The 123,517-nt window shown below is 57.2% G+C and overlaps 7 protein-coding genes and 2 long non-coding RNA genes across 20 annotated transcripts in view; 6 read left to right on the top strand and 3 right to left on the bottom strand.

Moving 5' to 3' along the window:
- Window positions 1–4,227: 4,227 nt before the first annotated feature.
- Window positions 4,228–26,354, top strand: IL3RA (interleukin 3 receptor subunit alpha). Its single transcript, XM_074323823.1, has 13 exons — window positions 4,228–4,385; window positions 7,440–7,568; window positions 13,370–13,488; window positions 16,045–16,168; window positions 16,628–16,761; window positions 16,855–17,035; window positions 17,424–17,528; window positions 18,740–18,855; window positions 21,574–21,603; window positions 22,644–22,752; window positions 24,668–24,773; window positions 25,706–25,787; window positions 26,100–26,354. The coding sequence occupies exons 2-13, from the start codon at window positions 7,469–7,471 to the stop codon at window positions 26,172–26,174; spliced, it is 1,281 nt and encodes a 426-aa protein (XP_074179924.1). The 5' UTR covers window positions 4,228–4,385; window positions 7,440–7,468; the 3' UTR covers window positions 26,175–26,354.
- Window positions 26,355–27,831: 1,477 nt separating this feature from the next.
- On the bottom strand, window positions 27,832–30,877 carry SLC25A6 (solute carrier family 25 member 6). The gene is made up of 4 exons (XM_074323825.1): window positions 30,746–30,877; window positions 29,639–30,125; window positions 28,839–28,979; window positions 27,832–28,398 (listed from the first exon to the last, which is right to left on the bottom strand). Exons 1-4 carry the CDS (start codon window positions 30,854–30,856, stop codon window positions 28,241–28,243), a joined length of 897 nt encoding a protein of 298 aa, XP_074179926.1. The 5' UTR covers window positions 30,857–30,877; the 3' UTR covers window positions 27,832–28,240.
- LOC109439148 (uncharacterized) lies at window positions 29,589–33,869 on the top strand. The gene is made up of 3 exons (XM_074324077.1): window positions 29,589–30,182; window positions 30,497–32,240; window positions 32,583–33,869. Exons 1-2 carry the CDS (start codon window positions 29,589–29,591, stop codon window positions 31,856–31,858), a joined length of 1,956 nt encoding a protein of 651 aa, XP_074180178.1. The 3' UTR covers window positions 31,859–32,240; window positions 32,583–33,869.
- A 1,066-nt stretch (window positions 33,870–34,935) lies between these two features.
- Window positions 34,936–54,356, bottom strand: ASMTL (acetylserotonin O-methyltransferase like). Of its 4 annotated transcripts, none has more exons than XM_074323819.1 (13): window positions 54,000–54,350; window positions 52,826–52,957; window positions 51,740–51,787; window positions 49,243–49,307; window positions 48,155–48,216; window positions 46,754–46,940; window positions 45,834–46,179; window positions 43,303–43,465; window positions 41,811–41,995; window positions 40,482–40,611; window positions 39,595–39,738; window positions 38,484–38,606; window positions 34,936–35,297 (listed from the first exon to the last, which is right to left on the bottom strand). In XM_074323819.1, the coding sequence occupies exons 1-13, from the start codon at window positions 54,087–54,089 to the stop codon at window positions 35,077–35,079; spliced, it is 1,896 nt and encodes a 631-aa protein (XP_074179920.1). In that variant the 5' UTR covers window positions 54,090–54,350; the 3' UTR covers window positions 34,936–35,076. The 4 variants fall into 4 exon arrangements, with proteins under 4 accessions (XP_074179920.1, XP_074179923.1, XP_074179921.1 ...); XM_074323822.1 differs by having other exon boundaries at window positions 39,611–39,738; window positions 46,754–46,862; window positions 54,000–54,346; XM_074323820.1 differs by having other exon boundaries at window positions 46,754–46,862; window positions 54,000–54,343.
- LOC141569655 (uncharacterized) lies at window positions 37,156–49,888 on the top strand. Of its 3 annotated transcripts, XR_012493373.1 has the most exons (9): window positions 37,156–37,750; window positions 39,417–39,498; window positions 41,843–41,963; window positions 43,322–43,654; window positions 46,786–46,882; window positions 47,372–47,842; window positions 48,134–48,251; window positions 48,342–48,873; window positions 49,003–49,888. It is a non-coding gene; the product is annotated as an uncharacterized LOC141569655 (long non-coding RNA). The 3 variants fall into 3 exon arrangements; XR_012493372.1 differs by lacking the exon at window positions 37,156–37,750 and having other exon boundaries at window positions 39,089–39,498; XR_012493374.1 differs by lacking the exons at window positions 37,156–37,750; window positions 39,417–39,498; window positions 41,843–41,963; window positions 43,322–43,654 and adding exons at window positions 43,662–43,957; window positions 45,819–46,469.
- Window positions 54,357–56,610: 2,254 nt separating the features above from the next.
- On the bottom strand, window positions 56,611–90,752 carry P2RY8 (P2Y receptor family member 8). Of its 4 annotated transcripts, XM_019719378.2 has the most exons (3): window positions 90,052–90,663; window positions 76,019–76,199; window positions 56,611–60,937 (listed from the first exon to the last, which is right to left on the bottom strand). In XM_019719378.2, exons 2-3 carry the CDS (start codon window positions 76,126–76,128, stop codon window positions 59,830–59,832), a joined length of 1,218 nt encoding a protein of 405 aa, XP_019574937.1. In that variant the 5' UTR covers window positions 76,129–76,199; window positions 90,052–90,663; the 3' UTR covers window positions 56,611–59,829. The 4 variants fall into 4 exon arrangements, 3 of the variants coding, with proteins under 3 accessions (XP_019574937.1, XP_019574938.1, XP_019574939.1); XM_019719379.2 differs by lacking the exon at window positions 76,019–76,199 and having other exon boundaries at window positions 90,052–90,662; XM_019719380.2 differs by lacking the exon at window positions 90,052–90,663 and having other exon boundaries at window positions 75,955–76,159.
- LOC141569656 (uncharacterized) lies at window positions 76,811–86,382 on the top strand. Of its 3 annotated transcripts, none has more exons than XR_012493376.1 (4): window positions 76,811–76,924; window positions 77,119–77,213; window positions 85,664–85,741; window positions 85,857–86,382. It is a non-coding gene; the product is annotated as an uncharacterized LOC141569656 (long non-coding RNA). The 3 variants fall into 3 exon arrangements; XR_012493377.1 differs by having other exon boundaries at window positions 81,792–85,741; XR_012493375.1 differs by having other exon boundaries at window positions 76,816–77,213.
- Window positions 90,753–108,773: 18,021 nt separating the features above from the next.
- Window positions 108,774–118,226, top strand: AKAP17A (A-kinase anchoring protein 17A). 2 transcript variants are annotated; one of them, XM_074323434.1, is made up of 6 exons: window positions 108,776–108,909; window positions 110,209–110,308; window positions 110,585–111,362; window positions 111,970–112,118; window positions 115,077–115,317; window positions 116,401–118,226. In XM_074323434.1, the coding sequence occupies exons 2-6, from the start codon at window positions 110,214–110,216 to the stop codon at window positions 117,334–117,336; spliced, it is 2,199 nt and encodes a 732-aa protein (XP_074179535.1). In that variant the 5' UTR covers window positions 108,776–108,909; window positions 110,209–110,213; the 3' UTR covers window positions 117,337–118,226. The 2 variants fall into 2 exon arrangements, with proteins under 2 accessions (XP_074179536.1, XP_074179535.1); XM_074323435.1 differs by lacking the exon at window positions 110,209–110,308 and having other exon boundaries at window positions 108,774–108,909.
- Window positions 118,227–122,213: 3,987 nt separating this feature from the next.
- Window positions 122,214–123,517, top strand: part of ASMT (acetylserotonin O-methyltransferase) — a 16,072-nt gene continuing 14,768 nt past the window's right edge. The window contains exon 1 of the mRNA XM_019717777.2: window positions 122,214–122,817. Coding sequence (XP_019573336.2) covers window positions 122,419–122,817 — 399 coding nt within the window. The 5' untranslated portion in view covers window positions 122,214–122,418. The remainder of the gene's footprint in view (window positions 122,818–123,517) is intronic.

The raw sequence follows: 123,517 nt of genomic DNA, 5'->3' as shown, positions 1-123,517 counted from the left end.
TGGGCCGGATCTGCTGGGCTCCTGCCAGGTTGCCAGGAAGGGAGGGAGGGAGGGAACGATGCAGGCAGAGACGCCGTGGGAGGTGCCTGCCCGTGTGGGGATCTCGGGGTCCCATCAGAAGTCTCAACTAGGGAGAAACGGGCGTTTCCGAGGGGCTGTGCTGCTGATAAGGAAGATTGCATTTCAAAGCATCCCCACTTAGGTCAGGACAGAGCAAAGGGCACGAACAGCCAGCGTCTTGCAAGAGACCCCTGGGCATCGAGCACAGAAACGAGGACGCCCCCATTCTCCTGGGGGTGGGGGGCGGGAGCCGCCTGCTATCACTGCGGCCGAGACCTGACGTGTCCCATGTTGCAACCCTAGCGAATTGCATCCACAAGGCGTTGTCTGTGGTAACCCCCCCTGCGCCCCCCCAGGGGCTGGCCTCCTGAGATTATGGGCAAGACACCGCAGCTTCTCTTTCTGAGCTAAAAAGATAAGTTTCTGAGGAAACACTACCTACGGCTCTGTGAATGGACATGACCCTGGGGACGGGGGGCGGGGGGGCTTTGATTTATCTGGATGGATTGAAATTAATCGGCTCCTGGGATGTCAGCCCAAGGCCATGTCGCAAGACCGGAAGGTTCCGGAATGGACGGGTCAGCTGTAGACGCAGGTGGCTTGGGAATCACACAGAGTCCCATGTCCTGTTTCCTGGGATGGGGGTCAGGGACCCAGGCTGGGTTCCCAGAGGCCGGGGTGGGGAGCAGGGCTGAGTGTGGGGAGATGAGAGAGGAAGAATGTTGTTATGTGACTGCTGGGGAGGCTGAGATAAATGACCACAATCCAGGGGCCTTAAACCCACAGTCACCCATCCTCCCCCGTCCTGGGGACCAGGAGTCTGCCCTCAAGGTGTCCCAGGGCCACGCTCCCTCCGGAGGCACCAGGGGACGGTCCCTCCTGCCCCTTCCAGCTCCTGGGGGCTCCAGGCGTCCCTGGGCTGGTGGCCGCCTCCCTCCCATCTCTGCCTCCGTCTCCACGTGGCGTCTCCTCTGTGTCTGTGTCCCTCCTCTTCTGTCTGTGACGAGGACACTGTCATTGGGGTCATGTTCTATTAGCACACGTGACCTTGTTTGGGATTAAGGTGTTTGCAGACATGACAAAGGCAAGGATGTGACATGAGGTCGTCCTGGCTTAAAATGGGCCCTAAACCCAATGGCAGTGTCCTCGTAAGAAAGAGTCGGCCTCCCGTGCCCCAAAGCTGCCTGGTAAACGGCACCAGAGGAGCGGGAGGCCCAGAAAGCTGGGCCACACAGGTGTGTCTGCATCTCTCAGAAGCCCATTCCTTGCTCCGGTCTCGGTGCTGGGTGTGCGGGCCCAGCTGGGGGGCTGCATGGGGCTGCTTTGGGGTGTCACTTCCCAGGGTCGTGGGCAGTGACCGGGGGCCGTTTGGAGCTGTTCAGCCGCCTGGGAGCATGCAACAGCCGTCTGGAGTGACAGCTGGGTGGCGCTGGGCTGTCACTTGCTGTCCCTGGTGCCAGTAGACGCAACGTTTTCAGGGGGCAGGCTCCTGCAGCCCTGCTGTCCTGGCAGAGCTGGCCGTGTCCCTGCGCGGGTGTGTCATGTACCCTCGGGGCTGCATGCAGGTGCCCCTGGCTGGGTCGGAAGGCCCTGTTGTGGTGTCTTTCGCAGCCAGTGGCCGTGTCCTGGCCTCCCCCACTACCCCTTCCCATTTCCCGTTTTCTCTTCCTGTGTTGCCCACACGGGACCCTGCCCTTCGAGGGCTGGATTTTCTGTGCACAAAAAAGCTGTCCAGCCTCCAGCCCCCCATTTATTTGTCCCAATCTTCAGTTTCGCTGTCTGGTCCTGTCTGCTTGTCGGAGGCACCAAGCGGGTGACAGAGCAGCTTGTTGCAAGTCGGTGGCGATGGGAGCTTGAGGTGGAGGTGTTGTTTGGTTCTCCAGCCGGAGACGTCGGCATTTACCCCAAAGGTGGCTACACTGCCTGACCCTGGATATGCCGCCAGCCTTGCTGGGGTCCCCGGTGCAGAGATGCCCCACACACCAAGCCCTAGCCTTCCTCGGGCTCACAGCCAACCCGAGCTGGGCTGAGCGTGTGGCTGCACCTGGGGGCCGTCCTGTGTGAAGCGGCCGTGTGACCCGTGCTCTGTCAGGGGCCCGGCCCTCACCCACCCTGCCGCGTGCCCGGTGGCCCTTGGGTCTGCACCGCCGACACTGGGCTGTGTCTCGACGCTCCCACAGCCGGGGGCTCAGCTGGCATCCTCGGGTGCCGAGCCCATGAGCCTTCGTCCTTCTGCCTGACCTGCCACAGTGCTTTTCGGTGGTGTCCTCTGCTTTCTTTCTGCTTCGGCCTTTTAGGGGGAAAAAGGGAAAGAAAAGAAAAAAGAAGGAAGAAACATAGAGGAAAAGAAAAAAAGAGAGCGAGAAAATAAGAAAAGAAAAAGAGAAGAAAAAGGACAAAAGACAGAGAATACAAAAGAAAGAAAAAGCCAACAAAGAAAGAAGGAGAAAGCATGAAAGAGAAAGAAGGAAGGAAGAAGAGAGCAGCTCCTGTGCTCGCCCTGGGCACCAGGTGTGGCCGCAGAGCCGTCTGACTCAGTCTCCGGTTGTGGCCACCCCTCCCTTATCACAGCGTCCCCAGCAGCAGAGAGGCGCTGGACGGACGTGTCGTAACAGGGGGCGACCTCTCGACCTGCCTCCTTATCTCTGGGCAGCCCCCCACGTTTGCCAAAGACCCTGGTTCCTCCCACTGCGTCTGCAGGTCCCCTTGTCCGTGGTCCCCTCCCTGTCCTTCAATGGCCGGTCTCTGCCCCCGGCCCTTCAGCCTGTATGTCACAAATGATGCTGTGATATTAATCTCCCTGGTATACGACACAGTCACAAAGTAACTCATCGGCTATAGTATATACATGGTACTATCGTGTTGATGACAATAGTCTGCTACAAAGTAACGCAGTAATCAGCCAGCTACATTCATTCTATATAATGAATGACACTATTGTATCGATTACAATCGTGTTACAAAGTAACACACAGGAATAGGTGAGCTACAGTTGCACCCCATACCTCCTGTATGTAGCAGAATTGCCTGAATACTTCACCAGATGTGCAACACCCCTGAGCGGGGAGAGGGGGTCTGGTCCATCCCTTTGGGGAGAATGGTTTTCGTCTCCACGTGGGCTGGTCACCCACCAGGAGACGTGATCTGTGGCAGGTGGACAGTTGTATCCTGGACCTCGAAATTGAGGGCAGGGCTTACGACCACAGGAATGCTTCCTCCCCCTGTCCGGAGACCAGGAGTCTGCCCTCAGGGTGTCCCAGGGCCACGCTCTCTCCAGAGGCCCCAGGAGATGGTCCCCCCCGGCCTTTCCCAGCTCCTGGGGCTGGCGTCAACCTTGGGGGTCCTTGGCTTGTAGACGCATCTCTGCAGACGTCCGTCTTCACGTGGCTGCGTTCGCCCTGTGTGTCTGCCTTCCTGGGGCCGTCTTCCAATGAGGGCACCGGTGACACTGGCTGGACAAGCCCCTGTTCCAGTGTGACCCCCCTCGTCACTTAATGAGCGATGCCAGCAAGAGCCTTGTCTCCAAATACGTTCTTGTTCTGAGACTCCAGCTGGACGTAAACTGAGGGAGACACCATGCAGGAGCGGCCTCTCAGGTGAGGGCTGCAGAGAAGGGGGGATGGAGCTGGACCCTGAGGACGATGACGGAACAATTGCTGAGGGGGGGATGGCCCGAGGGGCTGAGCTGAGCAAAGGGAAAAGCAGATCGCAGCTGGGAAGGGAGGCTGGGGCCGTTTGGTGGGCGCCACAGTGAGGGCTGGCTGTGACGCCACAAGCCCCGGGCAGCTAGTGACCTGGGGATACAGGGTTATCGCCCTGTCCCTGAGGGCGCGAGGTGGCCTTTTCCAGGGCACCTTGGAGGAAGCTGCCCAGGCATTTTGCCTGGGGTTTTGACAGCAGGAAATTGCTTAAGCAGCTCTGCTCGGTGATCGCTAATTAGGATTATAAAGAGGAACAATTGAAAACAGCACAGAAAAATACCACTTTTGAAAGGGGGTTCATTTCAGAGAAAATGAACAGCTGCCCCCACCCCACACCCACCCCTGGCTGACCCCAGATTCTGAGAGAGACAGAGCGAGCGAGAGGCCCGGAGCAGGTCAGCACTGCACTGCCCCTCATTGGGTCGGTGGTTAGGGGTGGGGCCGCACCCGCAGGCTATAAACAAAGCTCAATTGGGAAAAACCAGCTTTGCTTTCTGTTCGGTGCCTCCAGCAGAGCTGGAAACGCAAGACAGAGCGAGGGGCTCTGGCGGGGACCCCAGGCCACCTGGACCAGAGCCGGAAGGGGGCTGCTTCTCTCCCACTGGACTTGGGTCTGGACCCCAGGTAAGACAGTGGGGAGCAGGCGGGCAGGCCAGCCCCGGGGGGCGGGGGGGGGACCCCAGCATTGAGGCAGAGCTCGGTCCGTTCCACCCACTCCGCTCCGGACTCAGATTTCATGCCCAGCTAGGATGCTCCAGGCGGCGCTAGTCACTGTTACGGGGATTACGGTTTCCACGGTGAGACGCAGGACGTGTGGCGTTCCCAGTGGAGGGTTACAATGGATTTGTTGCCACGTTGTCCCATTGTGTTTCTTCGTGTTGCCGTTTTGTTTCTTCGTGTGCAAAATGTAAGCTTACTTAGGAGGCTCCCGTGCTTGCTCTTTCTACTGGAGGGCGCTGGCCCAGGCTGGCCCAGGGGCTTGTTCCCCCCGTGTCCGGGCAGCCTGTGGGAGCAGTTTGGAAACCGGGCCTCGGGGGCCGTGGTTCGCAAAGGTTAGGGAGGCTGATTGTCCCAGAGCGATGGTTAAGGCACACAGCCCTTGTGGCTGCGTTATTTATTTCCAACGGCCCAAAGGTACACACAGCCTTCAGTGGGTGACCAGCTACACAAAACGTGGTCCATCAACACAATGCAGTATTAGTCAGCCAGGAAAATGAGGGAGGCGCTGACACTTGCCACCACGTGGAGGGACCTTGAGGACACGATGCTCAGGGAGTGACAGACACCAGAGACCCAAGGCCACCCAGCGTGTGACTCCAGACAGCGGGTCCTCCTGGACAGTGAGGGCCATGACGTGGGGGCCATATTTGGGGCGGCCCCGCTGTAGGGCGCTTACCCCTCCCCCCCGTCCCGTCCCACTGGTGTCATGGGCTGCCTCACAGTAGGGGCTGCACACCCCACTCCTGACCCCCACCCCGCCTGGCCACGGGCACGTTGAATCTTAGAGACGCGAGTCTTGGCCGCCTCTGAGCCTTGTGCCCAGGGAGCCATGTATTGGCCCGTGAATGCGCAGCCAGAGTCCCCTGCAGCCCCCCTTAGGGCCGTCCCAGGACAGAGCCCCCCCATAATCACAGCTGTTCCCATTCTCGCTGATGTCGACGTGGCCTCACGCTCCCTCTCCAGGCAGGTGGGGAGGGAAGCGTTCTGAGCCCCCCCCTCACCTCGCCCCTTCTCTGCCCACTTCTGCCCCATCTCCAGCCTCTGCTGTTTGGCGTTCGCCAGGCCCCCTTTCCTTTCATAATTTGGGGGTCAGCAAGGTATGGTGACACGGTTACTGCAGTTCGGTTCTTTAGAGCGTGGCAAGGCAAGATGCCGATGGGCAGAGGGTCACTACACTGCAGCCGCCTGTACCTCTGGGAGCTGACGTCACCCCAGGTCACAGCCCCCGGGACACCCACGGGACAGCGGCTACTGGACCCGTCCTCCTTAACTAAAGACACGTCCTGGGTTGTTTCCATGCGTAAAATTCTGATCTTTGTCTCCTCATGGGCTTGTTGCTCTGACCTATAAACAGTGCATTAAAATGTCACATATCAGGGTGATGGGTGAGGGGTCACCCCCTTATACGTGAGTCTCATGCCTCACTCTCCTCACCCTACTCCCTGTGATGACAAGTCCTCTGTCCCCAGATGTCCCCAACTGATGGGCCATTCCGGGTCGTAGCCATTCTCCTGTCCCAGAGAGGGGTGTCTGGGGCCTGTCCCTGGCTCAGCAAGAAGCCCTCTGAGCGTCAGCATCTAGTGTCACATTTGTGTGAAAGTTGGCGCGAGCTGGGGACCATTGCCTGTCCCACTGTGGAGATGTGAAGTCCCCTGGGAGGCCCAGGACAGGGTGAGAGGCACAGGAGAGACCCCCGATGGAGTCTGCGTGGGGTCCCAGGATGGGGGGTCCTGGGAATGAATGCCCCAGTGACAGGGGAGAGTCTGTGGTCCCCTCCTCCCCCCTGGTCAGCATTGTACTGAGGGGATACTCTGAAGGGCCACGTTTGGTGTGTGATCCTGGGGGGCACAGAGAGCCTGCACCCCGGTGACCAGGCTGCCTCTGAAGCAGGCCAGCACCTCAGGCTTTACTGTGGGGTCGCTGCCTGTGTGCCAGGCCCACGCTGCCCCTGAGGCGCTCATGACGTTCACAGAAGATGACTCTGGGTTCACAGCTGTGGGCAGTGCACCAGGAGACCCTGTCACACACCACCCACTGGGCCAGGAGGCTGGCCACCAGGGGAGGGTCCAGCAGAGCCATCCTGCCGAGGGGGCTTCACGGGGACCCTGGAAAAAAGCCCTGGCTGGGACGCTGGTGCAGGACAGGCTTCCGTTACCGTAACTCGGTCCCTTCAGGAAACTCAGTCTCTGTTGATTTCAGACTTTTAATTACACTTCCTTCCACAGCTTTGTCCTTACAGCATTTCCTGGTGCTTTGCACGGTGTCTGCTTTCCTGCTTTTTGGATGGGCCGGAGCCCAGCGCGACCTCAAACCCCCGGGGCTGCTCTCTGTAAAGACAGGCTGACCTACACATGGGCACACACATGTGTACATGGCACCTGTGCACACACATGCACACGCCTGCATGTACACATACACATGCAGGCACAGGTGTGTGCAAGGCACACAGATACACACAGATGCACACACTGTATACACAGGCATGCACACACGTGCTTACACTCAGGGACATGTATGCACGCAGGTGCCTGGCATGCACACACTGTGTACACATGCACACATGCACACACAAGACATGCACACACGTGTGTACACTCAGGCACATGTATGCACGCAGGTGCCTGGCATGCACACACTGTGTACACATGCACACATGTGCACACAAAACATGCACACACGTGTGTACACTCAGGCACATGTATGCACACAGGTGCCTGGCATGCACACACTGTGTACACATGTGCACACAAAACATGCACACACGTGTGTACACTCAGGCACATGCATGCACACAGGTGCCTGGCATGCACACACTGTATACACATGCATGCACACACATGCACACACACGTGTGCAGCTAGGTGTGTGTGCAGAGACATGAGCAGGCCACACAACCTGCCACCTCCGTCCTCCATGCCGATGCCACCCCCACGGGTAACTCTCTCTCTTCTCTTCCAGCACCTGCCCTCCCAGCCTCCCGTGCAACCATGGCCTTGCTGTGGCTGGCGGTGTTTCTGGTGCCTGCCTCCTGTACGGTGCACCCAGACCAGGACGGCCAGCATGCCCAGCTCCAGGTTCTGTCTGCAGGTCTGTCCCAGTGCTTTGTGGTTTAAACTGTCTGTGTTGAGATCCCTGTAGACTCACATACAGCCGAACGAGAGAATACACAGGCTTCCCCGGGACCCCTCCTCTACCCCCCAAAAAAGGTAGGACCGTGTCAAAGCCAGGGCGTCGCACAGCTAGGGACAGTCAGGATGGGGGTGGCTCGAGGTCTAGCGTGTGCGCCTTACGTCTGACAGCTGTCATCCTGTTGTGGGGGAGGGAACAGGCTATGGAAAAACCACGGTGATGGGTGCGATTCTGTCCCCACCACATTCATGCGCTGAAGTCATAGCCTCCAGAAACGGGAGTGTGACTCCCTTCGGGCGTAGAATCTTTACAGATGGAATTAAGTTAAGAGGAGGTCATTTGGGGGGTGGGGGGCTCGTCCAATATGACTGGGGTCCTTAGAAAAAGAGGAAATTCAGACACATGTGGTGACAGGGGCAGAGATTTGGGTGATGCAGCCACGCGCGAACACACGCCAAGGATTTGGGGCAGCCTCCGGGAGGAACCAGCCCTACTCCTTCCTCCCGGACACGTGTGAGAATCTTAAGTGTTGCTTGTAAAAGGTGCTGTCCTCTCAAGCTTTGAGAGGCAGGTGAACAAAGGAGGTGCCCCACTGTTTTTAAGCCTGCGGGAAACCCCACCAGAGCCATGGGGCCCCCAGCTGTCTCTGTGCCACGAAAAGGGACTCCGCCCAAAGCCTGGGCGTCTGGGACAACAGCTGCCTGCATGTTTTCAGACAACCATGCCCTGGGCGGCCAGAGCAGCCACCTGCACGGGCAGTGGTGTCCTCTCCGTGGCCAACACTGGACACCACAGTCTGCCTGTTACAAGAAAGGACGTACCCCATATGTGATGCCCCAACTCAGGGCCCTCCCAAGCCCCCCCAGCATCTTCATGTGCTTTGCTTTACCTGTCGTCACCTACCAGTGAGAGGCCTTTCAGAGTGACAGGCCACAAGCGTTTATCTGAGATCCATAAGAATAGCTATTCGGGAAGCACTGATTCAGGCAGAAGCCCAGACAGTGTTCCGATGGGGACACAAAGGCCAGGGGTGTTTATGACAAAGGGAGGGGACAGTGACATCACAGAAGGAAGGCGTTGCTATTGGTGCAGATAACGTGACACAGGGACGCTGATGCTAAACAGTGTTTTTAATTTTCAGCCCAGAGTCATCCGTCCTGGAGTCACGACACCTGCTTTCTTGTTGTCTTTGCAAACAGCTCTTTGGGACACCAGGCTGCTAAGGCCCCGTCCTGAGGTGACTTTGTCCTGTTTCCACCTGCACAGGTTTGAGGCGTCAGACGTACCAGGACGGTTCTCTGGGGTGGCTCCATTTTAAAGTGGTTCCGTTTCTATTATTTTTCTTAACACTCTTTACAGTCTGAATATTGTAGAATAAAGGAGCCGTTTTTTGAAACCTGAAAGGGTCGTCCCCATCGACTCTTGGCATCAGCCAGGATGCGGTCACAGCCACGCATTTTGCAACCGTCCGAAGTCCATTCCTTTCTTAAAGAGTAGAGACGAGCAGATGTTGTTTCGTGCTGGGCTGGGGAGGGTGTGACATCTCCCGGGGGTGCTATCTTTGTCACCTCAGGTGGCCGTCAAAAAATACCGCAGGCTGCAGTGCTTAAAAAGAGACACTTAATTTGTCACAGTTCTGGAGGCCGGACGTCCGAGATTGGGGTGCTGGCGTGGTGGGTCCCCGAGTAAGAGCCCAGATCTGGCCTTGTCTCCATGTCGTCTCGTGGAGGGGGATGAGCTCTGCTCTGTTCCCGTCACGCGGGCCCCACCCTCAGGACCTCGTCTCACCTGAATCCCCTCCCAAAGGCCCCGCCCCACAGGGCCACAGCTTCCACATATGAAATTAGAGGACACACACGTTAGCCCATAACAGCTGGTGTAACAAAGCCACAAACCTGGGGCTTAAAACCACAGACACCCATCCTCCCCCAGCCCTGGAGACCAGGAGTCTGCCCTCAAGGTGTCCCAGGGCCACGCTCCCTCCAGAGGCCCCAGGGGACGGTCCCTCCTGCCCCTTCCAGCTCCTGGGGGCTCCAGGCGTCCCTGGGCTGGTGGCCGCCTCCCTCCCATCTCTGCCTCCGTCTCCACATGGCGTCTCCTCTGTGTCTGTGTCCCTCCTCTCCTGTCTCTGATGAGGACATTGTCATTGGGTTCGGGGGCCCCCTGATCCAGGACGACCTCACCTCAGATCCCTCACTCAGTCCCATCTGCAAAGGTCCCATTTGCAAACAAGGCGGCCTCCAAAGGCCCCAGGGGTTCACAGAATGACCCGAATCCTTCCTCGAGGCTCCCATGTGAGTTTGTGGGCGATTGGTACAGGGCAGAGCTGGTGGCACCACACATCACCTCTGTCCCACCGCACGGAGCAGTCGGTCACGGGGCTACAAGCAGCGACGAGGGGGACGACAGGAGGTCCCCAGACATGTCAGAACCCCACCCCAGGACCCAGCATGATCAGGGCTCCTCTCCTGCTTTGTGCCTTTGTGGGCCCATCGAGGGCTTTGTGGTCACTTCCGGCCGTGGGTAATCTAGGAACGCTGACCACAGGCAGGAAGTGAGTCGCTCTCTAAGACAGTGTGTCGAAAACTGAAGGAAGCGGCAACGTGCTCTACGATTCTGACACTTTCCCTCCCAGGTCCCTAAAGCGTCAGCCTGGGTCAGGTCGCAGGACAGCGGCCATCGGCCGAGGACACATGGGACAAAAGGTGTTGCAACCTCTTTTCCCTTGAGTCTGAATGATCTCCGGGGTTGCCATAGAATTCTTTTCCCAGGGTAAGGACGTGTGCTGTTACGCCTAGTTTGCCGAGTTTTTAATCCCAAATGGGTGTCTTTTTTTTTTTTTTTTGGTCTGCTTCGATGGAAAAAAAATATCAGTTTCTGTCTCCAGGGAGAATTCTTATTTATACTGCTGGTTAAAACGAGCTTGCTTTCCTGTAGTAAGTCTCTTGGGCTGCGACGTTTGGGAAGGGATTTTGTGTCTACATTTACAAGGGATAGCGGCCTCTAGTTTGCTTGTAATGGCCTTGATTTTGCCATCAGGATAATTAATGGTGGCCTCCTAAAATCAGTCAGGAAATGGTTCCTCTCCGCCCTGTTTTCTTTTTTTTGTTTTTGTTTTTGATGTTTTTCTCAGGGTTTCTTGGTCCATTCTCTGCTATTTTCCTGATTTCTTCTCCATTGGTTATTTTTTAATGTCCCACTTTTTTTTTCCTCTGCCTTTGGCTCTTGTGGCTATAGCTCTCTGTTTCATTGATTTCATGGCTGCTCTGGGATTAAAATATGCATCGTTGATCTATCACATACTGTCCTTAGATAAAATTACGAGATGTCACCTACAACGGAAAAAACTTGAAGCAGTTTGCTGTTATTTTCTGTCTCATTCTTTATGCTGTGTCACGTTTTACCTCCACCTCGCTTGTGAAGGTGACACTATACTGGGATTGTCCTTATTGAAAACAATTGTCTTCATTAAGTATTTACAAAATGACAAAATAGCTTACCGACATATTGACTATTTCTGGTACACGCCCTCTGTGTTCCTGTTCACGTCTCTGGCAAAAGATGCTTTCAGTTTTTGTTAGGCTGAAAATGTCTTTATTTCACCTTCCATTTATTGCTAGGTGTCGAGTTCTAGGTTGACAGGGGGTTTTGTAGGGTTTTTTTGTTTTTTCTGTCTTTCAGCATTTAAAGATAAAATTCTGTTATCTTCTGTGTCCCATTGTTTCTAAAGACAAATCAGCAATGATTCTTATCTTTGTGCTATAATATATAGCGTATCTTTTTTTTTCCTCCTCTGGTTGTTTTTAATATTTTCTTTACACCACTTTTTTTTTTAAAAAAGCATTTTCATTATGATGTCTCTTGGAGTTTTTGCATGTTTGTTTGTCTCTTTTTTGTTTGTTGATGCCTGTGTGTGTGTGCATGTGTGTGTGTGTGTGTCCTGTGAAGGCATTTTGAGTTTCTTGGGTTTCTAATTTCCATTAAATTTGGAAAATGTTCAGCCATTCTTTCTTCAAATATTTGTCCATCCCACTCCTCTTGGCTTCCCAAATGTTTGGATGCTAAACTATTTTGGATTATCATACGAAAAACGGAGGCATTGCCTTTTTTTTTTTTTCTTGGTGCTTCCACTTTCCCTTGCTGTGATTTTGAGTTTCAGGGAGCTTTTCTTCTTCAGGGTGTCATCTGCGTTGAAGCCAGTAAATGTTTCCATCTCAGATATTCGATGTTCTTCCTCTGGAAGTTCTGCTTGGTTCTTCCCTTACGGCTTCCAATCCTCACCATTACTGTGTTCATGTTTTCCTTTAAGTCCTTGAGCATATTTACAAGGGCTGTTGTGTTGTCCTTATCTGTGATTTTCATCAGCTGTCGTCTATAAGACAATTTCCTTCCCAATCACAGACAGCACACACATTTCTTCTTCTCTGTGTATCTAGTAATTGTTTATTGGACAGTGTAAGTTCTAGGTTGGTGAGTTTATGGGTGTGTTGTCTCCCTTTAAAGATGTGGAGGTTTGTTTTAGCAGGCCACGACTTTGTCACTGGGTCACCTGTTTCTGAGGTTTGTTTGGACGATTTCTCAAGCCGAGTCTAAAGGAACGTTTAGTCTGGAAGTAGCTTCTCGCAATACAAAGGCAGGACTCTTCTGGGGTCTCTAGTAACTCCTCTGGGAGTTCAACAAGGAATCTCCACCCTGTCTGCTTGGAACTTGAATGTCGCCACTTCTAAATAAATGCTCAGAATTGCTCAGCTGTTCAGAGTCCTCTATCACCTCTTCTCCCACTGAGGGGCCACAAATAAAACCGGAAGATGCCTGATGCACTTTTGTAGCTTTGAGTTACTGGCAAAAGGTGACTGAGTAGCAGCTCCCACGTCCTTAGAGAATCCTTGCTCACAGGCGTTAACGTGGCGAGCTGCCTGTGGAGACTTCCTTTCACGTTGACACCGGGGAATGAATATGTGGGCTTTCATTGCACTTCAAAATCTCCTCTGCCATGAAGTGAGCTCTCTAATAAGACAAGCATCCATCAGATACCCTACCAGCTGAATAATACTGAATCTGAACTATAATTTAATATATATATAGTCACAGGATGTGGGGTACAGCACAGGGAATAGAGTCAGTGGAATGGTAACAGCTACATATGATGTCAGAGGGGTAGTAGATTGGGGGAGGGGGGTTATCACTTTGTGAGGGGTGTGAATGTCTAACTATTACATTGCTTTGTACACCTGAAACTAATTAAAAAGAAAGAAAGAAAAAATCTCCTCTACTGTATGTCTCTGGGAGGTTTTCCAACAATATTAAGATTTTTCTCAGTCTGTAAGGACATAAAATGTATGGGGTCATTATGAGGCCTCCTATTTCATGAAGCAGAGAAAAAAAATATATATATCTATATATATACACTCCGTCGCAACTCGCAAACCATTCCCAGAGCATGGTCTGCGCAGGAGACTTTGAGACAAGTATCTAAGCCAGCATGAGTTCCCAGTGAGAACAACATATAAGGAGATGCTGACAGGGACATGTCACGTGCACAGTTGGCAGAAGGGGGTCTGCTCTTCTGATTGTGTTTTCCGTCACCGAGAGGCTGAGTGTTGGGTCATGGGTTCTGCCAGCTCTGGCAGTCACGTGGCCACAGAGAAATCTATGTCTCAAGGATATTGGCTCACTTGGTGGCAGAGGGACGTTCCCAGCGAGAGGCTGCTTCAAACCCCTCGGGAACCTCTCCTAACTCGAACTTATGAACATTTCAGATCCAAAGTCACCAATTGAGAACTTCAGAATGCAGACAAGAAGCAAAACGCTTTCCTGGGATGTCATTGGAAATGTTTCTAACGTTGAATGCTCCAAAAACTCCAACTCCCCCACAAAGGTAAACCACCTTCCCTGTATAACACACTAGATGGTTCCAACTCTCGGTGAACAGAGAACCGGTGGATGTAAAGGCTGAGCCTGTCTCTGGCATCATGGAGACCCCCATTCTGCCCTGGGCTCAGCTGCAGAATCTGGGGTGAGTCCTGCACAGGCTACGAGGCTCAGGGCTGGTCACCTGTACGATGTCTAAGAGGGTCACAGGGAGAGGGTTGGACCATTGCAGGTAGAGGACCAAGCCCCATTGGACATGAGTTCTCAGGAAGCACTGTTCCCCCCCCATCGTTCACCCCACCCAAGTCCCCTCCTGTGTTGTCTTCATCTGTGACCGTTGTCACAGGTCTTGGGGACTGTGACACATCTCATGGGCAGCCACATGAGAATTCAACCTATTCACAGCTCAGAGAGTCTCATGAGGAGAGAGACCCCATCGGCTTCCGTGAGAATAAAGTGGGTCTCCTCAAATTTCTCTCAGTTTCATACAGTCCAAATCAAAACCCTCACTGGTGTGCTTGGGCGGTCATAACCGAGGACCACAGACCAAATGGCTTAAACAACAAGAATTTATTTCCTCCCCGTCCTGGAGGCTGGAACCTGAGATCCAGCTGTCCCAGGGCTGGTCCCCCTGAGGCCTCTCTCCTGGGCGTGTGGACGGCTGTCTGCTCCCCGTGTCCTCACATGGCCGTCCCTCTGTGTGTGTCTGTGTCCTCATCTCTACTTATAAGGACACAATCCTATCGGATCAGGGCCCACCCTAGTGACCCCATGTTACCTTTGTCCCCTCTTTACAGACCCGTCTCCTAACACAGCCCCATCCTGAGGTCCTGAGGGTGAGGGCTCCAACCTGTGGATTTTGGGGGAACACAATCCATTCCCTGACAACCCCCAGTGAGATTTCAATAGAGCTCAACAAATTGACTCTGAACGTTTTCAGGTTTTCTTCTGCCTGACTAATCTCTGGGTCCTTCCTTCTGATTTCGGTGACATTCATTTGTTTAGGTCTCTCTCGGGTCGTTAGAGATTTTTCCCAGAATTCTGATAACCTCTGGTTATGTGCTCACGTTCAGCAGTCGGGAACTAAAAATCGAATGATAGTGTCTGAGCAAGTGTCCGGTGTAAGGTCTGAGAGGTCCACTGTCAGCTGTTCTAGCTGAGCAGATAAGGAAGAAAGCCTGATATCAGAATATTTGGGGGTTTCCTCTTTGGCTGACCAGAAAGCACGACTCCCGTCTTCTTCCTGGACAGAAAAGGCTCGGCTACCAGAATGCTGGTAGGTCAAGTGGACAAGGGGACTTAGCACAGTCCAGGAGAGATGGTCCCTTATCCTCAGCCAAGCCCGGACCGCATTCTTGATGATAAGGTCTCCTTCCCTGCACCCCCCTTTCCACGATTCCCGTGCATGAAGGCCACCGTTCTTGCCCCGACTGCTGGTGCTTAGAAGCTGTGCTCAGTATACGTAAGGCGTGTGGCAAAACACCTGTCTACCTCACATTTTGTCATTCTAAACGTTCTCTTAGACGCATTTCTCACAGGTAGTTTCCTGGGTCAAAAGATGACGGACTATGTTTGTGACACTCCCGTGCGTTATCTAAGAAAGTTTTATGGATCTGTCTTAATGTGTTAGATCACAGAGGTGCCAAGGTTGAGCACACCGTGATTTTAATCAAGCGTTGCTATGATGTGTTCCCCTCATCTTTGTTTCATGTCCGTTTCAGGTTTTATTTTACCACTTGCCATATTTCTTTGTCTTACTTCTGTCTTTCGAAAGGCATCCTCCCTGCATTTATTCATTTAAGTGGAATTGTGTTTTTATGCACCTTTTCCTGTAGCTTCTTTTATTAATTCATAAACTTTATTATTTAGAGCAGTCGTATGTTCACAGTGAAACGGAGGGGAAGGCACAGAGTTTTCCCGTGTATCCCCTGCCCCCCACCCCCACCACGCACAACAGCCCCAAGTGAAGGGGGTACATTTGTCGCAATGGATGAACCTACATGAATTCGTTGTTATCATGAAAAGCACAGTTGACGTCAGGGTTCACTCTTGGTGTTGTAGCTTCTATGGATTTGCGCAATGTAAAATGACATGACTCTACTGTTACGCGGTCACACACCCTCCCTGTTTACCCTCCCTCCTTCCTCCACCCCCAGGCCCTGGCAACCACAGATCTGTTCATTGCCTCTGGTTTGTCATTATCCACAAAATAACTTGCTGGCATTTGTTAGAGATGACGTTGACTTTGTAGATCCAATTGGGAAGAAACGTAGTTTTTGTTTTTTCAGTCGAAATATCGGGGGGAGGGCGTGGTGGATGAGGGTAAAGGGGATCAAATATATGGTAATGGAAGAACTGACTCTGGGTGGTGAACACACAATGGGATACAGAGATGATGTATCACAGAATTGTACACCTGAAACCTATGGAATTTACTAACCGTCGTCACCACAAGAAACTTTCATTTAAAAAAATTATAAATGGAAAAAAAAAGAAGCAATGTCATCAGTTTCAGACTCATGGTGTTCTCTCAACACTGAATATATTCTTATCCCTCTCTCAGGCACAAAACAATCATTCTTGCAAGTTTTATGTCCTTCCCAAGTGTGAACTGTCAAACTACACTGTGACTGCCACAGTGGCCAATGGGGAGTCGTTTTCCACGTGGATGCAATACCCTGTGCAAGGTGAGGGGCAAACACTCTTTGTGGTGACTTGCTTTCAATCACCGGTCAGTCTTCTGACTATGAGAATAATTGCTTTTAACTTGCATGGAGCTCCAGGGATGTAGGCTGTCACTTGAAGTGACAAAGTGTAGCAATGGAGAACAGACTGGTGGTTGGCGGGGGTGGGGTGGGAGGAAAGTGGGTGACGTAATTAAGGGGTCCCATGGGAGATCCTTGAGGGACAGGGAGGGTCCTGTCTCCTGAGCGTATGTGTGTCCACATCCTGGTTGAGATACTGTCCTGTAGTTTGTTCAAGGAGCTACCTCCCTGGTGGGGTGGAGAGAACCTGGACAGAAGATTCACGGGATATCTCTATAATCGTTGCTTATAACTTTGTGGGAATTCAGAGGGCTACTGAAATCCTAACATCACTCTAAAAGGGGTGCGGTTTTTTGGTTGTTGATTTCTTTGCAAGCCCAGAAGGGAGCCCTGGAGCGGCCGCCCGAGGCCTGAAGTGCTGGGTTCATGACGTGGATTTCCTGACGTGCAGTTGGGAGGTGGGCACGGAGGCCCCCAGCGACGTGCAATATCACGCTTACTTGGAGGCTGTGACGTATGTGTGGCCTCAGCATGGCAGGGCTGTCCTGGGTGGGGTGGGACAGGGTGCAGGGGGTGGGCTGGCTCATTTGTAAACATGTCCTCCTTGCAGAACTGAAAACAAGTGGGAGTGTCCACGTTACAGCACAAATGAGCTGGGGACACACATCCAGTGTCACTTTAAAGACATCTCTGCGTTTGCCAATGTCCAATACCGTTTCCTGGTGAACGGCACCAGCACAGAGTCCGGAATTCCCTGCTCTGAATTTATTGCCTACTTATCACATATCGGTGAGTAAGGATCCAGGACTCTTCTGCTCACCTACCAGTGAGAGGCCTTTCAAAGTGACAGGTCACAAGCGTTTATCTGAGATCCATGAGAATAGCTACTCAGGAAGCCCTGATTCAGGCAGAAACCCAGACAGTGTTCCGATGGGGACACAAAGGCCAGGGGTGTTTATGACAAAGGGAGGGGACAGTGACATCACGGAAGGAAGGTGTTGCTACTGCTGCAGATAACGTGACACAGGGACGCTGATGCTACACAGTGTTTTTAATTTTCAGCCCAGAGTCATCAGTCCTGGAGTCACGACACCTGCTTTCTTTTATCTTTGCAAACAGCTCTTTGGGACACCAGGCTGCTAAGGCCCCGTCCTGAGGTGACTTTGTCCTGTTTCAGCATCCACAGGTTTGAGGCGTCAGACGTGCCAGGCCGGTCCTCTGGTCTCTTCTCCTACAAGGGCACTAATCCCCTCCCAAAGGCCCCACCTCCTGTCCCACTGGGGTGAGGGCTTCCACATGTCAATGGGGGGTGGGGGATACACACACTTTCAGCTCATAGCAGCCGCCACTGTGTTCCTTGCACTGAAGGAAGTAAAGTGCTTGTAGGGCATTTTCATAACACACATAACGATGGCTCCCTGCCTCCCCCCTGCAGGGGAGATTCACCAGGAGGCTAGGGGCTGGGGGTGGGGAGCTGATCTCACAGCCCCAGCCCCCCTCAAGGTCCTGAGTTCACATGCTGACTATAGAACCATCTTAGGAAAGCTGTGTCAGTATTCTTTCCTTTAGACTAGACTCCCCCTGATGGTGACAGCTCTGAGACCCATGAAACCTGCCCCCACCCTGGTCTGTCCCCAAGTAGTCAGGAAGCACTTGACTGGGGAGGCTGCTACCCAAGGCCGGGGACCCCTCCTTGTCTGTGGTCTGCCCTCTTGACCTGACAGCTGTTTGATTTGCATCCGTTGGAGGCTGTGTCCCCACAGGCCTGGAATGCTTGTGGGCTGGGGCACACGTGCACGTCCAGCCTCACCGGGGACTCAGTACATGCTTCATCTGACCTCTGCGTACACGCCTGGCTCCCAGCAGGGCTGGAGGGCGCCATGGGCACGGGGGTGGGGACAGTGAGCTGTGCTGGCTCCTCACAGACCTGTTCTGGGCTGTCACAGGACTGTTCTCCAGCACGACAGACCCAGCTGCCCTTTGGGGCACCCCTTTCTTCCCACTCTCACTTCAGGACCCTGCCACTGTCCTGAAGCAGACCGCTTGCCTTACCTACTCCCTCTGAGGGGAGGACCCCAGAAGCAAGTCAGAGGGAGGGGCTGCAAGTCAATGTCAAGCTAGAATTTGGGGAGGCTGTTGGGTCCAGGGTGATGCCATTGATGGAAATGAGGTTGGGGCGATGGCAGCTGCAGCATCTGCTGAAGAAAGCCTCTGGGAAGGGCGCCGGGGTGAATGGGGTACTCCCACCACCTGCTGGTTTCTGAGCGCCTGGTCCCAAGGCTGATTCCAGCTGACCATCCCCACATGCTTTCGTCACGTGTCTCTGTCTATTGGTATTTTCACCCATTGTAGGACCCTGAAATGCTTTTCTCTCCCCCCCACCCCGTGACTGTGTAGGAGGCATATTTTAAAGTATCTCTGAGAAAAATATTTTGATTTGTTTTACTGATCAGTGTGGGGTTTTTTGTTTGTTTGTTTGTTTTTCTCCCCCAGAGGTGTTGAGTCCACCAACTATGACTGTCAGCTGTAATAAGTCCCATTCTGTCATGGAATGGAAAATGTCAAGCCGCTTCTACGACATGTTTCAGTATGAACTCGAAATACAAAAGGTAAACACTTGCCCCAGCGTTTGGGCTTTGGGGTCGATAACACACACACACACACACACACACACACACACACACACACACACACACAAAGAGAGAAATATAGGATCCATGATAAAAAGTTAGCTTTCACAAAACTAAAAGCGTTGGTTATTGAAAAGACAAGTAAACTTGAAAAGGCAAGTTACAGGATGGAAGAAAATATTTGCATACGTATGTGTCCAAGGAATGAGGTTTGCGGAAGATATGCACGTCTTCTGATGAGTCCTGAAAAGACATCTGTAAACGTGGGGGAAGTATTTAAACAGACATCTCCCCCTAGAAACAAAAAGAGTGCACGCTGTCACTGAAATGCGGAATCGGAAACCGAACACAACAGAAACAGACTCATAGATACAGGGGACAAGCTGATGGTTGCCAGACCGGAGGGGGTGGGGAATGGGAATAAAAAGAAATCCATCAAGAAGCAGACATCTCCCCAGAGAAAATGGACAAATGGCCAACAAGCACACAAAAAGATGTTCAACGTCCTTAGTCATCAGAGATGCAAATCAAACCACAGGGAGAAGGTAGGTCTAGGGTTTCCAGGCGGGAATTCCCGCCCATTCTCAGGAAGTTTTTCCGTTTTCCTGCTCCCGTATCCTGAGATATAAACTGTTTTCTGTTCTCCACGATGAATCGTTTCCACAAAGTGATGGCCAATACTTCCAACTACCTGGGTTCAAGGAGCCAATTTTCCCAATTTCCCGACCAACTTTTCTTGGGATTCAGGAACGGGAAACTGAAAGAAATTCCTGAGAATGGGCGTGAATTCCCACCTGGAAACCCTAGATAGGTCACATCAGTGAGACTGGCCTGACAGAGGACATTTAGCCAAACCGAGTGTCGGTGAGGCTGAGAGTGGAGTGGAAACCTCCTATGTGGCTGGTGACGGCTGAAAACGGCACAGCCCATTCTTTGGAAAACTGTGACACTGTCTCATAAGCCGGCAGATTCCACAAGGAGCATGAGCCGGACACAAGGTCCCCACTGAAAAATCCCATTTGTATAAAATGAAAGAACGGGGACTGACCCCTAGGGGTTGGTGCTCTGGGCGTGGGGCAGTGGTCGGGGGCACACAAGGACATTCGGGGGTGACGGAAACATTTCTTGCCTTGAGTGTCCTGGTGGTGTCACACACACACATTTGTCCAATCTCACCAAATCGTGTGTTTTCAACATGCGGTTTGCTCCAAGCCAAACACGAAGGATAAAGTCAGGAGAGAAAATGACCCGGGATCTTTGAGCTCAGCTGTTCTGCACTCAATTATTTACCATGTGACCTTTTTACGGATTCTGTTTCTGTCCTCTTTCTGCTCAATGACTGGTTAGTTCATCCACCCTTTTCCTGTCAACCTAAAACTACTCCAAGAAAATAAACATGTACAGACCAAAGTGACCAAGTATTTTTGAGCTAATTGGGAATTTTTCACTCAATGATTTACTACCTTTATCATTTTATTTACTGACTTATTATTTAAACTTAATTACTGCTTATACTCAATTTGTCTATGAACCTAAAACTCCTCAAAAACATCTATTAATTAAATTTAAAAAGACCAAATATTGCTGAGTTAATCAGAATTTTATGTTCAATTATTTACTTATATTTACTATTTTTATTTACCTATTTGTATGGTATTTAGAACTCAACGACTGATTAGTTTATACTCAATTTTCCTAGAAGCCAAAAACTGCTCAAAAAACTTAAAAATTTAGATTAAAAGAAAATGACTGAGTGTTTTTGAGCTAATTGGCATTTTACACTCAATTATTTACTTATACCTATTCATTATGTTTATTTACTTATGTATTATTTATACTCAAATGCTGCTATACTGAATTTTTCTGTAATCCCAAAACTACTCAAAAAAATAAAATCTATCAATTTTTAAAAAGACGAAGTATTTTTCAGGTACTCGGTATTTTATTCTCAATTATTTACCTATATTTATTATTTGTGCATTATATTTATATGTGATTGATACTCAAGTGATTCTACTCAATGTTTCTGTAAACCTAAAACTACTGAAAAAAAAAAGGGCTATTATTTTTATTTTAAAAAAAGACCAGGATTTTTTTTTTCAGTTAATCGATACTTAATTATTTTTTGTTTATTATTTTCATTTATTTATATCTTATATGTATTATTTGCATTCCATTACTGATCATTTTATACTCAAGTGTCTGTTGATATTTATTATTTTTATTGACTTACATGTTATGTTTATCATTTACACTCCGTTACTGATTATTCTACACCCAATTATTTATTACAGTGGTACCTCGGTTTTCGAATGTCTCCATTGGCAAACATTTTGGTTTACGAACGCCGTAAATTTTATGGAATTCTGGTATCACTAGATAGTAAAATTCACGCTAAATTGGCATTTTTAGGGGTTGATTTTCAAGGTCTGGAATGGATTCACCCATTTTGCATTACTTTCTATGGGGAAACCGCACCTCGGTTTTTTAACGTTTCAGAACTCGAACGGACTTCCGGACCGGATTACGTTCGAACACCGAGGTACCACTGCATTTGTACGTGTTGACTTACGTATGATACTTATTACTGATCATGTTATACTCAGTTTTTCTGTCACCCTCAACCTGCTCCAACAAATGGGAGCCCTTGCAGGGGACCAGAATGGGCACCCAGAGCTGTTGGCTTGTGTCTTGCAGGGCACAGAGCGTCCCTACGTACACAGGGAGGTAAGTGCCCTGCCCTCACGCCAGTGGGCATCGCAGCACGCAAGTCCGTGATTTCTATGGCGGTCCTGCAGCTCCCACGTGGGCCACTGATACTTACAGCAACGGCCGTACTGAGGGGTGGGCAGCTGGGGTGAACCTCTCTGTCCCTCTTCCCCTATTCCCTCTGCCTCCGTCTCCACGTGGCGTCTCCTCTGTGTCTGTGTCCCTCCTCTTCTGTCTCTGATGAGGACACTGTCATTGGGTTCAGGGGTTCCCTGATCCAGGACGACCTCGTGTCAGACCCCTCACTCAGCCCCATCTGCAAAGACCCTGTTTGCAAACAAGGTCCCATTCGCAGGTTCTGGGGGACACATCTTTCTTGGGGGGGACACCATTCAACAGTGCAAAACACCCCACAGATGGCACCAGTATTCTCAGCCTCCTCGGTGCTGGCCACGGATTGCGTACCTTGCAATGATTATAAAGAACTCTGGTGACCCCAAGAGCCTGGGCTGAGATGGAAGGGGCTCCAGGGTCCCCCCTCTGAGCACCAGACATCTTCCTGCTGATGCTGACGGGGGCGGACATCGTGCTCTGGGGCGGCCGTGACAAGTCCCACAACCGCTTGTCTTAAAACAACTGAAATCCATCCTCATTCCGTCTTGGGGACCAGGAGTGTGACCTCAAGGTGTCCCAGGGCCATGCTGCCTCCGGAGGCTCCAGGGGATGGTCCCTCCTGCCCCTTCCAGCTCCTGGGGGCTCCTTGACTTGGGGTCACAGCAATGCAGTAGCCACCTGCCATTCTCCCAGTACACGTGTGTGGGCCCCAGTTTCCCTTGTTTATAAGGACAGCAGCCTCTGGGATGAGGGCCCGTTCTGCTCCATCCGACCCCCTCTTCTCACACTGGCACGGACCCCGTCTCCCAGAATCAGGTCTCCCGAGGCACTGGGGGTTAGGACGTAGGAACCTGAGGACGGCCACTCAGTCCCTTGTAGGGCCCCGTCCGTCCCCCCCCACGGATCGGAACGGCCTATAGCCTTGATTTTGCTTTAAACTACAGGACTCGAAAACCTCCTTGGTTCTAAGCAATCCCGGAGCCTACACGGTGCGGATTAGAGCCCGAGTGAGGTTCTACCAGACCAGCCCGTGGAGCACCTTCCAGAGCGTTGGTGAGTGAGCGCCCATTCAGTCTCCCTCCTGTGTGTGCGTGGAAGGCTGCGGGCACCGCCCCTCATCTGTCCCGGACTCACGCACGCAGCCCCGTCCCTGCAGTCCGCAGGACTGTGCTGCTCTTCCCTGCTCGTAGGTGTCTGCCCCCGAAAGAGGGAATGGGTGGCACTCCGCCCGCTTCTTTGTCCCCAAACAGGGCTCTGAGGACAACAGGTGACCTTCCCGTGGGAGGGCAAAGGGTGGACACCGCCCCACTACGAGCTACCCGGGCCATGCAAGAACAGAGCTGTCCCCAGGCAATGAGTCCTTCTCTGCTATGCAAAGTCACCCTGGAAAGGAATGCGTCCAGTCAGTGCCTGATGACAAAGACCCCACCCCCACCCCCACCCCCGCCAGGATGAGAGCTCCCATTTCTCCCTGAGCAGTTCTGAAACCAACCAGTGCCCCAGGTTCCAGGAACTGTCCATTCCACACGTGGCTCAGCAAGAAACCTCAGTCACCATAGCTTCGGTCTTTTTCTCTTGGGGCCGTCAACTGATTAGACGAGGCCCACCCACAGTGTGGAGAGCATTCAGCTCACCTCAGCGTCTACTGATTTCAATATTCATCCCATATTTTAAAAAAGCTAACACCTTCCCGATGACATCCCGGCGGTGCTTGACCAACTATCTGGGTACGGTGGCCCAGACAAGTGAACACGTAAAATTTGGCACAGAAACCCCTGTATTAATTAGTTTGCTGGGGCTGGCATGACGAAGTCCCACAGCCTGGGCCGCTTGAAGAACAGACATTTGTTGTCTCAGTTCTGGAGGCCGGGCGGCCGAGACCAAGGTGTGGGCAGGGAGGGCTCCTTCTGACTGCATCAGGGTTCCTTCCACCTCGTGACTCACGGTCCTAGTGGTTCCTTGGAGGTCAGCTGGGGCCAGGTGATGCCTTCAGGCCTGGTTTGCAGACCTCCAAGCCCAAACCCATTCGGTACAGACTTTATGGAAAGGTGCAAAGGTGCAGGTAGGACAGGCTTCTCCTGCAACTGGTGCACAGCCAGCAACGGGCAACGTGCCCCTTCGGTTTCCGCTGCGCGGGGGCGTGGGGGGGGCATCACGAGGTCCCTTGCCTCCTCTCCACCCCACTTTTGGGATCCACTTCCTGGCTTCCTGGCCGACTTGCTGGTGTCACCCATGGCTTGTAGACATGGGTGTGTTTTCTCAGGCCCCGGGTACCCCTGGGGCGAGGCTCTGGCCACCGCCCCTTCCTTGCTGTGTGCCCTTGCTGGACTCAGTTTCCCCCAGGTTCCCCGTGTCTCCTGCGTCCTCTGCCTGCGCCCTTCCGTGGGGCGGGGGGCTGCCTGTTCTGCGCTGCGGGCTGCCAGGAGCTCACTGTTGCCCAAACTCTCAGTCATCCAGCTAAATCTTCTCCTGCAGTATTTTTAAAAAAATGAAAACGAATGCGAAAAATTCACGATGATCCCAATTATCAAATTCAAGGACCGAGGGAGGGAGCGAGGGAGGTGGCGTTCCCCGCAGGACAGACGCGTCTCCCCCAGTCCGCTGTCTGGACGCATCCCCTCCCCGTGGATGTGACTGACCCCTCCACCGGCTGCGGCAGCAGAAGCGCGCGCCAGAGGAGCGGGGGCTGCGTCCTAGGGTCCCCCCCACCCCGCACTGGCCATGCAGGACTGTGCCTGAAGCCGGCGCTACCAGCGCTCCGCTCCGCGCGTCCCTCGGTGGAGTCGCATCCGGCTTCTGGCGAGCGCCGCTCCGGGTGGGAGGGATGGTCGCGCGTCCCGGCGCGCAATTGGATGCACCCCGCTGCCGGCCTCCTGCCCTGGGGGCTCTGGGGAAGCGCCCGCGGCTGGGTGAAAGCGCCATGCCACCTGGCCCGGCCCCACATGTCCCCTCGGCCTCTGTTCCCTAGTGTGTCAGAAAGAGGAGGACGCGGACCTTCACTTCTGGCTCACTCCGTTAGTGATCGCGCTGGTCACGCTGCTCCTCGTGGGGTGCGCGCTTTTCCTGTGCAAAAGGTGAGGCTGTGCGGTCATTCGGCGATGCTGGGTGCGCCTTCCACCTACCGTGCGGCCACCCCCTGGCTCCCTCCTGGATGTCTGGGTCTTGGCTGCCCGGAAGCGTGCCCGCCTGTCCCAGGCCACCGGCTGCAGTCAGCCGCCCCAGCGGGGCTTTCTGAAACGTGACCCTGGTTTTGGCCATCTGGTCACTGCCGGGTATGGGATACTTGGATGCCTGGTCCCCAGTTCAGCACTGGGCGGTGGGAACTCTTGGCTCCCCGTATCATTAGCATAAGTGTGTGTCGGGGGCACAGCCAGGCTCATTTGTCCCCCCTTTTTGCTCCCTTCACACCTTGCCCAGACTCCCCCATGAACCAACCACACCCTTCAGGTCACGGAGGCTCTGGGCCCCTTCCCCCTCCCTGCAGGCAGCAGGCCGCAGCGTTCCCACGACCTTTCCCACGTGACCACAGCCCCTGCCGCTGGCTTCCTTCCTAATGCTTGGTGTGCAACCCAATTGCTGAGCTCTGCACGCCCCGTGCCAGCCTTGGGGGCCGTCCCACCGGCTGTGGCTCCTGCCCAGGTGTCTGTCCTGGTTTGACCCCCGGCCTCCCAGCTCCTTCAGGTCCCGCTGCGTGGCCCAGGGCCTGGGTTTTAGGAGCAGTCAGGGCACCCACCCCTGGTAAGGGACCACCGGTTTTTCCGCAGTAGCCGTTGGAGGGCGGGGTTGCCATGGCGACAGGCCCCATTTTTTACCGGGTCAGGCTGAGGAGCTGGTGACTGGGGACATGCGGGTACTGGCTCCGCCCCTGCCAGGACCGACCCCTCCTTCCTGGGAGCCCACAAGGAGGTCCCCGGGCTGTGTCTGCCCGGGGCCGTCCCACACTGCGTCCCTGGTGGTGGCCTGCGGCTGCTGCCGGATTCAGGGGCGAGTTCTCTCCTGCTCCCAGGTACTCGGTGCTGCAGAAGCTCTTCCCCCCGATCCCGCACATGAAAGACCCCCTCGGTAACAACACGCATAGCGAGAGGATGGTACGTCAGGGTCCTGCCTGCGTGTGTGTGTGGGGGAGATCTGGGGACAAGGCGGCCACAGCCCGGCCCAGGGAGCAGGACGCTGGTCCGTTGGCCCTGCTGGGTGCTGTGCACGGGAGAGGTGGGCTCCCAGCCTTTGACTGCGGGGCGGTGACCCGGGCGGGCCCCCCAGGAGGGCAGGGCTGGGAGCCCATGAGCTGTGTGCCCAGCTCGGGCACGTTTTGGCCATGCCAGGCCCCTGCAGCTCTCTCAGGGTGCACTTGCTGCCCTGTTGGGAGCCTTGGGCTCACCCCGACCTCCGTCACCCCACAGTTGGCCTGTGAGAGCGACAGAGCCGGGCAGGAAGAGTGTCCAGTGGCTAAGGTGCAGGTTTTGGGAGAAAAATGAAGCTGGACGTCATTTCCCCCACCCAGGGCCGGCGCCGCACAGCCTGGTGGCGTTTGGATGAATGGATGTTTGTAATGGGGCAGGGGTGGGGTGGGAATGGCGGGGGAGGAACCCAAATGCTGTTTTCAGGAGCTGCCACTAGGGAGGAAAAAACCTCAATAAAGAGCTTTGTCAACCTGCTCACTGGCCCCGGGAGGCATGCGGCCCATCACTATAAGGCCCCCAGACCCCTTCGTTCCAGCCTCCTGAGTTGGTGGCACAGACTCCCACTAACGGGTTATTCAGCGGCTCTACGTGGGTCTTCTGTCTTTAATTGTACCACATGTATGTTTGCTTGTAAGCACCTTCCAGCGCTTCTGTAAGCAGGAAGGGGCAACATCTCTGCACGAGCCCCGTGTGGGACGCCAGGGAAGGCACGCCACACACGCAGGAAAGGGGTGTTGGGTGAGGCCTGCGGGGGGAGGTGGAAGGCCGTGGTGATGGGCTTTAGCCAGGGATCCAGGCAGAGCTCCACCGCCCACAGCATCCATTGCTATCACTGAGCCCTCCTGGAAGACACCCGTGAACTCACAGAAAAGAATGCTGCCCCCACTCCCACCCCATGGGCACCCACATCTCTGAGGCCGGGCTCACTTAACACGGCACCTGGCACGATTGCTGGAAAAGTGACCTCTAACTTTTAACTGTCTGCATGCTTCACATTTCCAGAGTGCAGGGCACGCCCCACAGTACAAGTTCCCACTGTTAACATGGAGATAAGCGGCCCCAGGCAATCACGCAAACAATTTGCTGACCGCCCTTCTCAGCCAAGGGCATCGGCAGATACACACACATACAATTCCATTGGGTGAACTGCTCATTAATCCAGACCCCAGTTACCTGCCTGAGCAGGCTGGTCTCAGCCAGGTGAAAGTGAACAGGGCATGAAACTAAGTCCCAATGCAAGGCCCAGCAGTCGGCACAGCTCCAGGTAGGACAGACAGGTGGCATCCAGGTTCAGGTACCACACCCCAAAGCCAGGCTGTTAAGTGGGGCAGAAGGCAGGTTGCTCTTAGGAGCCAGGCAGGGGTCCCTCACCAGCCTGCAGGAGCCAGCTCAACTTGGGCCAACTCTGCTGGAGAATTTCATGTCTAAGCCGAACTCCTCACGGGGCCGGAACCCAGCGTTTGCATTTGCCCAGCTCTGGAAACCTAAGACAGGCTCTGCCCGCCTGGTCGGACAGCGGGCATCAGCATCCAGGGCCCCCTCTACCCCATGTGCACTGAACAGGCCCAGAGGGGACCAGCACCCCATGTTCAGCCTGGGGAGATGCTCCGTCAGCGGTCCTGCAACGAGCACCCGCCTTGTGCAAAGCACAAGGAAGCTGACCTACCAGCATGTGTGCACCCACCTTGCAGGGGCTTCTGGGCCAGAGGTGCTGTTCCTGGGAACACCTGAGCTAGTTCCTGCAGGAAAGGGCCCCAGGAGCTGGGAGCAAGGGAGGCCAGATGTGGCACGAGGGTCCCCATACCTGTTCCCCTCATAGGACAACCAAGGGCCCTGCTGCCTCCCCCACCCCAGGTACTGAATGGGACACCCACGGACCCCTTGTGTCCATCAACTGCTCGCTGTGGCCCCGCCCCAGCAGGCCGCTCGGATGAAAACGCAACCATCGGGAGTCTGTGTCCTGTTTTTATTGTCTGCAGCGGGATGCCCAGCAGAGATCATCGCAAGTATGGAAAGTAAGTATCGCTGTGCAAAGGAGGATGGTGCTTAGGTACAGACGAGAAACATGATTTCCTTTAAATAAATACTCAGACACAGCTTGGTCCTACAAAAGCACGTGGGCCTCCGGGTGCCAGGCTGAGCTGCCCTGATGGGGGCCCAGAGGACGTCAGGATGCCCGTCCCGGGATCAACGCGTGGAACCAGGTGCCAGGGGGCTCAGTGAGCCCCGTTTTAGAGCCTCCCCAGCCCCCCACGTGATCTGGCTGGGCGAGGACATGGGAATTTCTGGAAGGTCAATGGTCCGAACCAGTGAAGGATTCTAGCGAGCGTCCTGGTCCCCGGGGCTCAGCGGGCATGCGTCTAGATGACCTTCTTCAGCTCGTCGTATAAGACCAGCACAAAGGCGCCGCCCATGCCCCTCAGGACATTGGACCAAGCGCCCTTGAAGAAGGCCTTGCCGCCCTCGTCCTTGAAGATCTTCCGCCAGCAGTCCACGGTCCCCCGGTACATGATGTCCGCTGCGGGAGGGGAGTCATGGGAACAGGCATCAAGTGACCACTGACACACACTGAACCCCAGGCGCCACTATCGGGGGACCCCGAGTGCCGGGCCCCAGGGAAAAGCAAGGTCCTGGACCCAGCAGCTGGCTCGCGACCTCTGCTGGGGGGTGGGAGGGGATCGAACAAAGACCCAGCCACATCCACCCCCTGGATCCATGCAGGGTGAGGCCACCCCAGTGGGGTCAGAGGGCAGGACCTGGGCCACCCACAGGTACCCGGACAAGGGCCTAGAGAAAGGACACTGCCACTGAGCAGGCCTCCCCACTAAGGGCCTCATCGGATAGCTCCACGCTTAAGGGCCGAGGCCAGAAGGCCAACGGTGGAGCCAGCGCCCCCTCAGCAGCAGCCACCACCAGCAGTACCACCGCCACCAGCACCACCACCACCAGACCAAGTACCTCCTTTGCGCCCCGACTGCATCATCATGCGTCGCCTGACGGTGTCGAAGGGGTAGGACACAACTCCGGCCACGGCCGTCACCGTCTGGGCGATCATCCAGCTGACCACGATGTGGGTGTTCTTGGGGTCGGGGAGCATGCCTGCAGGGTCAGAGCAGTGTCAGCCCCAGCGCTGGGCCCCCACCCCGGCCTGCCCGGCCCTGGCCCGGCCCCCAGGAGCAGGTGACACTGGAGATGAGAGCAAAGCTGGCGATGGGGCCTGAGGCACGGAAAGCCACCTGCAAGCTGCAGTGGGGGCCAGCTTAGTCCCCGGGAGTGGCCTCTCTAGACCTGGGGTGGGGGGGAATGAGCTTTGGGGAGGAGACACAGCACACGTCTGAGGCCTGAAGCTGTTCCCTGTAGTTACCAGCAGCCCTGGGCTGGCCCTCAGGACGGCTTACTGTAAGGGGTGGAGCTATGCACTTTCAAACCCCCACAAAAGCCCCAACCCAGGACCTCAGCATGAGTGCCCCTGCAGATGCGTCATTAAGGAGATGATTAAGATAAGATGAGATGGTGTGGGTGGCCCTGATCACGTGACTAACGTCCATATGAGACGAAAACAGACATACACAGAGGGACGACCATGTGAGGTCACGGGGAGCAGACGGCTGTCCACACGCCCAGGAGAGAGCCCTCAGGGACCACCCTGGGACACCTGGACCTCAGACGGCAGCCTCCAGGGCTGGGGGACCCCAATGGTCTGCTGCTATGTCCCCGCCTGTGGCCCCTGGTCACAGCCCCAGGAGAGCAGCACGCACCTTTGGCCGTGTCGTACACGCCGAAGTAGGCGGCCCGGTAAATGATGATGCCCTGGACGGACACGTTGAAGCCCTGGTACAGGCCCCGGATGCCGTCGGACTTGGTGATCTTCACCAGACAGTCCCCCAGGCCCTTGAACTCCCGCTCGGTGCCCGATTTGCCCACATCAGCTGCCAGACGGGTTCTGGCGAAATCCAGGGGGTAGACGAAGCAGAGGGAGGTGGCGCCGGCCGCACCGCCAGACGCCAGGTTGCCGGCGAAGTACCTCCAGAACTGCGTGTGCTTGTCCACGCCCCCCAGGAAGACCTGCTTGTACTTGTCCTTGAAGGCGAAGTTGAGGGCTTGCGTGGGGAAGTAGCGGATGACATTGGCCAGGTTGCCCCTCCAGAAGGACAGCATGCCCTGCTCCTTGGGGATGCGCACGATGCAGTCCATGATGCCCTTGTACTGCTGGTCCACGGCGATCTGCTTGCTGGCATGCTGCACCTGAAGGGCGGGCGCACGGAGAAGCGTCACAGGAGCGCCCCGGCCCAATGCCCACCGGCATCCCCACCGCGAGCGTGTGCTTACAACCCGCCCTCCTGGAGCACGAGGCCGCTGCGCCGTCCTAACGCTTCACAACCTGATCAGCCCGTTCTTTTAAGCCGTTATTTGTCACCGCAACAACGTTGCAAGTGGCCCCCTTGCAACAACGTTGCAAGGAACGAGCTACACTTACAATTTCGCAACAAACGAGTGCAGTTCGTTCCCGTTTAGGAACCCAAACGACTACAAGAGGAAAGGACCAAACTCCCGCAACAGGGCCTTAATAGGGCCCCGCTCCCCGCCACCCGACCACCCGGGATCCGCTTGCACAGCACAGCGCGGGCGCAGGAAATGCGTGCGCGCCCGCCCGCGGGCCCGTCTCTGCGCATGCGTACCACGCCCGTAATGCGCGTCCAGCCGCCCCCGGAAGTCGGCGGCGCGGACAAAGCGGTGCTGCCTCGCACTTCCGGCGCCTGCCCGCCCGCCCGCCGGGCCGGTGCACGCGGCCGGCCTGGCTCGCCTCCCCGGTGCCCCAGCCCCGACCCCCTGCTCGAGTCCGGGCGTGCGCACGCCGCCCCCACCTGCAGCAGCAGCTTGACCCGCTCGATCGGGGCCACTGCCGTCTTGGAGATGGCGGCGGCGATGCCTCCGGCCAGGAAGTCCTTGGCGAAGGAGATGGCCTGTTCCGTCATGGCGGCACAGCGGGCGGCGCAGCGGACACAGAGTGGAGTGGAGGGCCGGAGAGCCGGAGAATGGGAACCGCTGGCCCAGCGCTGCCGCCGCCGGACCGAAAGGACGGGGTCACCAGCGCGCAGCCGCTAAGGCGCCGACGCCCCGCCCCGCGCCCCCGCGCGCCAGCTCCATTGGCTGCGCCGCGCGCCTCCGCCCCGCCCCTTCCGAGCGCCGCGCCCCCGCGGGCTGCCGGGAGCCTTGCTGCGCCCCGCCCCGCTGCCCCGCGCGCCAAGCCCATTGGCTGCGCCGCCGCCGCCCCGCCTCTTCCGGCGCGGCGTGCCCCGGGGCCTTTCGGGAGCCTGGCCCCGCCCATGCGCTGTGCAGGCCGAGGGGGGTTGTTCCGTGGCCGCCGTGACCTTGTCAAGGTCACGTTGGAGCCCCAGCGGATATTAGAGGTGGCGGCGGTGGCGGGGGGCGGCCGGGGATCACCACATCTCCGAGCCCGGCCTCTCTCCAGCCCGGACCCCGGGTCGCCCGTGGGAATAGCGTCCGGTCGCGGGCCCAGGGCCGGAGCAGGCAGCCGTCCGACACGTGCCGTGCGGCCCCCTGACGCCCCCGGGGCCCCGAGCCTCCCACAGTCGGTCGTCCCGAGACGCCCTCGCTGCCCCGCCCTGCAGGGCCCGCTCCCTTCGTGCCCGGGAGACCCCGGCCCGGCCGTGTCCGTTCGAGTGTCCTGCACGGTTCCCTCTTCCGCTCCAAGAGGACCCGCCCCAATGTTGGGTGTCCCCGAGCCGTGGCCCCGTGGCCCCTGGTGGCGCCGCACCGGGTCCTGGGCGGGCCCTTTCTGGGCGCCCCGCTGGCCTTTGGGTCCCCTCGCCGGTGGGGTCCCCGCCCCCCAGAGGGGCTGGAGCGCGGAGCTGCCCATCACATCCGCCTGCGCAGCCCGGGGCACAGCCCTGGGGGAGGGAGGCCTCACCGGCCCGGATGGTGTGCAGCTTTGTGAGCTTTTTACTGAGTCGTAACTAAGGAGCACACGCTAAGTTGTAACTAAGTTAGTTACTAAGTTGTCACTAAGTGTCACTGGGTGAATTTTCACAGACTGAGTACAGCGGCGTAAGCAGCGCCAAGCTCGAGTAAAACCTGCTCAGTAGCGACCCTGCAGCAGCAACAAGGGTTGTTTTCTTCCCCTTCCTCCTCTTTCGCTCTGTTCACCCTCCTGTTCTTTCTCTGTTGTGTTCTGGGTCCCCACCAGCAGCTAAAAAGCCCAGGCACTGGATGGGTGGATGCTGAAAACCACGCAGGAGGCCCAGGGCACCCAAGCATGCGACACGGCCAGTCCCCAGTGCCCTTGCGAATGCCACCCCCCCCCCACCGGGTCCTGCTCGGACCTCCAAGGACAGCCAGGTAAGGGGCGGGGCCTGAGATGCCAGGTCGCAGAGGCTGGTCCCTGGGGGGGCAGGGAGGCCCAGAGTCACGGGTGGGGTGAGACATCTGGCCCTGGCACCACTGCTGTGGGCATGGCCTTGGAGGTTCTGGCACATTCCGGAGGCTTCAGGAAGCCGGTGGAGCGTGCACCTGGAGGGCCCATTCCGGCTCCTGCCGGCAGCCACCAACCAAGGGGTTCTGGAGTGGAGGGCAGAGGGAGGTCGTGGCTTGTGGGCTGGGCAGGGAGTTGGGTCAGGGTCGGGGGCCATGTGTGCCCCCTGGATGGGAAAAGCATCTCCTCTCCCTTGGGTGTGTTCCCAGCACCACCCTGTCTGGGCCCGGGGGGAACGCTGGACGCAGTTGTCCCTGGTCCCCGGGCAGCAGGGGCCAACCAGCTGAAGCTGCCCACTCTGGATCACGTTGGTCGGCGTCTGCTCAGGCCTGGACTGCAGGGGGTGGCCCTGGACCCAGGTGCTTGTGCTGCAGAGGCCGTGACCTTGGTGTGGGAGAGCCCAAGGTGCCTCCTCTCCCCTGTGCCCTGCCCGTGGGGGTGGGGGTGGGGGGTTAAGCGCTGAGTGTCCCGCCCCCTTCCCCAGGCACGGGCCTGCGGGGCAAACGGCCTCCACAGGTCAGCGCTACACGGCTGCCGGCTCCGCGGACCATCTCAGGGCCCCTGGCACCTGGGTCTGGCACCCAGCTCTGCAGATGCTTCTGGAATGAATGGGACTTCGTCCCCTCAGTGATAACTGGGGTTCAGAACATAGAACCGTAGAAAGCACTGCGTGTGGGTGTCAAGCTCAGACCCCCACCTGTCCGCCCCGTGTGTGTGTGTGTGTGTGTGTGTGTGTGTGTGTGTGAGTGAGTGTGACAGAGACACGACTCCCCGATCGCTAGGGCATGACTGGAGCAGGCAGTGGGGCCTCACACACGGAGCCAGTGCTAAGTGGTGGGTTGGTGGGGAGAGCAGGGTCCTCCTAGGGGCTAAGTTCTAAGTCCCCGGCGGGAGACAGAGCTGTCCCCAGATTTAGTTACAGCTCAGATGGGTTACAGATAAGCCGCTGCCAGGCCAGCACACACTCTACTACCTGTATGTACAGCCTGAAAGATGGTCTGGAAAAGAGGCGGGTGTATAAAAAACGGGGCGGGGGCAAGTTTTAAAAGATTTCAGGTCTCAGCTCATGGCACAGAATGAGTCCCGAGGTGGGGAGGGGGCTGTGAGAGTCAGTCCTGAGGAGCCCACAGGCTATCCTGTGAGGCTCTGCCTGTAAGTCACTGGCCTGCTGAGTGGTGAGGGGCTGCACAGCATGGGACTTTCCTGAGACCCAGGGGGACCTGCGAGGGAACAGCAGGGGCCGAGGCCACGCTGACTCAGTGTCCTCATGGTCAGATGTCCTGCCGCCTTCCCCGCCCCCACCAGGCAGGTTTTCCCCAGTGGGGCATCCAGGCAGCCCGTATGCAGTGGGCGCTCACTGGATCTGCTGAGTGAACACGAATGAGTGAATGAATGAATGAATTCCACCCGTGGGGCGGCGGGCAGGTCGGGCGAACGATTCCAACCTTGGGATCAGTACTGGTTCCTAGAGAATAAAAAGCCTTTACAGAAACGCACCTGTGTGTGCCCCCACCTGTATCCTTGACGTGAGACTCCCCCAAAGGACTGTTTTTGTGGAGCATTCCTAGTAAGTGGGAGGACAGGTAGTGGGTAGGTCAGTTTCTCGTTACAATTTTGACGTTTTCCTACGAAAAGTTCCTACAGACATAAAGGGATAGCAAGTGGTCTGAGGTTTCTACAGGTGGAGCCCTGAGTCCCTCTGCAACCTGGGGGGTCCTTGGTGTAAGGGCCGTCGTGGGTGTGGAGATAAAATGTGTCCATCTACAATTATGTGTTTGTACATATTTGTGATTATAGATTATGTAAATACAGTATACAAATGACATGTATAGCTATGCATTTATATGTGAGACACATAGTTCATATGTTCTATATAAAATACATTCGCACACAGAAAATTCTCTCTCTACATCTTAAGTTTCCCACGTATGTAACAATCTTCTAGTTTTAGCTGGAAAGCACGAGTGAAATATGGACAAATAGGTCGCCTGTTTGACGGTGTCCCTGTGACAGGCAATCGGCATTTTTTCTAATAACAATGTATAAATCTACATACCAGGCAGCCTGGAACTTGCTACATACTTACTGTTGCTTAATACACGAAAGAACGTGCAGTTGCTTGCTCTTCTAGGAAAACGGGTCGTTACTGAAACGCAAAACGCCTGAGACTCCCTCAGATGAGTTGTCTGGGGACATGTGCGCCCATAAACCACCGTCCCCCTTGAGCTAACACCCGGCGGGGCCAGGGGTGCCCTGCCTCCCAGACATGCAGTGACAGCTCGAAAATCTGCTCTCCAGCAGGGGTCCTGCAAGACACCAGCTGTGACATCACAGGGTCAACACATGACACGGAAAAGCATTCACAGCCAGTGTGAAGGGCTCAAGGCTGGTGGGGAGGCAGGGCCGTGTTCAGACGCGGGGTGTGTGTGTGTGGGGGGGGGCGCCCTCCGTGGGTGCACCAAGTGGTCCAGCGACACGGCCGAGGATACACCCGGCTGGCGCTGCCACTGTGGGGACAGCTGCTGGGTCTTCAGTCGCCACAAAGGAGCCGGGGCCAGTCAGTGCTGCTGACGTTCTTTAATCTGTTGGTTAGACCCCCAGCCCCTTCCAGTCTGCTTTCCACCTGGCGTCCATGTTAAGTAAGGCACAGCCGGCCGGGGCCTCCCAGGAGACCGTCCTCGTGACCGCATGCGAGCGCGGCCCTCAGGTTGCAGGTCTGGTGGCCAGGACCACGTTCAGGACGTCCCCCGTGCGTGCCACCTGCACGTCCGTGAAGCCGTGTAGCTGCAGCAGTTGCCGGGACTTGGCCAGGCTGCGCTCCCCACCCTGGGTCTGTAGCAGGCGGCTCAGGGACCTCAGCAGGCCCGGCTGGGCGGCCCGCGGGTCCTCGTCCAGGGCCACTTCTGCCACCAAGAGGCCACCGCCTGCAAGCACAAGCAGAGCTGCTGGGGTCCTGCGCACGCCAAGGAGGGAAGGGGCCCTGGGGGACATAGTGCTGACCAGGAGGAGAGGGAGGGAGGGGGCAGGGGAGATGGGGACGGAGCCTGGGGGAGCCTGGCCCCCTGCAGATACCGGCCCGGCTCCTGAGGGAATTCACTGTGCAGGGAACCCCGTGATGCAGCTGACGGCCGGAGAAGCCTCCGTGAGCCCATCGGGGACCAGGCCATGCATTCATAGATGGGAACCTGGGCCGGGGCTGCTTGGGCCACAGCTGGCACCAGCCACGCCGGCTGCAGGAGGCTGCATGACTTGTGGGGAAAGTGGATGTGAGAGCTTTGAGAAGTAGATGGTGTGCGTGTGACTGCGTGTGTGAGAATGAGTGTGTGTGTGTGTGTGTGTGTGAGCCTGCGCACACGTCTGGCCGCCCCTCGTGTGTGCATTTCCACAGGCAGCCCTGAGGGGGAAGGCAGGGGCGTGAGAAGCCGCCTGGCAAGCCCGGGCAGGGCAGTCCTGCGTTGCTTCCTCCTGTTCCGGTTACTTGGGAGAAGCGGGAAAAGGCGCACGGGCCTCACCCCGGAGCCCTGGCTTACACGGCGGTGACGTCACCCGGTGAAGTCTGTGCCTCTCCCTGGTGGTGCAGCCATTACCACAGTCACCAGAACTGGGGGCAGTGTGCTCACCTTCCTCTGTCACTTTTTATATTTTCCACAGTAATATGTGACGCGACTGGCTCCAAAAGGCACCACTTCCCACTCTCGTCTGTGGCGCCCCAGCCCCCACGCAGGTAACCACTGAACTCCCAGCAGGGGGGAGGGAGGGAAGGCCCAGTCCAGCCTGTCGACCAGTTTCTGTGGGGGAAACAGTCCTCACAAGGCCGACATCACGCCAACCACGTGGCATGAGGGGCTGGCAGGACTCCTGACGAGGTAACACGTGGTCTGGTCAGCAGGTCAGAGCTCCAGGCACCCCGAACCCCAACCCTTCACAGTCAGCATCGCTTAGCAGCACATCTCACAGTTCCTCTGTCTTCCCAGGGTTGCCAGGATTCGGCTCCCGTACCCCCTGGGCCGCCGGCCCCGGGGATGGGAATGCCCGACTTCTGTGACACTTTGCTTCTGTCCATTCTGAGCTGGGGTTGGGGACACAGCAGGGAGCAAACAGGCCGAAACCCGCCCTCCTGGGGCCACAGTCTCCTGCTGGGCAGCCCGAACGTGTGTGTGTGTGTGTGTGTGTGTGACATCCCTGTGACCGGGTAAAACCCTGCAGCTCAGATGCCATCTGTGGCCTCGGTGACCGTGACAATGACTACAGGCAGGGGCTCACAACCACAGACCTCATGTTCCCCCAGCCTTGGAGACCGGGAGTCTGCCATCAGTGTGTCCCAGGCCATGCTCCCTCTGGAGGCCCCAGGGGACAGTCCCTCCTGCCCCTTCCAGCTCCTGGGGACTCCAGGCGTCCCTGGGCTGGTGGCCGTTTCCCTCCCACCTTTGCCTCCGTCTCCACGTGGTGTCTCCTCTGTGTCTGTGTCCCTCCTCTTCTGTCTCTGACGAGGACACTGTCATTGGGTTCAGGGCTCCCTGATCCAGGACGACCTCATCTCAGATCCCTCACTCGGTCACATCTGCGAGGACCCCGTTTCCAGATCAGGTCCTGTTCTGAGGTCCCAGGTGGACATGAATTTGGGGGGACACTCTTCATCCTGTGACACAGACCAAGCAGGATGCCCTGACTTCCCATGCAGCTCAGGTTCCTGTGTCCCCAAAGCTCGGGCCGGTGAGCCAGCGCACAGTTACCTGTCCCTACACACGCACGTGTGGGGGACCATGGAACCGCTACCCCGCCGGGTTCACAGCGCTGGCTGTGGAGAAACCCGTCCACGCCTGCTGCCCGGTCACGGTGGTGACTCGGTGGCTGTCCTCCTGAATATCAGGCTTGTCCCTGGTCCCCAATATCCTGGAACGTCCACTTCATGCGGCCACAGGTAGGGGCGGCTTCCTGTTCCATCTCGGGGCCTGGGGCCCTTGTGGGTCAGATTTCGGGCTCAAGGATGCATCCCCGAGTTGTCTCTTGTTTTCCATGCCTGTGGCCTGCGTGTCCCAATCCTTGACGTCTCACTGCTCAGCTCCTTTCCAAGACCGTTCTTTCTCTTTGCTCCTCTGTTGCCGCTTTCCGTCCTTGAAGGGAGGATGGATTGACACACGCCACCCCGTCCGTCTGCAGGCGTGCCGGCTGCCACTGTCCCATGGTTCCGCCACCGCTGCTGAGTCCTAGGCACCAGTGCACCTGGGAGGACGGGGGCTCGGCCACGGCTGGCACCTCTCAGAACCAGGAGACCCCCGCCGTCAGCTGGGGGGACAGAGTGGCTGGCTATGGAGGCCCTGGGACCCTCCGTCTGGTACCAGATGTTTCCGAGCCACCACGTGGCCCTGAGCCTTAGGTAACTGGACACACCAAGGATCAGAGCCCAGGGCTCAGTGGAAGGGACGGGTGTGATGCTAAACAGTTGGGGACGAGGTCATTCCTGGTGGAGGCTGGAGGCCAGGACGGCCACCAGGTGGTCAGTGTCTGCAAAGACCCTTCGCTGTCGCTTTGCTTTTGGTCTGAAACAGGAGACTGGGGACGACGGTGCTTTCCCCAGATGTGGGAGCAGAAGCGGCATCACAGTGTTGAAAACGATCCCAAATTGCTAAATAGTTCACGTTCCGAAATGGCACAGAAGAGGCCCAGGGTGTGCCGTGCAAACGGGGGAGACGTAGGATGCAGGCGTGAGAGCGTACATGACGGAGCCCGGGAAGGGGCCCAGGCCGCCAGGTCTTCTCCGCTGCACGGCCTCATGGCCCACGGAGACAACCAGGAAATCCACCAGTGGGGATGGGGACGGGAGACACGGCTGGGCTGTGCAGGCACATGATGGGGCATCTGGGAGGACGTGGGGCCACGACGACGACACTCAGGAAAGCCACAGCTCGGGGTCTGTTGCCATCAGGTTCAGCAGCTTGTTCCCACCACCCATGACCCAAGTGCGTCCTCAGGGAAAGAGTAAACCAGGCGCCACAGGCTGGGCGGGGGGGCGATGTGTTCTTTGGAAAACTTCCTTGGTTTTTGTTGGTTTCTTTTAATAGAAACAGACTTTATGCTTTAAAAGAGGTTATGGGGTGACAGGGGCTCACCTGGTTTGCAACTCCCTGAGATCCGGCTCAGCAACCTGTGCACTTTCTCGTCCGGCCAGTCGCGTAGGATTCCAGACAGAACATAGAGGTCTGCCTCCGGGAGGCTGTCCTTGAGAAAGTCACCTGGTTGAAAACAAAATGTCATAAACCTGTCAGGGGCACCAGAACCGGTCCTCTGCCTGAGGGAAGTGGGGACTGCCGCTGTCCAGAATTCAAAAGAGACACTACTTGTAGTGGGGACAGTGTGTTCTCCCATAGACGTGCCATGTCACAACCCCTGCAACCTCCCAATGGGACCTAGTTAGTAAATAAGACCTTCGCAGACGGGACTGAGTGAGGGGTCTGAGGTGAGGTCGTCCTGGATCGGGGGGCCCTGAACCCAATGACAGTGTCCTTGTCAGAGACAGAAGAGGAGGGACACAGACACACAGAGGAGACACCACGTGGAGACGGAGGCAGAGATGGGAGGGAGGCGGCCACCAGCCCAGGGACGCCTGGAGCCCCCAGGAGCTGGAAGGGGCAGGAGGGACCGTCCCCTGGGGCCTCCGGAGGGAGCGTGGCCCTGGGACACCTTGATGTCACACTCCTGGTCTCCAGACGGGGGAGGATGGGTGTCTGTGGTTTTAAGCCCCCAGTTTGTGTAGTTTGTTTTTGCAGCCATGGAAAACTAATGCCCACAAACTTTTATTAGAAGTTAAGTTATTGCTCTGTGGTTGGTAAATGTTAAATTGTTACTGTGTAGTTAGGCTAACATGGCTGCGTCTGTACTGAACAAGTACAGACTTTTTCTCTTGTCATTATTCCTGAGATGATACAGTGTAACCACTCTTTACGCAGCAGTTACAGTGTATCTGGTGTTATAAGTAACCTAGGGATGATTTTAGGGAGGCTATGTGGAGGGTCCATACAAATACTGTGTCATTTTTCCGTAAGAGACGTGAGCACATGTGGACTTTGGTGTCTGAGGGGGGACCTGGAACCACGGCCCAGCAGAGATGGGAGGATGACTGTACAGGTAAGCACATCACACACGCACGCAGACACACTCAGGACCAGAGATGAATACGGTGGGCAAAGGGCTGACCCAAAGCAAAGACACAGCAGCATTTACCTGGCACGAAGCTGACCTGTTCTGTCTGTGGTCCCGAGGGTTGAAAGCACGTGACGTGCTCAATGACCTCTGGGAGGTCAAACACGGTCACCTTCAGACGTGGGTACTCCCGGGCGAGCTCGTGGGCCAGGGCACCCGTGCAGCCTGTGGATTGCAAACACACACTCTATGATCCGACCCTCCCAGTGCTCAGGAAACACTGGGTGGGTCGCCAGAGTTCGACCTCAGCAAAACCAAAATGATGTTCTAGAAAAATGGATTGAATCCAGCGCTGTGACGTAAAGGCAGGTGGAGGTGTAGATGGCTGGTGTCTCAGGTGGGCCTTGGGGCCTCCCAAAGTCGAGACCAGCAAGCTGCTGTGCAAATGCAGATGAGATGGCTGGTGCCACAGCAGCCACTCTGGGCCCCCAGAAGGAAGGCTGTGCACAGAGGACGGGGATATGTAAGCTGCCAGCTCAGGACTGCTCTCAGGACCTGATCGCATTATACCCCCCAGGCATGCGCCTGGCGGGGATGGGGCCAGAGAGAGGCATGGCGAGGCCCCTGTTGCTCCTCCCTTCACGGTCCTGGGCCGAGGTGGGGTGAAGGGCGTGTAGGCCATAGTCAGACCAGATAAGATGGGGCAGTGTAGCCATCTGTCCCCTCAGCAGCCACCAGGAAGGGCCCCATAACCTCTACAGAGACCCTGGACCGCCCCCAGGACCTCCTACACAGTGGGGCTACGTGGCCAGACCCACACACCTGGCCCAGCCAGATGTGTTAGGGGATTTGTTCAGAGAGAAGCCCGTTGTTACAAGCCTTACAAGCAGGTGATGGGCCCATGATTTCATACAAAGAAAGAGGCCCCCGGAGTCGTTTGTGCCCGAATCCAGGAGGGGTGCATGTACCTCCCAGATGGCAGGCGGAGGAGAATCGGGACAGGTCCAGGGCTGTGGCCACCTGGCGAGCAGTCAGCTTGGCGAGGCCATGCTTGGCCCTCATGAAGCACAGCCTTGCATCCCGGCCCGGGCAGGAGTCCTACAGCAGAGCAGGGTCTGAGCAGGCACCAGAGGCCCAAGGGTCCCGCACCCCAGACGCTGCAGCCACCAGCATGGCGGCATGGGCTGAGGGGTCCCGTAGGCGGGCAGCTCCATCCAACCCACGTGGTCCGAGACACCAGGTGTCGCTGAGGCTGGGCTGCAGTGGTCACAGGGACGAGCTCCAGAGGCAGCCGGCACGGAGGCACCGTGTCTCCTCACCTCACCAGCACCTGTGTTCATGCTACCCCTCCCTGTCTGTCCATGGCCCCCGTCCATGCCTCTGTCCCCTTGCTCTGGAGGACAGAACAGCCTGGCTCCTGCAGGGTCCCACGGCCGTGGTCTGAGCTGTCCCCTAACACCACAGCCTTGCTTGGCTGATGTCACACAGCCTGGCCCCCGCGGCTGCAGCCCTGACCCACCCCCACTCACACCCCATGGCCTGAGCTGTCCCCTCCTGCCTCTGCCAAAACCCTGCTCGACCCACCTTGCGCTGACCCGAGCCAGCTGCCAAGCCCCCCACAGTGTGTTCTCAGCTTCCTGCCGGCTGGAGCGTTGGCTGCGGTTTGCTGTGTGACACTCCAAGGACCTGGCCTCTCCTGGGTCCACCCTGGGCCACGATGCTGGGACAGCCTCACCGGCTTCTGTGTGACGCCTGTCTTGCTGTCTCTCCCTCTCTGTCTCTCTCCCTCCATCTCTGTCTCTCACTGTCTCTGTCAATTCGTCTGTCTCCCTCTGTCTCTCTCTGTCTGTCTTGGGTCTCTCTCCTTTGTCTCTGTCCCCTCATCTCTGGCCCTGTCCTCCACACTTGACATCAGCCCCACATTCCGTCAAGTTCATTTCTGTCATGTGTGCTCTGCCTCAGCGGACGCAGCTGGGGAATGGCCTTGCCCCCCAAAACCACCATCCGTACTGCTCTGCAGACCCAGGACCCCCCACAGAGGTCTAGCCGGAGGGGGTGGGGGGCACTGTGCAGCCTGAAACCCCAAGTGCTTGTACTGTCAATGCCACTATGACCGGACAGCACCCTGCTGTCCCCCACCGCGGCCGGTGCACGGCCTCCCACCAGGACTCCCGGCACCAAGCACACAGACGCTCTCTCAGAGGCCCTGCCTCTCCCCAGGCCCCCAGGGATCCCGAACCCAGCCGTCCTTTCACTAAACACATGTGGCCTGAAAGCGGGGCCGTTCAGGACGGTACCTGAAGCAGGCCTTCTGCCTCGTCTCCCACAGCCTGGTGGTCCCGGCTGCTGCCCTCCCGGACGGCAGACTCCAGGTGGGTAAAGGCTGCCCAGGTGTGTCCGTCGTTCAGCTCGATGAAGCCACGCAGGGAGAACTCGCTATCCGACAGCAGGTACAGGGCGGCCAGGTCACTGTTACTGTAACCTGAAGCCACGGGCCGGGTCACGTCCGGCAGGGACGCCCACGCTGACCTGACCCCAGGCAGCGGTGGGAGGGTCACGTACATATCACCCACCTGGCCACAGCCCCGACCCTCGTAAGTTCCCCGGATGGACTCGTATTCCCACAGCCCATTCCTGCTGAGGCCCTGGGATGGCCATGTCACCGGCTACAGGCCCCAGTGGGTCAAGCCAACCCCAGGCAGCATGTTGCCACAGAGGTGTGTGGCAGATGTCATCACCGTGGGCCATCATCTCACTGTAGGTAAAGACACCACTCGCTCACGATGGGGGTGGGTGGGCAAGACGTCTGCTGGGAAGGCTGGGGGAGGCTTCCAGGGCCCAGGGAGGGGCTGCAGGTGGCCCCTTTGTCTGCCCTCACTCATGCTTTTCGGGGCACAGGAATATGACTAAAAGCACCCGTCTCGGGAGGAAGGGCTGCTTTCTGTGCTTCAGACCACGGGCATGTAGTCGAAATCCTCTTGCCTGAAGAGCAGATTTGGGGGCCTCCACCAGCACCCCACTTTATTTCTTCTCACAGAAGCAAACCTGCCTCTCCTGTCCTGGGGCCTTCTGCCCGCTGCTCATACCAAACTTCTCAGCAACCGTCCATGGGAGCCTCTACTGCGAGACCATGCTCCAATGTTCTGTTCAGTTCCTCAAACACGTATCATCCATCATCCATCCATCCATCATCCATCCACCCATCCATCCAACAATTCAGTTGTCTAATCTGTCATCTATTATCTATCCATCCATCCATATCTTCCACCATCTATCATCCATCGATCAATCATCTATCTTATCTACCATCCACCCATCACCTATCGATTTATCCATCCATCTACATATCCATCCATCATCCATCCATATCTTCCATTATCTATCTATGTATCTACCTACCTACCTACCTACCTACCTATCTATCATCTGTCTATCATCTACCCACCCTCCATTTCATCTATCTAAATAAGTAAAAACAAACATCTACAAGGAAAAACAAACACACACACATATATCCTGTTGGTCCTGTTTCTCTGCAGAACCCTGACTATTTGAGCGCCTCTAAGACCAGAGCCCATAAGAAGTGGCTCTCTTAACACACATGTACACAACTGCCTCTGTTTCCTTTCTTCCATCCGTCCGTGCTTCTCACTGTCTGGGGAAAAGTCACGTTCCCGAGGGGAGACAGTCGGGCCCTCCCTCCCTCAGCTCGGAGGCGCCCTTTCACCCAGGGACTGGCATCTTTCCGCCTGCTGAGAGTCTTAGCAAGTCACCTGAGAGCGCCCTTACCTCTCTCTGTCTTCTCCAGTAACCCCAGGGCCACACAGACGTCCAGCAGACGTCCAGTCCCACGCTCAGAGGTGTCAATTTTGCTGGCGATATCCACGGCCTTCAGTGGGGCCTCACGTTGTAATAAATCAAACACCTTCAGCTTACAAGCCGTGAACAGGGCCTGTCGATGAAAAACAGGAACAATTCGACTTACCACGTGACTTACCCAATGCCTTTTACCCCCACGGACTCCAAAGGTGGAGGTTAGAAGTGACAAAAGTGTGTAATCATCAACGGACCCCTCTTCTCCAGAGAGGAGTGGGTTTCGGCTCCAGCTGGTACCAGGTTTGCAGAAGGTGAAAGCAAACTGGTGAGTGTCCAGCAGAAAGACTGTCCCCTAGGAGATAAGCCACTATGCTGCTGTCTGCGGCTGAACGGTGTCCCCACCCCCACCCCAACATCCGTATGTTGAAGCCACACGCCCAGGACCTCAGAATGTGACTGCATTTGGACACAAGAGGTCCGTTCCCAGGCTCACTGGCTCCTTACGGGGCTTGGGACGCCATCACGTGACACTGAGAACTGTCAGTCAGGCTCTCACCTCGTAACGCAAAAATCCTCTGTGACAACGGAGGCCCTTCCGAAAAGGGCAGGACACAGGCGTGTGTAGAATGTACGTGATTGACCTGGAGAGGTGACACATGACCCGTGACTCCCTGCAGCCCCCCGTCCCCCTTGGTCAGTATGTGCAGCCAGTGGGAGACCTGTTATGTGACCTATGTAACAGGTGGGTGGACGGATAAGTAGGCAGGTAGATGACAAACAGGTAGGTAGATAAATGGATGGGTGGGTGGATAGATGGAGGATGGATAGATATGCTACATGCATGATGATAGATGGATGGATGGATGGATAGATGGATGGATAGGTGGGTGGCTGGATAAATGGATGAGGATGCAGAGTTGACAATGCCACATACATAGACGATGGATAGATGGCAGTGGATGGATGACAAAGGACAGACACATGCGGAGACCACAGTGCAGCTCAGGTGTGGCAGTGGGATGCACGGTGGAAGTGCTTTTCTTGTTACTATGTTTAGGTAACAGAGACTCTGAGGCCCGCACAGCATGACCACCTTTCTCTCCTGATCACTGCAAACTCTGTCCTGATGACGGAGGTGGCTGAGGTCCCGTGTGGGAAGGGGCAGCCTGAGCCCAGCACCCAGCACCTGCCCCTGCCCTAGCTGTGGCTGTGGCCCCCACTGGGCCCCAGGGATGGGGGGAGCTGCCACTGACTGTCCCCAACTCCCCCAGGAGCTGGAGTTGCAAGAGCAGCTGGCAGGTTGGCCTTGTGGGGAAGGCGGGGAAAGCCAGAGCTCATGTCAGAGCCGTGTCACAGCCGTGGGGCACGAAAGGGTAACTGCAGTTGCTCACGGGCCAGCTGCTGGCCGAGACCCTCTCCGGTCTGGCCAGAGCCCCTCTGGGGGCTGTGTGAGTGGCTGCACCACTCAGGTGACTGTGCAGGACGGACGGGGGACTGCAGCTAAGACTGCCCGCTGTCAGCTGGTCCTTGCTCCAGCGGGAGGCTGTCTGGCTGGCACAGCTGAGCTCACACGGGGACCGAGGACACAAGCTGAGCTGGTGGGCCTGCTTGCACCTGCTGACCTGTGCCACAGTCCACCTGACACCTGGCCAGCTGGACCGGAGGGCGCCCCGAGCCTGCTGCATGGTCAGCGTTCCGGCCTCACCTCCTGGGGCCTGCAGGCCCGTGAGGACGGCTCGCCTTCAAACACACAGAGACCCGGGCCGGGCCGGACACTGACCACAGCCCCCTCGGCCCGAGCATGGGCCTCACACAGCAGGGTGTGCGTCCTAGGAAGTCTGGGCCGATGACTCCACCCCCTGCCAGTCTGGGCCGATGACTCCACCCCCTGCCAGTCTGGGCCGATGACTCCACCCCCTGCCAGTCTGGGCCGATGACTCCACCCCCTGCCAGTCTGGGCCAATGACTCCACCCCCTGCCAGTCTGGGCCAATGACTCCACCCACTGTGGATCACAGAAGTCCCTGTTCTGTCTCGAGTGACTTAGGGTGGCAGCACGTCAGTCGCGACACTGTTACGGTGGCCTCAGAAATACTGAGGTCCTGTCCCCAGAAATTGAGAGCGGACCTTATCTGGAAACAGGGTCCCTGCAGATGGGACTGAGTGAGGGATCTGAGGTGAGGTCGTCCTGGATCAGGGGGCCCTGAATCCAATGACAGTGTCCTCATCAGAGACAGAAGAGGAGGGACACAGACACAGAGGAGACGCCACGTGGAGACGGAGGCAGAGATGGGAGGGAGGCGGCCACCAGCCCAGGGACGCCTGGAGCCCCCAGGAGTTGGAAGGGGCAGGAGGGACCTTCCCCTGGGGCCCAGGAGGGAGCGTGGCCCTGGGACACCTTGAGGGCAGACTCCTGGTCTCCAGGGCGGGGGAGGATGGGAGTCTGTGGTTTAGGCCCCGGCATGCGGTCACTAGTTCCGGCAGCCCCAGGAGTTGCACGGGTACCTTGGATGCTTGGAAGCCGGCTATCAGCTCCAGGAGGCCCGTCGGGAACGGGGGCAGGCTCTCCGCTGTCCTGGCGTGACCTGCGTCCTGCGTGCCCCGAGCCTGGGACCCCCTGCGGTCTAGGCCAGCGCCCTCCTCTTCGCTGAGGTTTTCGAAGGTGTCCACGGCGGGGATGGAGTCGTGCTTCACCCGCTGCAGGCCCACGGCGCCCGGCGGGAAGTACAGCTCGGCCAGCTTCTTGCAGAAGTGGTTTAGCGGGAAGCCCACCACGTTGAGGAAATCTCCGTGGATGGATTCCACCAGCATGCCGCCCAGGGCCTGGATGCCGTACCCTCCGGCTTTGTCCCTGAGCGGGCGGGCAGGGGCCAACCCAGGGAAGGACACAAAGACAAAGGTTACAGGACGCAGCAAGGTCCCTGGGTCACAGCGGCCAGCGCAACTGTTTCACTGCAACCAGATGTGACGCATGGACCAAACCCAGCGAGCCGTCTCCAGCCTGGGTGGCATGCTGTGGGGGAGTCCGGCTCCGGGCCCCAGTCTCATGTGGTGTTTGGTCCTGACCGGGGGCCGTCCCACGGCGGCCCCACAGGGAGCTGTCCTCCACACCTGGTGCCCGGTGGTCACTGGGGGATGCCCGTAAGACCCCAACCCCCTCCTGGCCCTGCTCTTCTGCACACGGCACCCCTGGCCTAGGTGGCTCATCCTCACGTCTCTTTATGGGGTCCTGGGCCCTGGTCTTTCCCGGGCACCTCTGCTGAGACCCCCTTAAGGGGAAGGGGGCCCTGAGCCCCCAGCACTGTTGCATCCAGGCCTGCTCCCTCCCCGAGACCCAGGCCCCGATAAAGGCAGCAGCCTTTTGTTGTGCCGTCGCGGGTGGTGGGAGTGGGTGCCCGTGGCCTGCAGACCCTGCACACACTCACATGGGCTCCCCGCTGTGGATGTATTCCCACAGGAGCTCCTCTGACAGCTGCGAAAACATCACCACCGTCTCCTCGTAGAACTGCGAGATTTCCACATCCAGCTGGCCGTCTGCAACGACAGCTCTGCAGGTGAGGGCACGGCCGCACGTGGCCTCGGCGTCCTTGCACACGGGGGCGGGGGGCTTGCCTGAACTTGGTGTGCAGTTCAGATACTAATCGTGCATGGGCGTAACAAGGTTTGTTTTAGACAAGGGAAAGAAGCATGAAAATTACAGACAACACAAACAAAGTCAGCAAAGAGGAGAAAAGGCTGCAGACTGCACGAGATGGGCTCTTGGTTTTCTGCAATAATTTGTGGAGTGGAACTTCTGGGTCGCCAGGCCTCACCTGTGGGGTTGGGAAAGCCCCGGGCATGGCAGCTTTGGGGTCACTTGGGAGATTCCCCAAAACTAGCTGTCTTGGGGTGAACGGCATCCCCCAGAATTCATTTCCCTTGGAGTCTGTGAATGGGACTTTAGCTGGAAACAGGTTCTGTGCAGATGTGGCCAAGTGAGTGAGCTAAGGGGACATCGTCCTGGATCAGGGGGGCTCTGAGCCCAATGACAGTGTCCTCATCAGAGACAGAAGAGGAGGGACACAGACACAGAGGAGATGCCACATGGAGACGGAGGCAGAGATGGGAGGGAGGCGGCCACCTGCCCGGGACGCCTGGAGCCCCCAGGAGCTGGAAGGGGCAGGAGGGACTGTCCCCTGGGGCCCCCAGAGCGAGCGTGGCCCTGGGACACCTTGATGGCAGACTTGTGGTCTCCAGCACGGGGGGAGGATGGGTGTGTGGTGGTAAGCGCACAGGTGAAGGGTGACATGGAATCTCTTGGGCCAGGGCTTTGTACCCAAAGGGCCCAAATGAACATCCCTGCTGGACAAGAGGGTAAAGGTGGCCCCGTCACTGATAAGCAGACGTGTGACCGGCCATTGGTGAGATATGGCGAGGCAGCCCCAGGGCAGGAGGGCAAAGTCTGTCTTGGGGGCCTTTCCCGACCCACAAGGACTTCAGAGCAGCTCTGACATTAATTATTCCTCAGGATTTCGGTGCGTTTTCAAAGACTTTTCATCGCTGTGGCATAACCCACACCCACCCGCCTGGGCCCACCCCCTCCGCCGTCCAGACCCAAAGATCTCAAAGGAAATGCATGTGGGGCTCGTGTTGGGTGGGGTCTTACGAGTGGGGCCATGTGTCTGCCACTGGACACCGCACGTTGACTTCCACATTACTGACTTTCCCCGGTGGGGGGGAGGGAAGGGCTGTTGCCCCAGTGACCTCTGAGTCTATCCCTCAAGCCCCGGTCACCATGAGCGCCCCAGGTCCCCCCTCGTCCCCAGGGAGGAGGTGGCCGTGAGTACCTTGGCTGAAGCAGTGGATGATGGCGACACCCGTGAACACACTATGTTCTTTTCCGTTCAACCTGCAAGACACAGCCGCACACACGACACATCTCAGGTGGGAGCCGAGACATCAAGCATGCTGCCTGCCAGCCACAGGCTACACCCTGCTATCTGGCTCAGGTCCTCGCTCCCTGTCCTCTGGTAGGTCTCTGCCCCCAGCATCCAGCCACTGCGTCTCCCAGGAAACCTTCCCAGAGGCTGGTGTAAGTGATGTCAGCGGTATCAGCAGGAGAGACCACCAGAGGTGTCACTTACAAGACTCAAGGTCTGGGTCATTGGAGAACACACGACCCCAACAGGAGAGGCCAGCCATGCAGGCAGGACCCAGACGGGGCAGCTCTCTGCCGGCTCTTTCTGGAGGTCTGTTTGCTTTCCTGAGACTGAAGTGATATGCCAACCCTCTAGACACAGCACGCTGACCCAGGCCCATCTCCCCGTCACCTGGGCAGAAGCTCAGATGTGCTGGGCTGTGGAGAAAGCTGGTCACATGTACACAGGCATGGGGAGGATGCCAGCGGAGAAGGATGACAAGGAAGCAGAGATGGAGGTGATGGAGGGAGCAGAGAGAAGGTGATGGAGGGAGCAGATGAAGGTGATGGAGGAGCAGAGAGAAGGTGATGGAGGAGCAGAGAGAAGGTGATGGAGGAGCAGAGAGAAGGTGATGGAGGAGCAGAGAGGTGATGGAGGAGCAGACAGAAGGTGACGGAGGAGCAGAGAGAAGGTGACGGAGGAGCAGAGAGAAGGTGACGGAGGAGCAGACAGAAGGTGACGGAGGAGCAGAGAGAAGGTGACGGAGGAGCAGACAGAAGGTGATGGAGGAGCAGAGAGAAGGTGATGGATACACAGATCCCAGACGGAGCCCGGGTCTGCCCAGGACACCGCATATGTCCGGTGGGGAGATACCAAGGGCACCAGCTCCGTCCTGTGACCTCACCTGGGAGGGTGAGCAGGTGGTGACGCACTGATCCACCAGGACCCTGCCCCTTCCCCCACCCCGGGCTCTGAGGCAGGGCTGGTCCCTGGCAGGCCGGCCACAGGGCACCCACCGGGACAGCATCCGGTACGCGTCCTGCTTGTCCACGGGCTTCTCCAGGATCAGGCCCTCGATGGTCTGCAAGACAAACGGGAGGGACACGGTTGTTTCCACACCTCCAGCTGGGTCTCTGCATGCCACCGTCCACGTTTTACACTCCTGCTTTCTTGTGTTTGACGTGAGAGTCACGTAACATAAAATTCACCATTTTAAACAGTTTGGGGACATTTTAGCACATTCACAATGTTGTAGTAGTATCACCACTCCCTTGTTCCAGAACATCTGTCCCGCCAAGGAGACCCGTCCCCATGAGCAGTCACTCCCCCTCCCCCACCTGCTCCCCCAACCCACTTCTGTCTGTGGAGGAGCCTGTTCTGGACGTTTCACATAAATGGAGTCACATGCTGGGCAGCCTTGTGTGTCTGGCGTCTGTCACTCGTATCCTCAAGGTCCCTCCACATGATGGCGAGTGTCAGTGCCTCCTTCCTTTTCAAGGCTGAGTCATATTCCACTGTGTGGCTGGACCCCCTTGTGTTTATCTGTTCAATGGTTTATGAGTATTTGGGTCTTTCTCTTTTCAGCTATTGTAAATAATGCTGCCATAACCATGTGTGTACAAGACTTTGTTTGAATGCATAAATATTTTCCCCATCCCCTTACCAGCCTCTCCTTTAGCATCTATCAGTTTGTTTTCTATTATCTGTGGGTCTGTGAATGTGTATTTCTTCTTATTTTTAGTACGTACGAGCTCTGACAATTAAGTTCGTGAACTTATCCTAGAAAAAGTGCTACACACCTCACTGCTGAATATCACTACGGTCACCTTCGAAGGGCTCCCCTTGGGAAGCTATCTACTGATGCCAGTGCCTAGTCCACCCTTCAAAGCCATTTTGGAACTCTTTTCTGGAATGGCCATCAGAGCTGTCGTCGTATTACCCTTAATGTCCTGAATGTCATGAAAATGTCTTCCTTTCACTATTTCCTTTATCTTCAGGTAAAGAAAGAAGTCACTGGGGGCCAGATCAGGTGAGTAGGGAGGGTGTTCCAATACAGTTATTTGTTTACTGGCTAAAAACTCCCTCACAGACAGTGCCGTGTGAGCTGGTGCATTGTCGTGATGCAAGAGCCATGAATTGTTGGCGAAAAGTTCAGGTCGTCTAACGTTTTCACGCAGCCTTTTCAGCACTTCCAAATAGTAAACTTGGTTAACTGTTTGTCCAGTTGGTACAAATTCATAATGAATAATGCTTCTGATATCAAAAAGGGTTAGCAACAGTGTTACAACAAGTTCGTGAACTTAAATGTCAGACGTCCTACATAAGAGGAGGTATGAGTTTTCTAGGGCTGCCGGAAAGCACCATAGGTTGGGCAGTTGACCCAACACACATTTCTCTCTCCCGGTCCTGGAGGCTGGAGGTTGAGACCCAGGTGTCCCAGGGCTGGTCCCCCTGAGGCCTCTTTCCTGGGCGTGTGGACGACCATCTGCTCCCCGTGTCCTCATGTGGTCGTCCCTCTGTGTGTGTCTGTGTCCTCATCTCCTCTCCTTATAAGGACCCCAATGCTATTGGATCAGGGCCCACCCTAGTGACCTCATGTTACCTTAATCCTCTCTTTAAAGCCCCATTTCCAAACACAGTCCCATTCTGAGGTCCTGTGGGTCAGGGCTTCAACCTGTGAATTTTGTGGGACACAGTCCAGCCCACAGCAATGGAACTGCCAGGTCACGTGACAATTCTGTCCTTAACTTTTGGAGGAACCAGCGTTGTTCACTCTTAAACTTCCATGTAGAAACACCCTTATCCATGAACGAGAAATGTGTCTGGTTCTCGGCAAAACCACCAAGTCGGGCTGCAAGGACCATGCAACAGCAAGGTGGGCCCTGGGATCACTCTGTCTGGATATTTTCAGACCCTGGACTGTGTCAAGATTCAAACGGGTGACCCCTCGCCAGGAGACTGTGGTGGCACCTTGGCACTTAGGCCAGCGGGCCAGTCGGGGGTGTGGACAGAGGGCTGTGCCCAGCAGAATTTCAGTGAGGACCGATCCACGTGACCTGCCTTCACGGAGCACAACTCTCAGGCCCAGATCCGTGTCTCTGGTATAGCGGTGTTGCTCCCCCCACCCTCCCAATGTGTCCAGGTCCTCACCTCCGGCCCTATGAGTGACACAATGTTTGGAAACAGGGTCTCTGCAGGTGTAATCTAAGTTAAGATGAGGTCCTACTGAAATCGGGGGAGGGGGGAGGCCTCAATATTATGACCGGTGTCCTTACAAGAAGTGGACCATTTGAACACACACAGAAGGAGAAGCCACATGAAGCCTGAGGTAGATGACAGGTGACACCGCCACAAGCCCAGGTACACCAAGGGCTGCCGTGAACTCCAGAAGCTGGGAGAGGGGCCTGTGCCAGACCGTCCCCAAGGCCTCCAGGAGGAACCAGCCCCACCCGCACCTGGAGTCCAGTTGCTGGGGACACGTGAACCAAACGGGAGGCCAGAAGTGGGACTCACCACGATAGTGTCTGCTCCGATGATGATATCGGGGGCCCTGAGGTCTTTCTGCAAGAAACGCAAAGTCAGCTTTAGAAGGGAGGCCCTGCGTGTCTTACAGAAACACTTCTGTGACGTGATGCACGTGAAACGTCATCAGCGGCAGGAAGCCAAGCTTAGAAACCGAGACCTACGTGTCCTCTCTGTGCCGAGTAGGCCAGGAGAGGACTGCAACCATGACATGCTCACCTGAAATCTGTATGCAACCTTGAACCTGGGTTGCTCTTAAATACTACCTGTCTGCTGTCGAATATCAATGTCAATATCCTTTTATTTATGCCAATAATTCATGACAGCATTAACTACAATGCATTTATTAATTGCTATAGGATGTTCTTATAATACATAGTAATAGATAAGCTATTGATACATTAATTCTATGTAATAAATGATGCTATTATAGTAACTATATTAGTATATAGTAACACCATAATAATAGGCTACATTAATTCTATATAATAAATTAGCATATGTGAATCACAGTGGAATATTACAAGTAACAAAGTAACTCATGAGCTATATTATATAAATGATACTATTATGTTAATTACAATAGTCTGTTACAAAATAACACACAGTAATAGATAAACTACGTTAATTCTATATAATAGATACTATTATATTGGTATAATCACAATGGTATATTACACAGTAACAAAGTAACTCATGAGCTATATTATGTAACTGTCATGTTTATTACAATAGTATGTTACAAAGTAACACAGTAATAGGTAAGCTACACTAATTCTATGTAATAAATGGCATTATCATAGTCATATTAGTATATTATATAGTAACACAGTAATAGATAAGCCACATTAATTTGCATTGTAAATGGTACTGTTATATTAATTACAATAGCATGTTACATAGTAGCAGAGTACTAGATCAGCTCTGGAATGGTACACTGCACTCTAACCCTCAGCACTAAGCTCCATTCATTGCACATTGTATTAATAACTGGCACTTATTTATAGCACGTCTGTTTGAAACCTGGAAAGCCTTCCTGGCCAGAGAACCCAAGGCAGCAGCAACCCAAGCCCTTGCCTGGTGCATTCTGCGGGCCACATCCAGTGCTTTCTGCTTCGCTGTTTCGATGGCATATGCGTGAGGGGTGGGGAATGACGCTTTATTCAGCTTCTCTTTAAACCTGGAAGGCACCACCTCAAATCTGAGACCCTACAACAGGAGAAAAGGGGTATTGAGACTTTGTCAGAAGAGCGCAAGGATGGGGGACAGAATGTGCCAGGGCTACAACAAATGTGGCCTTTTCCACGCGCAGTGGGTCTTCCTGACTATCTCATCTGTTCTCTGAATTTTCACTCAGTGCCACGCAACCACCAGACTGGCCGGGGCTGGCAGACCTGGAGGGAAGACATCTGCACACAGGTCAGTCACATGAAGGCCGGGGAGGGTGGATATTGATTGAGGTGCAGATCCTAGGGGTCAAAGAGCTCCCAGAGTGTCCCAAAGGCCAGTGCTGAAAATATCCTGCCCCCAAGAATTGCGAAAAAAAAAAAAAATGCTACGTGGGAGAAATATGGCTGCTTTAACTTGCTCCCCTCACACTATCAGCAGGTAAGACAATCGCTGCAGGAGACTGGTCGTGGAGAGACTGATGTCCCAGGGTTGGGAACATGGGCCTTCAGCAGAGAGGGTAAAACTCCCCGTCCCCTTGGGCAGCCCGACAGAGCACCCCCTGTCTGTGTGCCTCCCCCACCACCAGCTCCGGGACACTTGGACCTGGCGTGGCCTGGCAGCCCTGCACACTCACTAGGCCACCAGGCCTGGCCTGAAGGGGGTCGCCCCCAGATCACGTGGACTCCTAGTTCCCCCAGCCCACAGACCTGGAGCCGGGTCACTAAGTCCTGGCCCGCAGACCCAGCCCGGTCACTGGAGGCCAGTCACTGGGTCTCAGCCTGACGACCGTGGCCCTCAGACCCGTCAGTAGACCCACGCCTGCAGACCTCAGCCCCCAATCACCGGCTGGCCCTCGCTCCACTCACTGCACCCCCTGGTCACTAGGCCCCAGGGTCCCTGGGCCCCAGGATCCCCAGGCCTAGGCCAGCAGACTTCGCCCCCGGTCACTAGGACCAGGCCTCCAGTCAACAGGACCCGGGTCACTAGGCCCCAGCTGGACACCCCACCCCCTCCCATACCCGCCTCCACCTTCCCAGGCCCCGGCCACAGACCCCAGCCCAGGGCCGCCCCGGGCGCACACCGCTTGACTGAGAATCTCCTGCCGGCGCGGGGAGGCGCTGGCCAACACCACTCGCTTCTGCTGCAGCTTCCGGATGACCGGGTACATCATCCTCGCGCCCGACCCCGCGCCCGACTCCTGCACCCCAGCCCGCTCCCTGCGCTGCGCAGCGGTGCGCGTGCGCTAGCGCGGCTCCGCAGCTCCGAACCAGGCCCCGCCCCGCCCGCCGGAGCCCCGCCCCGGGTGAAGCTCCGCCCCTGGGCCCGCCCAGCACCGCTTCAGAGCCGACTCCAGTGAAGCCCCGCCCACGCCTGAGCCCCTCCCAGGATGAAGCTCCGCCCCCGGGCCCGCCCAGCACCGCTTCGGAGCCGACTCCAAGAAGCCCCGCCCACGCACGAGCCACGCCCCGGGTGAAGCTCCGCCCCCGGGTCCGCCCAGCACCACTTTGGAGCCGACTCCAACGAAGGCCCGCCCACGCCCCCAGGTTGGGTGGGGGGAAGATTCCCCCAGAACCCCCACGTCGCGAGGTCCCTTGTGAATCGGTGGCGGGTCCCCGGGGCGCGGTGGGGGGCGGAGATGAGTGGTACCATATCTATAGATAGATAGATGATAGGTAGGTAGGTAGATAGATGAGAGATGACAGATGAGAGGTAGGTAGATAGGTAGATAGGCAGAGTCTCTCGTGCTAACGCAGGGCTTCTCAACCTCAGCACTGTGGACCTTTGGGGCCACCTCATTCGTGCTTTGCAAGATATTTAGCAGCATTCGTGGTTTCAGTCCAGTAGATGGCAGCACCTTTTCTCCAAGTTGCAACGACCGAAAATGTCTTCAGACACCGCGATTTGTTCCCTGATAACAGAATCACTGTCAGTTGAGAACCACGTCTGGAGATAGATGATAGACAGATTGGATGGATGGGTGGGTGGGTGGCTGGATGGATGGGTGGGTGGGTGGGTGGGTGGATGGATGGATGGGTGGGTGGGTGGGTGGGTGGATGGATGGATGGATGATGGATGGATGGATGGATGGATGATGGGTGAATGGATGGGTAGATAGGTAGATAGGATGGATTGGCAGATCCATAGATTGCTAGATATTTATAATACATAGGTAGATGATAGGTTGGTAGGTAGTGACAGATAGATGCATAGAGAATGATAGATAGAGAGTGATAGGTAAATAATAGCAGATAGAAAGACATGATAGATACAGACACATGGTTGACAGACAGGACGGATGAGTCTGACGTCTGGGGCTGGGTGCCTGCTGTGGGGCGTCCGGGGCCCTGTGGGGCTGAGCAGCGTCCCTGTGGGTGGGCATCCACCCAGCATATGCCAGGAGCACCCCACTGTGACACCCCAGTGTGATACCCCAGTGTGACAATGATACAGATACACACATATGCATGCATGTGTACATGTGTATGTAGGTGTGCATGTGTCTGTATGTACACCGTATATGCGTATGTTTGTGGAGTCCTATTACATTTCTGACGGTATTGTTACCTCCCATTTTCTTTCCTTAACCTTTGGCACTCAGTGGTCCCCCAAAGGCATCGGATTGTCCTTCACACCAGGCTTTGATGCCTGCAGACCATGCCCTGATACAGAACCAGAGGTCAGGAGGTCAGTGACGGGTCTCAGTGGCTTCCTTGTGGGTTGGGGGCTGGTGGGGGGATGACCATGGGCCCTGGAGCCAGCGACCCTATGCCCTTGACCCTCACGGCTGAGCTTTCAGCCTCAGAGCAGACCTGAAGGTCCCTTGGCCTGTCCCTGGTGCTTTCCCTACACAGCTGTGAAGTACGAAGATGGGACACAGCTGTTCCTTCCCCCTCCTGCACCATCCCTGCCCCTGTCCACCCCGGGCCCCCAGACCTTCACACTGACCCCCTCCTGCTGACTTCCCCTGGGGGAGTGACCGCCTGCTAAGCAGTTTCTCAAAGGTGGGTTCTGAGCCACCATTTGGCCTCACCGGGGAGAGTCTGCCCCAAATATCCCATGTATCGGGGGGTCATTTCCCAACTGACTGACGTTTATGTTTCCTCCAGATTTGAGAAATAATAAGTTATTATCAAATAGTTATTACATTAGACACGAATTATGTGTCATTCACATTTATCATCAACTACCCAATCAATTAAACGTTAACCATTCATATTTAATAATAGCAATGATTATTTCTAGGGACGGCATTCAAGGAGTACCTACAGCTCAGTTATGAAGGGTTTGTAACCGACTCAGCTCTCCCACGGCGATTTGGGAAGGTTTGAGATAAGGGGTACGCCCCTCTTTCACATTGCGCACCAGAGATGGGGTCCAGTTGCCCTCCCGCCAACTGAGTTTGAGGGCCCCCCTCTCATTTCTCCATGGCCAGCAATAGTCTCACTTAAATGTCATTATGACGAAGAAAACAGAGCATATATTTCAAAGAAAACTCTCCTAACTGTTTATTGAAAGACCCACGTTTTCGATAACTGGTGCCTTTTCCCCCTCTCCCGACCGTGCTTGAATTTCGCCAGTTTTGACACCATCCTGTCGGGAGTCAGGTGGTGCATGCCACTTCTCGGATGTCCCAGCTTCCTTGTGTGTCAGGACTGCTGAGGAGAAAGGCTACAAAGCCGACTGGCACTTCATCATGTGTTTACTTTGTGTTTATTTGCACTCCAGGATCATGACAGTGAAATGACGCAACGAGAGGCAGACCACCAATGCAACGAAGAAATGGCAACAAAAAAATCTTTACAATTAAAACACAAAGAAGCGAAGGTCCACATTTGAAATTTTCCAACCACCAATCTGAACCTGGATGATTTCCACTTTGGTCAAACACCCAACAGTGACGTTCTCCAGGCCTGGTGAATCTCGGACATGCTTTCTGCGCCGTCTCCTCCAGAAAGGGTGGGAGGAAAAAATGTGTGTGTGGCCCCCCATCGCAAAAGGGAGGGTTTGTGGTGCCGTGGACACATCAGCTTGTAGGACAGACCCCTACACACAGGGAGACCATTGCTGGAAGCTGCAGCTTCTGCATTGAAACTGCCGCCATGCCAAAGACCCTGTGGGTCCCCTAGTAACTTGAGTGGCACTGAGGGTGGGTCCCTTCCCCGACACAGAGCTAATGGGGGTGTTGGCCGCCCTTGCTGGCCGAGGGGCTGCAGAACCAAATAATAATAGTAATGTGACAAAACCCCGTGACTGGGATTGCAGCACCCCGCGTATGTGGAGGGACAGAGGGACCTGGTGTCCTCAGAGGACATTATTACCCGCACAGGCCTCTCTGAATTCAGGCTCTGCACCTGTTCACAAGGCAGCAGGGGCGACCAGTGCAGGAGGAGTAAGGTTTTTCACAGCTTTTTGTGCATTTGACACGCGAGGCCCACGCCCAGGGCTTGGGTGTGGGCATCTCGCTGGCTCAGGGTTTCCCACGCTGGGTGTTGCTGAGATGACATTGCTCTCTAGGGTTCAAGTTTGCAGCAGTTGGGAAGAGCAGGTGTGACACCTTCGTGGACAGGCTGGCTGCCCAACGCTGGCCTGTTTGCCAGTCGCCTTCGCCTGTCTTTTGAAGTCCTTATTCGGGTGTAAGGCCGTCCCACGTGTGTCTCAGGCCGTCCCACAAAACCTCCCGCTGTGGCTGTCAAGAGTCTGCAAACTGGTGGACATTCACGACTGACTGGCTGGGACACCGACCCCTGTGGGGATGGCCCAGTTGCAAGGCTGTGTGTGATGGTCTTGTGCATCCCTGGCCTGTGGCAGAAGGCAGTTGAGGGGACCCTGAGGCCACCTCTCGGGTCCCAAGGGTGAGTGTAGTACAGGGTCACGGACTCTCTCCCTGCACATGCCTCTGACCCCCAAAGGACACGCGTGGGCAGAGGACAAAGCGGGAACGTGGGTTTGATCCTAGGACAATGCACAGGGAGGGCATGGAGGCTTCCGTGGGTGGGTATCGGGTCCCCCATTTATAAACTAACCTTGGGGTCCACAGCACCCCAATACGCAGACTCAGAATAGGAAACCCCACGTCCCCTTCCCTCTGGGAACCCCTGTACTTCACAGTCTCCTTCCTCAGAACTGCTGTCAGTGTCCCTGGGGACGCCACATGGAGAGTGCTCAGCTTGTCCACACAAGAGCCCTCGCCCTGACACAGGTGTGGTCCAGGGACGGTCCCTCACGCCCCTTCCAGCTCCTGGGGGCTCCAGGCGTCCCTGGGCTGGTGGCCGCCTCCCTCCCATCTCTGCCTCCGTCTCCACGTGGCGTCCCCTCTGTGTCTGTGTCCCTCCTCTCCTGTCTCTGATGAGGACGCTGTCATTGGGTTCAGGGCACCCCTGATCCAGGACGACCTCACCTCAGATCCTTTACTTTATAACATCTGGAAAGTCCCCATTTCCAGGTAAGGTCCCATTCTGAGGTCATGGGTGTTCATGGATTTTGGGAACACTAATCACCCCAGTACAGGTGCATCTTTTTTGTTCCAAAGCAATGGTGTCAGAGGTCAGGCACTCCCAGAGTCCCCCCTCCCCCACCGAGTGGCAGCTCACAACCCCATCAGCATCTGGGGCCCCGTGGGAAGGCTGCCTGCCCTCCGTCTGCCACCAGGCCTCCCTGTTGGCCCCTGAGCCCGGCTCTCTGGCCCCTCCCAGCTCTCGCCTTGCAAGCTCCAGGGCTGCTCCGTCCCAGAGAAGCCCCGCACCCAAGGCGGTGTGTCCCCCTGTGATATTCCAGGAAAATTCCGAGGTCCTGAGAGCCCACTGTTTTGGTATTCGGGTCACTCCAGGGGCAAGTGTCCTCATCTTCCCAAAGCAGCGTGGGTATGGGGCTGGTACAGGTTCATCCGGGTGCAGGAAGCCCGTCTGCTGACCTGGGCAGCGGGCACAGAGAGGCTCGGCCGCTGACACTCTCGCGGGCTAGTGCAGTCAGCAGTCTTACAGGCGCCCGGTCCCAGAAGGGGTCCTGGGTCCGGCTGGGTGCAGGCCTGTGGAGAAGCCACCTCGATCTGGGAGGGCTTGCCGTGGCCCTGGGCTCTCAGGTAGGGGCGGGAGCAACAGAACGGCCACAGGGAGCCCTCCAGGTGAGCTGCACCCCCAGACATCACGGGGATCCCCCCTGTAGCCGGTGGACACTGGCCATCCTTCACACAATGTCCTCAACAGCTGCTTGCCCGCCTGGAGACCCTCGGCCGCCAGAGGTGGGGGTGGGCTGACCCACACCTACCGGACGTCCTTCCTTGTCACTTGTGACATTTCAGTAGCACACGAGCCCCCACCAGTCTGAGTGACCAACATCTCCACAAGACCCTGTGCTTGGCTCCCAGGGGGACAAGGTGACATGAAGAGACCTGTGAGCTTCCTGCACTTTGGGACGAAGAGGTCTGTCCACGGTCATCCGGTCCAATCCTGGCACCCAGGGTGACCAAGAATGAAACACCAAGGTCTTGGGTCCGTCAGGCTGGAGGAGCAGGGGGTCTGGTGGGGGTCCCAGGCTCGGGAGGTATGGAGAATGAGGCAGGCAGGCGGCCCACTGGGATGTTGGGGACCGAGGCGGACACAGCTGGGCTGGCCGTGCTTGCTGACCCTCAGGAGGGGAGAGGCTGGGCCATCATCCTCGGGAAGCAGGAAGAAGCCTGCCTGCCACACCGCTGCCACTGTCTCCCGAAAAACCATGGGATCTGTATGAGCCGCTGCTTCTGTCCCTGGGCCAGCAGTGGTGTCTGGACGCTGGGCGACGGGGCTGGCCTGTGACACAGCCTGGGGACCCCTCCCTGTGGCTCCTGGACTGTGGCGGCGGTGGCAGCAGCAACAGCAGGAAGCAAGGGAGGGATGTCGCCACCGCCTCCCAGCTGTCCACCTGGATTGCCCAGCTCAGAACACGCTCTCCTGTCTCTTGAGGCAGGGCCGGACTGCCGGCTCCAGCCCGTCGGCGTGGCCGCCAGACATCGAGGGCGCCGACAGTCTCCTACCAGACAGCAGGCTCTCCCTGTGCGTCGGCAGGCTGTGCGCCGACCTTCCCGAGCCCAGGTAGCGCCGCAGCCGGAGCTGGAACTCGCGGGAGGCAAAATAGTAGACGAAGGGGTCCAGGCAGTTGTTGAGGCAGCTGAGGCAGAGCGTGAGCTTGTACACGTGGTAGAAGCTCCTGCCCAGAAACAGCCGGGCCACCATGTGCGCCAGCAGCACGAAGTTGTTGGGCGCGAAGCAGGTGACAAAGGCCAGCAGCACGACGGTGGCCAGGCAGACGGCGCGCCGCCGCTGGCCGTGGCCGTGGGGGTCGGGCGTACGCAGGAGCTTGAGGATGGTGGCCGTGTAGCAGGCCACGGTCACCACGAAGGGGATGAGGAAAAGCGCGATGAAGAGCGTGAACAGGAACATGGCCCACATGGCCACGCTGGGCAGCATCGTGGACTTGAGCACGTCGAAGCACGTGACGATGCCCAGCTCCTCCACGGCGTAGGTGAGGTCCGTGCGCGCCAGCGGGGACAGCGCGGCCAGCAGCAGCAACCACATGGTGGCGCAGGTGGCGACAGCGTAGCGACGGCGCCGCCAGGGGGCGGACGCCAGCGGGTACACCACGCCCAGGAAGCGGTCCACGCTGATGCACGTCATGGTCAGGATGGACGAGTACATGTTGGCATAGAACGCCACGGTCACCACGTTGCACAGCCACTCGCCAAACACCCAGTGGTTCCCGTTGCAGTGGTAATAGATCTGGAAGGGCAGCACGCTGGCCAGCGTCAGGTCCGTGACGCTCAGGTTTATCATGAAGATGATGGATGGGGACGTGGGCCCGATGTGGCGGCACAGCACCCACAGCGAGAACAGGTTGCCCGGGATGCTGACCACCACCACCAGCGAGTATACCACCGGCAACACCGCGGCGATGACCGGGTCCTTCAGCATCATGATGGTGGCGTTGTCGGGACGCGTCACGTTCATGTCCATCGTGGAGTGCGTCCGGCGAGGGCTCGGTGAGGATCTGGAAGGCAGAAGACGGGGGTGACAGGGTCAGAGGAGGGAAGCCCGCGATGAACCCACAGACGCACGGACAGACGAGGGCCACCCAGTGCTGGCTGGGGAGGCAGCTCCATCTCCCTCCCTCTGTCCTCCTCTCTCCTCTCAGGGAGCAGGTGTGTCATCATCTCTGCCAGGGACAGAGGACACGGGACTCTTCCTCTAACGGCCCACGACCCTCGTCACTGCACACCTGGCCCTTCCTTCCCTAGCAACTTCCTTCGTTCCTTTTCTTGGACGCGCAGGGAGCGTGCTGAGAGGCGTGGAGCAGTGGCTTCACCATTGAGGTCATGAGGATGAGGGCAGCACTTACAAGGTTACAAAGTGACCAAGTGACTCATCCTGCAAGAGACCCTGTTCCCAGTTGCAAAGCAGTTTCTCGCTCAGACTGCTCCTAGCCGGGTTGCCTCATTTGCAGAAGGTGAAGTAGGGGTCTGCCCCCAGGGCCATGTTGGGTATCACCTGCTGCCCTCCCCAACCACAGGGGGACACCGTGCCACCGCCATTGCTGTCCCAGCAGATTCCTTACACTATCTATCATCTTGTACCTGACCTCCCTCCCTCATTCTCCTGCTGATAACAGCTCATTGTCCGGACACCATGGCTTCACCCAATCCTGGGGTGCTTGTAGGGGGGCGCTCCTTAGGGGCTGAGGTCACCTTGGAGACCCCCCAAGACATCATGCCTTGTCCTCCCCCCCTGCTGTCCCCCTGGGATGCTCCAAGGCATTTGAGTCGATGGCTGCAGTTGGAGGGAACATCCCGTCGACGCTTCAAGTCCATGCTTCAAGGTGAGACACCAGTGCACCCTAGCTGACTAGTGTCACGTCTCCAGTGTGGTTTGGAAGCCGAGCGCCCGCCAGCCTCCCAGGAGGGCACAGTAACACAGGAACAGAGCTGCCTGGTGACTTACCACGACCTGCCCGCCTCCTGTGAAAACCACAGATCGCAGGGCACCTGACTGGCCTCTACAGTGCCATTAGCATCCTGTGTCTTTCCTCATTTCTTGTTTTCCCAAATTAGCACCGGCTGGTTTTCCCGATCATGTAATTGGCTCTTTGGGGCAGAGAGCCATGCTTCTGAACACGTAATAACAGTGGGGGAAACTTCAGACTCTGGGGATTTCGTTTACCCACGGTTTCAGCGAACAGTGATTTATTGGTTTGGCTCCCAGGTTGCTCTAAGCCTTCATATCTCACCCCCATGGCCCCCACCAGGTTTACAGATCCCGTCCCACCTGTGGCCTGTCTGTGAACCGGTGCTGACCACACGGAGCTGGGCCTGCTGAGGGCCCGGGTGGCGGAGGGGCGAGTGTGCCCGTCCTGGGCTCTGCCCACCCTGGGGGGTCAGCCCTGTCTGGTCAGCAGTGATTTGCAAACATGGCCTTTCGTTTTCTGCCTCTCACTTGCTTCTGGAGGGTTCTGCCAGACCGTTAGACACAACGAAGGGGGGAGTTTCCACAACGTTTTCATCAGCCGGAAGGCGATGACAATGTGGTGGGAATAGATAGAGGCGGAGGTTGCACAAGACTGTGGGTGTGCAAGGACCACGGAGCTGTACTCTTTGAAGCGACGGACATTATGAGCATTTCGCTCCAACGGGGAGGAAGGGATAAAACAGGAAGGAAGGCTTCAGCATGCTATTGCGTGCATTTGCATGTATGTGTGCAAGCATGCATGTATACACACATATCCTATTGTGTATGTATTGTTATTCTGTTGTGCACGCATGCACATGCGTGTCCTACTGTGCACCATGCACATGTGCTGCATAGATGCTACCGAACGTACAGGTGTCTGTATACAGACACCCATCACATGTCCTATTGCATGTATATGTCCTATTACATGTCTGTCTACCTATATTTATCTATGTCTATATCTATATATCTATGCCTATATGTGTTTATCTATCCCTGTATCTACATGCATCCTCTCTCTATGTCTATCTGTATATGTCCTGTTACATATCTACCTATGTTCCTTTATCTAGGCCCATCTATACCTCTAGCTATACCTGCGCATGGCTACCCAGCTAGGAATCAGCTGTGCGCTTGTATATGTGTAAGCATCTATCTGCATCTATCTATCTCTCTATATCCCTGTACTTATTCTTACACACCTATCTGTCTCTATTGTCTACGTCTCTCCATAGCTGTACCTGCATGTACGTGTACATCTATGTGTACGTCAATGTGTGCGTGTACATCAAAGTGTACGTGTACGTCAATGTGTGCGTGTACGTCAAAGTGTACGTGTACGTCAATGTGTGCGTGTACGTCAATGTGTACGTGTACGTCAATGTGTACGTCAATGTGTGCGTGTACGTCAAAGTGTACGTGTGCGCCAATGTGTACGTGTACGTCAATGTGTACGTGTACGCTCACGTGTATCTGTTCGCTCACGTGTACGCGTATGCAAGCGTGTACGCCAATGTGTACGCCAATGTGTACGTGTATGGCTACGTGTACGTGTACGTCACTTATATGTGGACGCCTACGTCGACGTCTGCGTGTACGTGCGCGTCTACATCTCTTGTTGTTCCCGGTTGCGTGGAGACGGCCGTCTGACGCACGGCGTGTCCCGCCCTCTGACGCACAGCGTGTCCCGCCCAGGAGCCCCGGGCGGCTCGGAGGACCCTCCCTGCAGGTGCGTGCCCCTTATGCCCCCTCGTGTTAGGAGACTGGGGGCAGCGCGGCCCCTCGCGGGCCTCCCCGTCGCCCGCCTCTGCCCGCCCTGCAGGTCCGCGCAGACGCCCGTCCCCGCTGCTTCCTGCCTGCGCGGAGCCCGTGCAGCCCTGGGGACGGGAGCCCCTGCGGTGCCTGCGGCCCGGCCCCCGCGCCGTGCTCGTCGCCGCGCTCCCCTCGCTCCCTCCGTCATCACGCGGAGGCCGCCGGCTGCGCCTTCCCCGCCGGCTGCGCTCGGGCAGGCGCTCGCCCTGAGACGCCCCGTGTGCGCGGCCCCGTGTGCGCGGCCCCCGGCACCCGCCCCGCGCCGGGACCGGGACCGGGACCGGGACCGGGACATGGGAAGATGCTCCGTACGCGCAACCTTAGCCCCTGGCCACAGGTCCTCCGTGAGCGCAGGCTGTTCCAGGGGCCCCACGGCGTCCGTCCCCATCTCGCGGTGTCCTTGGGACCCGGCGCCGTGGGGCCTGGCGGGGGCAGGGGCGCCAGCCTGCGGGGTGCTGCGGCCGCTGTGCCCGGGCCCACGGGGGGACCTTGGGCAGGGGTGCGAGCGCCCGCCCGGTGATGCTGAGCTCCGGGGGGCCGGCGTGGGGGTCCTCGCAGCTTCCGGGGGCCGAGCCACAGACTTGCGGTCACCCACGGACACGGGTGGGGTCCCTGGGAAGCCGCGCGCGCTCCCCGCTGGGCTTCCGTTCGCTGTGTCACAGCCGGAGAGCGCACGGGGTCGGGGTGAGCAGGGCCGTCCCGCCGCTGTGACGTGGAGGCCGCGTGGGGCAGCCCCGCGCCCGGGGCCAGGGCGCACCCAGCGGGCAGGGGCTGCCTGGGCCGTCCGTCCACTTTCCGCCTTCTCTGCGCCGTGGGTCCGGGTCCACGTTCTTTGTACCTGCAGCTCAGACGGCGTGGGTTTCGGGTCAAAACGTCTGGGCTTCGCCTCGGTGACGCACTTCGTCCCACTTGTAGCCACCTGGACTCGGGTCGCTCCCTCTTTGAATAAATGCTGGAGAAAAAAGAACCTTCCCGTTTCAAGGAGGGAAAAGAAACAGAAAGGCACGGCGGTGTGTGTTTCCTCGTTTCCCCAGATGACGGTCCCATCGGGTGACCTGCAGTCAGCTGCTGTGCCACGTGGAGGACACGTGGGGACTCCCGGTGGATGTCGGCTCTGATTTTCTCACCTTGCGTCCTGCTTGAAGCCCAGCACTGGGTCCGTGCTTTGCCGGGTCGCAGGTGGCCGAGGCTCTGCTTTGCCTGTTGGACCCCAGTGGGTGCGAGATCGGGCGCCTGACACCGGGCCGTGGGGCTCAGGGTTCAGCCAGGCCTCAGGTGGCCTCAGACCACCGTCCTCACGTCTGGCTCGTCATCCAGCCCACACAGGAGCCCCAGAGCCACCTTCTGCTCCACGGTCGTCCCCGCTGTCACTGGGCTGGCCGCAGTGGGGGAGCCTGGACCTCGGTGTTTAGTCGTAGGTGTGTGTGTGGGGGGAAAGGGGGATCCTTCCTGACTGTCTGTCATCAGGAAACAAGGTCCATGTGCTGGACAGCCCCTCCCGCCCCTCCTACCACATCTAGGTTTCCACTCACATTTGAGTCCGTCCCCGACCTGGTGTGTCTTCCTCTGGAGAGGACGCCCCATCTGTCACCAGTGTCTGCACCATACAGCTTCCTCAAAGCCATTTTAAAACGTCCCAAGTTTCGCTTTGAGTGAGCACCTTCCGCCCCCTCACGCACGCCCAGGTGCAAACCCCACGGTTATCTGTGCGCCAGCCCTGGTCCCCGGCCACCCAGGTCCATCCTGGCTTCAGGGCGAAAGGGACCTGTGCCTCTGCGAGTCCCTGTGGAGCCGTGGGTGGACACCCAGGAGGGACACGGTGGCGGCTTACAGGCACAGCATGGGGGTGGGGGCTGCATATGCTTCCAGGACAGGACACAGGAGCACGGTGCCTCTGAAATGTGTGGTGCCGAGGGCGGGTGCATTTGGGGGAATTCTTTCCATGTCTGCTCCAACCCTGTGGCCGGCCGGGGTCTGTGGTTGTCGCGTCCAGCGGGGAGCTTCCGGAGAGGGCAGATGTGCATGCCACATGCTGTGACAGGTCCCCGGAGGGGAGCCCAGGCAGGTGATGTGAGGAATGGCTGTGGAAAGCCCTGTGGGCGTCGCAGGCCCCACTCACCGTCTGCAGCCTTGAAGGAGCCCTTCCCCAGCTGGCCATGTGCTCTCATCAGTGTCCCCTCTTGTCAGACAGGCGGCCCACTCTGCACCCATAGCACCGGCATGTGGCCTGGTGGGTCCGGCCCCAGGAGGACAGCCCAACGGCTGAGCAGCACGGGTGGTTATTAATAATGGAATTGCCTTCACAGACATGGCTCACTCACACTGTGCTTGTGGTTTGCAGGGGGCCCCGGCGGCAGGATGGAAATTTTGTGAAATGAGCACAAACGGCTGCTCTCGGTGGCCGCCAGACACTGTCAGGCAGGCGCTGGGCAAGCGGAGGTGGCTCTTGTAAAAGCACGGGTCTGGGGCTGCCCGGAGCGGCAACCGACCGACCGCAGACGGGGGCGGGGGGCTGGCAGGCGGGAAGATGTGTCTGCTGCTCCACAGGACAGTGCACACAGGTCTGAGAGCCAGTCCAGCTGTGTGTCTCCGCTCCCATCTAGGTTGTTTCTTTTGTTCTTAACAGCTTTCTTGAGGTATCATTTACATACCATAAAGTTTACCCGTTTAAAGTGTGCAATTCAGTGGTTTTCGATACCTTTGCAGATGTGCAGCCGTCATCACAATGCCATCCCGCAATATTTGCATTGCCCCCAAAAGAAAGCCTGCATACCACAGCCATCACCCCCCAAACACCCCACCCAGCCCTTATTTATAAACATTTTCAAATGGAGGTCAGCTTCAACTATCGTCACCATTTCAGTGTGAATGACTCAGTGTGGTGTTTAGCACGGTTGATGATGTTTGCAACCATCACTTCTATTTGTAGAAAGTTTTCATCATCCTAAAAGGAGACCCGTCCCCATCAGCTCTCGCTCCCCACTTCCCTTCCCCCTTCCCCTCCCCCTAACCCACTTCCTCTCTCTGGATGTCCCTGTTCTGGATGTTTCACATAAATGGAGTCATGCACTGCGTGGCCTTGTGTGTCTGCTTCTGTCGCTGAGCGGCATGTTTTCAAGGTCCATGCAAGTGGTCGCAAGTATCAGCGCCTCCCTCCTCTTCATGGCTGAGTAATATTCCACTGCGTGGACGGGCCCAGTGTGTTGATGCAGTTGCCCTCTGATGGACAGCTTGTTTCTGATCCTTGCCTACTGGGAACAGCATTGCTTCTCTCTAAACCCCCAAGCTCTTGGACCCCCATCTGAAGGCTGAGGATGCTACTGCAGTGGTCCTTTGGGTTTGGTGGGCGTGGGTCTTAGGCAGGATGGTGGAAAGGCAGCCAGCCAGCAGAAGCACAGTCACTGAGGACTGCTCCTTTCGGATCCCCATAGCGTTCTCTCCAAGCATAACCACCCATGTTTCCTGAGTGCTGGGGGCTGTCCCGGGGGCTGAGCTCACCTCGGGGACAAGAGGGTCCCGTCTCCAGGAAGCCATCAGCCGGCCAGTGCAGTGTGGGTGGGTCTCGCCTCTGGGTTTCTTGGGTTTTTGTGTATCCAGGTTGTGGAGCTCTGTCAGGGCAGCCCTGGGAGGCCAGGCAGCCCCAAAGCTTTCAAGGGCCTCTGCTGTGGGCAGCAGGCGACGGCCGAGAATTCCAGCGCACGGTGCCTCTTATATAGACCATAACATCCCGTCGCTCGCTCGCACGCACGGGCTCAGCTCCCAGCGAGTGCCAGCCTCGATTTCTTTCGCTTCCAGGACAGCGCTCATTGCGCAGGTGTACACAGGACACTCGCCATGAGGGGTGCGGCTGTCCTGACCTCACTAACTGCCTAGGCGGGAAACACTGGTGCGGACCCCGGGGGAAGCTGTGTGTCCCCACCAGCGGCCGCGTCTGGGACGCCCCCTTCTCACCCACAGCCAAGGAGGTGGCAATGCTGTGATCTTGCCCAGGAGAAGAAGCTGCCTCGGGTTTTCTGCTCAATCATGGGCAACTCACAAAAGACACAAGACGCTCTGTGGCTGTCATGGGCTGAAATGTGTCCCCCACATTCACATGTTTGAGTCCTCACTGCTTGGGCCTCAGGATGTGACTTGAGTTAGGAACGCGGTCTTTGCACATGAGGGCCCACTGCAGTGGGGCGGGATCTGAGTCCAGTAGGACGGTGTCCTTCTGAAAGCGGGAATTTGGACAGAGACATGTGCACACAGGGACAATGGCACGTGGACATGTAGGCAGCGACCAGGTGGTGTTTCCACCAGCCCAGGAGCAGCAAGGATTTCCAGCGAACACCAGAAGGAACCAACCCGCTCAATCAACCTTGAGCTCAGACTGCTTGTCTCCGGAGTTGAGAGACAATGCATTCTGTGGTTTAAGCCCCCCTCCCCCAGGTGGCGGTACTTTGTTACCACCAGGAAACTGATGGACAAGGAAAGACAAGATGGGTTTCGCCTGCAGACTCCACAGAACCGAAGAAATGAGGGAAACCATGATCGTGTGAAACAAAACCCAAGGAAACGCCTCCATGAGAAGATAAAACAGGAAAGGGTGAGATGGTAACTGAAAGCGAGGAGGGTAGAAATAGTCAGGTACAAGAACTGGATTGCGAGCAACGATAACAGCAAAATGCATCCGTGTGACCCCCTCTTCTGGCCAACATGTGGGGGGGCAGAGTGTATACACGATGACAGGCTTTGAGGGAACCGGGATGAACGGCTACAGAACATCCTTCCCCACCAGGCACCGCGGAGCTGCCCCCTGGAACCGCAGAGAGACTACAGCTTCTGCTGCTGCTCAGTCCTCCCCCCCCACAGTTGGTGATGTGTCTCAGCCCCCCCGGTACCCCTTAGCAGGATCTTCAGGGCTGGGACACCCCACAACCCAGACACAGCACCCCTTCCAGCCCTAGTGGGGGAGGGGGACAGACCCACGCTGGCCTCCAGGAGAATTCAGCTTGGGGCGACTCAAGACTGGGATGACCAGGATGGTAGGACACGGTCCCACGGTCACTCACTGCTCCGAGCAGACTCTCCATTATGGGCTGAGAAGCAGGAGGGAGCATCTAGACGGAGGAGCGGTCCTGCACGGCTGCAGGAGGTGGACGCAGCCCACAGGTTCTCACCCAACCAGCTTTGCCATCCCTGCCAGGGGACACTCGGTGGTGTCTGCACATCTCTGTCTGTCACACTGGGAGAGTGGGAGCTCCTGGCACCTGATGAGTGGAGACCAGGGACACTGCTCCCCTACAGGGCCCAGGACGCCCCACATCAGCGCGTCATCTGGCCCCAGATGTCAGTGGTGTGAGGTTGGGAAAGCTGCCTTACTATGAGAGACTGTCTATCTGTCACCTGTCTGTGTGCCTTATCATCTATCTAATGTGTATATTTACTGTGTCTCATCAGTTTATTAATCTAGCTATCCATCATCTAATATCTGTTGATCCATCCCACTCATATCTCATGTATCTGTCTCTATCGTGTCTATGAATCTATTGATTGATCTGTCTGTCATCTATCGATCTATCTGTCAATCACCTATTTTCTATCTTAGTGGATAGCAAGTCGGGATAAGTCTGCCCCCTAACTGCCCACTGTCTTGATTAAGTCTTGACATTGGATGATGTCTGTTCTCTAACTTTGTTCTCCCGCAATCTTGTGCTGGTTACTCTTGGTCCTGTCAGCTTTCCTGTCATATATACTGCAAACGGTTCTCTCTACCTGCCCTTCATCTGTTAGTTTTCGTAGTGTCGTCTCACGCGTCCGTCCCGTTTTAGATCTTTGTGCCACAAAATCTTTCCCATTAAAACGTCCTTTTGCTTAGGAACACCTTTTCCATCCCGTAATTAGAAAAGGTTCTCCTCCCTCTTCATGGTTTTTATTTTCCGAGTCTCACCCTCATGCTGTTCCCTAAGCTGCATCACGATTGTTCCTGCTGTCACACACAGGGATTGTCACCGTGCCCACTCTTAGCAGAGGCTCAGTGTCTGCACAGCAGTGCAGAGGGCGTCCAAGAAAACGGAACATAAAGTCACAGACTCTCAGAAACCAATGGTACCTGAGAGATGCCTCAGCTCAGGTAGCCGTTGAGCCTAACTGTCCCCTGAACTGGGGCTGTGCGCCCTCACCTGGAGGTGCTATGCTTTGGATGGGGTACTGGAGACACACCTCCAAGCCTAAGACCTCCTTACAAGATGTGGATACCAACCACCTGATTCTAGAGTTTATCGAGAGGGGCGAGAGACCCGGAGCAGCCTACATGACACTGACGCGGAAGCACAGAGTCAGAGGATTGACCCGGCCCGGCTTCAGGACTTCTTATATGGCTGCAGTAATCAGCCCGGCTGGTGTTGGCAAGAGAACGGATGAGGAGATCCATGGAGCAGAACAGAGAGCCCAGGTATCCACATCATCAATATAGTTGGCTTCTCTGACAAAGAAGCAAAGACACCATGACACCTAGAGGGTCACCAACAAGCGGAGCTGGAACAGCTGGACAGCCATGTGCAAAAACATGAATCTAGATTCAGACCCACACGTAGCCTTTGGGAAAACCCAGCCTGGGTCACAGACCGAAATGTGAAATCCCAGCGCACGAAACCCCTCCAAGGTAACACTGGAGAAAAGCTAAGTGACCACAGGTGTGACGACAGCCCATAGACACAGTCCATGAAAAACATCATTAAAAAGAAACACTCTGGCTCTATAAAGGGCACGTCAAGACAATGAGAAGACACACCACAGACTGGGAGAAAATATTTGCAAAAGACACATCTGAACAAAGACCGGTCTCTCAAATATAGAAAGAACTCTTCAAACTCGATAATAAGAAAACAAAACAAAACAAAAAATGAATTTAAACATGGGCCAAAAACCTGAACAGACGCCTCACCAAAAAAGACACACGAAAGGCAAAGGACCATATGAAAGGGACGCTTCCCATCCTGTGTCATCAGGGTCTTGCAAAGTGACACCGCAAGGAAATAACAGCGTGCAAGTGTCAGAATGACAGAGATCTGAGAACTGACACCACTGAGCCTGCAGAAGGAGGCCGCACGGGAGCTGTCACTCAAGGCTGGACCGTGTGAGACTGCCCTTGCATCACAGGTGGCCTCCCGGTCACTTCAGAGGCTGTCGTCACATTGCCTTTGAGTGACACCCCTTGAGGGCTTTGACGCCTGTCACCCTCAGCGTCTCCTATCTGTGTAGACCCGAGACTCCCACGCCTGCTATCTTGTGTCCGAGGGAACAGTCTGTTCTACTGATTTCAAAGTGACGATGAAGCAGCAGTCACTGGGCCGCTGGTGGTGACGGCAGTTAAAGGACCTGCCGTGTGCCATCTCCGCAGAACCCTTAGATCGCAGGGTGAGAGCGTTGCCCGTGGAGCACAGACGCATAAACAGCACTCTTATCTCTGTCCCCTCGTTCATTTTCCTCGGGATTGCACAACCCAAGCACACAGCACCGGGTGACCGGCTCACTGTTGTTTGTCTGCGGGCACATAGATTTTGATGTCTATCTCTTGCAAGACAGTATCCTGTTCGGGGCTCTTGGCCTCCTGTCTGTCTCTGCCAGTGTAGTTACGGCACAGCCAGACGGGTCCCTAACTAGCCAGAGCCCAGATTCTGGGAAAAACCAAGCCCCTGCCTTCAGTGGGCCACACACGGCTTGTTTTCCATTTTCAAGCTGCACCCCTCCCACCCCCCGCACATGTTCCTCTCAGCGGCCGTCTGACCTGGCAGCTGCAAAACCTGCCTGTGTGTGTAAGGCAGGAAGCTGGCCCAGGCAGATGAATTAATTAACGCGAAACACCATTCTGTGGAGAAAAAAAAAAAAAAGCCCAAGAGGGCCTGGCGGCTGCGGCCTGCCTAAAAATAAGAGTTTGCAAGTAGCACACACTCTGCCATTCAGTCACAGGGAGCAGAAATGAGCCAGACAGCGGCATGAACGAGTGGGGAGATTTGCTTAACAGCGTGTGTGTGTGTGTGTGTGTGTGTGTGTGTGAGAGAGAGAGAGAGAGAGAAAAGGAGAGCGAGAGAGATAATAGATATGGAGAAAGACAGAGAGAAAGTGAGAGAGACACAGAAAGAGAGACAGGTAGATACATACATACATACATAACCTAAATCAGTAAATGATGGATGGATGGATGGATGGATGGATGGATAGATGATTAGGTGACAGATAAATGGATGGATGGATGAATAGATGATAGAGAGATAGGTGATAGAGACGTGATAAAGACATAGATGGGTAGGTGGATAGACTGATAGATGATAGATACATCGATAGGTGGAAAAGTTAAGCACCATTACCCCGAATGTTTGCCTGTTGATGGTCTCATTTCAGTGCAAATTTGTCATCTCCTTTAAGACAGATCTCACCTGGTAATTGAACCCAATCTGTTCTAAGTGTCAGCAGTTAAAAATTATATGTTTACATATTTGTTGTTTCATGAAAAGCGCAATGTCATCAAATGAATGGAAGGAGAACTGAGGGCGGTGACTCGGGGGTGGGGGGAGCGGAAAATCCCCAGAATGGACCCATTTGCCCTTACGTTCCATGTGAAACAGATGGCCTGCCCCATCGTGCGTCCACGCCTCCAGGGTGGCTCGCTGCTGAGCAGTGGACTGCAGGGTCAGCATGAGCGGGTGTCCAGTGCTATCTCTGTGCATGGGGAGCTGGGTGACCTCGGACAGAACCTTCCCTCTGCGAGCCCCGTGGGGTCCCTGGAAGGCAGGGACTCCATGCCTTTCCTGTGGTTACTTGAACAAATGATCACAAATTGGGGGCTTAAAACAACGGAAATATATTCTCTTCTAGTTCTGGAGGCTGGAAGTCCAAAATCAAGGTGTCCGCAGGGCTGCGTCCTTCTGGAGCGAGGTTCAGTGGACAAGTGAAGTCTTTTTTTAAGTAAGATGACAAACTGTGCATTGCAATGAGACAAGCAAGGGGGAAACATTCAAAGCAAATGAGCTTAACTTTTCCACCCATCTGTCTGTCTAGAGAATCCACCCACCTATCCATCTGTTATCTGTCTGTCTATCAATCATCTATCATCTATGTTTTAGCTATCTAACCGTGTCCTTTCTCTAGACTTTCCAATCTCTGCCTCCGTCTCCACGTGGCTTCTCCTCTGTGTCTGTGTCCCTCCTCTTCTGTCCCTAATAAGGACACTGTCATTAGATTCAGGGCCCCCCTGGTCCAGCATGGTCTCATCTTGAGATCTTGAACTTAATTAAACCTTCAAAGACCCTCTTTCCAAATAAGGTCCCATTCAGAGGTACTGGGTGGGACATGAATTTGGGGGCACACGATTAGCACAACACGGGCGCTGATAACCCAAAAGATGGTTGTAAGACCTGAGTCAGATCGTCCCCAGACTTTGTGTGCTCCCTCCCAGGACAAAATTCTTCACACATTGATTGATTATCATTACTTCAAGAAAAGCCTGGGCTCTGGGCTCTGCAGCAGGTTGGCCGTAGGTGACGCCCCACCATCCAGGTGTGAAGTGTGGCCCCCGATGAAGTAGGAAGCCTTGGCACTGTGAGCAAGGACCCGACTCACCCTGAGCGAGGAAGCCCACCCACGCCTCCCTGTCTGCAGATTGCTCCCTGGGAGCAGTCAGGTGCTGCGTCCCTGAAACAGCGTTGTATGACCCAGCAATTCCGCTCTTAGGGGGAGCCCAAAAGCAGTGAACACACACGTCCACACAGAAACGTGTACGTGCAGGAGCATAGCAGCGTTATTCACAGTTGCCGAAAGGGGGAAACAACCCATGTGCTCATCCGTGGACGAAGGGCTGAACGGAACGGGGTCCATCCAGACAGTGGACTATCACTCAGCCATGAAAAGGAGGCAGGCACTGACACTCGCTGCCACGTGGACGGGCCTTGAACGTGCGGTGCTCATGAGAGACGCCAGACGCACAAGGCCACCTATTGTTGCATCCCATTTGCATGAAATGCCCCAAACAGGCAAAGCTATAGACACAGAAAGTGGATTAGTGGTTGCCAGGGGCTGGGAGGGGAATGGGGGTTGGTGGTTAGTTACTTAATGGGGACAGAGTTTCCTTAGCCGGAGATGAGAATGTTCTGGAACTAGAGAAGGGGGTTACACAACAGTGTGAGTGTGCTCGAGGCCAGGGACTTGTGCGCTTTTCAGGGTTAATTGGATGTTGTGGGAATTATATCTGCACGACAAAAATGCCTCTGTTTGCAAGGAAAAGGCTGACGCCATTTCTGTTTTACTTCCCTGTGTCTTGGTGGGCCTCTTCACCCTGGAACGCCTGGCTCCTTGCTCACCCCACATTCTGAGGCTTCCACCCTTTGATTCCAGCATCCTCACCCCTCGGGTCATTGCTGTTGTATCGGGAACCGGCCACTCTGTGTGCACTGAGGCCGACTGACTCGCAGGGGGGACCTGAGTCAGGAGGAAGGTGGCCTGGCCATCTCGCTGATGACATAATGCTCTCAGCCAGGAAGCCAGTGTTGGCCAAGACCCATTCCCAGGGGCTCCTATTGTCGCATTTCCTCCCTTTCCCAAGGCCGCAGACAGCTTTCTTCCTGGCACCAGGACCTGGGACGGCTCAGGCCAAGCGTTCTGTGAACTCTCAGATGCATGCACCACGTGAAATATTGGCAAACGTTTTCTCCTGGGGCCTCCTGGGCAGGCGCACTTCCCATACGAGGAGTCGAGGCACAGAGGGCCGAAGGGACTTGCACTCAGGCCCCCGTGACTGACCAGCCCCACTGTGTGTGCAGCCCCACTTGCCCTCCGTGATCCTGGCCCGCTCTGCTCTCTGAGGCCCGCTCCCTGCACCGTGTCCAGCTATGGGTCTCAGCCTGGGCTCCTGGCGGGGGTTTCTGGGACCACACTGTGTAGAGAGGGTTCCCCAAGTCTACATTCTCCATAAATGCAGACTAAGTGAGTGAACAATGCACAGAGCATTGTCCATAAAAGCAGAGTAAGGGATGGATGGATGGATGGATGGATGGATGGATGGATGCCACATACGACAGTGGCCATCCACGTGGAAAGAATACAAGGTGCACAGGTGTTCTCCCTAAATGCATGGATGAATGTGTGGCTGAGTGTACAGAGGGAAGGGGGCAGCGTGGATTTCGGCCCCGCCCCCTCCTGTGCCCTGCACGAGGTCCCCAGCTGCCCCCTAAGGTGCCCCTGCTGCAGTGGAACCTGGTGTGCTGCTCCCCCACCCCAACCTGATCCTTCCTGAGCTCTGTGGTCTATGAGATTGTCAATCACAGGAGTCAGATGTGGCCCAAGCCTGACCAATCACAGAGGCCCCTCACTCTGTCCACATAAGGATTGGTCCAAAGAGTGGTCATCCCACCCTGCCAGGGCCAATCAGAACCTTCAGGAGGTGTGGCTCGGGTGCTGGGAGAGAGAGACAGGGACAATGTCTGTTTTCCCTTTCCCATAAAGATGCGGGCAGACGCTTCCAGGGACCACCTTTCCCTCCACACAGAGCAAGTGCCCTTCCTCAAGCGACACTAAAGCCTGCAGCTGTGGGAGGCAGGGGAAGGAAGGTGGGGCTGAGACAGGGAGGAAGAGCGGGAGCGAGAGCCGGTGACCACCACAGCTCCTGGGTCCAGCCATGCCTGAAGCTGCCTTGGAATACCTAACCGCCCAACGTAGCAAATTCCGCACTGGCCTAAGCTCACACCAGTCCTTCCTGTTGCTCACCACCGAAAGTTACGACTCACCCAGTAGGAGCCAGCGTGCCCCCAGTCGGGGGCAGACTGCAGAGGGGCCACCCCCAGGGCCCCTGCCTCCTGCCTCTCCAGCATGGACAGTTCCAGGGTAGCCAAGTGCCTGAGGCACCCAGGACCCCCCTCTGCCCCGTCTGGATGTGGGTGTTGGGGAAATTCCTGAACTCCTGCGATTTCCTGGTTCAAATGACTGACAGGTGCAAGAGTGAGGGATTTCCATGGCAACCGCAGCCATCGCGGGCACCCCCACCCAAGTCTCGGGATTCCTTTGCAGACCCGGTGTTCTCTCTGCACGTCCCACAAACACTTTGCAGGACTTTGGGGTGCCCGGGTTAAAACAACACCCTGAACGTGAGCTGAACTGAGCCAAGGCACTTTCCCCTCCAGTTAAAAGGCATCTTTCAAACAGACACGTCCCCTCGCCTGGGTCTGCCCTGCCTCCCAGGGGACTCCGTCCTGCCTGCTCCTCTCGGGTCCCGTGACTTACGGCCGAGGTGTTGGGCGAGCTGGACCCTCGGAGCTGGTCTGAGCCGGTTGGCGGGGAGCCTCACCTTGGTGTGGACGAGGTGGACCCTTCAGAGAAAGCTCCAGACAGGAACCGGGCCCGGGCACAGCTTCCCGCTCTCCTGGGGACCCCGCTGCCGGTCCCCCCACCGGACATGCGACTGACACAGCCCCCAAGCCTCTAGGGACCAAGCGGGAGGCTTGTAACGGCAACCTGTCATCTGCAGACTTAATTAAATGCACAAAGGTTACGAAACAAAGAGTCACAATGGATTGAAAAGTTCCTCTTTTTCACGGTGGGGCCCAGGGTGGAGGAGGTCAGCAAACGGGACTTTACATATTTTTAAATTATATTTTTCAAACAAGGGATTCAAAAAATAAGGTCCCCCTCAGTATATACACACGAATCATTTCATGAGGGTTACTGTCTGAGGAGAACATTTAGTGTGAGTGAAAGACGCGTGGCTTTCTTTGACTATGTTTAACATTAGTTTAGTTTTTAAGTTAATTTAAGAAAAAACTATGTTAATATTAACGTCTGAGAAGCTGTTAAAGTGTGATGGGCATGTTAGTTATTCTCAAGTAGGCAGCTGGGCGCTTACATATTTGCTGACGTTTCCCTGTTATGTACCGGATTGTATCCGCCTCCCCCCCAAAAATATTTCACATCTTGAAGCCCTGACCCCCAGGACCTCAGAATGGGGCTGTGTTAGGAGACGGGTCTGTATAGAGGGGACTAAGGTGACATGAGGTCACCAGGGTGGGCCCTGATCCAACAGGACTGTGTCCTTATAAGGAGAGGAGATGAGGACACAGACACACACAGAGGGACGACCATGTGAGGACACGGGGAGCAGACGGCCGTCCACACGCCCAGGAGAGAGGCCTCAGGGGGACCAGCCCTGGGACGCCTGGATCTCGGACTCCAGCCTCCAGGACTGAGGAACATACATGTCTGTTGTTTGCCCAGGCTGGGGTCCTTTGTCATGGCCACCCTACTAAACACACACATTGGTCTTTCTCCAGTTAAAAAAAAAACAATTAGAAACAAACTAATCCCACAACATCTTTGCTAAGATCCTTGCAAAGCGAAGGATAAAACTCCAGGCTTATCTTTCTTTCTTGCTTGCTTTTTTTTTTACTTTAGGGAGAAATGACCTCGAAGGAGTGTAGAAAACTGCATGGGACACCGCCTTCTGCACAGTAAGGGACGTGGAGATGGTGGCATCTCTCCGTTGGGGGGTAAGTCAAGCAGACGTTTACGTCCGCTCCCCCCAAAGTTCTCCTCAGGGCCCTGAAAGTTCAGACGCCCCTTCGCAGGCCCGTGGCTTTGCAGGTTGGTGTTCATGCCGGCCTGTGCCTGCCCCGCCGGCCTGTCCGGGGGCTGGTCTCCCTCTGGGGGAGCTCCGGTGCAGCCCTGCCCGTTTGTTGTCTGCCACTCTCCACAGGACCGGGCTGGAGGGAAGACCTTCACCTCCATGTGGTCAGGGAGTACAGGGACCTGGGGCGAGCTCGCTCACAGCTCCCCTCGACAGTTCTTATTGTAAGTTAGCACTGGAGAACCTAAGTCACTGCCACCTCCAGCCCCGTGGAGGGAGAGACACTTTACATAATTATGTGGTCAGTACTGTGTCCTATTTTTAAAGGGTGGCATTCCCACTGCAAGGTATGGGCGGAAACGCAGCCGGGAGAGAGGCCAGGGCGTTGGTTTCCTGTGGCTGCTGTGGCCCAGTGGCTTAAAGGGGCATCTGTCCTCTGCTGGGAGGTCCTGGTCCGTCTCTGCCTTTGTGCAGCTTCGGGAGCCAGTGAGGCCCGGCCGCGAGGCTGCAAGCAGCTGCATAGTCTTCTGCCTGAGTCTCTCTGTCCTGCCTTCCTCGTCCTCGCTGAAGGACCCTGATTTGTCACTGGGCGCCCACCAGATCCCCAGGTCCCCTGCCCATCTCAGGGTCGGCCACCTCAACGCCCCCTTCACCGAGTAACAAAACGTCGCTGCAGGGGTAGGATGCATGGGTCTGGGCGGGTTCTGTGCTTCCACGGGCAGGGCCGCGCTGAGTCCATTTGGAGCCCAGCGGTCAGCGGGTGCCTGCCTGTGGTCATTGCCCTGTGGGCGAGCGGGCAGAGCAGTGGGCAGGGACGCAGGGCGGGAGCAGGAAGTACAGTGAGAATACGGTGGGGGTGCCCTTGTCTGGGGAAGCGCTGGGGCAGGACCGGCCTGAGGTCAGTAGCCTACACCTCCTGGAGCTTCCCAGCCTTTCGGGACGCCCCTGGCGAGGACGGTTAGAAGGCGGCCTCCAGGGGCTGTGAGGGCAGCAGGACACAGCAGACCTGTGCACAGGGCAGGGGGCCTTGGGTTGACAGTGGCCTGGGGAGAAGGGGCGAGGGTGCAGGAAGGGACAGAGTTAGGGCAGCCGGGGGCCTGTGAAGGCGTGGCCATCTCCATGGGGTGACGGCAGCCAGGGGCCACTTCTTGTGCCTACGGGGCAGGTGTCTGTGTGTCTGTGTGTGTGTGTGTGTGTGTGTAGCCCAGGAGCCCTGGGGTGGGCAAGACGAGGGGCCCTCCCTCAGACCTCTGGGAATGGCTGTAGTGCCGCGTGCTGCTGTGGAATGGGGGTGCAGACAGCTCCTCCCGGTCCTGACGTCAGTTATTTTGGGGGTTTCTCCAAACTGGGAGGTCTGGGTCACATGGCAATTGTATTTCTAACCATCCAATGAACGGATAAACAAAACGCAGAGGAAAGTCTGACACCTGCCACAGCAGGGATGGACCTTGGGGACAGTATGCTCCGCGACATCGTCAGACACACAGGGACAAATCCTGTAAAGTGCACCCATCTGAGGTCCCCAGAGGAGACAGGAAGCAGGATGGAGGGTGCAGGGCTGGGGTGGGGGGAAGGGAGGGGAGCGAGTGTGTAATGGGGACCAAGTCTCAGCTTCTGGGGACGGTGACACACCTGCAGCTGTGACGTACAGCGTATTGCCTTTAGATATCAATACTTCAAGTTTGCTAAGAAAGTAGGTCTCCTGTGAAGTACTCTCACCATAGAAATAAAGTAAAATAAACCAAAACAAAGTGCTATCCAGGTGGTTCCCCTTGGGTGGAAACAAGGGAATTTCTACACTGACGGGAGGGTAACCGCTGGCTTGCTGAGCCGAGAGCAGGACGCTGCCCACACAGACGTGCGTCTTTCCTGCTCAGGGGCTGCCCTGAGATGGGGGCTGCTTCTGGGCCGTCCAGTGGCCCCGGGAGCTCACAGCTTTGTCCTTATCGGTGCCCGAGACGGGACAGCTGAATGCTGCTGGTGACGTCTGAAGGGCAGGAGCTGCTCCGAGTTTACAAGTCAAGCCAGGCTTCAGGGACGTGCTGGTGACATTGTGTCAGTTCCCTGCCCATGTGCCCACAGCCAGTGTGACAGTGGGGACCCCCTGGGCTCCGTGTCCGAGCCCTGGCCTCCCTGTGCCATCCAGCCGGACACACCCAGGCAGGCGAGTTCATCCTGGAGCCCAGCGAGCCTCAGGCTGTAGCCACGAGCTGTCTGGGAGAAGGGACTTTCAGGGCTAGACTGGGAGACTCCCCAGCAGCAGGGACAAGCCACTCACCCCTCTGGGTGGCAGCCGCCAGGGAACATGGGGAGGGAAGTGACCCTTGCCTACAGCTGCCAGTGTGCCAGCCACCATCCAGCGTGTGTAGCTACTCTCAGTTCTGTCCTGGGAGCTGGGAATTTTCAACCCTGACCTTTGAACGGGTCATGAGACTGTGCCAGACCCAGCGTGACAGTGTGAGGCGTCCCTAAGACCCTGGGCTGGCTGGTAGCTCTGCCCTGGCCCTTCCCTGGGTATGGCCTGCAGTGTGTGTCTGTGTGGGGGGACACGGTGTTGGGTGGCAAGTGGCGGAAATGTCAGGCGCGGGAAGACGTTTGCAGCGACCTGGGAGGGACCTTTGTGGGCCCGTGAGTTTCGGTTTGGCTTTCATTTTTGTGTTTGGAAGTCCAGTCATTTCTAGGCTGGTGATGGTGGAACCACCGCAGAGCGGGACTTCCACAGAGAACGCATTTCTTGGTACCATCCCTTATCCTGCCTCCTTCCCTCCCCCACTCCTGACATGGAGTTTGTGTTGGTGACAGTCAGACGGGCCCCACCGGAGGCAGTTCCTCTTTCTACTCAATCTCAGGGGACCGTGCTAGAGGCCCCGTGCCTGCTGCCACATACCCACCTGTGCAGCCTCAACCTGTTGTCCCTTCCTGACACAGGCCTCACCCAGGCGCCTACAGGAACGAAGCCACGCTCACAGCCTGCATGCAGCGAAGCTGAGTTGTGGCTTCCGGTCGTGTGAAAGGCTGAACGGTGGACCACAAAAGATGTGTCCACGTCCTGAACCCCAGAACCTGGGGATGGGGCCCTGTCTAAAAACAGGGTCTCTGCAGACGGGACTGAGTGAGGGGTCTGAGGTGAGGTCGTCCTGGATCAGGGGGCCCTGAACCCAATGACAGTGTCCTCATCAGAGACAGAAGAGGAGGGACACAGACACAGAGGAGACGCCACGTGGAGACGGAGGCAGAGATGGGAGGGAGGCGGCCACCAGCCCAGGGACGCCTGGAGCCCCCAGGAGCTGGAAGGGGCAGGAGGGACCGTCCCCTGGGGCCTCCGGAGGGAGCGTGGCCCTGGGACACCTTGATGTCACACTCCTGGTCTCCAGGCCGGGGGAGGATGGGTGTCTTGGGTTAAACCCCTGCTACGTGGTCCTCCATCCCCGCCTCCCTGGGGAATTAGCTCGGAAGGCTTTCTCTGCACATTCGAAAGTAATTTCAAGATCAACAGCTAATATTCTAAGTTGTAAGAGATGCAAACGATTTCCGACACATCGGGAACATTACTTAAAAATACCGCTGCTCGGGGTCCCTGTGGAGGGTCTCGGGCAGCCTTGGGACTGGATGGGTGTTAGAAACGCCGAGCTGGGGAGGGGCTGCTTGTAAAGATGGGGGATCTCGCACCCTGCCCTTCCCTCCTGGAGCGCGTTTCATGTGTACTTGTGTTTCCGGGTTCTGATCGCAGTGTCAGGTGCAGTCTTTTGTTTCAAATGGTTTGAAACCATCAAATTGTGACGACAAAAATAGGTGTGTACCTGGAAACACAGACACCTGCTTCGTTTCCTGTGCCGTGAGGCCCCCCCACGCGTAACAGCTTCTCCTGACTAAAGGGTCATGTGAGCACAGCAGATCCAAGTGAAATAAAGGTATGGTCGCTTTCACACACAACCATTGAACGTAAACGTAAACTCCGACGTGGTGGCCGCTGCTTTCTCAGCGAAGTGACCCCTGCTCACCGTATCCTGACCCGTCTAGTGAAGGGGACGTCCCTACAGCTTGTGCACCTGCTGGGTCGGCCCCCCACCATCCCCGCAGAGGTCTGCCGGAGGCGGACGCGGGGCCCTCTGGGATTTGGGGGACCTCGGCTGAATAATAAGGGGGGTTCCCATTGTTGGGGTCCTGAGGACACCCAGAGTAGGAAGTACCCTGGGTGAGGGGCGCTTGTTTCCTGTTCCCCCAAACTTGGACAACTTGCTTGAACTTGTATTTCAACTGTAGAAGATCTGAACGCTCATCCAAAATAAAAAAACTGGACGGGGTGACGAGTCAGGGACTTTGAAGCATAGGTCACTGGGATGCTAGGGCGCCCGTGCACCGCAGGGGAGCTGAACGCTGATTGTCCTGAGAACCAGTGTGGAGTCTGGTGATGGTCGAGGCGTCCAGGCTACACAAGGAAATCCTGGAGGCCTGGGGCCAAGGCCTGGCCACATATCTCCCTGTGTCTTCTGACCCACAGGCTGCCCAGCTTCCAGGGACGACGTAAAAGAAGACTCTGCAGAATGACATGTCCCTCTGTCCCAGACATGGCTGCAGCTATGCATGGCCGTGGGTACAACAGGTGTCCCGAAAGCCGTGCCCAGGCCACACTTACTACAGAGACCAGCGCGAGGCGTGGGGGCAGAAGCACCGCCCAGCCTCTCGTCCCAGAGTGGTCACTCCTTTCCAGGAACGACAGCTTAGGACGAGGAGCAGAGAAGAAAGCAGTGGCCGGGGTCTCAGTGCTGTGTAGGAACGCGTCCCGTCCCATCCGTGTGGGTTTCCGGGGCTGCCGGAAACACAGGGGCACAGACTGGAAGGGATTCTCTCACAGAATAACAAACAGAAATGTGTGCACGTCCAGATTTGAAGACCAGAAGTCTGAGATCCAGGTGTCCAGGGCGGGTCCCCCCTGAGGCCTCTCTCCTGGGCGTGTGGACGGCCGTCTGCTCCCCGTGTCCTCACATGGTCGTCCCTCTGTGTGTGTCTGTGTCCTCATCTCCTCTTCTCATAAGGACACAGTCCTATTGGATCAGGGCCCACCCTGGTGACCTCATGTCACCTTAGTCCCCTCTTTACAGACCCTATTGCCAAATAAGGTCCCGTTGTGGGCACTGGGGCTTCCACCAGCGACTTGTAAGACACAGTTACACCCATCCACAGCCCGTGTCTGAGCGGTGATGTCTCTGCACCACATGGGGACTAGGTATCTCATGATCCTGTTGCTTCCCCAGTGAATGAATGACGTAACACTGCCCCAGGTACCCAGTGTTTGGCTCTTAAGGACTGGAGGTGTGCTTCTGCAGACACAAAATATCATGCCCAGCCTCCCACCTCCAACCCTCAGCGCCTCTGAGGGAGAAGGGCTGGGTTTCCCAAATGGGAAAGGCCCCTGGGCCGAGCATGGGAAGCCTAGAAGCTCCTGTAAAGCAGATCTTTATCTTTCTATGAAGGGACTGACAACCACCTCACAGCAGGCTTTCCTGTTTATCTTGGGGTCCTAGTGATCGGCTGGATGCTTGCTCTGCTGCTTGCACAATGCATTTCCTCGCCTTGGACAAGGTGGGGATCGAGACATTGAGTCAGTCTGTCCTGACACTCTTTGCAGAGGTAAAGAAAGATGTCAGTTGGCCTGTGACCACAACTTTCAGAGTGTTATCAGTTAGCAGAAGACGTAAAAAGAAAGTGGGAAGGGGTTTGCAAACGAGGCAGCTACAGTTCTTGATTTCTAATCCTGGCTGAGGCTCCTTGAACTTGGATTCTGTCATCATTTCCCTCCTCGGAATGTTACAACAGAAAGCTACATGGACCCCTATGAAACAAAGTATGCTTTCCTTCTTAGAACACAGGGCCATGCACACGAGGTCGAGGTCGGAAATAACTCACCCTAGAAAAAGGGCTACACACCTCATTGCTGAATATCACTACAGTCACCTTCCAAGGACTCCCCTTGGGAAGCTGTGCACTGATGCCAGTGCCTAGTCCACCCTTCAGAGCAATGTTGGAACTCTTTTTCTGGAATGGCCATCAGAGCTGTCGTCGTATTACCCTTGACGTCCTGAATGTCATCAAAAAGTCTTCCTTCCAGTATTTCCTTTATCTTCAGGTAAAGAAAGAAGTCATCGGGGGCCAGGTCAGGTGAGTAGGGAGGGTGTTCCAATGCAGTTATTTGTTTACTGGCTAAAAGCTCCCTCACAGACAGTGCCGTGTGAGCTGGTGCATTGTCGTGATGCAAGAGCCATGAATTAATTGTTGGCGAAAAGTTCAGGTCGTCTAACTTTTCCACACAGCCTTTTCAGCACTTCCAAATAGTCAACTTGGTTAACTGTGCGTCCAGTTGGTACAAATTCATAATGGACAATCCCTCTGATACCAAAAAAGGTGAGCAACATCGTTGCAACAAATTCGCGAACTTAATTGCCAGACCTCGCATATTATATCATACAAAGTTACGCGTCAATTATATCGCAACAGAACTGGGGAAGAAACAAAAAGCTATGTCCACACAAAGACTTGTACAAGAAAACCACACACAGCCACGTTCTCTCGTGCCCTTACCCACCCCCTAAGATGAGCTGGGTGGTCAATTGCTTGGGCAGGAGGGTGAAGCTCACCTACTTAGTGATGACTTTGGGGGTGCCCCCAGCCCCCAATTCCTGAGGCCCCTTCACCGAGCCCCTCTCCATGCTCACACAGTGACAGAGGCTTAGCCACCTCACCGTGGCGCTCAGCATTTCTGTTCCCTGGGCATTGATGCTCCTTGGGGCATGGGGAGACCCTGCACATCGGATCCGGGGGGGCAGCTGAAAGGAGAGTAGGGCTTCAGCCTGAGCAGCGAGCCTGGGGTGGACATCGCATGGGCGGGCCTCATGGAGAACACAGCAGAGACTCGGGAGGGTGGCCGGACCCTGGGAGTTGGGCACGGCTGGGTGAGTGGCAGAGTGAGCCCTGAGCAAGGCCCGGGAAGCAGGTGTCAGCCAGGTGGTTGCTACCAAACTGTGCCGGTGTCACCTTGGTCAGGCCGCCATATCCAGATAGGGGGTCAAACAGCAGTCTAGATGCTGCTGTGAGGGTACTGTTTTGGGTGAGATGAGCATTTAAATCGGTGGACTTGGAGGGAAGCCATACTGTGGGTGGGCCTCGTCTAATCAGTTGAAGGCCTGCATAGAGCCAAGCCTGACCTCCCTCCTCTGAGGGAGAGAGAACTCTGCCTCCAAGGCCTCTGGATTCGAGCTGCAACATCAGCTCTTCCCTGGGTCTCTGGCCTGCTGGTCCACCCTGCAGAGTTGGGACTTGACAGCTTCCATAGTCCTGTGAGTCAGGTCCTTAAAGTAAATTCCCTCTCTCTCTCTGTCTCTCTCTCCGCCCCATCCATGTATGTATGTATGTATATATGTGTTTGTCTACCATCCATCTATCTGTTTCTACGTTTCTGTCAATCATTTATCATCTATCATCTATCTGTTTCTATGTTTCTATCTATGTTTCTATCTGTATCTGTCATCTATTTATGTTTCTATGTTTCTTTCTATGTTTCTATCATCATCTATCTATCTATGTGTCTATCATGTATGTATCTATCTCCCTCGACCCCCTTTTGTTCTCTCAGGCCGCCAGCAGATTGGACGATCGATGGGGACCACCCACACTGGGGAGGGCTGGCTGCCTTACTCAGTGTCTCCATTCAAATGCTGGTCTCACCCAGAAACCCCCTCACAGAATTATCCAGAATCCTGTGTAACCAGTCTCTGGGCCCCCTGCGGCCCTGCTAAGTTGACACATACAATCCCTGTTTCTGTGGAGAACCCCAGTAGGCAAACCCTCAGACCAGCAGAACCCTGGCAGACGCTCCGGACTTTCCCAGCGCGGGGCCAACGCGCCTCTCTGACTCCTGAGACAGCTTCTTTCCAAAGACACACTCCCCCCCACGTCTGAACCGACACGTTCTCCACCCACCAGGCCCCTGGAACTTCAGCGCCAAGACCCTCCATCAGTGGCAGAATCGGGTCACTTCCAAGCACACGGCATGAATGACAGATGAGGATGGGGTGATACTAAGAAACAGTATTTCTAGGTGTGGCAGACTCGGGGGTCCCAGCCGCCTGGCAGGGCCAGAGACGACATCTTGGGCCTGGGCATGATTTGAGGGACCGGCTCCCTCCATGTTGGGATCAGAGGCCGTGCGGGTCACGGGCCCCACCCATCCCACCGCCACGAGCAGAGCGCGGGGGTCGGGAGCGAGGAGACACGGGCTGTTGCCCTGGGCAGAGTGCTGAGAATATTCACAGGCTGCGGCTGGCTCACCTTGACTCGCCTGCAGCATGGAAGCTGAATTCCACCCTATCCTTGCAGACATTTGAACACCACCTCCTGAGTCCTGGAGGAAAGGAGCCCCGGCCCACCCTCCTCACTCATCAACCAAGTTGTCGGGTGAGGAACCTTGGGAACCCTTCGCATCCCCCCCACCCCCACCCGCCGCCTTCCTACTAGAAAGGTGACTGAGCTGAGAATAACTATTTCCTAATTTACGTGTGTTCCACCACAGGCACGCAGCTGATTTAACACACAGGCCTGCAGCAGCGACACACCCATTGTATGGATTGCTAAACTGAGGACAGTGCGTCCTGAGCCAGGAAAAGGGCCCAGACCTCCCCACTGAGCCCCACCTTGGCGGCGGCGGTGCTACCGTTCAACGTCATCTCGTTTCATGGGTGGACACGTCGTATCTGTGCAGCTCGGTCCTTAGGGACGCCTGATTATCAGCACAGCACCCTGGCAATGCAGGTAGGGAATCTATGGCTTTTCGAGGTTGTCAGAAGAGGAAATTGAGGTTAAGCCATTAGGTCGCGACCTAGCCATGGTCAGACGCACCGCTGGTGATGTTCAAAGACACACGTGCAGGAGGCGAGCCCACGCCCGGCCCACCACGCACGCCCGGCCCATTACGCACGCCCAGCCCACCACACACCGCCAGCCCTAGCACGCAAGCCCGGCCCACCACGCACCACTGGCACACCCACCTCCTCGTGGCCCACCACGCAAGCCCGGCCCATTACGCACGCCCAGCCCACCACACAGCCGCCAGCACGCGCCACCGCGCACCCCTGCCACACCCGCCTCCTCGTGGCCCACATCGTGACCCTAGAGGTGGCCCCGTGGTCCCACTTCCCACCTCCTCGACCTCATGCGGCGCAGAGGCCGTGTCTGAGGCACTGTGACCACCAGCCCCAAAAAGACACCTGTGGGTTTGGGGGAGAAACCGACGGCTGGCGCGCTGTCCTGGGAAGCAGTGTGCAGTCACTGCAGTTGCAGCCACGTTTCGGAAGAGGGCTGCTGTAGCCCTTACCCTGCATCGTGGCAGGGCGTGGGGTGGTACTGGGTCACAGGTCACTCGGTGTTTATACGGCGGTGTGTCCTGGGCTGTGGCAGGGCCACCGCACAGCCACATGTCACAAGAAATGGGCACAGAGCCAGGGATGGACCGGAACCCTGAGCTGGCACTAGGGAGTGGGGAGGCGGGGCCGGGCGCTCAGCGCGCACCTGGTGGCCAGGTGAGAGTGGCGGTGCGGGGCTGGGGCTGGGTGGTGCGTGTTGGGTGTGAAGCTGCACATTCGGGGGGTGGGGGGCAGTGACCTCTGAGGACAAGCCCTGACCCTGCCACACACGTCACCCGTCACGTGGAGGGCGGCACCAGGCAGGGGTGCAGCGAGCCACCAGCCCTGCCTCACCCCTGCGCCCCACAGAAGCCCAGCACGTGCCCTGGTTCCGATGGCCCGCTCCCCAACCCCCCTGAGTCTGGGGACCAAGTATAAGGCGCTGAGGAACTTGTCTGAGTCTCTGAGTGAAAGGGCACCCACTTTCAGTGGAGAAACAGGGTGTGCGGCTGGTCTGTGTGCTGGGCTTTGGCACACACGAGCTTTCCTGGGTGGGGCCGTCCAGCCCGGGCACAGACTGCCCGTTAACATCTCGGGGTAACGTGGACTCGGCCACGCCGTGACCCAAATGAGATCCCCGAGGGGTGGGCAATGAGGCCGAAATCTTCGGTGCGGGCCCCCAATGATCTGCCTGGTCCCCAGTATTTTCTCTGGTCCCCCAGTAATCTCGTTGGTCCTCGGTAATCTCTCTGGTCTCCATATTCATTCTGGTCCCCCGTCATCTCTGTAGTCCCCAGTATTCCCTCTGGGCCCCAATAGCCTCCCTGGTCCCCCTTTCACCTCTGGTCCCCAATATCTCCTCTGGCCCCCAGTATCCTCTCTGGTCCCCAACATCCCCTGTGATACCCCGTCTCCCATCTGATCCCATCATCTCTCCCATCCGGCACATTTTAGTCAAGGGCGATTCGGACAAAGGCTGGGGTTATTAACAGCAGCCAGCATGGCCCCCGGGGGTGTTGTGAACTGGGAATCCAAGCCACCAGCAGGACCTGCTCGCCCAGCCTCACCCGCCTCGGGATGCCCAGGGCGGGATCCTGGCCCTCCCCTCATTTGCATGGCCCTCATTTAGAACGGGGCCCGCGGTGTTTACTTAGAAGGGAGCTGTGCGGGTGGACAGGCGCCCAATGCTGGGCTCTCAGCAGCACACTTGGGCGGGCTTCCTGTGAGCATGACTCGGAAGCCAGAGCAAGCAGAGCACCTTGCGAGCTGTGGGGGCTGAGGAAGTAGGAGCGGCCATCAGATGGCAGCTGCTCTGCTTCCCTCTCTGACTTTGTCAGATCGAGACACAGCCCCTCATTCAGTGGCATCCGCTGCATTCACCACATTGTGCAACCACCAGCTGTGTGGGGTTCTAGAACATTCCCACCCCCCCACACGGACGGGTCTTTAGCTTTAAATACGGTCGTCAGACACAACACTCAGAATCCTCAGGCATGAAGTGATGATGGTGATAATGTAATAATAGCAGGAACAGGAGCAGGCAGTGTAGACCACTGACTGGGGGGGGTGACCTTGCATGTGTCGCTTCGTCTCTCTGTGCCTCAGTTCCCCACGTATGATGTGATGCCAGCAACTTCCTCACAGGGCCATCGTGACCATTCTGACTCATCTGAGTTACGCACCCAGAACCTGCAATCCTGAATGGTTTGGGATGAGCCCCCCAATCAGAATGACATTTATCAGGCACTTACTCTCCACGAACAACACCCATCCATCCATCCATCCATGCATCTGTCAATCATGTATCATATCCATCCATCCACCCATCCATCTGTTAATCATCTATCCATCCATCCATCCATCCATCCATCCATCCATCCATCCATCAATCATGTATCATATCCATCCATCCATCCATCCATCCATCCATCCATCCATGCATCTGTCAATCATGTATCATATCCATCCATCCACCCCTCCACCCCTCCATCTACCCATCCATCCATCCATCCATCCATCCATCCATGCATCTGTCAATCATGTATCATATCCATCCATCCACCCATCCACCCATCCATCCATCCACCCATCCATCCATCCATCCATCCATCCATCCATCCATCCATCTGTCAATCATGTATCATATCCATCCATCCACCCATCCACCCATCTATCCATCTATCTGTCAATCATCTATCCATCCACCCATCCTCACATCCATCTATCCATCTGTCAATCATCTATCATATCCATCCTCCATCCTCCACCGACCCACCCATCATCCATCCAGCAAGCCAGCCAACAGTTACAAGTGCTTGGTGATCCCTTGTGGTCTCATTTACAAAGTCACAGACACCGGCCCATCCTACCCCACACGCCTACCGCACAGGCATGAATGCCTGCCGGGCTGCCTGCCGGTTACTCCCTTTCTTCAGTGTAGGGGTGGTCTTGTGTATTAAACACCTGGCAATCCCAGGCCTCCAGCCACAGGCTTCCCATTTGTCTCCTGGGCAGGGGGTGGTCACTAGGATTTGGTGACCACGTCCTAGGTGGACATCACCCTCCCTGCACGACCTGTGGCCTTGGCGGTGCCCAAGGGGAAAGCATTCTTCCCGCATGCAAACGTCTTAAAAGGCAAAAAATGTATGGTGACATCCGGCCCACGGGCCTGATGCACATTGCAGCTGAAATGCACATTCCAGCTGCACCGCTGGGTTGTGAGCGGGGCAATGGGAGATGGTGCCACCTGGACCCAGTTCCTGCTTTTCCTGCGTTAGAGCCCCGCTTCTGACCATGCATATGACAAGGACGGGGAAATACAACAAGCTGTCCTGTTTGAAAACAGAAGCACGCGCTCTGTCTGTGGTTCCTCCTCCCGGGACTGGGAGCCACACCAGTGCAGCTGGCCTGCCTGTACAGCAGCGGGAATTCCCAGGCCGGCTCCCCAGGCAGCACGTGGCAGGGCTCGCCTCCTGCCCAGAGTCCTGGGGGACGGTTTTGAACATGTACCAAGAAGCCGCGCTCCTAGGTGACACCGCGTCCGTGAGCCACCTGAGGTGTCCGGTGCTCAGCGGCCCCCTTCGTGGCATAGAACCCTAGCAGCCCGCCCACCGCCCCCTTCCCGGGGCGTCTGGCTGAATGGGCTTTGAAGGGCAGTGGTTTTATTGTCCAGCTGACTGGCTGGCAAAGCCTTTCTGGAGGTTTTCCTTGTTCCGTCTACACCACAGACAGGAGGGTGCTTGTTTGTTCCTGGCACTGCCCGTTTATCCCACCTTTGCACCTTAGGACCCTTCCTGGACACCCCCCCAGACACACACACACCCTGTTCCTGACCGTGCACTTAAGCAGAAGGGGCAGAGAACCCACCTGGAGCAGCAGCCGGAGCGCGCGCAGACCACAGAGTCAGGGGGCAGCGTGCAGCCGAGCCTCAGAGCCCGCTCTCAGGATGCCAGCTGTCATTCCGCACGCACAGCCCTCCTGTGCACAGGGCTCCACGTTAGCCTGGGTTCCCACGCACAGCAGCAGTCCCAGCGGCCGTCGGGTGCCTCCTGCACGTTGCAGAGGTGGCATGGTGCCCTCACCAAATGCGAATTCTCTGAGGTCCTCCTCGGAGGTCACGGCCCGCGGTGCAGAAGCAGGGCAAGCACAAAGGAAACCCGCGTTGACGTTTCCTGTATAAATAACGTGCATGTGCCAGCGTGGAGGGCCCAACCCTGAGGGCCCCCGCCTGCTCTCTGGCGCCTGCCGCCTCAGGACGACTGTCAGGCGGCTGCAGGGAGACGCTCCTGGCCAGGGCGACGGACGTGTCCCGGACGTCACAGCAGCCGGGACACTGAAGTTCCACTCCCAGGCACGACCAATTCCTGTTTTGATTTTTCTCTATTATTAAAAAAAAAGTAAAAGAAGAACGTTCTAAGAACATATTTCCTTTCCTGTTCTAAAGCTGTGCACATTGCGACATCTTTTGGTCTGCAGCCGGAAGGTGACACGCTGCAGGCCAGAGGCATAGATGCTGTGTGTATGTGTCACCCGTCTGTCAATCACGTGTGCATTCTATACACTGTGTACACGTGTATCCATCCGTCTATCATTTATACTGATCTACATCTATTTATTATCTGTAATTTGTCTGCATCTGTCTGCATATCATCTGTTCTTCTACTTAGGTGTATCTATCGATTTATATTTACCTGTGTATCATCTGTGTGCCATCCATCTATTGATCTCTCCATCCATCCATCTGCCTATCGTGTATTTATCTGTCGTCCATCCATCCATCCATAAGGAGGGGAGGCAGCCTACAATTCTGCCCGTCACACTTGATATGTTCAAATGATTCGTGTCTTGAGTTAGCACAGGATCTGCATTTTCAGAAGCACTTTTTCCTGGTCAGGGCTGAGAAATCAAGGCCATTCTGGGGCGGGTGGGGACACAGGTCCACCCGTAATGGGGCCACTCAGTCACTTGAAGGCAGGTACAGGATGGCTAGGCTGAACATGGGGATTGGTCTCTGGTGGCTGATTTCAGAAACGCCTTATGAGGGAGGCCCCCTCCCAGAGGGCTCATGGTTGAGGGGTCAGTGTGGTGTCTTGTGCTGAAATGGGGCGTCCCCGTGGCCAGGGCACCGTGTGTGAGAAAGGGACCATGTGGATTGGGAGTGCCCGGGCGTGGTCACAGGGCTGACGGGTCCCCACGGCGCAGCACCTCTGGCTGCGTCTTCCAGGTCCCCGCTTGTCAGGACCCTCGCTGTCCTCGGTGAGGCAGCCCCCAGGCGGCCCTGCCACCATGGTTCCCAGCCAGGCTGGTTTCCCTCGTCACCTTCCTGATCCGTTCTCTCGTCTCTAAACACGCCAGGGGGCATTTACCTGTGGGCAGTGCCCCGCGGACGCAAAGGGGGCGGTTTCGAGTGGCCAGTGATAAAACTATTGTTCACAAAGAGTTAAAAGTGTATAAAATGACGGGGTGCATGCGTCTTTGCTGGGCCTTCTTAACCCAGCAGAGTCATAAGGGGCTGAATGCATCGGGGACCCTGCAGTGGACCCGAGACCTGTGAGTGGTCGGCCGTGCAGCTGTCAGGCAGGGTTGCAACACTGTCCGTAAGGAGGAAGGTGGGAAATCCTTATGCTTTGAGGTCCATACAGTCTTTGTTGAGATGGCTGGACTCTGCGGCTATAATAAAAGCAGCCAGAGGTGATATGTGACTGAATGTGCACAGCAGCGTTTCGATAAAACTTTATTTACAAAAGCAAGTTGGGGGCCGATCCGGCCTACAGGCCTGGGTTTCCCCACCACTGCTCTGTGGCCCCAGGGAGGTGATTGGTCTCTGGTCGATCAGCGGGGACCCCACAGTTGCAGGCTGCACCCCAGGGTGGTGAGCTGGGCTGGTTCTGAGCCCCACGATGCCGTAAGTCATGCTGTGTATGTGGGGAAATGCAAATATCTCTGTCAGTGGGTCACAGAGGTGTCCTGGGTCCCAGGGCCGTGGCAGGGTCACTCTCAGCTGCTCAGGAAGCTGCTGGGCAGGGGCCCGGGTAGGCGCCGCATTTCTGTTGTGTGGAGCTGGCTCTGAGGAGGGGAGGGAATCCCTGGGCACTGGGGACACAGAGCTGCAGGTGGCAGGTGACAGGGAGGATGGAAGGAGACGTCCCGGCCCTGCCATCTGCCCTCAGAAGCCAGCCTTGGGCTCCAGAGCATCCTGTCACGTGTGCTGTGGACACACGGGGCCTCAGACTGCTGACCGCTCACCCAGACGCTGACCGACGGACACAGGGCAGGTGTCCGGGGCTGAGGTCTGGCTGGGAGCCACTGCACCCCAAGCCTGAGCCTTTCAATGCCAGGGGTCCCCTCTTCCAGGTCTGTGTCACCCCCACCAGCTCGTCATTGTCACCTCCACAGGTGGTCATGTTTGCCCGTGACTCTGCTTAGTCCGTAGCCAGCAGCACGCCCACCAGAGCAGGGGCGCTCCCCACCCATCCCGTCCGTCCCCTGGAACCTGCACCTCCTGGAAGGGCTCTGGCGACGCTTGTCATACGAGGGCTCATGGAGGCGGCCTCTGTGGGCTGGGCGGGCGGGCGGGCGGGCGTAGGAGGGAACGTGCGCTTCTGCGGGAGGCAGTTACCGGCTGGGAGGTGGAGGGCAGCTGGGATGCAGGGCCCTGGAGCTGATGGGCTCGGGGCGTCTCCTGGGGCGTCGGAGCTTGTGCTGACGAGCCCAGGGCAGTCACTGATCGGGGGCGTAAGGAAACCCAGGGGAACAGGCAGAGACCCGGTCCCTCCTAGCGGGCGAGGTCCTCGGTGGTCGGGCATCGCATCCCGGTGCCACCTGGACGTGGACAATGGCGCTGGGCGATGAGCGGGGTTCTTCATATCCAGAGGCGGGACTCACCCAGCGCTGGGCAAGCATGTCTCTTCCTTCAGCGCAAACAGCGATGCTTGCTTAACAAGGGTTTGGGCAGCAACTCACGAAGCGGTGGCTTAAACCACAAGGAGGTTATTATTTTCTTTACTTAATAAGAAACCCAGAGACGAGCCCGCAGGGTGGGGTTGACAGCTGCATGCCGTCATCAAGGAGCCCTCTCTTTTCTCTTTTCCTCAGCCTGTTCTGCTCTGCCTTCCTCACCTCTGTGCCTCCGTAATTCTTGTTAGAATTTCAGATACTGCTATTTTTTATTTTTATTAGTTTTTTTTATTTTTCAATGACAGTTGACATACAATATTATATTCCAGGCGTACAGCATAGCGGTTGCACATTTATATAACTTACGAAGTGGTCACCCCAATAAGTCTAGTCCCCACGTGGTGCCCTACAAACTTATTACAATGTTATGGACTATATTCCCTGTGCTGTCTTCTATAAATCAACAAACAACAAGTGCTGGCGAGGATGTGGAGAAAAGGGAACCGTCGTGTACTGTGGGTGGGGTTGCAGATTGGGGCAACCACTATGGAGGGTCCTCAAAAAATTAAAAATAGAACTACCTTATGACCCAGCAACTCCACGTCTGGGTATTTATCCGAAGAAATCCAAAACACTCATTTAAAAAGATATGTAGACCTGTCTCTTTTTGTTTCTCCACCACCCTCATTAGTATCTTAGCGTCCTGACCTTTGTTGCCTCATGGCCCAGAGTGGTTGCCAAGGCACCAGTCATCACATCTGCGTCTTGGGCAAGACAAGGAAAGGAGCTCTGCCAGCCCGCTCTCCTCTGAGCCTGGCCTGTTGGCAGGAAAGCAGCATCTTTCTCAACACCCCTCCGCTGATTTACTCTTATATCACACTGGTCAGCAGTGGGTTCCCTAGCAATGTCCAGTGGCCAGGGACATTGGGAACCGCAGCGAGCAGCAGTGGTCAGACCTGGGATCTGTGGCCGGAATGGACACCGCACAGAAGGGACGCCCTGTTGGGACTGCCCCTGCTTCTCTGCATCTGAATCGCCAGGAGGCAGCCTGGGCTGTGAGCTGCTGCCCTTCCATCACAGTCATGTGTCTTGGCGGCCGGTTGGAAGGGACAATAAAGATAATAATAGCAATTCCTGTGGTCAGAGCTCTCCGGCACTTCCTGGAATACTGAGTGTCGTCTGTCCCTGCTTGCAGCACCCTCAGCTCAGCTGACCGCTCCTCCTTGAGGCCGCAGGGGTGACCTGCAGTCACGCTGTGTCCTCTCGCTCAGCAGGATGACCTGTGGTTGCTTTGTGGGGCATAAGAGTTCTCAAGCGAAGGTGTGCTGGTGCCACAGACACGTCCTTGTCCCAACCCCTGGAGCCTGTGAACAGTCCGTATCTGGAAATGGCGTCTTTGCAAATGTGAGCAAGACAGGGATGTGAGATGAGGTCGTCCTGGATCAGGGGGCCCTGAACCCAATGACAGTGTCCTCGTCAGAGACAGAAGAGGAGGGACACAGACACAGAGGAGACGCCACGTGGAGACGGAGGCAGAGATGGGAGGGAGGCGGCCACCAGCCCAGGGACGCCTGGAGCCCCCAGGAGCTGGAAGGGGCAGGAGGGACCGTCCCCTGGCCCTGGGACACCTTGATGGCAGACTCCTGGTCCCCAGGATGGGGGAGGATGGGTGTCTGTGGGTTTAACTCCCCAGTGGGGGGCACTTTGTCACAGCCGCCCAGGACACTCCCACAGAGGGCTGCCCTGGGGTGCTATCTGGGCACGAGTTTCCGGGAGGTTTGCTCACCCCCCTGGCACCCACCCCCCCTCAGCCCCCCTGTGAGGAGGCTTCCTGGCCGCCCGTTCCTCAGAAGCAGAGGGTGAGACCCAGGCAGCCTGGAGACCAAGCAGGCTGCAGACGTGTGCACCTTCCGGATGGTTCCTGCCTGCGATGGCGCCTGCCACGCAGTGCGAGGGCCCAGCCACCTGGGAGGCGAGGCTGCTGAGGGGCACAGGGAGCACGGTGGGGCCGGCGCGCAGACTCAGTGCCCGGAGCGGCCCTGGCAGCTGGCCGAGTCTTGGCTCCCCTCCGTTGGCCCAGCTGTGAGGGCTGGGGGTTCTTGACCCACGGGACCCCGATTCGGGCCGTCCAGCCAGGAGTCTGGCTACCTGTGTGAGTCGGGGAGTGGGCGTGGACCGTGGGGCCAGGGGACAGGAGCGAAGGGTGAGCCCAGGGGGTGTTGGGGACAAGGGACTTCCCTTTCCCGCGCCTTGGTGAGTGTGTGTGCATTCAGGTGACATTCACATACTGTGCGTTACTAACGGAGAATTCAGAGGCATTTAGCACGTTCACAATGTTGTAGTATTAGCATCACTCCCTTGTTCCAGAACATTCCATCCCCCGAGGAGACCCGTCCCCATGAGCTGTCACTCTCTCTCCCTCCCCCAGCCCCCGATAACAGGCACCCACTTCCTGTCTGTGGTGCAGCCTGTTCTGGACATTTCCCATAAATGGAGTCACACGCTGGGTGGCCTTGTGTGTCTGGCGTCTGTGATTCCCTGAGCATCGTTTCTTCAGGGTCCCTGCGTGTGGTGGCGAGTGTCAGCGCCTCCTTCCTTTCCAGGTCTGAGTGACAGTCCAGTGTGTGGACAGACAGACCCTCTTGTGTGTACCCTTCTCCCAGCCGATGGGCGTTGCGGTTGTTTTCTGTCGTGAACGGCGCTGTAAGATGCATGTAGGAGTGTTTTGATTGAATATCTGTTTTCAGTCCTGCCGACCACATTCCCCGAAGTGAGGTTGCTGGGTCGTAGGGTAACCGCACGTGCCCCACTTTGAGGAACCGCCAGCTTCTTCTCCAAAGCGGCTGCACCAGTTGGCATCCCACCTGCCCTGCCTGGGTTTCTGACCCCTGCACACGCTCGCCCACGCTTCCTGCTTTGGCTCGACACCCCAGGACCGGCTGCCGTAGACGAGGTGCAGGCCCTGGGAGGTTGGGAGTCTCGGCTGGGAGGTAGAGGTCGTTGTCCGCCCCCCCCCCCCGTCACGCCCCTGGGGGGCCGTACAAGGACAGGTGGCACCAGTCCTGGGCCCATCAGCACGTGCCCGCTGCCGGCCTGCTGCTGTAGACTTGGTCCCTCTGGAGCCTTCCGCCTGGGGCATGTGCCCCTCCTGTCCTCAGCACACGGAGGTGACAAACCCTAGCCTCGGGTCCCTGTGGACCCTCCGTGGTGTCGCGGCTTGCTGTGGGGACCCTGCCGACCTCACATGCTCCCAGGTTCAGGGCGGGTGCATTTCACCCTTGGCACGTTCCATGTTTGCGAATACGCAGATTTGTGACATGGATGCATGTCCCCCAAACCCAGCCTCGTGGCGGTTTCCCATCATGTGTGTCCCCAGCTGTGCTGTCACAACATGCCGCCGAGACTGCCGACAAGTGTCCCTTCGGCAGTTTCTGAGTGCCGTGTGTTTTTGCATGTTGGTGCTTTGGGGGGGGGGGGTGATTTTGCCGTGTAGAATCCCCCGCAAACCACGGTGCTTGGTGCTGCCTGGTGCCTCGGAGCTGGAGAAGGCCACCGAACCACACAGCGTACGTGGGAAACTATGGAACACAAGGAGCCGATCACGCCACAGCTCCCTCCTGCAACGCGTGGGGTGAGGGAAGACGGTGTGCGCGGGCGGGCGAGAGAAACGGTCCATGTGTGAGCCCCTTCCTGGGCCCCAGAGGACTGAGCGTTTTCACACCCAGGCATGACACATTCACACCCAGTCCTGGGCAGACAGGTGTCAGTTCTCCGTGGGGCCCCGCTGTCCTCCGCCTGCTTTGTGGTGACCGGAGGGTGACATGGGGCCAGTCCAGCCCTGCTCCCTGAACCCCAAGCCCGTCCACCAGAGGCCTGTCCTGCAGGCAGAGAGGCTGCTGTGCCTGACACATGGGGGGGCTGGGAGGACAGTGCACCCCCAGAAGGGTGAGGAGCGCCGTCAGTGTGCCTGTGTGTGCGTGTGGGGCGGGCAGGCGGCCACATTCCTTGGCCATGAGCACCAGAGGCCAGTCCCGGACCCCTGCCCTGCACGCTGCTCTCAGCATGGCCTGTCATCTGTCATAGTGCCCGGCCCCAGGGCTTTGCAGCAGCCACATTCCGGTTCTCAGGAACCGGCCCCCAGCCCTGTTCTCTTCTCTGCAGCCGCAGCCCCGGGTGGACCTGCTGTCACTTACAAAGGAAGCGACACACCCCGGACCTCCTGCATGGCAGCAGGCAGCAGGCAGCACCTCTCTGGGCCCCTTCCCTCACCCCACCCTACCCCCACCCTCACGGGCTGCTGTTTGTCTCCAGAGCTCGTCTCTTATGCAACCTCGATAAACAAATAGGGCCCAGGCAGGCGGTTTCACTTCCCTGCTGGTGGCCAAGCTCTGGGGTCTCCAGTGACATCAGCCCTCAGAACGACCCGGGCCCCATTCCCACAACCCCGAGGGGACCGCTTTGTGCAGCTCAGCCCTCCTGGCCCAGTGGGTCAAGAAGAGGCCGACACTGGACGCTCCCCCCGCACTGTGTGCAGTGGACACCAGGTGGGAGCAGCAATGGTGGGCGGACACTCACAGCGGGGTCCGTCTGTCCACACACGAGACTGTCACTCGGCCCTGGAAAGGAGGGAGGCGCTGACACTCGTCACCACATGCAGGGACCCTGAGGACACTGCTCAGCGAGTGACAGACGCCAGACACACAGCGTGTGACTCCATTTAGGTGAAACGTGCAGAACAAGCTCCTCCACAGACAGGAAGTGGGTGACTATTGTCAGGGGCTGGGGCAGGGGAGGGGGAGTGACAGCTCATGGGGACGGGTCTCCTCGGGGGATGGAATGTTCTGGAACCAGACAGGTGGTGCTTACACAACACTGTGAACACGCTACGTGCCCCTGCGTTGTGCACTTTAAAGGGTGAATTGTGTGTTCCGTGAATTCCATCTCAGTTTTTAAAAAGGAGAGTAAGACAGCCTGGCCTGTGTCCCCAAGAATGCTGGCCCCACGGGGGTCCCCCAGCGTGCGCCCAGAGAGCAGAAACACACCGGCGCACACTGCCTGCCGGGACACAAGGAGTGTTTGTTGCAGGAATCAGGTCCCTTTCTCTCCGTCGTTACCCTGAGAAAAGGACCCAGATGGCGAACAAAGACAGTAGACTCTACAGATAGTTCTTTGAAAACAAAAACAAAAAGCAAAACAGACTCAGAAGATGTGTAACAAACAGCACGTTTTGGTTTCTCAGGAAGCGCCCCCCCTCCACCCCAGGCTTGTTTCTAAGGTGTGGCCGGGTGGGCTCCCCGGGAGTCTCTGTGAAATAAGCCCTGGAACCAGTGGACGCCTCAGCCCAACTGGACTCACCTGGGCCCTGGGGACCTGTCAGGCCTTCCAGCCGAGGACCCAGCCCCAGGCCAGCAAGCGCTCAGCAGCCAGGCCACTCGCTTCCCTGCCGGACTCCAGGCCCCTGATTTCTCTCCAAGCACAAAGCACCTGAAGCTTCCATGTGTAACACCCGGCTGTGTGAGTCCTGGGGCGGCCCAAACAAATGACCACAAACTAGGGCTTAAAACTACAGACACCCATCCTCCCCCAGGCCTGGAGACCAGGAGTCTGCCCTCAAGGTGTCCCAGGGCCACGCTCCCTCCGGGGGCCCCAGGGGACGGTCCCTCCTGCCCCTTCCAGCTCCTGGGGGCTCCAGGCGTCCCTGGGCTGGTGGCCGCCTCCCTCCCATCTCTGCCTCCGTCTCCACATGGCGTCTCCTCTGTGTCTGTGTCCCTCCTCTTCTGTCTCTGACGAGGACACTGTCATTGGATTCAGGGCCCCCCCCAATCCAGGACGACCTCATCTCAGATCCCTCACTCAGTCCCATCTGCAAAGACCCCGTTTCCAAAGTCAGTTCTGTCCAGAATGCCATGACCAAACCAAGCCAGAGGAATAGCAATTTAATTTCACAAACAGAATTCTCTCCATCTTTCTTGAGGTGTGACTGACAAAAATCGCATCCATTTCAGGTGGACACGTGGCGATTTGATGGACGTGCACACTGTGGCCTGATTTCCACCAGTACGTCCTCGGGACTTATTCCTGTTATAACTGGAAGTTTGTCCCTTTGATCTCCGCCCGTCACCTGGAGGGTTACTGTAACTCATCGCACAAACACAACTTTTCTTATTGTTTTTGCAGTGACCTTACATTTTAGAGACGTAGAGAAAATCAGAACAGGGGTGTGGCCGTGTCAGCGTGTATAGGAAGGGATGTGGATCATAGTCCCGCGTGGAAAGAAGGAGCAGGCAGGGAGGAAAGCCGCAGACCTTGTGAGAGCCGTTGGCAAGAGTAAAAATCTGTGTTTCCGAAACCCTTAATGAGTGGGATTGCTAGGCTGCCGGCCCCGTAACGGACGCCACTTGGGGACCTTTGCGTGGCAGCTCTGGGCTGCGGGATGGAGACTTTCTGGACATTTCCGTGCATGGGCGTGAGCTGAAGCACCAGCCGGGAGGAGCCTGCAGAGGGTCTGGGAAGGTGGGGGCGGGCGGGGGGGGGGAGTCCCAGTGCCAGAAAAGTCAGGCCGTGTGGTCACTTTGCTGAACCCACCGAGCAAAGTGAAGTGAGGGCTGGAGAATCCAGGCCGGTCCTCTGCCTGTGACTTGGGGATTCCTCATCCCGCGTCTGCGCTTCTCTCCGTTGGAAATGAAGTGGACACGTGAGTGGAGAACGGCATCAGCACCTGTCTCAGCAATGCCAAAGGAGTGACTCTCTAACGTGGAATTGCAGGGCCACGGCAGCTGCACTGAGCGTGGCGGTTTCCCGCCCCACTGCAGTCAACCCGAGCTGGGCCTTGTATCCGGACGGATGCAGTAGCCTCTTGAACACGGGCCTTTGGCAGGAAGCTGCCCTGCAGGCAGGATGCACGTGCCGTGCCGGCGCTGGGTGGGGAGGGGTGCTCGTTTCTGCTCACGTTACCCTCTGTCTACAAAACGGCCATCTGCTGCAGCTTCCTGTTGCAGGCGTGCAGATGGGACGAGATAATTCCCCAGCACAGCGTGCGCTGCATGTACGCACTCCCCTCCAAAGCGCACAATGGAAAGATGGAACCGTAGTAACCTTACAGCAGACACCTGACAAACACACCTGGGCCAGGGGCCCGAGGTCGTACCCAGCGCGCTGTCACGTGCAAAGCAGACAGCTGGACATGGCAAGATGGGAAGGGCACTTTGCCGCTGGGGTCTTCCTCCCCCCAAGCCCACAGCACCCGTCTAACCGTGAGAAAGAACATCAGGCAAAACCCACCAAAGGGGCATCCGTCCTGCACCTTCTTCACCAGCCGGTGTGCCTCAAAGTGTCCAGGTCACCCAAACAGGACAGGTCAGACTCTGAGACACTCTGGGGAAGAGCCCAGAGAAGCCAGGGACACTCGACAACCATGTCACGTGGGGCCTGGGTGGTGTCCTGGGACAGAAGGAGGACAGTCAGGAAAACCTGAGATGATGGGAATAAAATCCAGACGTTGGTTAATAACAACGTATCACTATGGGTCCATTGATGGTAACAAATGTAGCAGACCCGGGTCAGTGCTAAGAGCAGGGCAGGCTGTGCTGTGTGTGGGCGGGGAGGGGAGGAGGGTACTGGGGACTTTTTGTCCTGACTCTCAGCCCCCCCACCCCTCCCTCACGCAGGGCCCCAGCACCAGCTTCCAGGACTAAATGTGGGCCCTCCTGTGTGTCCCCAGGCGTGGCGCCCGGAGCTGTGGACGGCTGGGGCTCTGTGTGACCCTCGTGAGGGGCCGTCTCCCCGCCCCGCTCCTCCCGGAGGGGCTGCCCTAAGCCCACAGCCCCCAGGGCTTCCTGCACGGGAGGGGGCGACCCGGCTTCCCGGGGTCTCCCCTGGATCACCGCTTGCTTTGCTGCGGTAAATGGGTTAATGCAGAGGCACTGTGGGGGTTGTGGGCCCCCCTACGTAGGGCACCCCCACCCGTGCGGTTTGGGGTTTTCCTCTGGGCCACCCCACGTCTATTCAGTTCTCATCAACTTGAAAACACAACTGTGCAGAGAGGAGCTGTGTTTCCTTCCTTCTGAGACTCCCCGGGTCTCAGCAGCTCAGAAAGAGGCAAAGGACCGCATATCCATCTGTCTCTATCTCTCTTTCTCTCCCCCCACCCGATTATTTATCGGCCAGTCATCTATACCTATGTATTGTCTCTCTCTCCCCCCCATCTATTGATGATTTATCAGTCATTTGTATCTATCATCTATCTCTGTCTATTGATGATTTATCTCTCAATCTGTATCATCTATCAATTAATCGATCAATATCAATCTATCATCTATATATCTAATGTATCTACATGCGTGTGTCATCGATCATCTATGTCTTCTCTACTATCAATTGTCAATCAATCAATCAGCTCTCCAATTTAATTGTCTGTCACCTGTCTTTACATCTGCACCGGGTGTCCAGGAGAAATAAGCGGATCATTGCACAAAGCCAACAGTTCTCAGGACAAGACGTCACCTTGCAGGTGTAGTCTCAGGTTTGCACGATTCAGGACTCGCCCCTTAGCTCGCTGTGTCCTGCTTTTGACAGCAGCCTCCCCGATGGCTGTAAAATGCGGACGTGTCTCTTTACAGGTTGTCTGTTCCTTCTTTTCCATGGGTCTCAGAGGCACGTGTCCCCCACAGCCCCCCCCAAACACAAGAGGAAGCTGACATCCCAGGGGATTTGTGTCCCGTCCAAGGTTACGGGCCAGCAGGAGGGCCGTCTGAACCCACGCAGTCTGGTCTGAGGTCACGGGCCAGCAGGAGGGCCATTTGAACCCATGCAGTCTGAGGACACTGGGCTCCTGCCATCCCCTCCCGGGACCCTTGTCCCTGCCTCGGGTGTAGGCTCTTTACTTCCTTCCCTGAGTGTCCAGGGGCCATTGGGGGCAGCTCACAAGCCACATGTGACAGCTGCCCGGGACAGGAGGACGACACAGTGACTAGTAGGGAACTGTCAGGTTATAGAGAGACCAGGCACAGGGGTGCCGAATACCCCAGGGTGGGAGGGAGGGTGACGCAGTGCCAGCACCTGTGCCAGCTCTAAACATCCCTACAACTCTGCATGGCGGTCGTGTCACAGTGGCCACAGGATGCCAGTGCATGATGAGGTGGAAATGGAACCAGATGGATGAACACAGGGAGAGAGCAGCCAGCCCCAGGCCCCTTCTCACCGCGGGGTGGGGGGGCTGGATGAAGAAAGCCTCACCTCTGAGCAGGGCCCTCATGCAAACAGCCCCTCCGAGTGGCCCCTACCTGCACTGCTTGGCTGACTGAGAGGATCGCAGCCCAGCTACTGCGGAAAACAAACAAAACCAAACAGAAACACTGGGTGAGACTTTCCCCGTGTTTGCTGATTGCATCTCCTTAGGGATGCAATAAAAATGTGTGTCCCAAACTGACTCACAAACATGATGATGGTCATTCATACAATATTTAAAAACAGTAAAAATTGATGCAAAAATGCACGGTGAACCAAACCCTGCCCTATTAATGAGGCCAGGACCAGGCAGCTGGCATTCATGAAACATTACGAAAGGTTGGTGGCCACTTGGTCAGGAGATGTCGTGAAACGTGGCACTTCTCTCGTTTGAAAATGACATGAGAGAAGAGGGCAGTTTGAGGATAGTTTTGAGGAGCTTGCTTCCATTAAAGTCAGCAGAGGAGAGACATAAAAAGGATGGGTGCGTAGGTGGATGGATGGATGGATGGATGGATGGATGGATGGATGGATGATGGATGGATGATGGATTATTGGGTGATGGGTGGATGGATGGATGATGGATGGATGGATGGATGATGGATAATGAATGGATGGATTGATGGATGGATGGATGGATGGATGGATGGATGGATGGATGGATGGATGACGGATGATGGATGGATGGATGGATGATGGATGGATGGATGGATGGATGATGGATGGATGGATGGATGGATGGATGATGGATGGATGGATGATGGATGGATGGATGGATGATGGATAATGGATGGATAGATGGATGGATGGATGACGGATGATGGATGGATGGATGGATGATGGATGGATGATGGATGGATGGATGGATGGATGATGGATGGATGGATGGATGGATGGATGGATGGATGGATGATGGATGGATGATGGATGGATGGATGATGGATGGATGGATGGATGGTGGATGGATGATGGATGGATGGATGGATGGATGGATGGATGGATGATGGATGGATGATGGATAGTTGGAAGAATGGATGGAGGATGGCTGGCTGGATGGATAGACAGACAGACAGAGGATAGATGGATGGGTTGATGGACAGATGGACGAAGAGGACAGAGGTGGCCAGTTCTCTGACTCTGGCCCCAGTGCAGTTAAGTGGTCACTGGGATTCCAGGTCCTAGTGACACTTCCTGTCCCCATCAGGACCCGGCCATTGGAGGTGAGCCCCAGTCGCTGAGTATGAGGCCTTGGCTGACGGACCTTCCAGGCCTGCCTCCCTCCCCTCCTTAAGGCCCTGAGGGTCTCTGGCCGGACTCACTTGTTAGAAGCCGCTGCTCTGGGCCTCCCCCCGTTGTCCCAGCCACTGGATCCTCCCAGATGGCTGTGCCCATCACTGCCCAGTTTGTTCTGGAAGCTACGCTTGGAGCTGCTCATGCTGACTGAGCACTCGACCCTGTTCTGAATTACGGCTCAGTGATCCTGAAGAGAAAAGGGAAGGCCAGCGCAGCAGTGAGTCATGTGACGACCTCGTTTCTCATGGGCGGGACACTTCTGTATCTCAGTTTTGCATCTGTATCTCCTGTTCTGAGGTCGCCCTTTGATCTGATCTTCACAACATCTGATTTTGTGCTCTTCACATAGGAAATAATACCTCCCTCCCCCTGCCAGTGGCATAGCTCCTTACAATATCATTTGTGCATCAACAGCTAATTAGTTCCTGGAACGTGCATTTTCTCACCGGGCTGTTTTCAATGAAATTTATCTCAAATTGCTACCACCCGCCTCACTGGTTATCGCAGATCCTCACGGGTCCCTGGAATCCCATCCCGAAGTGGTAGCCTTGGTTCTTTCTCAGAAAGGCTCTTTCATTCTTGTGGTTTTATCATGAACAGGGCTGAGCACACACCCTCTTTCCTGGCGGCCCCCCGCCCCACCCCCAGGCCACTTCCAGTGACTGGGGTGTCTTCTCTCTCCCTTCAGCCGCCCCTTTGTCCCCTCACCTCCAAGCCACAGGTCTGTGCTCACCACCATACAGTGCAGTGGAGGAAAGAGGAAAGGAGGGTGGGATACAGGAAAGAACGTGACTTCCACGTCTCCTTGCAAAGACTTAAAGAGGTAAGGCTGGCACCACTTATTAAAAAAGAAAAAAGCCAGTGGTGGCTATGCAGATTTGGGGGGAAGGAATGGAGAAAGCACCCATGCCTGGAGATGCATCTCTACAAAGCAGTGACAAACCATGCTGAGAACACAGGCAGTCTTTGAAGGAACCGCACTAACGTTCCACTCCAGGAAACACCTTGCTTCTCTGTAGGATCGCGTGACGGGCCACGTGGGCAAGGGGAAGTAGCAGTTGAGATTGATCTTAACCCTGCAAGAAGCAACCAGACCTTCCACCGGGATTCTCTTCCCTGGCCACCTCACGGGAGGTTGCTGGAATCCCTCCCGTGGAAAGTCCCTCAAACACAGCCAGTGCATGGGCTGCTGCTCTCCACCTGGAGGCTGGTTCCCCTCAACTTCCTTCAACAAACCGTGTGCGACCCGCCCTGCTCTCCTGAGGGGACCACACCCTCGCCCTGCCATATCACCTCTTCACATCTTCCTTCCCGTACTGCGAAGCACTTGTGTACGTTGTTTCCATGCAACAAAGACTTAGTCTGACTCACACTGAGGTCTGCATTCCCCCTCTGCTCCCCTGACAAGTGGTCTGCAGGTCCCGCAGTGTCCTGGTAGATAAGGGTCTCCTGGCTTGCCTGGGGGCTTTGGCCACTGGACAGTTTCGTTATGGGATTTCTGATGGGGGCTCTGGAACGGCCTGTATCAGTTCCAACGTCCAAGAGTGGATGGAGACTAAAGATACTGTCTAGAACCCCAGCGTGGGCCTGGAGACTAATGGGCGGCCACATGGATGGATGGATGGATGGATGGATGGATGGATGGATGGATGGATGATGGATGGATGGATGGATGGATGGATGGATGGATGGATGAAAGGATGGATGGATGATGGATGGATGGATGGATGATGGATGGATGGATGCTGGCTGGCTGGCTGGCTGGCTGGCTGGATGATGGATGGATGGATGATGGATGGATGATGGATGGATGGATGATGGATGGATGGATGGATGGGTGGATGGATGACGGATGGATGGATGGATGACGGATGGATGGATGGTGGGTGGATGGATGACAGATGGATGGATGATGGATGGATGGATGGATGGATGACCAATGGATGGATGGTTGGGGGGATGGATGGATGATGGATGGATGGATGGTGGGTGGTGGGTGGATACTGTCGCCGTAGCTCCCAGTCCTTTGTCCCCACCCCATCCCTCCTTCATCCATCTTCTACAGTGCTGTGGACCCAACCTGCTGGTCCCACACTCTGAAATCACCTTTGAACACCCTGTCATCACAACAGTGGGGCTTTAGCACACCTGCAGCACATTCTCTTCCTGCCATCTCCAATGCTGCCAGAAGCATTAATTATACATATACCTTGTATACCTGCATACAAATACCCACATGTATTTTATTGTGCAATATAACTTACACATAGACCTTTGTATAACTGGGCAATAATTCTACAGGGTGACTTACCAGCACTGGCATTACCAAGTCAGAGAGAATGTGGGCACAGCAAAAATGGCAATTAGTAGGCTGTGTGGAATTTCCTTTAGAAAATCAGGCTAATGGACACAAGCAGTGCCAGCAGAGGAGAATGTCTCCAAGTCCTGGTGTGGCTTCCTCGAGGCCTACGTGACACACTTTTCTTTGGATCGTGCTGCTGAGAACTTAGGTACATGGTGCATGAAAAGTCCTGGGGTAGATAAAGAACTACCTAATAAGAGCACGAGTTGCAAAGGGCTGATGTCCTAAGGAGGGTAACGTTCATGGGAAAACCACTGGGCTGATGTCTTTGCTGAGGACAGATGTCGGGTTAACGAACCCCTGGCTTCCGGACCCTACCACAGGGTTAACCAGGCAGTTCCCTCTGGGGTTCATGACATTGGTGGGCACGCCCCCTGGCGGAAATGAGTTGTTTAGGTTTGAGAGGCTTGTTTAATATTAATATGTCTGAGGTGTATGGATGGACGGAGGGAGGGCTGGGTGGAGAGGTGGTAAGTGGGCGGGTAGTGGATGGATGGATGGATGGGGAGACATAGCTGGGGTGGGTAGAGGATGGATGGAGGGATGGGTGGGTGGGTAGATGAATGGACAGATAAATGGATGGGTGGATGGGTGGATGAGTGGATGGATGGATGGATGGATGGATGGATGGATGGATGGATGGGGAGACATAGATGGGGTGGGTAGAGGATGGGTAGAGGGGTGGGTCGGTGAGTTGATGAATGGACAGATGGATTAAGGTGGGTGGGTGGATGGACGGGTAGCTGGATGGGAATGTGAATGGATCTATAGGTGGATGGATAGATAACCAGTCAGATAGTTATACTGCTAGATGGATGGATAGATAGATAGATAGATAGATAGATAGATAGATAGATAGATAGATAGATAACCAGTCAGATAGTTATATTGCTAGATGGATGGATGGATGGATGGATGGATGGATGGATGGATGGATGGATGGAGATGTCAGCCAGGGCCGGGCTCTCACTGGAGGCTTGGTGGTGGGGGGGGCTCTTCTAAGATCCCCAGTTGTTGGAAGAACCCAACTCCTTGTGTGGTAGCATTGAGGCCTTCATCTCCCAGGACCCCCCGCCCCCCAATTCCTGCCAAGTGATTGTCTCTATAAGGCAGCCAGCTGTGTCGCTGCTGCTTCAAATCTCTGACTTCTTAACTCTGACTTCTGCACCTGATTACGCCTGGCCCACCCTGAATAACTTCCCTTTTGATTCACTTGAATCCATTGATTAGGCACTTTAATTACAACTGCAAAATTCCTTCACCTTTCCCATCTAATCCTGGGGGTGATATCCCATCATGTGCCCAGTTCCATTCGATAGTCCACAAGAGTGGTTTATACAGCCATCCACTTACCACATTGGGACCACAGATTATGGCCGCAGGTAACCTGGAACTTTGTTTTTCTATTTCTGAGGTGCACCCAGAGGAGGGGTACCTTGCTAAAGACTGGAGCAGGAATCTCCTCAAACATTTCCCCAAGTACTGTAATCACCTCTTGGGCTTGCTGGTGACCAAGGACTGCGCGTCTCATTTCTTCATTTGCTTTGCAAATGTCTCTCGGAGAGCAGAGTGGAAATATCGCTTTCAAATTGAACAGTTCCCCAGGGAAACAAACACGCAAGCAGCCTCAGAGACGACCGTTGTAAAGAGAACACCAAACCTCTCTGTCTTCCCAAGAAGAACAAGAAGGTACATGAAGACAGTGGGGAAGCCTGCCTGGGTTCAAAGACTGGGCCCCCTTCCTGGGGGAGCCTGCACCCTCCCTTTCCTCCTTGTCACGTGGAGATCACGGTCATACTTGCCTCTAGGGACGGTGTGTGGACAGGACAACATGACCCACACATAGCAGACACCCAGAAATTATCCAGGAACCCCTCCTGTTTAAAACTCCGTTGGTAGTTGGGGTCCCTTCACTCCCCCTCGCCCCTCTGATGCTGATGGGTTGGAAAACTATGTTGAACAACGGAAGGTTCCCTCTTGTTTTCCGACCCTGGATTTTCAGGGTGGGGGCTTGGACACGGGTGGGGCAGCAGAAGCCCATGCCTTGTGCAGCATCTGCCATAGTACGGGAGCCTCGTACATTGTAACGTGCAAATTTCTAAGTACATAATCATCTAGGCATATGATTATGTAAAAAATACTGTATATGATGTATAGTTACGTGAAAATATATGTAAAATAGAGTTGCCTTTCAATCTCGTTATTAAAATAAATGTCATATAAAGTATGAAATATAAACCATTGAAAACATTAAAATATTATATATTTTATTGTATTATATGTTTATTTGTGTTACATGTTTACGTAAGAACGTAACATCCCCTGGAAGGAAGCGTCTGATCTAGACATCAATATACATAATAAAGTAATTAAGCTACTAATAAATGCTTGATGAGAGAAATGCATAATTTATCATTGAATTGTATAAGTATGTTAACCTGTGATGTGTAATTAATATGCATAGTAAATACAACAAATGAATGCTTGGTTCGACCATAATTTACAGGTAACTTATATTAGTAGCTTATGCATGATTATCACAATAATTTAGGCGCAAACACCAGGTACCGCTCCGGTTTATCAACAGCCCACGGTGGCCCCGGTGCGGCCTCGGCCTGGACCTGGGACCTGGGCACAGGTAGCGGCGTGGGGGCAGGGTGAGCTCGCGCACGCGCAGTGCACAGCAGGGTCGCCCCGCCCTCGCCCTGGGCCCCCGGAAGTCCCGCCCTGGGGGCGGGGCCAGGACCGGGAGGAGAAACCGGCAGCCGCCGCGCGGCCGCTTCCGCGGGCCCGCACACCGGAAGCGGAAGTGCGTCACAGCGGCGGGCGGCGGCGGGCGCATCGGGGGGTCTCGGGGGGGAGGCTGTTCCTGCCAGGGTCGTCGGGGGACCGCGGCGAACTGGGGCCAGGGCGGCGGCGGCGGGGGACACAGGCGGAGTCCCGCGCCGGTGAGCACCGCCCGCACTCGCTGCCTCCGGGAGCCGGCCGGGGTCGGGGGCCGGGGTGGTGCGGGGCCGGGGCTGCGGGGTCCCGGGCCCGGGACACTGGGGGCCCGGGGACACTGGGGGGCCGGGGCACTGGGGGCCCGGGGACACTGGGGGCTGGGGGGGGGGGGGCTGGGGACCTGGGGAATCGGGGGCTGGGGGTCCGGGGTCCGGGGACAGTGGGGGGCTGGGGCACTGGGGTTGGGGACATTGGGGGGCCTGGGGCACTGGGGCCCAGGGACACTGGGGGCTGGGGACACTGAGGCCCGGGGCACTGGGGGCTGGGGTATCCTGGGGCTGGGGACACTGGGGGCTGGGGAATCAGGGGGGACACTGGGGGGTTGGGGACATTGGGGGGCCGGGGGCACTGGGGCCCGGGGACACTGGGGGGCTGGGGACACTGAGGCCCGGGGACACTGGGGGGCTGGGGGATCCCGGGGCCCAGGGACACTGGGGGGTTGGGGACACTGAGGCCCGGGGCACTGGGGGGCTGGGGAATCCCAGGGGCGGGGGGTCCCGGCGGTCGGGGGGCCCTGGGTCTGAGGTGGGGGCAGTACCGGGGTGCCCTAGGAAGGCCTGGGGCCTGGTGGTTACCATGGAGACCGAGGGTTCCCGGGGAGTCTCCCTTTATGAGGGGGCCGGTGCTAGAGGCCAGGACAACAGGGGTCTAATGAGGGCTGGAAATCGGGGGTAACCAAGGGTAATGGGGGTGTACCTGGGGGACGGGGCAGTTGGGGGGACACAGCGAAGCCCCACAGGCAGCTGCGTGGGGTGGAGGTGCGGGGGCTGAACCCGGGGACTGGGGCGCCTGGGGTACCAGCGGCAGCCAGGCCCTCGGCGATGGGGTGGGGGCACAGGGGTAGCTAGGCCACCAGAGGGAGATCCTGCCGGGGGCAGTTCTGGGGTCTCTCTCGGTCTGGGGGCTCCGCCTGGGCCGCAGCCCCTCGTCCACCCAGGGGGCTCTTCCATCCAGTTCGGAGCCTCCTGGCTTGGGGCCTGTGGGGAAACCTCCCACCTGAGCTGCTGGGCAGTGGCTGGATGGGCCACCTGTGTTGTTTGGGTGCATGGTGTCGAGGTCGCGGCTAGAACCTGCGCTCCGGGAACGTGTGGGGACCAGCAGGGAAGACCAGGAGGGCAGTGAGGGGAGGGAGACGGTGCTGATGGCCCCCAGCCCCCAGCTGGGGAAAGACGGGCAGTTTTCACGTGAAGCTGGGCAGAGACAGGCGTGGAGTGTCTTCACCCTGAACCTTCCTGTTTGACCAGGGCAAATGCCAGGCCACCTGCTGCACAGTCTTCCCAGGTGCCTGAGCGGCCTCCTGCTCTGTGGTTTCGCCGCGGCCTGTCTGCAACTCCGGGGAGTTAGGTGGGGTCTCGCGTGCCTCTTCCCACTGCACAGAGGGTGGGAGCCAGGCTGCTCGGCGCTGGCCCCGGGAGGGCTGCTTCTGGGTGCCGGGTGCAGGGCTCGTGGAAGCTTTTGTCCACTCAGTTGTTTTCCCCTTTGGCGTCACCTGATGGTTTCAGAACAGCCATGTCAGGTGATGAGGGAGGGCTTTCAGCCAGGGGAGCCCACGTGCCCCCGCGAGGCGCACAAGCAGCCGGCCCGGGCGCCCGCCCCTGACTGTGTGCGTCTGCGTTCCAGGCCCCAGGTCCCGGCTATGGCCGCGGCCACCATCGTGCACGACACGTCTGAGGCGGTGGAGCTGTGCCCCGCGTTCGGCCTGTACCTCAAGCCCATCACCAAGATGACCATCAGCGTGGCGCTGCCGCAGCTGAAGCAGCCGGGCAAGTCCATCTCCAACTGGGAGGTGATGGAGCGGCTGAAGGCCATGGTGCACAGCCACCAGTTCTCCACGCTGCGCATCACCAAGAGCACCATGGACTTCATCCGCTTCGAGGGCGAGGTGGAGAACAAGAGCCTGGTGAAGGCCTTCCTGGCCTGCCTGGACGGCAAGACCATCAAGCTCAGCGGCTTCTCCGACATCCTCCGGGTCCGCGCCGCCGAGTTCAAGATCGACTTCCCCACGCGGCACGACTGGGACTCCTTCTTCCGCGACGCCAAGGACATGAACGAGACGCTGCCGGGGGAGCGTCCGGACACCATCCACCTGGAGGGGCTGCCCTGCAAGTGGTTCGCCCCGCGGGACGCGGGCTCCGAGAAGCCCAGCGAGGACGTGCTGGTCAGGGTGTTCGAGAAGTTCGGGGACATCCGCAACGTGGACATCCCCATGCTGGACCCCTACCGGGAGGAGATGACGGGGCGCAACTTCCACACCTTCAGCTTCGGGGGGCACCTCAACTTCGAGGCCTACGTGCAGTACCGCGAGTACGCGGGCTTCATCCAAGCCATGAGCGCGCTGCGCGGCATGAAGCTCATGTACAAGGGCGAGGACGGCAAGGCCGTGGCCTGCAACATCAAGGTGGGCCTCCGCGGGCGGGGGCGGGCGGGGGCGTGGCCTGCAGCATCAAGGTGGGCCTCCGCGGGCGGGGGCGGGCGGGGGCGTGGCCTGCAACATCAAGGTGGGCCCCTCCGCAGGCGGGGGCGTGGCGGGGGCGTGGCCTGCAGCATCAAGGTGGGCCCCTCCGCGGGCGGGGGCGGGGGCGTGGCCTGCAACATCAAGGTGCGCCCTCCGCGGGCGGGGGCGGGCGGGGGCGTGGCCTGCAGCATCAAGGTGGGCCCCTCCGCGGGCGGGGGCGGGGGCGTGGCCTGCAACATCAAGGTGGGCCCTCTGCGGGCGGGAGCGGGGTGCTTTAGCGCTGAGGGCCCTCACCAGGTTCCCGTGCGGGGACGAGGCCGCCAGCCTCCGAGAGAGCCGGGCCTCTGCCCATCAGCTGGCCACCCGGTGGCGGCGGTGGCGGTGGTGGCGGCGGTGGTGTTGGGGTCGGCCGGGGAAACGCTGGGGCCCTGGGGAGCGGGAGGGGCAACCGCCTTGTGAAAGGGGTGGCTTGGTTCTTGTCAGCACACGGCGAGGCACATGTCTGGGAGCGTGGCCACGTCATGCCGCCGTGCCCTGTGTCCTCCCGCAGGTGTCCTTTGATTCCACCAAACACCTGAGTGACGCGTCCATCAAGAAGCGGCAGCTGGAGAGGCAGAAGCTGCAGGAGCTGGAGCAGCAGAGGCGGGAGCAGAAGCGCCGGGAGAAGGAGGCGGAGGAGCGGCAGAGGGCCGAGGAGAGGTGCGCAGGGAGGCGGGGCCTTGCACGCGCGTGTGCATGTGTGTGCTTGTGGGATGTGTGTGTGCGTGCGTGTGCATGCAGTCTGCACGTGTGTGCGTGTCTGCACGTGTGAGTGTCTGCACGCAGCAGCCGCTGGAGACACAGCAGGGGTGTGTGTCCGGGTGCTAGCGGCCACTCCCAGGAACTCAGTCCCACCTGTGACATGGCCTGGGCTGGCCCTCCAGACCCGCATCTCTTGTCCCCCCCACCCCGCATCCTGCCGAAGCCACCACTGTGTCCTGGCCGCTGTCCTGTGTGGCATTTACGTTGGCATTACGTTAATATGAGGTAGAGAACGGACAATGTCAGCCAGGCTTTAGTAAGAAACGGTTCCCGGTAAAGACGCAGTAAAGTACTAGGCGTCTGCGGCCAAGTCTGGTCCTGCTTCTCCTCCTTCCGTCCTGTGTTTGTTTGGTCTGAGCCGAACGTAACCAACGGTGTGACCTAGATCGTGGGGGGAAAGGAGGACTTCTTCCCGTCAGTGCCACGCGTTGGGCATTCCTAGCATTTCGTGTGGGTGTCACAGGACCGTTTTCTGCTCTGATTTGCTGGCTGTCGAGGCTCTGGCTCGGTGGATTTGGCTGGTTTCGTTCCTGACCAGTCTTTTTGTCACTCCCTGTAGAGTCGAGTGTCCCCCACGGCTGGCGCCTGTGTTGTTTTCCACTCTTCCCCCAGAAGCGGACGCGTGTCTGCATTGAGCTGTTTGGATGTTTGCTGCCGAGCACGATGTTAGGTGTGGCAGGTGTGGACCGTGCTGCCCTGGGGGGCCGGTTGGTCTGCTGCCTGCCCGCCCGGGGAGGATGGTGTGGGTGTGGTGGCAGCCCTGGCAGCAGCGTCTGGGGCCTCTGTGTGGAGCAGGTGGCCTGGGGAGCGTGCAGCATGCTCACGCACAGCCAGAGGCCCGGATGTGCATGGCCTCACACGTCAGCACGCTTCCCTTGGCAGAAGCAGGGAAAGCGAGCAGGAGGCTCATGGGAGCCGCGACCTGCAGCGTGTAGACCAGCCCGGCCCTCGTCCACAACGGGCCGTCCCCGCCCTTCCAGGCGCCCACCGTGACCCGCGGACGCTGCTGTCATCCTGCAGAAAGGCCCCCTCAGCGCTTCACGCAGCAGCTGTGCGGGCTCCTTAACCTTGACAGCAGGAAAGAGCAGGCCAGGGAGTGGGCCGCATCCTGGCCCTGAGGACAGGCCACCATCTGTGGGCCACGTGACAGACTCCGTCCCGGGAGGCGTGGTGGGGGCACAGGGTCCCGTCCACACACTGGCACGTCTGCCATGCCATGGAACGCTGGGAAGGGCCGCCGTGAGGTGCTGACTGCGGGTCTGCCGGGGGCCTGGGTGCAGGCTGGGGAGCTCCTGGGGGCCTGGGTGCACGCTGGGGGGCTCCTGGGGGCCTGGGTGCAGGCTGGGGGGCTGCCGGGGGCCTGGGTGCAGGTGTCCCACTGCCCTTTCTCAGCCTGAGCCTGCAGGCCCGACCAGGCGCCCCTGTGTCTTCCCCCGCAGCTAGCGTGCTCGTGTGGGTGGTTGGGTCAGGACAGAGCGTGGCTGTAGCCGTCATGTCGTGGCCTTGCAGACGGCAGGCCTGGGCTTCGGCTGGTTCCCTGCAGAGCTGCTCACTTAGGGGCTCACGAGGCCGCCTGGGGCCTCTGCTCTTGAAGCGTGTGGGGCCCTGTGTGCTGGAACCCCTGGGACGGGCCGTCGGCACTCGGCCCCGCTCCCTTCCTGCACCTGGGGGGAGGGTGCACCCCCTGCTTCCTCCCCCGCCCCTCCCCATGTGTGGGTCATGTCCTTGCTTCTCTGGGTCTGTGTCACCGTGGACCTGCTGCCCTCAGGTCCCACTCCTCCCCCAACGTGAATCTCTGTGCTGCGTGGAGCTGCTTTGCCTTTGTCACTGCGTCTGTCGGTCATTTGGGTGATTTTAAAGCTGAACAGCCCAGGAGGGTGTGCTGTGTTAACAGGCCTCGTGCTTCTTCCAGACTTTTCCAGGGAGATGATTAGTTCTGGTCGCATTCGGATGCTCATTTTGGGAACCCTCCCCCGCTAATAGGAAACGGTGTTAGGAGCGAATTTGTTGGGGCTCGGGCGTGCTGTGCGTTCATTTTAAAGACGAGTCGCCACGTCCAGGGCGCCTGTGTTTAGTGACCTCGCAGGATTTCCGTGAGACAGTGTGTGCTCTTACGGACCCCTGATCAGGGCACACCCCAGAGCGAACCGTCCTTGGTTTGTTGTCCTTGTGGGTTTGCCTTTTCTGGAAGAGGATTGTACAGTACGTGGTCTTCTGTGTTTGATGTTACCCCTAGCGTGACGCTTCCGGAACCTTCTGTGGCCATGCACATTTGTGTGTCATGCTTCCTTTCGGCCCCGCGGTTGCCTCCGAGAGCCCCAGGGATGGGCCTTCCTCTCCACGGGAGCACGTCTGGCACTTACCTGCGTGTTAGAACTGAAGCCTCCGTGACCTCTGCTGTCCTGAGTCTGAGGCCCGGATGGCTGTGTGTGGAGCAGTGTGTCACGGCGCTTGTGCCTGCGGTGGCAGTGTCCCCCTGCGACGGGCCCCGCCCTCCCGCCCCTCTGGGTCGCTTCTCGCTGTTGGCCCTTGACCTGAGCTGCTGTCTGTGGTTCAGAGCTAACCATCGATGCCGTCAAACCCATCGGCCCCCTTTTCCGCGCCTCACGTTTGGGTCGCGCTTGGCAAGGCCGTCCCTCCCTCCAGAGACTAAAACACTCACCCTGTGCCCCTGCCGCTGCTCGAGTTTCTGGGCTCAATGGGAATTTATCTGTGGACAGAGTTCAAATGATTAATCGTGTGGACACCTCCCTGCCACCCGTCTTCCCCGCTTGCTTAGAAGCCACCTGTGCGAGGTACCGAGTGTTCCCCTGCCACCCTGTCTTTGCTAATGGAGCCTTCGTGTCTTTTGCACAGGAAACAGAAAGAGCTGGAAGAACAGGAGCGAGAGAGAAAGAGAGAGGAGAAGCTTCGCAGGAGGGAGCAGAAGCAGAGGGAGCGTGAGCTCCGCCGGAGCCAGAAGAAGCTCGAGAAGCTCCAGGCTGAGGAGCAGAAAAAGCTGCAGGAGAAGATCAGGCTGGAGGAACGCAAGCTGCTGCTGGCCCAGCGCAACCTGCAGTCCATCCGGCTCGTCGCGGAGCTGCTCAGCCGTGCCAAGGTACCGCCGGGGCACGGGGGCGCCGGGCCAGGCCAGGGGGCCGTTAGGGCGCTGGGCCCGGGACCGCGGGGGCACTGAGCCGGGCTGAGGCACCGCCGAGGGGCTGAGCCTGTCCTGCCCACGGGAGCTATGCCTCTGCTCTGAGACATGGGCCACGGTCACGGTCCCTGTTTGTCGGCTGGTGGCATCCACCACCGAAAGGAATCAGGCTTCCCAGGGAGGGTGATCTGTCAGCTGGTGTTGTGCAGGCTCTCTGCGTCATTCCGGATTTCAGGCTTAGGAAGCTGGTAGGACGGTCACTTAGTGTGACCTGTGGTCAGGCCTCCCCGGCACCAGCCCCACAGCCTTGGTGTGGCCAGGGCTGAGGGTCACTGTGTCCCTGGGAGACGGAGTGGCAGCGGTCGCTGAGGGTCACCCGGCCCCCTGTGGCTCTGGTTGCACCTGGGATGCCCTGGCTGGGCCTCCTCAGGTCACCGGGCCTTGTTCTGACCCCTGCAGGCCAGTGGCAGGGGGCGGTGGGAGGAGGGCTGAGCCTGGTCCCAGGGGAACCCAGGGTGCCCCCCAGAGCCTGGCCTGCTGCGGTCCCACTCTGCAGCTGTGCAGCTGACGGTCCTGGGCCGCTGCTATGTGGACGTTCCCTAGAGCCGCCTTGTGCCTCTTGGAGGCCCTGCTGGTCACTCCCGAGAGCTGGCCGCGGACAGACGTGCCGGGCCCTGCCTGAGCTCCGAGCCGCGTGCCCGTGCACGGTGGCGCCGGCCACCCCGTAACCTGTTGTCTAATTACAGTGTTGATAAGGCCCCGGGAAGGAGCATGGCAGGCGCGCCGAGACGTGCGGCAGCTCATTTCTTGTCTCATGGTGAATATTGAAGACACTGACCCAGGCTAGGCCCAGCACGCCCCGCGGCCGCCTGTGTCTGCGAGTCCTGGCAGCCGCGGGGGCGCCCAGGCCGCCCCTGAAATGCACGCCCCGGGCGGGCTGTGCCCAGTAGCTTTGCCGCGGGGTCCCCGCCGGGCGTGGCCAGGCCGCCCCTGAGCGTCGGGCGCGGAGGACGCCCTCTGAGCCGCGCGCCCTGTCTCCCGCAGGCCGTCCGAGTGCAGGAGCAGGAGCGGAAGGAGCAAGCGCGGCGCCTGCAGCAGCTGGAGGAGCGGCGCCGGCTGCAGGAGGCCGAGCTGCGGCGCGTGGAGGAGGAGAAGGCGCGCGCGCTGGGGCTGCAGCGGCGGGAGCGCGCGCTGCGCCAGCGGCTTCTGAGCATTCTGCTGAGCAGGACGGCCGACGGCCCCCGGGCGCGCGCCCCGCTGGCCGGCGCCCACGCCGACCTGCTGCAGCCGGTGCTGGACATCCTGCACACGGTGTCGGCCGGCGGCGGCGCCGTCGCGTCCTCGCTGCATGGCCTCGGGGGCCAGCCACCCCCCAGCGCCGCGAGGGACACCCCGCCGCGGCCGGACGGCGACCGCTCCCCCGGAGACGTGAACGGGAGCGTGGCCGAGGAGGGCCCGGGCGGGGACCGGCAGCCCGCGCGCCCCGTGGCCCTGGACGACGCCTCGCCAGAGAAAAGGTGCCCGGCCGTGCTTTCCTGCATCCCCGACAACAACCAGCAGCCCAAGGGCGTCCCCGCCGCCTGCGAGCAGAGCGCGCCCAGGAAGGAGGCCCGTTCCGAGCAAGACAAGTGCAACCGTGAGCCCAGCCGGAGCCGGGCCAGCGGGGACCACGGCGCCGAGCACCGACACAAGCGGGAGAGGAGCCGGCCGCGGCGGGCAGGCAGCCGGGAGGATGGGCGGCCGCGGAAGGACGGGCGGTCCCAGCAGAAGCGCGCGCAGCAGGAGGCCGGCGCCCCGCGGCGCAGCGCCAGCCCCGACCACACCCCTTCGCGCAGGTCCCACAGCAGAGAGCGTTCTGGCCGCAGGGACCGCAGCCGTGACCGCAGGGGTGGCTCAGGCAGGAAGCGCAGCCGCCACCGCCGCGGCGACAGGTCGCGCTCGGGGTCCCCCAGCCGGCGCCACAGCTCTTGGAACAGGTAATGCAGGCCGCGGCGTCCTGCTGCCGCCCAGAGAAGGTCGGACGAGCGTGCGGCCTCCTCCCACCGCCGCCGCCCCCGGAGCGAGCGTCCAAGGAGCCGCCGCATGGAGGAGGGCGGCGCGGTACGAGTCTGCTGTCATTGGCCGCTGGTAGCCTTGGGTCCAGTCTGCAGCCATCAGCCACTAGCTTTAGTTCCTCTTGAAACCTGTTGATCTGATAGCTTTAATATCGCCGCCAGTCCTCGCAATCAGGAGAAGCATCTGGAAGGACAGTCCTGGGGACAGCAGGGCACAGGGCAGAGCTCACTGCCCACGCTCCGTCGCGCCCACGCACCTGGGAGGCGCGCTGCACGGCCGGGGATGGCTGGTCCGAGCCGACCCGCAGCGCCTCCCACAGGGCGCGGGGAGCCAGCCTTGCTCTTGGTGTTTGGTTTTTCCCGTTTTTCTTCTTGTAATCTTCACTGATGAGAAGCTCACTTTGGGTGGAGATGCCCCAAGAGCAAGGGGGCAGTGGCACAGGAAAATGGAAACACCAACGTGCCGTCCTTTTAAGACGCCGGTTTGCGGGGGCGCTGTGACGCTCGTCAACGTCAGACATTCACTTTTTACACGTTTGAGTAATTAAAGCCGAGGAGAGGTTGGTCAAAAGCTTTGGTTTCTAGTCAAGGGTAGCGTGTGTGCTTTTTTTAAGAAGCTGTTTTGCTAAATTATTTTTACTTGGAACGTTTCCACCAGATTTAAGGCGGCAAAGTTGGTAAATTTTATAATGGTCGGCTTCTCCACATGAAGCACAGAAATCCTTAAAAAAAAATAGCTGTACTGTTTGCATTAGAAAAGGTGGTGTTGATTCCAGTTTGCATTTTTATGGTGAAATAAAATCCTTTTCCAGTGAACGAGTATTTTGCATACTTGGTCTGTTTCAATTTGCCTAGAAGGGCTGATTCGCAGCGATGGGTGGGTTCCACGGCGCTCGTGTCACGCGTCACCCCTGCAGGAGATGCGTGGCTCCTCAGAGAGGGGCCTGTCATTAGTTTAGCGAGAACCTCGAGTTTAGCCAATCCACTCAAGCAGTCGTTCAAAGCCTAGAGACACTTTTTCAAAACGAAATCAAGCAGAAGTGATTTTTACCCCACCGAGGGTCGAGGTAGTGGGTGGCTGGCCCTGCTGGGACCATAGACCACGCTGCTCCTTCTCGGTGAAAACGCGTATCTTCTCGGCCTGTGGACGGCCAGTTGCGCCTCTACCGCCCTGGCTTGCGGTACCGTCACCGCTGAGATGGGCACAGCAGACCCGCACTTTGCTTTCTCCCGGATGGCTCTCTGTCGCCTGCCCAGGTGTGGGTACAAGCTGTGCTCAGACGCCGGAAACGCCCCTCGAAAACCCAGTGCGGACACCCCGGGGTCCCGCGCCGCAGTGAGCCTGGGCCGGTCAGCGGCTCTGAGAACGCCCTGGGGTCGCACTGGGTACCCACCGCGCGGTGCTCGGTAAGACGGGGCTCCCTGAACCCTGGGAATCCTGAGGGAGCAAACGGGAGAAGAAGGCCGAGTGGTGGTGAGGGGCTGGGGGCCGTCTCTGAGGTCGGGGTGTCTGCGGTCAGCTGAGGTCTCTGACGTCAGGCCGTCTCTGAGGTCCAGGGGACACCTCTGGGAGGTCCCTGCGTCCCTGTCTGGATGGCGCACGCTAACACAGTGTTCCAGGCAGGGTTCTTTATAACGGGACTGAACGTGACGTGGGTCCAGGATCAGGAACCGGTCACAGTGGCCAGGAGGTGGCAGCAGGGCCCGGACCAGGTCACAGGGGTCAGACTTCACCTGCAACCTGGTGGGAAGCGGCAGGAGGGCGGGTGGCTGGGCCTGAAGCCAGAGGGGAGGAGGGCTTGTGGCCACAGTTGGTCTGCTGGGGGCCTGGGCGGGGCCACGGGCGGGGGCGGGGCCCGAGGGTGTGGCCTGCTGGGGACACGCCCCCAGAGCTGTAGAAAGGTGCCCTGCGGGAGCCCCAGGGCTCTGCATTGTGAGACGCCCTGTGTTGGTCTTTGCACACTCACCCCCAGGACCAATGCGCTGTAGACGGGCTGCAGTGGCAGCCCTTCTGTCTGCCCCTCCCCCACCCCCATCCTGCTGGCTCTACCTGCTGGCTCTGGGCCACTGAGAGGGCTGGTGGTGATGTCCCCAGCCAGAGACTGGCCGCCCCTTTTCTCCTTGCGGTCCCCTCAGTTTTTGCCTTTGTCCCCGTGACGCTCTGGGGTGAGGGGACCCGTTGAGGACGGTGGTGTCTTCCAGGCGAGCTGACGCCTGGGTCATTTCTATGCCCTCCTTGACCCTCGGTCGTTTTCCCGGTCCTGAGTTTGTTCAGTGCCAGTGGGGAGTCAGGGAGTCTGACGGCCCTGACGGCCTGTGGTCGGGGCTCCTAGACACGCACACAGGACCTCCCCGGTGTCAGGAAGAGGACAGCTGCGGGGTATTGTTCGTGTCCGGCAGCAGACAGGGACAGCTGTATGTGGCTGTGCCATAGCAGTTACTTCTAGTCACCGCAGTGACACGGTGGGGTGTGGAGTGGGGTTCGGAGGACAGTGCCTGGATTTGTGCGGTTTCCCCACACGGCCAGGCTTTGGTGGTGGGAGTGGGAAGGGGGATGGGCGTGGGGACCAGCAGCCACGTGTCTCCTGGGGTCCCCTGCGTGTGGGCTCCTCTCTCTCTCTCTCTCTCTCTCTCTCTCTCTCTCTCTCTCTCTCTCTCTCTCTCTGTCTCTCTCTCTCTCTTTCTCTGTCTCTCTATGTCTCACTTACAGCATTTTGTCCTAAGCCACTTCCTAGGACACTGAACCATTATCTCATTGTGAGTCAGTACAAAAAACCACCCCAATTTATCTCAGTTGCCCCTGGCTGGCAGTCTGTGAGAGCAGAGCACTTCCTGTGAGATGACGGGAAGAAACGGAGCTGTGCTCCGTGCCCTTGGAGTCAGGGTGGCGTCCTTACCACGTGCTGTGCTGCCGCTGTCCCTGAGCCTTCAGGTGGCTCCTTGGCGGGCCCCTGCCTGTTGCCAAGAAACTCCCCACACCGACTGTGGCCTGTGTCGCCAGCCCTGTCCAGCGTCCGCTGCGTTACTCCCCCGGATTTGGGGGTCCGCAGTGGCTGCCTGGCACCCCACTTCCTTTGGCTGTGCTCTTGGGGGGACTGGGCAGAGCTACTCTGCAGACCTGAGGGGAGGGGTCCCCAGGGGTATGGGCTGTGCCATGCAGCGGGTCGGGGACGCTGCCGCCTGTGTCCCTGGCACCTGAGGACCTGGCCTCCAGGGACGCTGGGAAGGCCCCATGCTGGGAAGTGGGGCGCCCCGGGAGGACAGGGTGCAGAGTGAGGTCGGGACATTGGTCCACCTGCACGGCCGCTCCACCCACCCGAGTCCGCAGCAGACGATGGCACACGCTGCTGCTTCCCCTGCAGCTTACATGCTGCCGATGAGGACCCTGGAGTCACATCATCCTCGGTGCCCTCACGCGCTCTGTGCCCTGGGCCTGCCTCACCTGCTCACCTGTGCCGCCCTCTGGCTGCACCCCCCAGCCCTCCCTGCCCCCGCCCTGCGGCCCCCGCCTGGTGTGGGCTCCATGGCTTCAGGCCAGCTTTCCACCTCCTTAGCCCACTGACCGCTCGGAGGGGGCCGGGCCTGTTTCTAAGCCCCCAGCTTCCGTGGGCTCACCCTCGTCACAGACCTGCCTGGGAAGGTACCTTGAGCCTCTTTCTCCTCCCACGTGTGGGCAAGAGATGGGCTGTGTCGTCCGCGTGACGGAAACGAGCCTCCAAGGAGCATGTGCTCACCGGCTCCGACCTGGGCAGTCACAGAGGGGCATGCACCCCAGGCCTCTGGGACCCACAAAACACAACCCCTCACGAGGGGCAGTGACCCCCACGCGAGCTCAGAGTCTTAACCGTCCTGTAACGCGTCCCCAGCTTTCTCTCCCCACCTCCACGTCCTCGCTCCCCGCCTGACTCTCAGGCACATAAAATCAGCCGCACAACCATCTTTCTGTGGGGCATTTGGGGGTGTGTCCCCCGTTTGGCCCAGATAAACTTGTACAGAAATTGTGGGCGCTCCTCCCAGGGACGCCCCTCGTTCCAGGCGGCACCCTCACTTCCATCCTTTCACTCAGGCTCTGCTTCCTGAGATGGAAACAGCTGCAGGCCCCCAGGGTGGCCCAGGAACGGGGCCCTGGGGGTGAGACGGTGACAGTGGCTTCTGCCCCTGGCGCTGTCCTGCGCTTCGCTTGTCCGGACACAAGGAGGACCTGCTGGGGTCACAAACGCAGCAGAACGACTTCCCCAGGTCCTCACACTCAGGAGTTCCCCAAAGGGTGGCTCTTCTTTCCTTATGGGCGTGGGGACCCCTGGAAACACAGCAGGTGGCTCGAGTGTGCAGAGAGCAGACGGGGTCTCTCCAGCACGCCCGCAGGTGTGGTCACCTGACGCTGGTGACCCTGCGTCTGTCCCAACTTCCCACACACGCTTTCCACTTTCCAAACAGCCTCACTGGGGTCGCTGTGTATGGGTGAGGATGGGGTACGCGGTAAAAGAGAAAAAACGTTTCTGTATTTTCCCCTGCAAATTGCGCCGTGAGGCTACAAGTCTTCTGAACACCGTGGAGGCGTAAACAAAAGAAAGCAGCCTCACTGAGATAGAATGCACGTAACCAGAAGCCCCCCACATGGAAAGGGGGCCACCCAGCCCTTTCCCCGTATTATCTACAGCCTCGCACAAGCATGGGACCATCAAATGTGAGGATGTGTCCCCCCCACACCCCGCAAAGAACCGCTCAGCCAGGTGCGCTCGGCCACAGAAGGTATCACCCGCTTTAACCCTGGCCGCCGGGCGTCTGGCCTAATCCTTGTGTCTGGCCAGCGTCTGAGACTCTGCCTCAGGCAGGTGGCTGTGTGCCCTGACCTGGGATTTCATGCGTGACACCCGTCTGGTCTCTGGGGGGTGTATCCTGGCCTCTCACCACCCCATCTCCTTTCTAAAGTAATCGCCTTAAGGGAGATTGCAGACTCCCTGCAGTGCTGGGGATTTGGTTCTTAGGAAGAACTGCTCTTACTGTCATGAGCCAATGGGGCCGATGGTCCCTCCCTCGGCCCTGCTGTACGTGGGTCCTAAAGCTTCTCCACATGTCCCGTGGGGGTTGTGCCCCCCTCAGCACACCGGCCTGGGTGTCCCCTAACCCACGGCGCTCGCTCAGCCACCAGGCACACCTGCTTCTCACCCCGCGGGGGACGAGGTCCCACCTGAGCGTCCCTTTGGCTCACTCCGGGCTCCAGCAAGGAGCTTCTGGCAGCGGCGCGAGCGGCTGGCCGTCCCCAGCTTGCGGGCAGCCCAGCTCCCTGAAGCCAGCACAGCCGGGGGCCCTGCAAGCCAGGCAGGCGTGGAAGGAAATGAGTTCCCCGGACACCGAGGCCATGCGCGTCCTGCATGAGTTCTCCAACGGCTTCATGGTGTCCCAGGTAGGAATGCGGGGAGGACGCCCCCCTGGGCGATGGGATCCATGGTGGGAGCTGGGGCTGGGCCATGGTGATTGCCCGCTGCCCGGGGAGGGGTGTCCGTGGGGTCCTGAGAATGTTCTGGAACAGCGAGCACAGCCCTGGCCACGGGGGCACGGGACCCTTGTGGGGAGGGGGCTGTCAACACCCACAGACCCCGTCTCAGAATGACGTTTCTAAACGCTTAATGTGAAGCAGGATTGCCAAGGGGACAGTGGCAACTGAAATGCAGCTGCTGAAATCTTTGGCGCATTTTGGGATGGAGTCATATGGGTGCTCGTCGGTTGACACCGGAAAGCAAGGCAGTGGCTCTCAACACGGTGACCTCGAGTGACACGGGTTTGGAGCCCGCGGGGCGTCTTATAGGCAGAGTGGTTTTGCAATACGTCCTGTCAACGTCGTGTCTCTTCCTGATGCGCTTTTTAACCCCATTGTCTTTTCTCAAGCTCCCTGGATTGTAAGAATACCGTCTACAATAACACACACAACATACAAAATGTGCGCTTGCCGTCCGTCGGTGTAAGTGGCGAAGCTTCCGAGCAGCTGCAGGCGCTTAGTGGTTACGTTTTGGGGAAGTCAAACGTTATACGTGGATTTTTCACCGCCTGGTGGTGCTGGTGGTGGTGGGGGGAGGGGAGGGCGGCGTCCCGGACCCCACGTTGTT

The sequence above is a fragment of the Rhinolophus sinicus genome, chromosome X, assembly GCF_036562045.2.
Source record: "Rhinolophus sinicus isolate RSC01 chromosome X, ASM3656204v1, whole genome shotgun sequence".
Taxonomy (NCBI): Eukaryota; Metazoa; Chordata; class Mammalia; order Chiroptera; family Rhinolophidae; genus Rhinolophus; species Rhinolophus sinicus.
This window is presented reverse-complemented; position numbering and strand designations above follow the sequence as displayed.

What these genes read in the sequence shown, in the direction of transcription:
- IL3RA (XM_074323823.1), top strand. Translation starts at nt 7,469, where the DNA reads ATGGCCTTGCTGTGGCTGGCGGTGTTTCTGGTGCCTGCCTCCTGTACG. An exon ending in ATGAACTCGAAATACAAAAG is followed by an intron (nt 18,856 to 21,573) that starts GTAAACACTTGC and finishes TGTGTCTTGCAG; the next exon opens with GGCACAGAGCGTCCCTACGT. An exon ending in ACACGCATAGCGAGAGGATG is followed by an intron (nt 25,788 to 26,099) that starts GTACGTCAGGGT and finishes GTCACCCCACAG; the next exon opens with TTGGCCTGTGAGAGCGACAG.
- LOC109439148 (XM_074324077.1), top strand. Translation starts at nt 29,589, where the DNA reads ATGTCCCCGCCTGTGGCCCCTGGTCACAGCCCCAGGAGAGCAGCACGC. An exon ending in CCCCGGCCCAATGCCCACCG is followed by an intron (nt 30,183 to 30,496) that starts GCATCCCCACCG and finishes CCGCTTGCACAG; the next exon opens with CACAGCGCGGGCGCAGGAAA.
- SLC25A6 (XM_074323825.1), bottom strand. Translation starts at nt 30,856, where the DNA reads ATGACGGAACAGGCCATCTCCTTCGCCAAGGACTTCCTGGCCGGAGGC. An exon ending in GGGTCAAGCTGCTGCTGCAG is followed by an intron (nt 30,126 to 30,745) that starts GTGGGGGCGGCG and finishes CCCGCCCTTCAG; the next exon opens with GTGCAGCATGCCAGCAAGCA. An exon ending in CGTGTACGACACGGCCAAAG is followed by an intron (nt 28,980 to 29,638) that starts GTGCGTGCTGCT and finishes CTGACCCTGCAG; the next exon opens with GCATGCTCCCCGACCCCAAG.
- ASMTL (XM_074323819.1), bottom strand. Translation starts at nt 54,089, where the DNA reads ATGATGTACCCGGTCATCCGGAAGCTGCAGCAGAAGCGAGTGGTGTTG. An exon ending in CTCCGCCTGCCATCTGGGAG is followed by an intron (nt 39,739 to 40,481) that starts GTACATGCACCC and finishes TGCAATCCACAG; the next exon opens with GCTGCACGGGTGCCCTGGCC. An exon ending in ACAGGTCAGCTTCGTGCCAG is followed by an intron (nt 38,607 to 39,594) that starts GTAAATGCTGCT and finishes GTTTTCAACCAG; the next exon opens with GTGACTTTCTCAAGGACAGC.
- P2RY8 (XM_019719378.2), bottom strand. Translation starts at nt 76,128, where the DNA reads ATGTCCGGTGGGGGGACCGGCAGCGGGGTCCCCAGGAGAGCGGGAAGC. An exon ending in TCCACCTCGTCCACACCAAG is followed by an intron (nt 60,938 to 76,018) that starts GTGAGGCTCCCC and finishes TCTGCCTTCCAG; the next exon opens with ATCCTCACCGAGCCCTCGCC.
- AKAP17A (XM_074323434.1), top strand. Translation starts at nt 110,214, where the DNA reads ATGCCAGGCCACCTGCTGCACAGTCTTCCCAGGTGCCTGAGCGGCCTC. An exon ending in CTGCAACTCCGGGGAGTTAG is followed by an intron (nt 110,309 to 110,584) that starts GTGGGGTCTCGC and finishes TCTGCGTTCCAG; the next exon opens with GCCCCAGGTCCCGGCTATGG. An exon ending in CCGTGGCCTGCAACATCAAG is followed by an intron (nt 111,363 to 111,969) that starts GTGGGCCTCCGC and finishes GTCCTCCCGCAG; the next exon opens with GTGTCCTTTGATTCCACCAA.